Source organism: Anguilla anguilla, chromosome 2 (genome assembly GCF_013347855.1).
Source record: "Anguilla anguilla isolate fAngAng1 chromosome 2, fAngAng1.pri, whole genome shotgun sequence".
Classification (NCBI taxonomy): Eukaryota; Metazoa; Chordata; class Actinopteri; order Anguilliformes; family Anguillidae; genus Anguilla; species Anguilla anguilla.
In genome coordinates this window covers 36,901,079-37,014,136 of record NC_049202.1, presented here as the reverse complement: position 1 = coordinate 37,014,136, position 113,058 = coordinate 36,901,079, and the positions used below count along the sequence as shown (strand labels likewise).

At 43.2% G+C, this 113,058-nt stretch overlaps 9 protein-coding genes across 15 annotated transcripts; 3 read left to right on the top strand and 6 right to left on the bottom strand.

Moving 5' to 3' along the window:
- The first annotated feature begins 328 nt into the window (after nt 1–328).
- On the top strand, nt 329–10,621 carry fkbp10b (FKBP prolyl isomerase 10b). The gene is made up of 10 exons (XM_035407037.1): nt 329–985; nt 5,306–5,451; nt 5,894–6,083; nt 6,361–6,506; nt 6,914–7,103; nt 7,283–7,428; nt 7,727–7,916; nt 8,639–8,781; nt 8,884–9,047; nt 9,579–10,621. The coding sequence occupies exons 1-10, from the start codon at nt 705–707 to the stop codon at nt 9,765–9,767; spliced, it is 1,785 nt and encodes a 594-aa protein (XP_035262928.1). The 5' UTR covers nt 329–704; the 3' UTR covers nt 9,768–10,621.
- Nucleotides 10,622–12,213: 1,592 nt separating this feature from the next.
- Nucleotides 12,214–23,874, bottom strand: LOC118221588 (7-methylguanosine phosphate-specific 5'-nucleotidase-like). 3 transcript variants are annotated; one of them, XM_035406798.1, is made up of 10 exons: nt 23,669–23,874; nt 20,619–20,693; nt 18,683–18,781; nt 17,906–17,975; nt 17,572–17,618; nt 17,207–17,292; nt 17,025–17,114; nt 16,731–16,893; nt 15,925–16,125; nt 12,214–15,131 (listed from the first exon to the last, which is right to left on the bottom strand). In XM_035406798.1, the coding sequence occupies exons 1-10, from the start codon at nt 23,669–23,671 to the stop codon at nt 15,021–15,023; spliced, it is 945 nt and encodes a 314-aa protein (XP_035262689.1). In that variant the 5' UTR covers nt 23,672–23,874; the 3' UTR covers nt 12,214–15,020. The 3 variants fall into 3 exon arrangements, with proteins under 3 accessions (XP_035262689.1, XP_035262691.1, XP_035262692.1); XM_035406800.1 differs by having other exon boundaries at nt 20,664–20,693; nt 23,669–23,873; XM_035406801.1 differs by lacking the exon at nt 20,619–20,693 and having other exon boundaries at nt 23,669–23,872.
- Nucleotides 23,875–24,804: 930 nt separating this feature from the next.
- LOC118220361 (kelch-like protein 10) lies at nt 24,805–29,813 on the top strand. Its single transcript, XM_035404229.1, has 5 exons — nt 24,805–25,022; nt 26,525–27,014; nt 27,746–28,363; nt 28,675–28,824; nt 29,448–29,813. Exons 1-5 carry the CDS (start codon nt 24,841–24,843, stop codon nt 29,811–29,813), a joined length of 1,806 nt encoding a protein of 601 aa, XP_035260120.1. The 5' UTR covers nt 24,805–24,840.
- A 500-nt stretch (nt 29,814–30,313) lies between these two features.
- Nucleotides 30,314–35,616, bottom strand: klhl11 (kelch-like family member 11). The gene is made up of 2 exons (XM_035402587.1): nt 34,975–35,616; nt 30,314–34,050 (listed from the first exon to the last, which is right to left on the bottom strand). The coding sequence occupies exons 1-2, from the start codon at nt 35,430–35,432 to the stop codon at nt 32,466–32,468; spliced, it is 2,043 nt and encodes a 680-aa protein (XP_035258478.1). The 5' UTR covers nt 35,433–35,616; the 3' UTR covers nt 30,314–32,465.
- A 1,936-nt stretch (nt 35,617–37,552) lies between these two features.
- LOC118220770 (ATP-citrate synthase) lies at nt 37,553–74,799 on the bottom strand. 3 transcript variants are annotated; one of them, XM_035404964.1, is made up of 29 exons: nt 74,607–74,799; nt 65,977–66,157; nt 64,846–64,968; nt 61,980–62,042; nt 61,583–61,773; nt 60,560–60,639; nt 58,205–58,335; nt 56,357–56,475; nt 54,602–54,738; nt 54,275–54,336; nt 54,044–54,161; nt 53,505–53,659; nt 52,386–52,479; nt 50,012–50,041; nt 48,015–48,156; nt 47,685–47,853; nt 47,318–47,422; nt 46,867–47,063; nt 45,837–45,918; nt 45,369–45,479; nt 44,951–45,078; nt 44,643–44,736; nt 44,140–44,294; nt 42,839–42,989; nt 40,977–41,120; nt 40,508–40,621; nt 40,190–40,272; nt 39,935–40,011; nt 37,553–39,356 (listed from the first exon to the last, which is right to left on the bottom strand). In XM_035404964.1, exons 2-29 carry the CDS (start codon nt 66,133–66,135, stop codon nt 39,262–39,264), a joined length of 3,309 nt encoding a protein of 1,102 aa, XP_035260855.1. In that variant the 5' UTR covers nt 66,136–66,157; nt 74,607–74,799; the 3' UTR covers nt 37,553–39,261. The 3 variants fall into 3 exon arrangements, with proteins under 3 accessions (XP_035260855.1, XP_035260856.1, XP_035260857.1); XM_035404965.1 differs by having other exon boundaries at nt 65,977–66,159; nt 74,610–74,799; XM_035404966.1 differs by lacking the exon at nt 50,012–50,041 and having other exon boundaries at nt 74,607–74,798.
- Nucleotides 74,800–76,873: 2,074 nt separating this feature from the next.
- Nucleotides 76,874–82,839, bottom strand: cnp (2',3'-cyclic nucleotide 3' phosphodiesterase). The gene is made up of 4 exons (XM_035406519.1): nt 82,685–82,839; nt 79,549–81,571; nt 79,257–79,384; nt 76,874–78,400 (listed from the first exon to the last, which is right to left on the bottom strand). Exons 2-4 carry the CDS (start codon nt 81,515–81,517, stop codon nt 77,951–77,953), a joined length of 2,547 nt encoding a protein of 848 aa, XP_035262410.1. The 5' UTR covers nt 81,518–81,571; nt 82,685–82,839; the 3' UTR covers nt 76,874–77,950.
- A 3,044-nt stretch (nt 82,840–85,883) lies between these two features.
- Nucleotides 85,884–92,402, bottom strand: ttc25 (tetratricopeptide repeat domain 25). Its single transcript, XM_035403921.1, has 11 exons — nt 92,141–92,402; nt 91,771–91,902; nt 90,604–90,757; nt 90,024–90,085; nt 89,783–89,939; nt 89,284–89,508; nt 88,773–88,980; nt 88,290–88,376; nt 87,897–88,093; nt 86,410–86,510; nt 85,884–86,116 (listed from the first exon to the last, which is right to left on the bottom strand). Exons 1-11 carry the CDS (start codon nt 92,258–92,260, stop codon nt 86,072–86,074), a joined length of 1,488 nt encoding a protein of 495 aa, XP_035259812.1. The 5' UTR covers nt 92,261–92,402; the 3' UTR covers nt 85,884–86,071.
- A 650-nt stretch (nt 92,403–93,052) lies between these two features.
- On the bottom strand, nt 93,053–106,578 carry dnajc7 (DnaJ (Hsp40) homolog, subfamily C, member 7). The gene is made up of 14 exons (XM_035403920.1): nt 106,443–106,578; nt 103,571–103,659; nt 102,971–103,095; nt 102,586–102,699; nt 101,633–101,707; nt 101,254–101,372; nt 100,293–100,446; nt 99,367–99,531; nt 98,945–99,036; nt 98,461–98,534; nt 96,891–97,037; nt 95,652–95,804; nt 95,099–95,170; nt 93,053–94,998 (listed from the first exon to the last, which is right to left on the bottom strand). The coding sequence occupies exons 1-14, from the start codon at nt 106,511–106,513 to the stop codon at nt 94,961–94,963; spliced, it is 1,488 nt and encodes a 495-aa protein (XP_035259811.1). The 5' UTR covers nt 106,514–106,578; the 3' UTR covers nt 93,053–94,960.
- A 1,204-nt stretch (nt 106,579–107,782) lies between these two features.
- nkiras2 (NFKB inhibitor interacting Ras-like 2) lies at nt 107,783–112,819 on the top strand. 3 transcript variants are annotated; one of them, XM_035403922.1, is made up of 4 exons: nt 107,783–107,859; nt 108,432–108,569; nt 110,114–110,355; nt 111,547–112,819. In XM_035403922.1, the coding sequence occupies exons 2-4, from the start codon at nt 108,476–108,478 to the stop codon at nt 111,787–111,789; spliced, it is 579 nt and encodes a 192-aa protein (XP_035259813.1). In that variant the 5' UTR covers nt 107,783–107,859; nt 108,432–108,475; the 3' UTR covers nt 111,790–112,819. The 3 variants fall into 3 exon arrangements, with proteins under 3 accessions (XP_035259813.1, XP_035259815.1, XP_035259816.1); XM_035403924.1 differs by having other exon boundaries at nt 107,835–107,882; XM_035403925.1 differs by lacking the exon at nt 107,783–107,859 and adding an exon at nt 107,889–108,210.
- The last annotated feature ends 239 nt before the right edge of the window (nt 112,820–113,058 follow it).

The window sequence follows — 113,058 nt, the reverse complement described above, 5'->3', positions numbered from 1 at the left end:
GGTAGTTAGGCCCAAATGGAAACTTAAGAAAGGCGTGACAAGGCACAACCTTTTTGAAACAATTAAACTTTAATATTAGCCTATACATGTAAAAAAAAAAAAAGGAAACATTTATATTATATGCAAGAACGATCATATTTAATTATCCTTATAATTAAAATCTGATCGTTCTTGCAGCCTGCCTGTGTTAAATAGTTGGCCATTGCTTTTTAATTGACTTTTTTTATACAGAGAGCGCAGTTCCGGTCAACAAGACAGCTTATAATAGCCGCAGCCAACCGGTCATTTTAATTTGGGGCCGGCTACTATCTGGCAATCTAAGGCGGTGTTTAGGACCCAGCAAAAAACGCGATATTATTCAATCCTGCCTTTCTGTATAATGCAGACCCACCGACGGAACGTTGGGAAAAGTGTAAAATATCAAAGTAGCCTACAAAATATCTGTTCTGCGATGTATTTTCCAACATCCCCAATACCTCTGGGTAGACTACTTAATTTAGCCTAAGTGTTGCTTTCTGAGGGAGGGTCGTTAAAGCACCGCCCAAAAAACGGAAGGCTAATTTAAGATAGCCGATCGCCACCTTGGCTTTACACGTTTACAGAAATTCTCGGGGGAAGGAACCCCCCTTCTGTACAACAAACGTAGGACATCACTTATCTTGGGCTTCGATAGAGAGTGGAAGGCTGAAGAAAGGTCGCAACAGATGAAGATTCGGTTTCATTTGCAGACGTCGGTATTTATAGTTAGTGGCGGGCTACAATACTCAAACTTTTTGCATAATATTTTAAAGATGGAGGCGAGATTTGTTTTGGGGTTTCTCTTTATAACTATAGTATCTGTGCGGAGTAGTTCCGGCCCACTGGAAGACGTTGTAGTGGATAAATATTATATCCCCAAAATTTGTTCAAGAACAGTAGCATCTGGTGACTATGTACGTTATCACTACAACGGCACTTTTACGGATGGAAAGAAGTTCGACTCCAGGTAGGGTCTTGATTCAGATGTCTCACGACAACGTAAGGAACAAAAGTTGGCTAAATGATAGAGGTACAGTAAGGCTTTCTGTAATCTTAAATGTCCTGCAAGCAGCCTTTTGAACACAGGTTGTGTACTACGGAAAAACGGCAATATCAACACTGAAAGTAGAACTACATACCCTAATTGAAGCGCTTGGTAGATTTTTTTTTAGTAAATACAGGGGCATTTGTCTCAATGGGGCCGGGAATGGAGTTGTAGCCCAGTAGACGTGTCACATCTCCAGACAGCGGCACAATTGCAGCCTACTGTTGCCTACAATTAGCTACACGATTTGGTGTAACATTAGCTGCACAATAGGCTATTGCTAAGAACATTTCCACAATGGTTAAAGGGAAATGTGAATTATCCAGTTATGGCCAGCAAAAAAATAAAATAAAAATCAGTGTTCACACATGCAATTGGAAAATGATAAGCTATGCAGTGAGTGGAATTGAGTGTAACTGAGTTGGAGCGCTGCGGGTTTGTTCATACTGCATTAGTGTGGCTATAATTCGAATGAATATGAAGTGGCCTAGCGACCTTGTCTCACAACATTAATTACTCCCATAGTTCCACAGTTTATTTGCTTCAGCAGATTTTAGGAAAGCAACGGATACACGCGCTCGCACGCACATCACACGCACGCCGTTAAATGCAAAAGTAATGGGACAGTAACACTATTTTTGTAGTTTTGGCTTTGTACTCCAGCACATTGAATTCTAAATAAAACAATGAATATGAGGTCAAAGTGCAGACAGTAAGGTTTAATTTGAGTGTATTTACATCCAGATCCATGTAGAATTTATAGCACCTTTTATATATTTTAGGTGGAGCAATAATAATTGGACATTTGGCTGCTCAGCTGTTTCTTGGACAGCTGTGTGGCTTTGCATCATTAGTTCATGTACAAGAAACCTAACATAAGGTCTAAAGTTGTTTCTAGGTGTAGAATTTTGTTTCTTTTCAGCCTTTCAGGTGTGGACTTGCAACAGCAGTGTCCTACCTGATTATAACAAAGGTTATGTTATTATATACATAGATTTTCAGAATGGATTTGATAAGGTACCACATGAGAGACTTGTTAGCAAAATTAAGACAGTAGAAATTAGAGGAGGTATTTCAGAGTGGATTCAGAACTGGCTACAGGGTAGAACACAAAGAGTAGCAGTAGGAGGAGGGATATTATCTGAGCAGGGAACTGTGGGAAGTGGAGTCCCACAAGTATCAGTGCTGGGGCCACTGCTCTTCCTCATTTATATCAATGATCTTGACGAGGACATAGAAAGCACATTCATCAAATTTGTAGATGATACAAAACTGGGAGGCCCAGCTAATAGTTTGGGATTTACTAAAGTAGTCAAAGAAGATTTAAATAAAATCCAGAAGTGGGCGGAAATCTGGCAAATAAAATTCAGTGTACCCAAATGTAAAGCTCTGTATGTGGGAAATAAAAATATTAGGCAGGATTACTTTATGGAAGGAACAATAGTGGAAGATTTTTCAATTTGAAAATGACTTGGGAGTAATAGTTGATCAAATCCTTTCAGGTTCTAGGCACTATGTTGTAGTAGTCAAAAAGGCCAACAGAATGCTGGGATATTTAGAGCAAAAGTATTGAGTATAAATCCAAGGAAGTTATACTTATCTTATACAATACATTTGTTAGACCACACTTGGCTATTATATCCAGTTCTGGGGACCATACTACAAGAAATATAAAGAGGCACTGGAAAAGGCTCAAAGAAGAGCAACCAGATTGATTCCTGGTATGAAATATAAAAGCTATGAAGAACAACTTAAGATGCTTAAAGTAATAATCTTGAAGATTTTCATTAAAATAAATGTCTGTTAAGTCACTATCTATCGCTGAATTAGGTAACACAATGGTGATTGAGCCTATTATTATATAAGTTTATATTATTATTATTATTATTATTGTTATTATAATTTATGATTAAAGAACTGGGTGTCTGTGGTGACATTCCCGGGAAAAAATCACAAGCGTACACGTACTGTTTTTTTCCCCGGTGTCTGCTAGCGTTACAGAGAAAGGCGGGGGGGGAGGGGTTCTGGAGAACGAAACGGAAATCTTTGAGATTGTAACTTTAAGCTCTTCAAGCTTAGTAAAAGGAGACTTATGGGTGGTTTGATTGAGGCTTTTAAATTCATAACGGGGACAAACAAAGTGAACTACAAGAGATTCTTCAGGTTGTGTTCTGCTAGTAGATCGAGGGGACATAAATGGAAATTAGCAAAAGGTAAATTCCATACAGACATGAGGAAGAACTTTTTCACACAGAGAATGGTCAATGTGTGGAATAGCCTGCCAGGTCACATAGTAGAAGCTGAAAATCATTTTCAAGACCAGTCTTGATAAAGTGTTAGATACTATCTAGTCTGTAGGTAATCAGAGCACTAGGTACAATTTAGTCTGGAAAATGGTGAGCATTGTTGGGTTGAATGGCCTGTTCTCATCATTATGTTGTTTTTGGTTAGTCCACATCTGAAAGGCTGAAAAGACACAAAATTATAGTTTTGGAGTGGCTTGCTCATGTCCTGATTTGAACCCAGTTGAGATTCCATGGCAGGACCTGAAATAAGCAGTACATGCCCAAAATCTGTCTGAATTAAAGCAGTTCTGCAAAGATTAATGGACTAAAAGTCCTCCACAGCAATGTGAAAGACTGATATCAAAATCTAGGAAGTGTTTGGTTGCAGTTATTGTTGCTAAAGTTGGTGCAACCAGTTATTAAGTTTAAGGGGATAATTACTGTTTCACATGGGTGATATGGGTGTTTGATAACTATTTTCATTAAATAAATGAAATAATTAAAACATGTGTTTTGTGTTTACTCAGGTACCCTTTGTCAAATACTAAATTTTGTCTAAAGATCTGAAACCATTCAGTGTGAAAAATATGCAATAATAGAGGAAATGAGGAAGGGGAAAATATGTGTTCGCAGCACTGTATGATAGGGCTAGGCGATATAGACAAATCAAATATCACAATATTTTTGACCAAATACCTCGATATCGATATTGTGATGATATTGTGGGGATGACTATCGGTACTTTCACAAAATTACACAATGAGATTTTTGATAAATAATCGTCAGTAATGCCTATGTAATAACTAAGTGGGTAAAGGCAAATAATAGAACAGTTAGGTAAGTTCAGAAAATTACATCACTTTACTGTAATGCTGCCTTTAAAACCAGGAAAAGACAACACTTAGGGTATGCCATTTCGCGATATTACAATATACAAAATCCCAGACGATATGTAGTCTCATCACAATATCGATGTAATATCGATATATTGCCCAGCCCTACTGTATGACCACTTTATGATTATGTTCATATGTCCAATTACTTTTGATCCCCCTAAAATAGGCTGAAATTCTAATTCCCAATAGGGTGAATACATGGTTCACCCAATATACCAAGTACTCACAAATTAGTCAGTACTTTAACCTCATATTCATTGTTTAATTTGAAATCCAATGTGTTTGGGTTTGTCTCACCCTCCAAATTCCAAAAACACATACATACACTGTATGACCAAAATGATCTGGACACCCCTTGGTTCCCCTTAGTTCCAGTGAAGACAAATCTTAATGCTACAGCATACAAAGACATTCTAGACAATTCTGTGCTTCCCCAACAGTTTGGGGAAGGCCCTTTCCTGTTTCAACATGACAGTGCCTCTGGGCGCACAGCGAGGTCGATATAGAAATGGTTTTGTTGAGAAAGGAGTGAAAGAACTTGACTGGCCTGCACAGAGCCCTGACCACAACCCCATCCAACACCTTTGGGATCACTTACATGATCCCAAACACCTACATGCAATTTCTACATAGTGAAACAAAAGCATATAAAAATACCTTTAAATAAAAGCTGAGAATGTGTACTTTACCCACATGTGAATTGTTTAATTATAAATGTAGGATTGTGGAGTACAGAGCCAAATCAAGAATCTCTTTGTCCCAAACATTTTAATTTCTAGTGAAAGAGATGGTGTTTTTCTCTTCCATCAAGTAAGCATGGGTTGTTTGGCTTTCTTTTAGAAGACTGGTGTTGTATAACTCCTGCAGAATTCCAGCCACTGTTTGACAATGCCATGACAAATACAGGACACACTGGCCCCCACACCGTGGCACAAAACTCTATTAAGTGACTTTAAATTTGGTATATGTTGTTTTTCTTCAATGCCTGTTTCATTTGTTGAAGTGTCTCTCTGCCTGGTTTTAATTTTTCTCTGCCTGCATGATCTGGTGTCCTACCCCAGCCACGATCGCGGTGCCCCCTTTAGCGGACAGGTGGGACTGGGCAGGCTGATCACGGGCGTGAGCCGTGGGATCGAGGGCATGTGTGTGAATGAGCGCAGGAAGCTCACTGTGCCACCACACCTGGCCTACGGCAGCGTGGGAGCAGGTACTCACTTCCCCTCATTTACATTCAAACTGAAAATTGCAGTTTTAATGAGTGCTGGCAGTGTAGAGGTTTATATGGCATATAGAAAGGAGAAAGCAAGCTGTGCATTTTCATTGATGCCCCGAGTTTGTACATGTGAAATGACAATATCCTCTTTTTACCTGACAGTAATGAGTCATGTACATTTTTTGTGTAAAGGCCTCCTGCGCTCTGAAGTGAACCGCACAATGAATTGACACCTTGAAGAAGACATTCACCTCAGAAGAAAGTCGGTGAAATCCTGAAATATAAAAATCAAACAAAGAATCACAAATGAAGAATCAGAAAAGCAAATCCTTTTTACCAAATTCTTTTGAGTTAATCATGGAAAATAACAGCTTGCCTTTATAACAGGGTGGACCGTGTAATTACAGTGCTTATGCCAGACTTCCTCCTCTTTCAGGTGATGTTGTCCCCCCAGATACCACTTTGGTCTTTGATGTGGTTATGCTGGATATCTGGAACATGGCAGACAAGGTCCAGACACGCACCGTCAGCAAATCGCAGAACTGCAAGCGCACCGTGCGGAACTCTGACTACATTCGCTACCATTACAATGGCACCCTTATGGATGGAACCCCCTTTGACTCCAGGTGAGCCTCACCTAGTCTAGGAGACAGGGTGGGGAAAGGATTTATTCTGCAGTTCATGGAAAGGTTCAAACAAAGGAAGCTCAGGGACTCAATTAACTATCATTAAAGTGCTTCTGTTGTATGTTATCTATATTATTCATTTAAAACTATTAGGTCAACAGTCAGCTGGTAGTCTGTTAAAATTTTAAAACACAATTTTCATATTGTTTGCTTGTGTTTATGTTGATGTGCTTGCCGGCGTGTTTGGCTGACTTGTGATTGTGTGTCATCCACACAGCTACAACAGGAAGCAGACCTACAACACATACATCGGAGAGGGCTGGTTGATCAAGGGGATGGAAGAGGGCCTTCTGGGCATGTGCGTGGGAGAGACTAGGAATATAATCATTCCACCCTTCCTGGGCTATGGAGAGAAGGGATATGGTAACCAAATTTCTGGATTCTTCAGAGTACTTATTAGAAAGTCTAAGAAACAGAAAAGCAACCTAAGAAATAATGCAATTTTGTATGACTATTGGAAACAAAGCAGTGGTAGGTCTCCTTAAATGTAAAAGCACCAAGTAGTTACCCAAAATCAAACATGGGTGAGGGATTTCTTCTAACTATGGGTCCACAGGACAAACCGCACCAATGAGACTACAAAATGTGAATCAAATCTATTAATTTTGCTGCCTGTTCATACTCATTGAAGTCATTGATGTAGTTTGTCATTTAAAATAACCATTTATACAGTGAGCATTTATAAAGAACACGTAGATGACTGCCTTAACAGGACATAAAATGGCTTAAGTTTGGCATACCATTTAAAAACTTTGCCCCTCCTCTCCCAGGCACAGAGATTCCACCTCATGCCAGCCTGATATTTGACGTAGACCTGGTGGACCTTCACAACCCCAAGGATGACATCATTGTTGAAAACCAGGTGGCTCCAGAGTCCTGCTCGCGGAAGTCCGGAGTGGGTGACTTCATCCGCTACCACTACAATGGCACATTCATGGACGGCACACCATTCGACTCTAGGTGAGGAACTCTTTCGTGTGAACAAGGAAGCGGAGCCTCTCCAAAAGCAAGGCCTCGCTTAGGTAGAAAGTAGACCAAGGGCCTTCTACAAAAGGAGAAAAGAGCAGTAAGATTAAGCCTGAAGATGCAGATGGGGTGATAACACTAACCTCTCAACTCTCCCATTCTTGGCAACACAGCTACCGGCGGAATGAAACCTATAACACCTACATCGGCATGGGCTACGTGATTGCTGGCATGGACAAGGCCCTGCAGGGGGTGTGCATGGGGGAGAAGATGCACATCACCATCCCCCCCCATATGGCCTACGGGGAGAAAGGAGCTGGTGAGTCTGCGGGGGCAGGGTCATCGTCACACAGATCCCCCCAAGCTCATTCTGATTCTCCTGATGCAAAGTCAGATCATCTCATGCGTGGAATGAAACCAAAATGCTCTTGTTTAAATGCCACAAATTACCAAAACGCACAGGTTTTGTCAGGTGTGAATGAAAACTAGACTGACGAGAGAAGAGAGAAGGGGTAACAGCTCATGACGTGGGGGGCTGGTAAATGGCTTGAGTCAGCCACCCTACAGACTGCACCACGTCTCGCCTTCACTGGGGCATTTCTATGTGCCCTCCCCAGGTGAGGACATCCCCGGCTCGGCCGTGCTGGTCTTTGACATCCACATCATCGACTTCCACAACCCCAAGGACCTAGTGGATATAAAGATTACCCACAAACCTGAGGACTGCAACCTGACCTCTGCGGGAGATGACCTGATCCACTACCAGTACAACTGCTCCCTCATGGACGGCACACTGCTCTTCTCTTCGTGAGTGACATCATACCCCATCTTGAAATAACTATTACATTTATGCCTCGCTAGATATACTACACAGTCGACGTGCGTCTCCTCACTCACCAGTAACCACTGCGTAGAAATCGGGCATCCACAGTTTGCAGGGTCAAGCTGCACATGAAGCATGCACGCGTGCAAATGTCTTTATTTGTCATGTAGATGCGAGTTCAACCTGTGGACTGCATTCTGAAACAAAAGCATAGGCAGGGAAGAAAAGCATAGGCCAAATTATTTTATCAGGTAAATTCAATTATTTGACATGACCTGAATTCCTAATATGAATTTAGGTGTGTATTGAATATAGGTTTGAGCTAATAGACTGATGTGCATTTAATTTAAACAAAAAATACAAGAGACAGATTAAAGTTAAACAATGGTCTGGGCATCAGAAATGGTGCAAGATACCTAAAATAAAAATCAATCTATCAGTCATTGAATTGGTCAGTCGGTTAGGCAATTAATTAAATAATTTTAAAAAGGTTTAAAGTTTGGGGCAGCCCAATTTATGGGTAATCCTTTATGTAGTCCACTATTGCAGGCAGTCTTTAATTGGCAGAAACAGAAAGGCAACTAAGTCGTATTATGGTTCCCAATATACTCCACTGGTTTTCTCAGTTATTCTGAATGCATATGCTAACAGGAGTGAGTTCAAACACAATACTGTGCCCTGAAATTCTACAACTTATTTTGTGCAGGAACGACTACGAGAATCCGCAGGAGACCACCCTGGGGGCCGACAAGGTGATTGATGGACTGGACGAGGGGCTGCGTGGCATGTGCGTGGGTGAGAGGAGGGTGGTCATCGTTCCGCCCCACATGGGCCACGGTGTGAATGGAGGTGAGGGTCCGGCTACCCACCGCATCATAACGTTTTTCTGCGCCGCGGCGTCTGCCGCCCTCTGAAGCTCCCGGATCGATTCCCCTCTCCCTTTCCCTTCAGCGGCCGGAGTCCCGGGCAGCGCTGTGCTGTTCTTCGAGCTGGAGATGATGGAAATCCAGAAAGGGGTGCCAGAGGGGTACCTGTTTGTGTGGCTAGAGAACAGTCCTCCGCAACTCTTCGAGGCCCTGGACATTAACAAGGATAAGGAGGTGCCACTGGAAGAGGTAGAGGATCCCATCAACTCCCCAATGCAGACAAAACTCTCAAACAAGTTTATCCAAATATTTGGGACAAGCCCGCAGATGTTCAAACAAGGGCGATGCACTTATGTTTATAAACATTAAATCACACCGGGTAAATGTGTTTATTCTGAAGAGGTTGAACATTGTATACTTTCATTTGCATGCTCATCACCATAAAGTTTTATATGTTCATCAAGTGTTGCTGAAGAGATGCATGCACACATCCTGTGATGGAAACTGAAATTGAATGTACAGCATCAGTCACAATGAATGTTATAAATTGGTGTTGCTTTTTGATTTATGCTTTCTGGTAAAGTATACAGCACGCTAATGAAAAGGAATCTTAATCTTCTGCAAAAATAATTGATCACCCCTCTTCAGAAATAAGAGCATAAACAGTAGTGTTGGTTATGTTGGAGTGTGGTAGCATGAAACAAATGGAAAGTTTATCACTCCATCAACAGCTGCAAAATATCTACCTCTCCTCACTCTTCTTTCTCACTCATTCCTCAGTTCACAGAATTCATTAAGCTCCAGGTGGCAGAGGGGAAAGGTCGTCTTCGGCCAGGCCAGGACCAGGAGGCCATCATCAAGGATATGTTCAATAACCAGGACCGCAACAATGATGGCAAGATCACTGCGGAGGAGCTGAAACTGAAGGTGGAGGAGGACGCAGAGAAGGCCCAGCACGAGGAACTGTGAGACAGACGGACTGACAGACAAACACACTCCAAGCCTGAGAGCAGCACTGCAAAGAGATGTTGCCGGGCAGAGGATGGTGCGACTCCCCAATCAGCATTCAGAAAGCCTTTTCACTGGCTTCCACCAGCCAATTCTATAGCCCCCCCCTCTCCTCAGATTCTGAATCAAGGGAGCCTGATACTTGTGTATACATCTTAACACTTGCTAAATGACTGTTTGCCAAGTGTTAAGAACACTTATTTCAGAGGTTTATTACTGGTTACAGTGACTTTAAACTTCAGGGAAAGCAGGGTAGACAATTTATCAGACAAAAACTTCAGGAAAAAATGGCCAATCATTTATCTCAGTTCTATGGACTTGCACACTGTAACTTAAAACAAATTGGTACAAGTAGCACCTTATGTGTCTTATTTTAAAGGGCCAGTTCACCAAAAAATATAAAAAGTATATTTCCATTTGCCTCGTGTACTATCTATCCATCCAGATAGTTTTGCTGAGACTTTTCCGAGATGGACAGATAGCACTCTGGGTAAGGGGAAACGTACTCTAATTTCATTTAGGGTAAACTGCCCCTTTAATATTCTTAAACATTTCATGAGACTTTTGCAAGCTACTGTTGTCAAACATGCAGCTGAAGTTCACAAGAGAATTTTCCCAGGAAGCATTGCACGGGGACCTGTAATGGCTGATGGATTTGCACTGCGTGTGTCTCAATGTCCCCAGTAACACTCAAAGTCAGATGAAACCTGTGAGTTGTATATTTGATGTGGGTATTTTGTACAATACAAGAATATATTTTCAGACTTGCATTGTGTACCTTATCACAAAATAAACAACAGCTGTTTTATACAAAATCTTGCTTTGTCATTTTTGTCAAGGTTTGAATCACAAGAAAACAAGACCCAAAAACTTACACACAATCACAAAAGACATCAACCACATGCTTAAGTACCATTTCAGTAGGTCCACATTTTGTATTGTAAGGTGTAAGCAGATGTACTATACAGTAGGTGTGTGCAGAGACGTCATTATCTGTATCTGTATCTGTACAACCAACAAAATTATCTGAATCTGTATTCGGATAGAAGACAGGAAGTGGGCGTGGTTTATATCGGAAGTCACGTTAAATCAGGCAAATGTTGTATTTTCTAACCTAATATTCATTGGCAATGCAATGGCATATAATTAATTATGAAATCTATTTCCACATCCTCATACCTCATCTTTCGCTCTCTTTTTTTATTTTTAACTAAACTAAGTTTTATGAGCTGTCTGAACCACAGCACCCCCCCTTTAACTGGGGTACATTGAACAATCAGAAACAGAAAAAAATGTTTTATAAATCGAAAGATTCTGTTTTGCATTGGAAATAGAAACTATTTACAGTGAAGATATACATGAAGAAACATATCCTTCAGTTGAAGGTAATAATCTTACATTTCGCGTTAGCGTTTCTGTGTTAACGTTACTGCAGTTCGCTAGGGAGACAGTAGCCTATATAATAGTAATAGCCTACATGAAGTTTTTTTTGCCTGTTTTATTTTTATTTATTTATTTATGTCCCCTACTGAACTGGGTTTGGATAGACTACAAAATATTGACTGAAATACAAGGTAAAACGTCGGTTTTTTTCAATATTTCGACTGGGTTTTTTAATGGAGGAAATTAACACATACGGGATACAGCTTAAAAACTACAGGTTCTAAGCTTGATTTTGATTTAGGTTGCGGGGGTTTGAAAGAAATCCAGCTGCCACACCAGGCTTTTGTCTCGCTAGCTCCCGCACCTGACGCCGATGCGAGAGTTTCCCTGAGTGATAGCCGGGAACGGTCAGCTTTCAGCCCGCTGCCTGCTGTGCGCTGACTCGGTGGGGGCGACTACAGAATATAGCGATCACTTTTCAATAATGTGTAGTAAATGAAACGACTAGTTAGTGAAATCAAAGTCGTTTGTTGCAAACAGAATGGGCATTTTTATCTAGTGGCCATCCACAATGATATGAATCGATTTGAAGAAACATAATGGCTGACGCATAGAACTTATTTATTAAACGTTTTGCAGCGCAGTGGCTCAAAGTTCATTGGTGTGTGTAACTCTCTCTCTCTCTCTCTCTCTCTCCGTGTAACGTTAGATAGAGGCTGAGAACTCGACATGGAGCTGACTTTTTTTTTCTTTCCCGAATCCAAATAATGAGTAACTTCGGGTAGAAGAAATATGTTTCCATCGCATTATTCGTGCTTTCCCGAATACAGTATTCGGATTCGGATACATCCCTACTATACGGTACGTTTCTCTGGAATGAATGACACTGCTTCCAACTGTCCCAGTTGTAAATGCCAATGTCCATGGTGTGTTCCACCAAAATACTCAATTTACAATCACTACTGTAGATATAAAAATGATTATCAACCACTTAAGATCTCTTTAAAATATAAACACAGACACATTTTGTATTCCATCTAGGGTTTATTTTTAACATAAATAAAATTACTCGCCATAACCTTTACTCGCCATTAGCCACAAGACTGAACAGGAAACATTTATGTTAACTCCCAAAAATGTAGTTGATTTGTCTAATAACCAATTAGTTCCCTAAAAGATGAATAATTTCTGAGTAAAATTATTTCTTTTTAAATAGGAGTCAAATGACAAGTCTTACGGGTTATGACTAACATCTTGACCCAGTCTTAATAAAATTGCATGAGAAAGTTCATACTTTGTGCATTTGGAATTAATAGAACAGGAAATAGGCTTGTGATAAATGGATGGAGTTCCTGATGGAGGGATTATACTGGTCTGTACTTCTGTTCACGAGAAACAAATTCATCTCAAGGCTGCATGGGCTGGGCAGTTATGTACACTAGTACAGCACTGCTGAGGTGACAACACTAGATGGCACTGACACCATTAACTGTTGAAAGAGGAAAAATATCAACTGAATACCATTTTTGTATGTTTTAACAGCATACATGACAGTTTCCCATATCATGCACATTTACAGACCCATTTGTACTCCAATTATAAATCAAAAGTAGGTGGTGTAAATAGTTCACCATTACACTAATAATTCATGACACATTATTGTGATCATGTACAATCTTGGGTGTCCCACAGGCTGCCTTTAAGCCTGGTTGGGGGGTCCCTGGAACACAGAAGATGAAAACCCCTGTTTTAAAGGGGTTGTGCACACTATGGCTACAGGCTGTTACATCAGCCGTTTCGAGTACATCCATGTGCCAACCATTATGAACATAAAAATTTTATCAGCAAAGAGATCCTTACGGTTTTGGGTTAGATTTACATCTTGCCATCATGAAACAAGCAATATCCATACCTCAAAAATGCCCCCTAAATGTACCATGCAGCCAGGAAGGAATTGTGTAGTCTAATTAATCACGCCAATGAAAGGAGGCTGACATTACCAAAATAGTAAATAATACTTAAATTCACTTCAGTGTTTTTTCATATTTAATAGTTTAGTTTTAATTGCAAGTTCTACGTTTCCACCACAATATTTGTGCCATTTTAAATAAGTGTTTTTATGATAATGATGAATAAGGCTTCATCACGTCTTGCAAACTATCAGACAACATAATGAACATCTCTAGGAATGTGTAGCAGCATTCCCTGGGTGAACAGGATTAATTATCACGACATTTCATGTGGTATTCTATTGTAAACTGCCACATTAAAATTTAAATGTTTAAACGTTTAAAGGCATTTAAATTAATCTTTAACATCCCCACAAAACTGTGACTATTCACAAATAAGATAACAGTAATGTAACAAAGAGGTGCTTCTCGGGAGTGTATCAACTTGGGAAACGTTTTAACATACCCTTCAAAAATATAATGTAAACCAGAATTACTTGTGCAATGAAATAAATGTTGTCAGCCTAAAAACTTCTGGCAAGTGAACGGCCATTTCAGACAGTAGTAACACTGATTGACAACCACATGCACAGCAACAACAATGAACCGTTTAAGATTTAAAATATCAAGTTGTGATCCAAATACCTTTCTTAGAATTAAGTTACCTTATATCAATATTATTAACACTGCAAAATAGATTGTATTAGCTGCCCTCCAAATTACTTGCAGTACTTTACCTAAGGAAAAGTGTATATCAAGACATCATGATTAACAAAAACAAGATTTGTCACAGAGACTTTCTCCCTTTAACATAGTGTGGACAATTTGGTAAAACTCATCACAACACCAATGCCTATCTTTATTTTACCTCACCTATGACATGTCAATACAACCGTTTATTTAACAGCTAAATTAAAAGAATAATCACATTCAGAACAATATCACTACAGAAATGGAAAAAGAACCAACCAGTAATGCTCTAAAACTCCCTGACATTTGCATGAAATGAAATTTGAACCTCATCAGGCTCTTTGATCTGGAGGGACTGTTCAAGTTAGATCCCTTTAATATGTTGCCCAGTACCCTGGGAAACATGTTGCCTTTAAAAAAAGGTACACAGTACCCTAGAAGGATGGGTAAAAATGGGGTAATTAAACACAAGGTCCTTTTCTAAAAAAAAAATGCTAAACAAAAGTCTCTTTTTAAAGTGCACTGAGAGCACTTTTGAAAGCATTTAGCTAAAACCTTTCCTCTCTAATCCTTTTTTCTTTTGTAAAATGCTATTTCTTCACCTGCACCTTTAAGTTGAGCAACAGTGTAACAAATTTAAAACTATTTTTTGGAACTAGTGTGTTTGTCCTAGCCTTTTTGACTTGCAAAAAGAGTTACTTGTGCAGAATCACTTTTTCCTATTTTTAAAGTGGAGTGGACCAGAACACGATTCCCTTTTGCATAAATACTTGCACTTTTCCTGCCGTCTCATTTGTCGGAGTGAAGTCGCGGACAGTGCGGTAAAGTGTGAGCAGGGCCTTCGGCTCATGTTGAGGTGGTGTCTTTTCAGTTACTTGCAGAACTCCAGAGAAACGGTGTGGGGAGTATAGACTGTACAGTGAGTGGGGTAAAACCCAACAAGTAGCCATGCAAGCGATGGCACAGCAGACTTCTATAACAGAACATACAGTTCTCAACTGGCCACAGGACTCATGTGACATCATGGAATTTCAGACTGCAGTGGTGTGAGGAGTCTGTTTCCTTTCAGTGTTATGTGGTTACCCATCAATGTCAGGCAGGCAATCTGTTCATCCTTGGAAGGAGGAGACTATTGAAACTAGAATCCAGAACTATAACCACACCCGTCTAGCTTCCACACCTCACGCCCTGCTCACTGCCCCCCAGTGATGAGGCGCACGAGAGCGTTGGGCACGTCCATGGTCTCGTCCTTCTCCAAAACAATGTCATATGAGGCTAGGTAGGACTCCTTCCTCTCCTCTACCTGTAACAACAGCAAAAAAAACAACCAGGATTAGTGCTCTGCGGAGTGACCAATACACATACACTGTATGGACTACAAGACTTCATGTTGCAGGGTTGTTCTTTCTGTAATTGTGAATTAAACGTTGATTTATCACAGAGTGCAAATTGTACCCTTAGTATTTTCTTTTGTGTACTTTAGGCATTCTCTGGATCACATAAGGTTTGTTAGGGTGTAATTAGCATTCAAATTAATGCTATTGCTGTACTTGATCTGTAGTCTGTGCACTGCAATACATGTGTACCTGCAAACGAAATCAGACTAAATAGAGGTATCCAGCAAATGAAGAATATGCACATGGTGCTATATAGCTAATTTAATTTAAATGTGTAGCTCGGTCCGGATCTTCGGTCCAGATTTACACTATTCATGTCTCATAGCAACATTTTATCTGACCTTTGAATCTACGTTTAACTCACCATTACTTTTTAATGGATCTAAGGACTTCTTCCCTGAATTACCATCTATTGCTCCAATATGGTATTGACTGTATCACTTTGGTTATAATTGTTTTGTCATACACAGTCTGTTAGAAACAGCAGGTAACTGTACACAAAAAAGCCTGCCAATACTCAGCAATGCGATTTGAATTCACCAGCCCACAATTTGAATACTGTCCTACGATTAGCACGTGCAAAGAAGTCTGGAAGCAAAGCCTCATTGGCATTCTTGTATCCAGTCATACTGTGGCATACCTTCAATACATTACCTGTTGAATTTGAGCACATTTTAATAGCAAAAGCAGCTACGCCACCTTGTCATTCAGGTAGCCGATCTTCAGGACGTTCTCCACGTTCTGCACCCCGTCAGCCATGGTCAGGTCCCCGATGGAGTCCCCCAGCAGCAGCACGTTGTGCCGGTCCTGCAGCTCCTGGAAGTGGCCAGCGTTGAGCAGTGCCCCCTCCCGCTTGTTGTAGGTATGGATCAGCTGGCCCTTGAAGGCTCGCAGGATGCCCTGAAGAATGAGGAAGGGCAGGGAAAACTGTAAATGCTACAGCTTCCGGTTCCTATCGCCTCGCTACTTTTGTTAAAATGCTTTTGATCTCATTCTGCAAAGCAGTCCACATGCATACTGCCCAAAGTCTACATCTGCGGAAAACTTACAAATACATTCATTATCATTACTTTAATATGATCATTTAAAATCTGTCAGTGTGTCAGACAGTGGTGCCACTTCTAGAGTCAGGATTGAAAATGCGAGTCTAATACATGAGACTGCAACTGCAACTGCAACCTTGAGAATGGTGCTTTACCATAACATTTCATTAAAATTCCATCTGTATTAAAGGGTTCTAGAATGTAAAATTGTCAACACCACCACCAAATTGGCTGGATAATCAGTCTATACAAATTAGCAGTAAATCTATGATGATTATGACCACTACTATGATGATCAATGCTGTAAAGAACAACAACAGAAAAAATACTTTGAGACACAATTTTAATTTTTCTGCAAAAAAAGTTTTTTTTTTTATTAATTAAAAAAAAACTAAAAACCCAAAGACAAAAAAAAGGGCAGTAGACACCCATCTGCATGCTGGGATATTTACGATAACTCACATTTTCATCAAAGTCCATGTAATTGGAGAAGACCCTGACGTTGGAGTGGAAGATGTCGTTCTGACGTATGACCTCCTCCAGCACGTCGCCGACCCCAGCAGAGAAAATGAGAAGCGGGACATTGTGCTCCTGCAGCTGGTCGAAAAATTCCTTGTACCCCTCCCTGCCAAACCACATCGTAATACATGACTACAGTGCTGAAGCATCCCCAATTGCACAGAACTTGAGGATTATGATCAACATTTCATTCAAACATGGCTGTGGCGGAGACTGAAGGACTGGCTGCAGCCTTACCTGAGCATGGCGTCCGACTCCTTCACCACCTGAGCCAGCAGGTCCTTCCTGATCTTCTGCTGAATCAGCAGGTTGTGCGCTTTGGTCCACCTGTGCGGGAGAATCCACATGGCTTTACCACGATACCTGAGCAGCGCACTCCCGGCTGTGGGTAGGTTCGATTGCGCGTGGCTGAAACTTACCATTCCACCATGTGAGGCAGCTTCTCCTCCACCGTGCGACTGGAGTCGATCTCAATGGGGTAGTACGTGTTCAGCAGCTCCTTCAGCTGAGGGAAGAAGAGACCAGTCAGCCTCTGTATGAAACAATGTCGCGAGGATCCACAGGCTCTTCACAAGAGGAACAATATCTATCGGATCTCAGCAACACCAGGACTAATCTACAGCCTTTAAATGGATGCCTTTCTGTTGTCTGCGTTGGTGCCAGAAAAAGGCTCAATACCTCCCTATTGTTCCATGCTCTTGCTAATGCAATTTGGACATATTATACAGCCACTAGATGGCAATTTGTCCAATTCCAAGGGCCTTACTGAAGAAGATACACTCACACTTTTCTTACAGTCTTCACTGATGAGTTTGCTGTTGTCAAGGATATCTGCAGAGACAAACGGACAACACTCCATGAAAAATGTTGCACTGAATGCATTAGCCATCTCGACAGTTGCCTTAATCATAAGAATCTATGACAATTCCTGCTTTAAAGTCTGAGACAAGAATTCCACTCATTGCTCACGGCTTTTGCAAAATAATTTTGGAGCAGTGTGAACTGAGATTGTGGCATGGAATTCATATCTAGAAGGCCAAAATTATGCTGCTTTAAACAGGAACCTCCCTTTAAAGTGAACACATTAAAACTGACAGCTGTGTCTGGCCTTTACTCACTGTGACTGGTGGGACAGCGCTTCCCATTGTGTGCAAACCTGGTGAGGGTCATGTCGAAGTCAGAGATGACCTGCAGTGGGAAGACACCGTGTAGAGTGACAACAACTAACCCAAAGAGCAAAAATGCAAATTACTTGCAAAATAAAATGCAACCAGGGCGGACATGACAACTTTTTATTATGTATGAGGCCACAGTGTGAACTAATCCTTATAGGTCTGGACTTGATACCAGAAGGTTAGGTGGGAGAAGTGTTGTGCTCTTAGAATGAGATACCTAACCTGAACTGCTTCAGTGAAATACCCAGTAGCATAAACAGATAATGTGTTAAATACAGGATATGCAAGGCCCCATGAATGGCTGTGAATAATGGACACCAAATTGTCTTTGACATCCGTATTGAATGTAGCCAATGAGGAAGCTTTGACGCAGATTTGCAAGTGCTCTCAGGTGTCGGTCTGAGTGGGAGTGCTTCCTGTGGGACCTGCTGTGCATTGGTGTCAGCAGCTTCACGTCCCCGCTGAATGGACAGATCAAAGGCAGTGACGGTCTTCTAACTCTGCTTGATCGGTTTGTCTTACAAGAGTCCTTGATATCCACAGGGGTTTAATGCTCCAATGCAGGTCTCCCTCCGCTGATTCTTAAAATCTACTGCTCGCCTCTGTCAGCCTTCAAATTCAAAGGGCACTATGAACCTGGACCTTAGCAGCAACAACTGGACTGATCTGTACACTTCCCTTTTGAATCAAAAGCCCATGAATGCAGGTTGGGCTGGGTACCTGGAGAGCACTGGGCCCAGCCCTGTGCATGGACTGAATGATCTCCTCCACTCTCTTGCGGTCCCTCATTAACACCGAGGGCTTAGACAGTTCAGGGATCTGGGGAGAGAGAAGAAAGGACCAAAGTCACACAATTGTGGATACACCACTGTCTGTATGGCAGCAGGGAGGGGTGAAAGGCAGGATCCTGGAGTGATTTCAGGTTTGGAGAAGCCATATTAACTGTCTACCAAACATCCAAACACTGCCCCGCTCTCTAAATTCAGTGCTCCATTCAGTGTACACCAGTATGGCAGCCATTGTCAAAGTTCTCACAATCCAAGTATGACCACACTGCAATCAAAAACCAAAATATTGACAAATCCATGGCCTTGTTCACACGATTTCAATGCAATGAAATCCCTTGTAGCAGCCAGATATAGGCTATATCATGTTTGTAGGCTATTATGGGATTCAGGTGTCTTGCAAGATATTGCTGGCATATGTAGTTTTTACCACCACAGTATATACTGTTTACAGCACAGAACTATATTACAGGAACCAATGAACATTTATTTCAGACCTCTCAGCAATGCATTCAAGTTTGGACAGGAACAGCTACAGTACCTGGAGAGGAAAGGCATGAAAGTACCTAATGTGCCAATTGAGTCATACTGTGGGCTGCCAAGTACTCGAAAGAACAAACGACACTGCAGATCATGATGCTTTCAAAAAACGAAAATCAAAAAAATAAACTGCATGCTTATGGAAGCCATACACACTCCTCAAGAACCACTTCAGCAGGTTAATTTCTGTCATCGCTGTAATTATGACCACATCACTGGCAAGCCTGGCTTGCAGGCAACGGAACGGCACTGGGTATAACATTCTTCCAAATCCAGGTATCCAGATTTCCTCAGTTAATTATATAATGTGATAGATAAGACCTAGCCCTCAAATAGGCATGGCTTAGTGCAGGGGTGTCAAACTCCAGCTCTGGAAGACCACAGTGTCGAAAGTTATTTGCGGTTTCCTTTCAATCTGCAGGCACTTAAAGGTCCCATGTCATACTATTTTTCAGTAATTTTCTACCAAAAAATGTTGTGCTTTTTAAGGGAAAAAATATCCCTGTACATTCTTATGAAAAAATATAAATCCAGCAAGTTTCCTACCCTTTGAAGTGAGGTAGTACTGAGTTCATATTTTACCAGCAGGTAAGTATCATTCCACACTGCACAATCAATGCCAAAACTAGGTACACTGATTCGTAAGACATAGGACCTTTAAGACCTCGAGAACAAGGTGCATGGAATCCTAAGCCAATGAATGACTTGTCTTGAAATGTACTTGATAACCAGGGCTGTGTCCGAATCAGCCTCCTAACTACTGTGTCCTCAAAGTATGTGCAGTCTACTAAGCATATGGTTTACTGCATACTTCAGTACAAGAGGTGAAAAATATCCTCCATACTATTGTCCTATCGTACTGTGTAAGTATCATGAGACGTTCCACCCATGCGCAGCCATGCTCACATATCGTTAGTGTTGACGGAAAATGTCAGCGAAGTTGCGCCTCTTTTATAAAGCGAAGCCACGCATCACATTTAATGGAACCGAAACGGTCTTTTACCTGTGCAACTTTGCCTGCGTAACAACTTTCTTGCTCCATGTATTCAACAAGTATACTCAATAGTAGGCAATTCCGCCAATTCACACACAGTCCAGGAGACACTGCAGCCCTCCAGGACAGGTGTTTGACACCCCTGTCTTAGTTGAACAAACAGTGGCCCAACCAATTTAATCTGTCTATCATTGTTTTTAGGGCACTTAACTGGTTCTAGGAGAATGTCCAGTTAATTCTTTGCAGTTTGATTTGGATGAATCTGGAGTTCCCAGAGGTGTAATCCAAATATTAGATCAAAAGCATGCACAGTCTTCAGAACATAAAACCACCTGACCTCATACTTTGTCAGCTGGTGCCAGATTGCAAGGGCAGTGCGTACCGGGACATATATCCAGGGAATGTGGTAAATCTGGGCACAGAACCAAAAGAGATGGTTAACTCGGGCACATGATACCGGCACAGTTAATAAACCATCTCTGCAGCTGCCATCTCAGCCAAATTGGGGCTGGTTTTAAAAGTTGATAAACTATAACGAGCTGAAGCTTAGGAGAGAAAACAAAATGAAATGGATCATGGACAGATGCACTTTGAACAACAACCAGCAGACTCTGTGGCTCTCTAGGACCAGGATTGAGTATAACCGCAGAAAACGAAAAATGCTCCCATATAAAGCAGGGGTGTCCAATTTTATCCAAAAAGTGCCAGCATACATGTAGATTTTTGTTTTAGCCTAGCCCTGATACCTGATTCCACTTAGTCTTGAATGAAGACCATGGTTAGTTTGAAAAATAAAATCACGATTCAACGAATTATAACATATTTTTTGTCCAAGTTAAATGTTATATAACAGCTGTCATTTGTAATGTGGCCATTTAACACAGCTTATAACAAAAACCTATCATGCCCCCGTACAATATTTAAAAATATTGCAGCATGTCCAAGATAGCACGTAATTGTGAGTGTCGCTTGTAAACATTGCTGTAATCATCATCTGTGCTTACTTAGCAGCAATTACTTTATCAGCTTAGATTATTGAGGTACTGCAAATGGGAGTTGTTTGAGAAGTGGCTCGACAAAGAGGCTATCATGACCTCTAGCTGGTGAAGGACTGAAGTACCATGCAAGAAAACAAGGAGAGACTGGTGGACCTACTCATTAATGCTGGTGTTTTCAGTAGACAATGCATAAAATTAAAAAATGTAGAAAACTGAATGGATAAAATATTTCAGCACTTAAGCCCAGAATTCAATATTGTATAGCCTGCAGTCCAAGGGCTTAGAGAGATACTGCTCCTGTCAGAAACTATGGGAGGGGGAGGGGGGGTATCTTTTGTGGCATGTCTTCCACAAAACAAGAGGGAGTTGCTTAGGTGGTGTTCCTGGTTAATGTGGATTGCACATGATGTCCAAATAACAGGGAAATGGGAAAGTTACCACAGGATCTAGCATTTTGTGAAGTGGACACTTCACAGCTTGGTATTGATGGCATGGTAAACTGCAGTAAGCAGCAACACTAAAGGACAAAGGCCTGTGAGTCAGTGAATCAACTCAACCTCTGAATATGAGGTAGCCGTCAGATTCAGTGTGTGCTAGCGAAAACTGACAAGTAGAAACAGCCTGACAAACAACCACACGGCAGTGTCACACAAAAAAGTTAGATTTAAGAGCAAAACTAGTATGAGAGGGTTGTGCACTTACTTTTGACATTTGCTCTCAATTCAATACTTAAGTAGTGATGTTTTGTAGATTTGCTACATTTTGTTAGCGGAAAGTGGTCAATTCCTAGTGTTTAATGAGGGTTTTCTGTAAGCCTGAGGACAGCAACTTGGCCCCCAACAGGCAGTACATGAATGTCATACATAACTGTAGGACTGTAACACATCTGTTTGGAAATGAAAAGAGCAACTGCCAACCATTAATAGCAAAAACAGAACTACAGCTTCTCCACAAAGCTTTATTTTTTGCTAAATTCTGAGTGCATCAGCATGTTTAACACAAACCAAAACACTGCACAGACGTGTTTTTCCATAGCATCCAGCCCTAGGAGACTGACCCTGGCGTGAGGGTTTGATTGTACTTGCACGAATGCATGTAGTAATGTTGAGTGAAATAAATTCCGGCAGATTCCTGTATGTAACTCCCCAAATACGTGAAATTCCTATTGTTCCGTGGCAACAAAACTTTGTATTCAGGCTACAGAAACAGTGCATGGTCAATTCCACAGTAACAGACTGGCGCTCTACGGTGCATTATTATATTGCCAACGTTTCATTCAAAAACACCTTTTGATAAAGAAATGTATGCGTATAATGAGGGATTGCGTCTTTGGGACCGTGATTGCGTTTTTCAGTTAAACTGATTGAGAGTAATGATTATTGGTAAATTCAGTGGTCGCCTTACTGCAGGATTCTGCGTTTTTTTCCTCAGAAAAAGAGCCAAAATGCTGGGGGGAAAATGCACCGCGTTCTATAAACGCAGATATTCAGAAGTATTTCTCAAGATGACAAGGGGTGATGACCCAGACATGAACCATAACAAAATAACTGCTCTGATTTCTCTAAGCCAATCGTCTTTCGATGTCAGACATTTGTTGTTTATTGATCATAATATTTACACATCCGTGGTAAGCAATGCAGAATTTAAAGAGAACGCGCTTAATTTGAATGAAATTATGAACGACACACGTACATTTATGGTGTTGTTATTGCGAGTTCACATAATATGCCCAAAAAGTTGGCTATTTTATCAGAACGCAAGTAAATTAGTGTAAAAAGGCAGATTTTGAAAGGTCTAGAGTTATAAAGACGCGGCATTCCATGGGCTTGCGCAACCACTGATATTTGGTTAGGTTAACTTTCATGCTAAGGATATAAGTCTTGGTTTTGCACGTTTTCGAAGTATAAAGGTGACTCACTTTGTTCTTTTTTTAACGGTTGAATCCTCTTAGAAAGCTAATGTTAGCTAACGTTACATAACTCGTGTTAGATAGGTAGGCATAACATTGATGCATTTCAACAGGTTTGCTCATCTAACTATAAAGATTGCAGAATACAAATTTAAGACAAGGACCCTGGCCCAAAAATGCAACATGACCTGATCTGATCTGCAATTTAGCTACAAGCTAACGTTGCCTCCAGCTATTGGGGTTAGATTAGAGATTACCCTCCAGCGTTACTGTTGCCTCGAAGACAGATGGAAATGTTACTAGTATGCATGATTAACCACCTTACACTAATAAACAACGTATACGGCCAGTTAGATAGCTAACAACAAGATCAAAACAAAATAACTGCAGTTACACTTAGCTATGTAACTAAGAATAAGATTACCTAGACTAAGTGAACCAGCTAGCAAAATAGAGAGGCGGGGCAAATAAGCGACTTACCATTCTTTTCCCCCCAAAATTACGACGTGGTACAGCAACGATATACAGTAAACAGAAGTAACAAGTGAGGTAGATGTATATTAACTATCGTTAATTTAAACTTTAGAGGTAGCTACAAACATTCATTTTAAGTCGTAGCAACCCTGCAACAAACCTCTAGCCTCCGTTGGATCTTTTAGTTACCGTAAATAGTTTCCTCTCGCAACAACTGGAGTAAGAAAGGTTCCAGGGTATTACCAAACTGACTCAAGGGTGAGGCCTCCTGTATGGCTGAGCTTCACGAGCTAAAATACTCGACAAATGAACGAGAAAATGAAGCAAAGTTGGTTTTCTTGAGTTAAATGCTAAATGGAGCTGATCGGTACAGCAATGTAAAATATAATTTTAAGATTAAAAATCTTTGTGTGTGTGTGGGACAAAACAGGTAACATTAAAGCACTCAATCATTTAACATCAATTAATTCTTTAAAAAGACTTTTTATTAACAAATTTGTGTCTTACCAATATCTTATATATAATTAACAATTAAAATATAGCTAAATTCATCCATCCCCCTGGTCAATTTACAATGAATAACCCATTTAAACATTTCCTCTTTTTCTTTCCAACACACCTACGTCAGCGTGTAGCCTACCATATGCTGGACAGCTACATGCAGTAAGGCGCTCAGGCTATTGAGCGTCAGTGTCATTTTTATCATTTAGCAAATTATTATAAACAGTCCTACCTTGTGGTCTACAAACCACCGAATAATAATAATAATAATAATAATAATAATAAAAGAAACAATAGGATTTAATAGACGTTTAATCTTGCACTGGCCGCTTTTTGCAAATAAGAGTCCAGCTACAGACTGGCCTCCCGATATCACATCATTGCAATCAACACAAGTCACGTGATAAGAAACGTCAATATTTAACCGCCTGTGATGCTTTTGACGATAACCAGATTCTTTGCTTTAACCATTACAACGTTCTAGATTCTAAAGGGTCATTTTATTGTGAAGTAACAATAAGATGTGAGTAATATATAATAATCTTAAACTTCCAAAGTCTAGTTATTATGAAGAAGACCAGTAAACATCTACAGTTTGCTGCTTTTAATTCAAGGTCAAAGACCTCAAATGACCTGTAGGAACACAAATTGAGAGAATTTTTTAAGCAACAAGTGAAATGGAAGTCCTGTCCATACAACTGCAGAGGCACAATAGAGAGTGGAAGATGAGTGACATGTCTTTTAAAGTTTTCAATGAGTTGCGACTGGAGGGAAAGCTGTGTGATGTAGTCATCATCGCAAACGGTGTTGCATTCAACGCCCACAAGAACATCCTATGTGGCTGCAGTCCCTATTTCCGGTGAGGATCTCAGGAGGGGTCATATGTGGTTTTCAAGAAATGTCTCTTTTGATCATGTTTGAAATACTTTATTGAATGGCTAAATGTATAGATTAAATAAATAAGCATGGTTTAAACTTTTTAAAAATCAATCCTAGCAGGATGACAATTTGTAGAATATTGTGATCAGACTTTCCAAATGACCTACATTCAAATTTCAGAACCATCTTAGAACTCCAAAATTTGTTCATGGGCCATCTATAAACTTCAGATATGGAGTTATGGTTGCATGTCCAAATCCTGCCAAACATTTGTATTTTTCACGTTTGTTGCATTATCTTGGCCCCATCATATTGAATCTACAAGAAGTTCTGCTTAATTTCTCTGTTCTTATTCAAGTCTTGGAAACTGTATGTGGAAAAAATAAAGGGACAATTTACATGAATTAAACAATATTTTTGAAATCTGTAAATCTTAAGAATATATTATACAAAATTGAATGTGGACATTGTCGATTACAAATGGAATAACACAGTTTGGGCTTTTTAAAATAATGAAATCTATTCACAATGGTTCAGTCTGCAAAGATAGTCACTACAAGTGAGCCCTGTAGCCAAAGATTTGAGCCTCAGCAATGTTACACAGTGATCTAACAATGACTGGGGGTGACAGGACATAATTGGTCTTATCCCACCCGGGCTAAGCTGGTTTTAGCCAGCCAGTAACTATAGGTACTGCTATAGTTTTTTCTCCCACAATCTATTCTGCTGTTATTAGTGAGTGACACTCCCTAATTAGTGGCTGCATTTCCACATCCAGTCCAGCTATCTCAAGCCAAAAGCTTCCAATTGTATCAAAAGCCTCCAGCCATAGAATCAGACTGTTGACCTGTTTTCTTTCTACCATTGGGTCTCGGATGCGTTAATGGCAGTCAGAATCCAGTCTGAGATTGGCACAGTGCTATTCTTCAGTCAGCACCAGTGATTCAGTTAATTTATTGATTGACTAAAGAATTCATATACCTTGTTTTCAAGACAACTGATTGGTTATTTGGCTGCTGAATGAAAGGAAACCACCTCTTCCCTAAATCTGGGCATCCCTGCCCTAAATCTTGCTTAAAATTGACAGGTAACATTCACAATTTGAGCTAGCTGGGATAATCCCACCCTTGACCATGCTCTTTTACCTTGATGAGGATCAAAGGGATTTGAAGGGCCCGATGAGGACCAAAGGGATTTAAAGGGCCAAAATTGTGGCCTTGAAGCATGAAAAGGCAAAACTAAAGCACCACAAAAAACCCAGTGGCTGCGGAAAAGCAAGAGGCATTGGCAAGCACATAGCTTTTCCAGCATTAGGAGGGCTGTGGAAACATGGCTAATGGCTTATAGGCATGGGCCTGAGCCTTTTAGAAGTGCACTCATTTCAGCTACTTGCATCTGTACAGCTGACACTATAGTGTTTAAAATTTGAGAGGAACTTAAAACTGGTTTAAAAAGAACATTATTTGTGTGTGACCCCCACAGCACTCTGTTCACCAGTGGCTGGAACAGCACAGAGAAGCGGGTGTTCAGCATCCCTGGTGTATCACCACAGATGATGAAACTGATTATTGAGTATGCCTACACAGGCACCCTGCCAATCACAGCAAGAAATGTGGAGCCCTTACTGGAGGCTGCTGACCAGTTCTGTGTCCCGGGTATCACCCAGGCCTGCTGTGACTTTCTGGAGTCCCAGCTTTGCCCTCAAAACTGCATTGGCATCTGGAAATTCACCAAATTCTACTTTTGCCCTGAGCTCCAGCGACATGCCTACCGCTTCATTCTGCACCACTTTGAGGAGATAGGATACACCTCAGAAGAGTTCCTGGAGCTTACACCATCCCAGCTCTGTGACATCATTGAGAAGGATGACCTCAATGTTGAGCAAGAGGAAGTGGTGTTTGACACAATTCTACGCTGGATAGCCCACGCAAAAGCTACCCGGAAATCCTTTATGTCAATGCTGTTGCCCAAGGTGAGCGCGACACCATCTGGTGGCCATTCACTCATAGCCAAGATGGTAGAAACAGTTTAACAAAATCAAGTCTTTCACTAACAGACATCTTTAATTCTTAGTTCTTCTCTCCTAGTCCTTTTGCCATGCATAACCATAATCCTTGCATAGCCTTAACAATGCTAGCAGGCACCGCAACTAATTATGGATTACACAAGGCCTGTTGTTGCCTTTGTGGATTTGTTTCAGAAACAACCATGTCAGCCTCTACCTTCAAAGGAAGAAGACTGCCAGTTATTGCACAGTAAAGTTGGCAGCTGTTTCATAAATAATCATGGAACAAAACAAGTTATTGAAACTTTTAAATTAATTGTTAATTAATTGATTAATTCTCTCTGTATGACTGGCCAAGCACGCTCTTTACAGAGACACTGGCAGCGAAAGATGCTAATTTTGGTAGAGCTCTATGTCATAATGACAAACACCTCTATTCTTCCTAATTTCTGAAGCATTACAATAGGCAGGAATTTGAATTTGGAGATAACTCTGATGTTGGTGAAGGGAGCATTGACCATATTCACATCAAAGAGAGATTGATGGTAGCTGCTGTCCAAATGTAAACGGTATTAGTTAGCAAACTAGCAAGTGTGGTGGACTTACTTGCGCGAGTAAGAAAAACAACAGCAAAAGTTCATTCATTCACCTCTAAGGATTCTCTTGGTCTGTCTCTTTCTGTCTTTTTTTTTGTCTAGGTCCGGATGGCTTTGATGAATGCCGATTACTTTATGAACAACGTTAAGAAAAATTCCCTGGTAAAGGACAGTGAGGAGTGCAAGCCCATCATCATCAAAGCCCTGAAGGCCATGTATGATCTTGACATGAACGGTTCCTCCAGCCCCCTACTCTGTAACCCACTGGCACGCCAGCGACTACCCTATACCATCCTGCTATGCATTGGGGGCTGTAGCACTAACGGCCCCTCCAATGCTGTTGAGGCCTTTGACGCACGGGCAGACCGCTGGGTTGATGTGACGCTACGGGAGGGTCCCAGGCTGGCTTACCATGGAACTGCCACCTTGAATGGTTTTGTCTACTGTGTGGGTGGCTACAACAACATTGACTACATGAGCAGCGTCCACAAATTCAACCCTGTGACACGTACCTGGCACCAGGTGGCGCCAATGCACTGGCGCCGCTGCTATGTGAGCGTGGCCATCCTGGATGGCCTCATCTATGCCATGGGCGGCTTTGACGGCTACATGCGCCACAACTCTGCTGAGCGCTATGAGCCTGAAAGGAATCAGTGGACCCTCATCCCGCCAATGCACGTGCAGAGGAGTGATGCGAGTGCCACCTCACTACATGGCAAGGTGGGCCTCTTATATGGGGCCTATTATACTACTCCTATTTTTTCACAGATTTGACACCTTTGTGAAAATAGGAAAAAAGAATGTGACATTCCCCAGACAGTGCTTTGTTTGACTAGGCCAGAGTCATTCTTGCTAAGTCAAGGCTTTGATAGATATTTATTAGTTTATCTGCCCTAACTCATTCTACTCCACTATACAGTGGAGTAGAATGGGATAATACTATCCCTATTTATTATTCTTCATCGTTAGTCATATAAATAGCTGGAAGGATGTACCTTAAGTTTGCTTTCCAATGCCCTCTTTGTACTTAGGTGTACATCTGTGGTGGCTTCACTGGGGTTGACTATCTGTTCAGCGCCGAGTACTACAGCCCACAGACCAGTACCTGGACTATGATCGCCCCCATGAGAACTCGCCGCAGTGGTCTTGGGGTCGTTGCATATGAGGAGCAGATCTACGTAGTGAGTGCAGACTTCACACACCACAAATCTACCATAACGTTTCTTAAAATAACAAAGGAAACAAGCTTACAGTAAAGGTTAATTTTGGTGCATTTATAAGGCTTGCTCTTTGCTAACAGAAGGGGTGGGGCTTTAAGTATTGTTATGTTTATGTCCAACTATTTGAGTCCACCTAATGTACAACATTTTGAAAGATGATGAAATGTTGTCTTGCCATTCAGCAGTTTCCCCCAGACAAATTGCAGTGCATGTGATAAATGAAACATCAAATAAATTTCACTATATTAATGACTTTGTACCTGTAGCCATGGCTGGAGCTGTGGAGATCCAGGATACTGCAGCATGAGTCACATGTAATAAAGGGCTCTGTATCTGCAACAGAAATGGATTAATGAGTATGAAACTAGACAATGTAATAATACTACAGGTTTTCATCGATTCAAACACAAATTTCATTGTTCTATTTATGCTCCGGAGAAAGGGTATGTAAACGTTTGCAAAAGCATTAAAATAATTTTTGTAAAGCAAATTTGTATTATTCGGGAATGTATTTGAAACATACAGCCTTAAGGCAACCTCTGTGCTGTGTGTTGGACCCTGGTGTGACTTATGGTCTCCCCCAGGTGGGGGGCTTTGACGGAGTCACCCGGTTACGAAGCACCGAGGCCTACAACCCGCTGACAGACAGCTGGCGCTCCGTGTCCCCCATGTTCAACCCCCGCAGCAACTTTGGCATCGAGGTGGTGGAAGACCAGCTGTTCGTAATGGCCGGTTTCAATGGATTCACAGTCATTTTCCATGTGGAATGCTATGATGAGAGGGAAGACAAGTGGTATGATGTCCCGGACATGAACGTTGCCCGCAGTGCCCTCAGCTGTTGTGTGCTATCTGGCCTTCCCAACATCACTCAATACATCGCCCCTCGAGATTCTCAGCAGGGCTCCATGGAAGAGCCCATGGCTGATGCCAAGAGCATGATCGCTGCATGACCACCCCTCCACCCATCACAGTGCAGCTCCATACGCAGAGCCACCCCTCCACCCATCACAGTGCAGCTCCATACGCAGAGCCACCCCTCCACCCATCACAGTGCAGCTCCATACGCAGAGCCACCCCTCCACCCATCACAGTGCAACACCATACACAGAGCCAACCACATAGGCACAAATAAATTAAACATACCTGTATTCATTGTAGCGCATGCCTTGTGCATTGATTCAGTTTTTGCCGTGATATTGGCTTCTTTGTGTATTGTTCCTGTTCATCCCTTTATTTTAAGTGTTAATATTGGTGTAAATGCTTTCTTGTGAGATATAAAACATTTTTTAACTAGAGTTTTTCTCTTTTCTACTGCAGTGCAGCATCTCAAACCAGTAATCTGTTGTACAACATGCTGTCTTAAACTAAATTGTTGAACCATCCCCTCATTACAAGTTCACATTATGATATACTTAAAAATTCATCCTCAAACCAAAGATAACCACATAAATACTTATACAAACATATTTTTTATTGCCAATGGTAGCAATCATGCCTCAGTGTGCTGCAAGAAGTCACATGCAGAGCAAAATAAAACTTTGGACTTTACATTACAGCACAGGGGCATAAGCAGAAAGAACAGGATTCTTGCAGCTTGGCAAACCTGAAATGTGAATGTGCTCACATCGCATGTACATAATACAGTACAATAAAACTAAAATAATTGTGTCATGTCAAAAGGTAACTGCTGACAGCAGGGGACAAACCAGTATTGTCGAAAATAATTCACCTAGAAACAACTCAAAGGAAAAATATTCTTCCCTTTATATAAATGCTCAGACATTACGTGGTATACCATGTACAGTACCTGAGTGTTTCTCAGCTTTACTGAAAGAAGTTTCATGTGACACTGCTATAATCATATATGGCTATTACTGAAGCTAGCTCACTGTGCATTTAGGAGCCAGTATGCAATCAGAATTAATATTGTAAAATCATTTTTGGACAGGCAGCATGGTCAAAGCAGATCAACCCACAACACATTTTTATATATATATATATATATAAATACAGGCGACTGCTTGGTAATACACTTATGCTCTCATCTGTGAGGCATCAAGCATGCATCAGAAATTTGGCCAAAATGGGACAGAAACCCTTTGCTCCTGATCGAGTATATGGCAAAACTAGCTTGCCTTTCAAGTTTATTAGAAATATAATTGTGAGGTGCATGAATTGGTCTTCAGAAATACCATGGCAGTGTTTATCTTGATAGCTAAAGGGGCAATTACTTGCTTTTAGAGCTTTGTGACCTTTAAGACATTTTAAGACAAACGCAAGGATGCCGTTGTGTAGTGAACCACCTTAAAAAAGATATAGAGCACCAGGAACTAAAGTGAACATAACTCATACACTAAGCTTATAGAGAACCCCAATTAATTTTCATTAAAGAGAGATCAAGGAATGTCTTCAGCATGTTGTAGGCAATAACACATGCATGTAAGCTTAGCTACACACTGGAATGGTACACTTTGTAAAGACTCACATTGGTTAATACATTTTTTTTTAAAAACATTAAAACCACAGTAACCTATTTTTGAGAATTAGGACACCCATTAACACATAAGACATTACACATATTAACCTATAAGTATACACTGATATGCCAGAGTCATGATAAAATAAAAAATATGTGGAGTGTGTGGCTGGAACAAGACAGGGAGATGGCTCAAGGTCAGTGAGAATAACAGAAAGACCCATCAAGCTTTGGTACCAAAAAATATTAAAACTGACTGACATAGAATGCATGTGGCACAGTTTTCAAATAAAAGTCAGAGAAAATAGTTTAGGATAATTTAGGAGATTACAGTCAATGTACTGACTTCACAGAATGTAGCTGGCTCTAAACTTGCCAGTTATGTAGTGGCAGTCTCTCTATGACCCTGTGCGAGAGAATTAAGACTGAATGGAAACATCCATTATCAACAATTTTCTATATACCACCTCTTTCTGTAGTGCAGATAAAAATGACAAAATCTTTTCAACTTCCAAGCCTTAAAACAGACAACAATACAATAAGTGCAAGGAGATGTAAGGAAAATGGCTGCCTCCCTGAAACAGCCTCTCCCACCGTGTCATATCAGCTATGCAAGGAACAGCAGCAAGCTTTCACCTTAAGCAAAATAATGCTATTCATAGCCTAGATAGCAGCTCAGATACAGGATATCAGCACACCACTGGATATGTACTCTACAGATAGTCCTATCGATAATTACTGTAACAATCATGTGCACTAAATAAAACGTAGCTTCACAGCAGATTTCACACAGATGAGACGGAATGTTATCCAATAGAATCTCTGGGTCCTCTGAGTCTGCCTTAAGCAGATCTTTATAACAGGAGTTTAACCACAGCCTACAGCCTAAGGCTTATTTCATCTACTTTTACATGTAAAGCATGTGAAAGAGCTTATAATGTATACATATACATAATCACAAACACACACCATCATCTGTGCATGACACACTGTACTAAAATGTTTGTCAATATACATGATTCCATTCACATTGTCACATTTTTCTACTCCTGACCACTTATGGAGGTGGTGTGGGGTTTTTTGTGCAATATCACCCCCAATATAATGGGAGGATGGCAGGTGAATTTTAGCACTCAATCTGAGACTGCAGTTGTCTCCTTAGGGTGAGTGTGCGACGGTGCAGCTGCTGCATCTGCTGCATGCGATCCCGCTGCCGCGCCAGGTTCTGCGGCATGGGGTAGCGCTGGCAGCCGTACAGGAAGCGGTAGGGGATACGGACGTGGCAGGCGGTGGCGCGGCAGCGAGGCTGGGGCATGGGCGGCAGCAGCATCCAGCGCTTCCTCTCAGCGCAGTAGCGGTAGGCCTCTTTGCGGTACTGCTTGTCCACGTCATCGCTGTTCTTCCAGCCGCCAATGATGAAGACGTCGTCGCCGAAGTAGCAGATGGCGGCGCCCTCGATGCTGGTGACCTCGGGCGGCAGGCTCTCGAGGATCTCGTCAGAGATGCGGGCGCTGATCTTCTGCTGAGCCACCTCGTCCCTCACCGAGTAGCTCTTGGGGCAGCAGGAGGCAGTGTGGTAGAAGTTGGTGGGAGCTACCGCCATCTGGAAGAGACAATAGTTGTCGATGAGGGGCAGGGAGTCCACCTCCTGCCACTGCCGGCTTTCTGTGTCATAGCGCGTGGTGATGGTCTTCAGCCCGTCCTCATTGTCCATGTCCACAGGCGTGCGCGCTGTCACATACACGTAGCGGTCCTCAACGCTCACCGCCTTCACGTCTCGCAGAATTTTGGGCGCAGACTCCAGGTTGTGCCACTTGTCATGCTTGGGCTCATAAACACTCACATCCTTGAAGCCTGGGCTGAAGTTGCCATGCCCCCCAATGCTGTAGAGGATATCTTTGATGCAGGTGAGGCCAAAGGAGTGCTTTCGTGTCGTCAGGTTGCACACTTGCTCCCAGGTGTTGCGGTTGGGGCTGTACCGCTCCACAGTTTTAGCAAAGCCAGGCTCCATGGACCCCGCCACGTAGACATGCGACTCGATGGCAGCGATAGCATGGCCATCCAGGTGGTTGTGGATGTGTGGCAGGTTGACCCAGCGGTCCTCGTACAAAAAATAACCCACACACTCGCTTAAGTAGTCACCCCCTTCTGACACCCCACCCACCACCATGATCACATCCATGTTCTGGCCGAAGCGCGGCTGGAACGCTGACATGTAGGAGGTCCAGATTTCCAGGTCAGCTGACTTAAGGTTCTCGAAACGGATGGCGTGCCCTTCCACAGCCTCTGACACCAGCCTTAGGCAAGCCTCATTGCTGGCCACCAGGGGTTCAGCCTTGACCACTCGAGTCAGATACGTGGGCTTGATCAGGGGAAGCCGCAGGAGACGGAAGAGCTCCTCAAAGTACTTCTCTCGCTCTTCAGCATTGCGCTGCACCCATTTTACAATGGCTTCGAAAAGGGCCTCCTCTGAATCCACGGTGATCTCGGCGTCGGACAGCCAGTCCCGCACCAGATGGAAGGGCAGGGTGTAAAACTCCTCGTCCTGGATGACCTTGTGGAAGTTGCGGCGGATCATGTCGGCCGCACGCAGGGCTAGCTGATCCAGCGTGTACATGTGGGCCAGGCTGTGCACTGCAACACAATTGCTTAGGTTCAGCTTCTTCTTCAGGAACTCGCCACAGAAGTCCTTTAGCTGAAGCAGGAGGAACCTGAAAATTGTAATGGAAAATCATCTCGGTTTGATCCAGAAAAACAACCAAATTTGGACTGTCACCAAAACAGATGTTTCCCCACCCGTTGACTCCCAAACACATTTAGTGACATCTGTAGGATGACATGAAAATACATAACTTTGTGTATTCATTAGCTAAAGGCACTTTACCCTACATGAGTTACAGTGTGTAGCTTGTTGTATAGCTTTGATGCATCACATTTGCACAGTGGCCTCAAGAGAATTAAAGAGAATCACGAGAATTAAAGAAATTACTTGCACAATGGACTGGGCCAACTAGGTTAGGTCAGCAGTATTGGTAACAGACAAACGTCCTCTGTGGATGAAACAATTGGATATGGTGAATTATTGTTTCACCCATTTTTTTGTCTTAGCATGGCAGTTATCTCTGAAAGCCTTTCTGATTTGACAAGTTTTATAATTAAATATTACTGGTGCGGCTTCAATAAATTAGAGGCTTATTTCATACGTGAATGGATATAGCCAAAAGGTCAGCTACCCTGCATTGTGCTTTAATAGGCCAGCAACGTACAGCAATGACATATTGTTACCGCTGGAATTTAATGCTGCGTTCGTACCGTCTAGCGATGCAGAAAGAGGTGTTGTTCATAGTTACCCCCTTAACCTTTCTTTCTAATCCACAATACATCACGATTGTTGCAATGAATTACCAAGTTCGTGAAAAGGTGTAGTGCCAGTGCGCAGCTAAAGACTGCTCCAGCGCATTGTGCTTTTCGCTGTTAAAAAAAATGTAGCGAATGCAGCAATCAAAATATGAATCATAAAGTGACTTACAAATGAAGAAGAAGAATTACGTACTAGGACTGTCTTCATAACTTTCAATCACTGCTGCACACAAGCGCGAGAAGGTGACGTCCTGCTGCTAGGTTTAACACCTTACCTGTCAGCAACTTCCAGCACTTCATGAACATTAGCAGTGCTGACTGTGATTTCCCCGGTGTACATGAATTGTATAACGCTTTCTACAGTCTCTGGGTCGGGGCCCATTTCAGAACTCCATTCTTTCATCTCCACTCGTCCAGACAGTGATTCTGAAAACTGTCCACTGAGAAGCGGGGTGAAGTAATCTGTCGCTGCGGCCAACACGGAGCGGTGAGCAGAGAACTCGCAGCACGTAACGCTCCCTGTAGCCGCTCCGCTACTGAAGGCCAGAGTCACGTCGCAGAACAACCCAACCTTCCTCTGTTCGCTCTGCCGGCGAGACAGTTCCGAGCAGTGGGAGGAGCAGCTGAAGTCCTCGGCTTCCTCCGAGTCTCCGTCTCCAGTAAGGGCGCTGGCTGTGCCGGTACTGCTGGAGCTTCGTGTCGATTCCTCTGGATTAGGCGCTGCGGTTGCCATATTAGTTGTGGATGTTATGATTCCAAATTGCAATAAACTTGTCTTTGAAATCACATATATGCAGACACACAAAAACAAATAATAACGATATGCGTAGCTGATGCCCAGCGGCACCAAGTTGCTACGAACGCAGTGTGCATTAAGGGGCGTGCTCGGTTCAGAGGCAGGCAGTCGTTCCAGACACTCCCAGTTTTTAACTCTTAGCTAAATATGACGCACACACATTGAACACGTACGAATCGGCATGTTGAAACACCTGAGGAAACTGGGAAGTAAAGTTTCAGGAAAAATGCACTTTTAATATACTAGAATTGCACTGGACATTTGGCAACCTTTTAGTATGCTACATTTTAATTGCAAGGGTGAGGTTAGAAACCAAAACTATAACCTATATTTTGTAAGGTCACCAATAATAAATATAGTCGAGTTAATCAGTTAGGTGTTATACGTTTGAGTAAGGGTGGTGTAGATTTAGAAGTGTTTATAGACGTTTAAATTTACCTTGCATAAAGCTAGGATTACATCACTTTGGCTGAAATTTACTAGTTAGCATTTGGCACCTAAAATAGTTTGGACTACAATCTTCAAAAATGTAGCCTTGGAAATATAACACTGCTGGCTGATCATAGCCAATGATCACTCAGCAGTTCATGGTTGAAAGTCCACTGTGGTGGTGCACTGTTTGTCTTGTCCTCCCAAGGATAGGATGGGATGTGTTTTAAACTGGCCACATTTCCTGCCAATGACGATCCAGGTGCCAAGTGGCAACCATTTTCATTAGTGAGAGATATTACCATATTTTTCAGTGGTGTAATAGTCACTGATACTTGGTGTGTTGGAAGAGGGCACATGCTCATGTTGCAGTGATCATGATGTGCATGTGTTTCTGGATCTGAGTGAAAGGGCCAGTGAAGAGAAACTGCTGCAATAATTTGTTTTACGTTGCACATTGTCATTAATAATTGCACCATGGTTACTGTACAGCTAGAATATTTCCATTTTATCCAATGGACTTGGATTCTTGGGTATCCCTGAGCATTATGAATGCCTGTCGCATCACCTCACTTCATTATGTTATTGGATGAAACTTCTGATGTAAACAAGCTAACCAGCACCTCCTGGTGAAAAGCAACCCACATGGTATGGATGGTGTTACCTGGCTGATGGTTTGCACCGGACAAAGAGCTTTGCACCAAGCACAATACTTTGCTTTCAGGCCAAGGAACTCAACTTAAGCATCATCAGACCACAATCTTCTTCCAGAAGGTCTCAGGGTCTGTCACATCACTTTTGGCAAACTCCAGGCATGAGAAAAAGCTAGGCTTTTTCCAAAGTGGCTTCCATCTAGCCACTCCCATAAATAGGCCAAATCTGTGAAGTGCTGAAGAAATTAATCTATAAATATATATAGAAATCTATAGTTTCCCCGCCATTTTAGTCAACACACTCTGTACCTCTGAGCTCTGCCGTCAGTGTTGTAACTGGCCTATTTGACACTTCTCGTCGAGGTGCTCAGTTTGGTAGGACGGCCTGCTCTTGATAGTGTCAGGGTCATGCCATATTTTTCCATTTTGTTACAATGGAAATATTTTTTTTACTTTCTACAGCTTTTCCTTACATAATATCTTCCTCACAAAGTTCCACAGGTGGTTCTTGGTCTTCCTGGCAAGACCTGCAGTTTCAAGACCTCACAAAGTCTGTGATATCTATTCTGCAATCATGCAGTTGAACACAGGTGCATTCAAAATCAACACAGACAAGCCTAGTTAATGCTTTTTGTGTGATCTTATGAAAATGAAATAAAAATAGAAAATAGGTTAATATAATGGTGAATATACATCAATGAAGTCATCTTCAAGTTAAAAAAAAAATTGTGAAGACGTGCAAATAATTTCATTTTTACATTATAAAATATTTACTCATAGGGAGTAGAATAAATCCAATTTAAATATACTAAAATATTTTTTAAAACACAGCAAATTTGAAATATTTAATGCGAGTGAAAAGTTTCTGAAGGTACGGTAAATATCAAATGAAAATTTGGAAATTAAATCCTGGCATTATTTTGTGATATCAAAGTTATCACAAAATACTACATCATAAATAACCACAGTAAGAAGTTATCCAAGAAGTTCTTTATTATACTACAATATTACAGTTTAGAGATATTAATATATTACTTACATTAACAATACAGAAGCACATTAATTTCACATCAAATAAAACTGAGTAAAACGTATAAAAATCGAACATAGCAGGCTGACAGTTCTTTTCAAAGTGTTGGTGATCCATTTAAATATTTGTGGACATCTCTTGATGAGCGTGGAAGAAGAAATGCACAACTAAATACAGACAGGCTCTTGTTAGAGAACCTCACAGCTCACAGGGATAATAGCACGTGGGGGTCATGCTTGCCAACAAGAAGTCACGTTTAGATAAAAGGAAATGCCTTGATTACTATGGTCCCTCACAACAGTATGTTAAGACTCACTGGGCCTTATTCAAAAGTTTGAATCACCTAAATTTACCACTACATTTTTTTATTGAATGAGAAGACCAGGTCAACAGGAAAAAAAAGTGGTCACATATTTCAGAGGCACCAATAGAAGTCAACAGCTAGTTTAACAGCACTTAAAGAGCTTTACTGTTGTACCTCCCCCATAGACACATAGCAAAACACTTAATCGTTTCCCAACATAATCCACATCAGGTCCAGAGTCTGCAAAATCACGCAATGGCTATCAACTAGTCGGGCAACTCCTAAACTGGTGTCCATAACACACCAAGACATATTTAAAACACTGTGAGTAATTGTTATTTTAAAACAGTGGTAAATTTATGAAGTTTATATTTTATGGACAACTCCACCAATGTTATTCAAACCAAAATAATGGGTGGAGGGGAGGGTATGGTATGTTTCTATTAACAGCTGCTCATATATGTCTGCTCATATATTCCATAATGGAAGGCATATCACTACCGTAATCATGTGCACACCCATAAGGCCTTGGAGGTCAGGTGCAGCAGCGAATCCAGGAGGATGTCAGGGTCAAAGTGAGGTCTATGACACCTAATGAATATAGCATCATATCTCACCACTCTCCGACAGAGCAGGTGGCTAACAAATCAGATCTGCATTTACATTCAAATGCTACTTCCTTCTGTTTTACACACTATTTCTGTATCTCTCTATGGCAAACTATTTGCTAGATCTGCAAGTGGCTGATTAGACTGCACAGTCACTCGCATAGCACAGCATTACTGAAGACTATACTGCGAAATGCTAGCATTCACTTACACACAGCAGGGTAATTGTGCTAGTGTGTGGTCACAGAAGTAATATTTTTTGTCTATATGTGATGAAAGGGCAGCCAATTGCACATCAAATCAGGATGAGGCAAAACCCCTGGGTTCCATGAATATGGCATACAGTGAGAGACTGAAAGTGTGATTAATGAGGACTGTCCATACCATGTGCCACTGTGCTCATAAAAACTGAAGACCCCAACCCTGCTAAATTTGCCTCCCATTCCTTCCCGTTGTGACCCCACTGTTTTAGCCTGCGCTGATTTTCCCCTAGTGTGTCCCATGTGTCAATAACAGGTATGTCTGCTTATTTAAATTGTACCAATGGCCACGGTTCTTCTTCTATGGTGGCTGATGAAGAACTGGTGAACAACTACTCGTCCGCCCCCGATGTCCCTCCACCAAATCCCCTTCCCCATCCACGCCCCTTCTCCTTCCCAGTTGCAGTAATGGAGGGAGAAACTGAAAGCTGTGGTCCTGGGTTTTGCCTTCCAGGATAAGGCCGGCTCTGCAGTTTCCGTAGTTACATAGACATGTGTTCTGGAAGCACGTAGGAGATGTCATCCCAAGGGTGCCTGTACAGGCCCTGCTTCAGTCTCTTCTGGTCTAAGTAGTGTCCTGAGAGTGGAGGAAGGAAGAGAGATCATTAGAGGCACTGTCTCTTGCCCTTTCCAATTATCTGATGCCAATGAGCCCCACTAGAGAACACAGCAGCTCTTGCATCTCCCACGGTTCTGATACTCTTAACAGTTACTTAAAGACGAATTACAAGACCTTGCCAGCTGAATCTCATAATAAATTATTACAGCGCCCAAAGTACTGGTTGTTAATATGGATGAGCCTTCACTGACCTCTCCTAATGATTTTTTGCAAGAGAAATGCCCGGTGTTCTGATAATGAATTTCAGGTGTTTTCTCTGAAGAATTTATAATATTGAGTATTAATCAAATATATTTTTGTTAGAGATTGTTATGTACTAGCTTCTTAAAAATATGTATTTTAAATTCACCATGGTTTAATGTGGGGTGGTGCATTGGCCAACCAGTCATATTTCATACCAGTCATGTCATATGTAATATGCAAATGTTCCACACCTAAAATTCAAGTAACCCCTTTAACCACAGGAGAAATACTGACGTTAAGGGTCAGAGAAAACTTAATCCTGATTTTTTGCTCGTTTCCCCACTGAAACTTACCAATGAAACCCATGCTACGACCCAGGACGAATATTCCATTCAGGGCTCCGATCTCCACAAACTCATCAGCTTCATCCCTGCAACACAAACGTCACATCAGTCCCTGCATTTCGCTTGCTGAACTCAACCCAGAGCCCAGAACTGCAGGTGGAGAACAAGACAGCACTGCGCATAGGAACACATGACACACGCAACAAGCACGCACAAAGCCAACCAATCACAGAATAGAATATACACGCGCAGACGTATTCCCACCGTGTGAATCCGCCGCAGGTCCTAAGCAGGTCCACGAAGGCCACCCCGATGAAGCCGTCCACATTCAGGATGAGGTTGGGTTTCTGCAAAGGAAGGGCCACTGTTGAGAGCCTGTCTCAGTTTTGCACACAAAAATTCGGCAGTGTAGGGGGCAGTGCCGTTTTCTCAAAGAAGATTTACGACACGCCAAGGACTCCCAAGAGTGATGGAGAAGCTATTGGACGAAGGCCCCTCTGCTCCTCGGTAAGGGCAGGGGGCGTAAGGGGGAAGGGGCGGGGCAAAGTAAGGGGAGGTGCAGCGCCCGGGGGAAGTGGGTACCTTGGAGGTGGTGATCTTCTCCACGTCCAGGGCGTAGTCCAGCAGCTGTGTGGCAGGGAAATGCTGCTTCACAAAGTCTTTCAGGATCTGGACTCTCATGTCTGGATTGTTGATCTGAAAATTTTTATTGAATTCACAAAAAATTGCTTTTTTTAATTTATTTTTTTTAAACTTTACAGTGCATTTATTTCACTTTTCATTAATTTCATTCCATACTTCCATCTACAGACACACTTTTCTATATAGATTACATATATGGTCAAATAAGTACAAAAAGGGAAGAATAAAATTGCAGAAGCGAGAAAGGAGAGAATATTTAGCACCACAGACGCTTTTTAGGCATTTAAAGGTAGGATGTGCGCTGCCTTGTCGCAGTCAGAGCTAAGCACGGGGAAAGAGCGTTCTGACGTTGTCGCGGCGCAGGTGAAGCGCGCGAGAGCCGAGGAGGAGGAGAGGAGGAAGTGCTCACCGACTTCACCCTGTGGCCGATGCCCATGATCAGCTTGCCCTCTTTCTTCATCTTGTTGACGAACTCCATGGGCAGGAGGCCGCTGTCGAAAGCCTTGCTGAACATCCTGGCGGCGGCGTCCAGAGCCCCCCCGAAGCGGTCACCCTGAAACACGCGCAGTCATTTCAACAGCTCAATGAAACGGCCATGCAACCTAAAATTAAACGCAGCAATGTCACAGCTAACAACGCCATCTAATGGCATGTCCAAATGGTGCCGTTTAGAACGTGTTTGACTAGCGTGCATGAAGGAGTGACGGTTTTGGAACACATAATTAAAATTGGTTGCATGTTCTCAGCATTTTTGTCTCATTGGGTGGGAGGGCCAACCCCAGACTGCCTCATTTTGAGCCTTTCATTCCATATTGCATTCTCAAAGAGATGACACAAAGACTGTCTCTGCTTTGGGTGGTACAGTAGACTATCACATGCCAAACAGACACTAGGAGATCTTTGTGATTATGTAATGATGGTTAAAACTGCTTACACCGGTTTTATCTGGCAGAAGAACTTAACAGGAAGTCAGGGACCAGCTTGTCAATTTAAACTGAGGGAGAGGCCAGGTTCAACAGCAGCATCAGCACGGCACGCTTACTGCATTTAGCTTTCACTGGGTACCAAGGGGTCACTTCCTGGCAGCTGTACTTGGTCATCCTGTGTTTAACGTGACTCTGAAGCATTTCTTCATTCAAAATTTTGTTAATATGCATCCTGGAGCACTGTGACAATAAACTCTCACCACCATAATTTCATATTTGTTGAACTGAGCCTTTTAAGCAGTTGCTGAAATATGACTGATTACTGGGTCAGGGGAAAGGTGATGAACAGGGTTTAGGTTCATTTAGAAAATTGCTGGTTTAAACCTGGTACACACTATGAGTTCACCACCAAGTTTACAGCGCAAGTGACAAACCACATTAGTGGTGCACCACACTGGTTTTAAAATGGGGGACGGAGTAATGTCAACAGTTGGCACCCATGGTGGAGCCACATATCGTGCACATTACAGTCTTATCCAATAAAGTTAGACATGTGTAGAAATAATGAATATAGGGGAAGCATGGACATTTTTTTTTATTTTTTTTTTTTACACAAAACTAGACTCACCCAAAAGTAAAAACATTTTTTTAAAGCAATTGAATTGTACCTGCTCAGTAGTGAATTGAGCAGCTTATGCACAAAGCTTTCTACTGAAATATGTTTAGCATCACCATCAGTATTCCTTTCTGGTGGAGTGCTCTTGGTTCGACTGCAAATATTGAATGAAACGCGTGTGGAGGCACAGACAAAAAAAATATTTCAAATTAGGCTGTACAAATGTGCAAATTATTTTTTTCTTACTGCCAAATTTATTCATGAATAAATGGTATAACTGGTTGCGCAATGTCTTGTTAATCAATGCAGATACACAACAGAATATTAATATAAAGATGCATTAAGTATGTTTTGTTTAAAACAACAAAGAATCCAGCCAAGCTTAATTAAAACATTAACCAGCTGTCAACTGTCACTATGAAGTCGCTAGCAGCTTTGAACAAACAGTCATAATAGCGTTTATGTATGCACATCAGGGGAGGTTTGTTTTTCATTGGAGGTTTGTAAAGCTGATAAATGGTTGGACAGATGCAGTTCATGTCCAGGACACGATTAGAGGGTACGTGGCAATGGCACAGCAATTATCACAGCTTGTTGGGCAAGACACACCACAGAAGTTGTGGGTTTTTAGCATTTATGCAGTGCTGGTTCAGTGTACATGCAGCTTAAGGCCCTGTGGCATTCGAGTGGATGGACCGGAGGGGAAGGCGGATGTGGACGAGCGCTTACGATGGTGAGCAGGCCTGACGTCAGGCTGGAGATGAGGTCCTTGCCGGCGCGGGCGCAGACGATGGTGTTGTGGGCTCCAGACACGGCCGGCCCGTGATCCGCCGTCACCATCAGGCACATCTCGATGAACTGGCAGGCGTACCGCGGCAACCTGGGACATGGCAGAGATGTGAGCACGCAGCCTCCATGCGGCTGAAAATATGGATTCCTATATGTTGAGCTCCATAATGTTTGTAGCCGCTGGTAGCAGCAGCAGAATGAATTCTGCAGTGTAAAGGACCATCTTATCCACTCAAGTTCAACAAAATGCCTCCAAACTCCTTGGACACTGCTTGATCCTACAGCAAGACAATGACCCCAACTATACTGCTAAAGCAACAAAGGAGTTTTTCAAAGCCAAAAACTGGAAAATTCTTGACTAGCTAAGTCATTCACCCAATCTGAATCGAATTGAACTTGCGTTTCATATGCTGAAGAGAAAACTTGAGGCAACTAGCCCCAAAAACAAGCAGGCGCTGAAGATGCATACAGTACAGACCTTGCAGAGCATCACCAGAAAAGTACCAGGTAATGTCTTTGAGTCGTAGACTTCTAGCAGTCATTGCCTTCAAAGGATAGGCAACAAAGTACTAACACTACTTTCATTTACATAACATTAATTTGTCCCAAACATTACGGCACCCTGAAATGGGGAGACTAGTTAGTTAAGAGTCTTTTATAACCCCATGGGGCAATCTGTCTGCAGCACAGTATACAATAAAACTATAAAAAGTATATAAAATTGTGTATAAAGAGTGTTGTAATTTCTAGTTTGTGAAACAAAAGCACATGATAACACCCTTTAATAAAAGCTGAGAAGCTGCACTTTAACCACATGTGAATAGTTTGATTACAAATCTAAAAATTGAGTGCAGAGCCAAATAAAGAAAAATAGTATGTCTGTCACAAACATTACGGAGCTCACTGTAGGCTGGGCCTGAGCACTTGGCTTGCTGGGACTCCCAGCAGCCGGTCATTACTGGGGAACTTGGTGATTTTGTTACCCAGGCTACTTTAAGTAGCCCGACTTTATTTTATTTACAAAATTTACGGCTTACAGTACACACAGAAGTCACAAAGTAGTCAGAAAACACACATGAATTATATTCCTTTAAAGTATGAAATACAGATATACCTACAATAAGCTAAATGTGGCTTTACAAATGAACCACCCCTACCACTAGCTGTTTCTGTCAACAGGAAGTGACTTCTGGTAGTTAGTGTGGTTCGTTCTGAGGAGTTGAAAACACCACATCACTCACCTTCTCTGGAACCAGAGCAGTCCCAGCACCCCTCCCAGGCCCATCTCCTCTTTGAAGACCTCTGTAATGGGCATGCCAGCGTAGATCAGCTCCTGACCCCGCTCGTCACAGATGCTGGTCATGAAGGAGGCCGGCTTACGGATCAGACCCAACTCCTACATCAGAGGGAGAGAGAGACATCAGCACCTCTAACACAGACATTAACATATAGGACCTTTGGTCCCTCAGTAAACACACATACACACACACAGACAGACAAACACACACTTTGACACTGAACTAAGACATTGATAGTCCAAATGTTCATTGATAACCAAGTGGGGTCTGGGGGAGAAGGCTATATTTATGCAATTATTGCAATTGGACTAGACAAGACCATCCATGGATTTGCTATAAACATGATTAGCCAAATCCAGACCTGCACGTAAAAGTGCACAAGTCTTCACAGTCCTGGATATGGCCTTAATAGTCCAAGACTTAGGTACAGTAATAGCCACACTTACCCTTGCCCAAGAGTAGTCCATTGGCACGGTTGGAGGGGGCACCTCCTGCGCAGGAACGATGATTCCGTCGGCTACAAGGTCATCATAAACTGTCCTGATGATCACAAAGAGAGAGATTAAAAATATGACAATACGTAAGAGGAGCTCTATAGAACAGCGTCATATCCATCACTGTGTTTAATGGAAATAAGACAGTAACACGGTATCTGTAGGTATTCTTGCGCGGCTTGTTCCGGCGTGTAGGGTGCCGTACTGTCACAGAGCGCATGCTCTAAATGTGCCTCTGTGCAGTCTGGGCCAGGACTGACCTGATCACATCCCCCAGCTCGTCAAAGCTTTTGGGGACGAACACCCCGGCCTCCCTCAAGGCCTGGTTCTTGGCCACTGCCGTCTCGGAGGCCTGGTTGGCGCAGGCCCCGGCATGGCCAAACTGGACCTGAGTGCACAGCGAGCGCGTGTCATTGTGTCCCACCGTGCAACCAGCACACAACCCCACACCTTGTCCAGGCCCACAATCACCCTGGCTTTTAAGCCCCGGAAACTTTGCGATTACGAAACATGACAACGCACTGTACAACAGCTATGCATACAATCCCAACCGCTACAGGTGGGAGTTAATGGGAGAAATTGAGAACAGAGTACAAAAATGCATTGTTACAACAGTGAGAGAAAAATATGGCGCCTAAGTGCTCCTTCCTCCACTGCGTGCTTAAATTCCCACCGTACCTCTGAGGAGAACATGGTGGCGCAGGTCCCGATGCACCAGCACACCACAGGTTTGGTGAGCCGGCCTTCTTTGATGCCCTGGCAAATCTTATATTCCTCTGTGCCGCCAATCTGCACAAAACGGACACAAACCCTGAGTACGGTGTGAGCGCGCACTGTGCGTACAGTGAAGTTTAACCTCAAAACAAATAAGACAACGCATATCAAAGAGCCTGATCTTAATTAGCACAATGACAGCTGGCTACCACCGTGAAACAATTTCCCATTTTCATTTTTCAGATTTAACATTAAAATGAAGACTGTACTATGTTAGTCATAATAGTAGGAGAGGGCTAATTATCCAAGTTAGAAACTGTGAAAGGTTCACACACTAATGAGCAAACAGAGATTCACAGTCAGTATGGATGAGTGGGAACTTGGAGGAGGTGTTTTTTGGATGGCGGGGCTCTAGTTGAGTGCAGCACTAACCTCCCCCAGCACCACGATCATCTTCACTCCAGGGGTGTCCTGATAGCGCAGAACATGGTCCATGAATGTGGAGCCTGGGTACCTGTGGGAGAGAAATCAAGATGTCAAGAAATCAAGAGCGTTACATCAGTCTCTTAAATTAAAATTTGCCACCCATCAGAAAAAAATTCCTCAAGTTCTGGGGCTTTGGGGGTCTTTTAGTAAACATCTCATTCAGACCCTTAGCAGATTAGCCATTATTCAAAAAAATAAAAATTATAAAACAGATTTGACAGGTCTGAACCACTGAAATTGACTGGTGTGAACCATAGACTGTATAAAAATATGGACAAATTCACTGACGTCACCCATTGACTCTCCATGGGCTTGGTGAAAAGGGTTTTGAAGCCCAGAAAGTGTATTGCGTGGGTGCCGCCATGTTGTACAAATTGGGGTGAGAGACTGCACAGTAGGGACTTTAAGTCCAGTCATCCACTAAGCCAGTCATCGGTAGTGACGCAAACTGTGCCTGATACTACCGGCTTGTCCAAATAGCACAATAACTTAACAAATCGGCATATGGGGAGACATTAGACGACTACTTTTTCTTGTGGGAAATTTTTTTTAAAACTTTTTTATTTTGACCATATTGTTACCATTGACCTGAATTAAAACGGGCGGCTAAAACACCTATACCACAGTGGTGCTAGTGTGCAACGTCTCTCAACAAGACAAGGAAGTGAGCTTCAGAAACGCAGTCTGGTTTTGGCCGCTTGGTCTGGACCACTGACTTGGCCCTATGCTCTGGACTGAGGGTAGATTTCTGCTTTCGGCACAACACACTGAGTTTGAGACTCCCTTTTGTCTGTTGGCTGATATTACATATTATTAAATGGTAAAACCTGAGATGTTGAGTTAAAAAAAAAAAAGTTCACTATCAACCCATAATTTTCTGTTCTGCTGAGTGGTTCCTGGAGCCTTGTTTGCCCTGAACAGGAGTTCCAGTGGTCCTAGGCTAATTACAGGCCTTGTCTAGACATGCACCCCTCACCTGTCACCCCCGATGGCCACGCCCTCAAAGACACCATCAGTTGTGCGGGAGATGATGTTGTTGAGCTCGTTGGACATTCCTCCGGAGCGGGAAACATAGGCCACACTGCCTGGGCGGTAGAGCTTGGAGGCCAGGATGTTGTCCAGCATGCCCCCGGTGTTACCGATTTTAAAGCAGCCAGGCTTGATTCCACCCACCTAGTGAGTGACACATAGAAAAACACACACACACACACACACACACACACACACACACACACACACACTACTTAGGCTCCACAACGTTAGGGGGTTCACAAGATATAATTGTGTGCTCCTAGGATTTCTGTTTTCATCGTCACCAAGTTTATGGTAGTCCCCAAGTACAAGCACCCCAAGAGAGGGGTAGTCTCCAACATACATTGTAATAACAGAGTAGTGTAAGTGTCAGGTGGGGGGGGGGGGGGGCTTACCGTTGCTGGACCAATGATGGTCACACCCTTCTCGTCTGCCTTCTTAATGAGCTTCCTGGTCTGGGCCTCAGGGATGCCCTCAGCAATGATGGCGATGGTGTGGATCTGGACACACAGTCACATGCAATTACGAGTCTGCAGTACGCTTGCCGAATTATGCAAAAAGTTCCATATGTGGAATGACTGGCAACTCTTTGGATCCCTTATGGGACCAAGAAATCAATCCTGCACCACTTCTCACTTTTGACAACACCGATACAGACATAATCTATGAATCACACTTAAATCAAAACAAAGGGGATCGATCATTTGCTTATGAATTGCATGAGCAAATGACGACATGTCAAACGGGGGACGGACGGCGTACCTGGGGGTACTGCATGGTCTCCATGGTGCTGTCGAAGGCCGAGCGCAGAGAGGCGAAGCTGATGAGCACGTCCACCTCGGGGTGCTTCTTCATGGCGTCGCCCATGTTCTTGTACACGGGGATTAAGATCTCCTTGTGGCCCCAGTAGAACTTCTGCTTGTGGTCCCCACTAATGAACACATACATTTAGTAGTGATTGGTAAGTGCTTTCCTTGAGCACCCAAAGACAAATAATAGAGAAATAAAAACTGCCCTGAGAACACTGTTCGGTGACTACGTTTAGCACAGAAGCCTTTTTAATAGCAGAGGACGTGTGAGATCATCGCTTACGTGAAGGGGTAGACCAGAGCTGCCACAGACGGCTCCTCACGGGAACAAACATAGTCAAAGTCCAGCATGCCCTGCACTGCCCTCGTCTGCATGCCCCACACAATGGACTTGGTGTGCTTGCTGAAGAGAGTGGTGGCCTTAGCTGCAGAGAGGGGTAGGGGGAGGATGGGAGGGAGAGAGAGAGAAAGAGAGACTTCAGAATCAGACAGAGATGTGGATGCATTATACAATCATTTAACACAACCTTCCCCCTCAGCCACGGTTAATAACCTCCTGTTATACCGAAAAGCCAAACAAGAATCATGATCATGTGAAAAACCAAATTTGGGGTATTATATCCATTCATTTGGTCAGTGTTGATGGGTGTTACTGTTCTTCGGTAAATATTTCAATGACTGGCACCTGTAAGTTGTACCATCAAGCAGAAGCGGGGCCAGAGACAGACACTGCACACAGTGGAAGCATCTAAGACCATTCTGGAGTTTTCCTTTGTGTCAGGTGATGACTGTTGTTCTCAATTTCAAACACAGCATCAACAGGAATGCATAACTTAATGGTCTGTGTTAGGGCAGTATTAACACACTCATGTAAACTGAAAGAATTGCATAATGACAATTCATTTAGCCTTACCACACAATCACATGCTACAGCCATAATATCCATCTTAAATGTTCTCATGCAGCAGAAATACAGATATGAGACATGACTCATACCCAGCTTAAATGTTAACAGGTATGTTTCCATGATTTTCTAACCTCTGTTGACAATTCAGATGTCAACAGCTCACACAAGCAAGTTTGTCAAAAAATAAAAATAAAAATAAATAAAAAAATCAATGCATCTAATCACCGTCTATGTGAATTATATTTTACTTTCTGATGCATAAGATGCATTGGGTCTTTGGTTTAAACATGTGGCTTGGAAACACCAGCAGATGTCAGAGCAGTTACAGAAACATCCCTACGAAGCTTTCATGGTTGTCAACTGAATATGAATTAGGAGACTGCAATGATGCCTAATAAAGAATAAAGCTGGGAGAAATCACCAGTCTATATTAAAATTCAAATTTTATTATCATTAGGGGACACAGTAAGTTTAAAATGTTTCATAGTTCCTACTCAGATGTTCTCAGATGGCCACATGAAGCCCAACTTCAATACTCAGCTGGAGGGAAAGTACATGGTAATGAGTACACTAGACAACAGGATTGTTTCACCAGAGAAACCCTGCTTGATATCTATTAGAATACAATTTGGAAAAGGCTTTAATATTTCCTTCAAGCTGAGAAATTAATCCATTGAGACTTCATAAGAACAAGTGCATGCCAAAGCAGCTTTAAAAAAAAAAAAAAAAACACCCAAAAGAAACATACACTTGTATGTATATCATTTTGGACCAAGAACGATTCAGCAAGAAGGGACACACGGGGGATAGTAGAACACGATGGCAACACCACATCAACACTGGAAAATGGCAGACTGCGGGAGGTGGCACAGGGACTGACGTTACACTAGACAGCTACACGGGGGTGACATTCATTTGACGAGACCTAATGCATCCAACTTTCAGAGAAAAATGGGTTCTTCAGCGCAATATGATTTTTCTGAACATGAACTCTGCATGAACAAGTCTCCAGTGGGTGCAAGGTACTACTTTATCAGTAATGCAGTTTTGCCACTGATCACTGCACTCATTTGTTAATGATGAGGCCAGATCACAGAGGAGACGGGTCATTTGTCCAATGACGGACCCATGTTTTTAGGCATTGGCCGTGTGTATGGGATGGGTCTAGAAAGGAGGCTGGTTTCAGACCTCAGTGCTGTAGTGCTGAAGCTATTGAGCAGCCTCCGCTGCTGCGCTCGTTCACTCCTGTAACGTCAGTCGCCGTGGAAACCGCCCAGCAGGACCGAAAAGGCTAAGGAGCAGCTTTTTTGACCACACAGCTGAGGAGGCCCAGAATGAGGCCTGGAGGCCTACGGTCAGACCACCGTTCCTACCTCCGAGATTGTGTGGCGGGGCCTGCTGCTCTGTAACATCACCAGGCGACAAAACACAACGATGACAACAAAACAGTAACAAAAGATCAAATTAAATCACAAATGCTTTAAATTAAAAATAAAGTCAGCTCTCATTTACAGAGGGCTCTACACATGTTAAAAGTGAGGAGGCAGTTCTTTGAGAAAGTTTGAATGACACAATCAAGCTGAAGAACCTTGAAAGAACACAACAGCGCATGCTGCAGTCTGTTAAAATATCTAAGAGGGTTTGCACTATGCCTCGTAAATTAGAATAAGTGAATGGGGCGAGAAGCAAAAACGCAGGCAAATCTACAGAATGCAAAATGCAGATACACACAAAAAAAATGTCAGCTTTCCCAAAATGCACGGCGCAGAGCCGTAACCACACCAACGCCATTCCGCTGTTTGTAACCATGAGTAACTGGAACGAACCCACACCTTGAGAGACTGTACTGAGGAGGAACGGAGGCCACTGACACAGGTACTGGGAGAAAGGCGCTGTAGCCCAGGAGGAGCAGCCCTGGTCTAGGGATTGTTAAGGACACCCACGCACACAAACACACGCAGCCTGAGCCCAGGCCCAGCTGTCCAGTCTACCGCACAGCTCCACAGGCTAAGAACGGAAACGTGCACGCTCGGGGTGCACGCTTCAGACTGGTTACGCCAAAAAAAACGCACTCGTGGACATGCTCAGACCTACACACCGCTACGACAACACGGCACACGCATGACTGTGGCGGCTAGGCTACCTCTGCCGGGGCGGCTGACAAAGCACTGCAGGCCACCCCAACGTCAACCAGCCACTAGCCGGGGAGAAACTGTCCAATCGGGGAGGGGTGGGAGGGGGCATTAATGTGCTAAGGAAAGACGGCCGTTACTGGTGCGTCTCTTTGGTCGGGAAGCAGGGGCGGTAAGTGGGGTTTGGGGACTTGCCGTTACTGGAAACCTGCGCTTACCTTTGACGTCTCCCGTGAAAGTTCTCTTCAGAGACCAAGCGGGGCAATGAGCAGTGGCTTACAAATTTGATCATGAAAAGACACAGTCAATTACACAGAAGAGGAGGAAAACGGAGAGAGAAGGAGGGGTGAATTAAGGTAAACTGCGCAGCCGTGCCAGGGATGGCGTGATGGCGACAGAGAGGAAAGGGAGGACGACACTGAGTGACAGTTAGGAAGACAAGACGTGGGCAGGCACGAGTGGGGGCCAGCTCACAGTCTGAGCTGAGTGTGGGAGGGGGTTAGATAACAATTTTGACAAGGAGACGCACTAGCAGTGCTGTGGCTTCAGACGAATCCAAACGTGCCAAAATAGGGACTTTGTGCTATCTTGCAAGACAAACTGTCACCTAATGTACTGCATATGCCCTTTGACTAACCTGGAAATTCTCAACTAAAACCAATGTTCAACTTCCAATGTTGAGTTAGGCATTCAATCTGAATGAAGGGGCAAACAGATTGAGTACTGCGCATATTATCATAAAGGAAAGAAAAATAATGTTGGAAATGTGAAGAACTGGAAAAACTGGAAAAACTTTAAAACAGCCTGCACCAAAGAACAGAATACCTTCAACTGATAATGATCCTGAACTTTTGATAAAAAATAGCAATTAACGATCCTAATCATTTGAAATTAATTTAGCAACCGACAGTATTTTATTGGACGTCCACTTTGAGCACTAATGCCATTTTGAGAACCGAAGTTCTCAGCCTCCTGTATGCTTTGAGTATAGTTCTGCCACTCCTTCAAATGCACACAGAGAAACAGCTCTGCACGGTAGAAATGGTAAGCGGAGAAAAGTGATTGTGCTGCAGGTGACAGCAGAGGAAAGTGGGGGGGGGGGGGGGGCGCGTGTCTGCCATGTTGGTCACGTGACTCGAGGGAGCCCGTGGCGGCGGGAGGCAAAGGGAGGGTGGTTGGATCAGCGTGCTCAGTACACTCTCTGTGCAGGTTCACACCACACAACCGGCAACAAGCCACGTCCCAGTCAAAGCGCACAAACTCCATCTTTTTAATCTTCCAAGGGAAGTGTATGTATGTTCACAAAAAAAAAACTGTGTAAAGCTGAAATGATCAAAGCACAAATTTCAACGCGGGGGGGCGACGGGGAGGCGATCAGCCGACCTTTTCCCTAGCTACGCGTTTGGGTGTCAGAACGCGTTGGGACCGAACGTCAAGCTGTGTATCGTGCACTTTTACATTCTGAGAAACGCGGGGAGGGCGACACGGTCGTTCCGGCAGACGCACGTGACAGAGGGAGCGAGACACTGGGAGGAGCCTGTGGAGAGGAGGAGGAGGAGGAGGAGGGGCAGCTGTGGGAGGGGAAATGCCACAAAGCGGGCGCGGCGCTGGTTACCTGGAGGGATGCCCGGCTTCGACTTTTTCGCGGGCGTGGCGTCGTTGTGCGCTTTGGGCTCAGAGAAGGAGGCGGTCCTGCTGGCGGCTGGGGTCTTAGAGGAAGAGACAGGGGTGCGGGGCGTGAACACTTCTGTACAGATGGGGGGGGTATAAACTGTCCACACCGGGGCACCACCAGCAATGGGCCAATCAGACAGGGCCATCACCAGTGATGGGCCAATCAAACAGGGCCATCACCAGCAACGGGCCAACCAGACAGGGCCATCACCAGAAATGGGCCAATCAGAAACGGGACAACCGGAGAGATGCATCACCAAAGGAGGGCCAGCAGGAAAACAAAATGATGACAATCACCCAGCACTGCAGCAAACCTGATTTGGGCCTACCTTCTGTTTCTCAAAACATGCACGCAGAAAAGCCTTTCTGTACTTCACTGGATGTTTCTGCTTCTCTGAGAGGTGCATTAGGAAGACCAGCAATCAGGATTTAAGCCTTTAACCCTGGACTCACAAACTCCAGTCTGACCTATTGTACCTGTAGCAGCAGCGGCGACAGTAAAGGCAGGCGGCTCAGCGGGTTTTCCCCAGCAGAGCCATAGACAGATGACTGCCCGTGCTTTTATTACACGGCAGAGCGCAGCGCCCAAGGGGCGAAATGGATACAGACCTGCAGATCTGCACAAACGCGCCGAAACAAAATGGCTCTAAAAGCCTGGCTGCAGCACACTGACAATGGGCCCTGCCCAGCCTGAGGAGATGCACTGCCATCAGGGTGCCATATTAAACCTACGCCAGAGGAGAGCAGATCTCTACTTAAAACACCAAAACAGACGGAGCGGGCGGGGGGGGGGGGTGGTGATGGCGTGCACGGTCGCACCCCGCCATAATTCTTCCCCAGAAAAGCCACGCTTCGAAAATAAAACTGTAGCAGAAGCGGTTATCCATGTCCCGAGAAGCTGAGAGCGTGCGTCGCTTTCTGTTCTGGATATTTCCCCAGAGGTAATCGAACTAGATTCGGCACTGCGCTGCAGCACTGGCGCTTCCGCTCGCCCTCAGAGCTGCACGGGGCTGAGTGACGGGGCGCCGCGGGCCGGCGGCGTGCTTTTTGACGGACGTACCGAGATGCTGCCGCTGGAGTTGAGGAGGAAGTTGGCGGTGTGCGCGGCCACGGGAGGCTGGTTGGGGATGGGCCTGTGGCCCAGCGCCATGCCAACGATCGCGGTCATGTGGGTCTCCGTGCCGAAGACGTGGATGGGGATCCCAGTGGTCTTCCCTGTGGGCAAGGGGGGGGGGAAGACAGTCAGGGCCTGCAGGCTCAGGGGAACAGAAGGCAAAAAGGCATACGCTGCAGGGACGGGGGGAAATCCCACAGAGGACAAACGAATCCAAACCCAACGCTGCACTCGCCACTGCAAGGCACTCTGATATCCCCACAGCAGGAGATTCTAATGATTCCCCAATGAGTCACTTGTTCGCTAATGAATAATTTACTCCCTAAATACACAGTTAATGAACTCCCGACCCTTCGGGGGAAAACGAGCCAAGGCTCTCCTCGGTGCAGGTGTGTTCCGCGCGCAGCTGCCCTGAGGTCGATTATTAACAGGCCCCGCGCATTCCACCGCTCACGCGACGGCCCGCCCCTGACCGCGTCACTCACCCACTTCTCCCATCACCCTCAGCCCCTCCTGGTAGTTGGGCCCGCCCCGGCGCACGAAGATGGTGACCTCATGCTCCTTCAGAGGGACCTGGTAGTCTTTGATGGCTCGCACGATTCCCTGAGTCATAGGGGAACGTGAGCGAGTCAGCGGTGTGACGTGGCACTCGTGTCTCAGTGAAACATTCGACAAATAAACTTGTGTAGTTAAAAAAAAAAAAACAAAAGACCGACCTTGAAAGTGGCTGCAACATTGGTGAAGTTGGCAATGCTTCCTCCAATGATCAAGACTTTGCCTGTAAGCAGAAGAGAGAGGTTAGTACACTGGTACACCAGTCATTTTTGCAGAGCTGTCCGTTAATTATTTGATCCTCACACAGTCACGTTCCAAGTGCGAGGACACGCACACGCACACGCACACGCACACGCACACGCGCACACGCACACGCACACACACGGTCTCTGTCCGGCTGAAATAGAGCGTGGCTTGTATTCAGGAAGTGCTTTGGCATGACGTCCCCCTCGCCCGTGCGGCCCGGCGGTAAACTGAAGAGGGCGTACCGTCTTTGTGCTTCTCCCGGGTCATCAGCGACAGGATGGTCTTGGCGTAGTCGTACGTCTGCTGCTCGCTGGGCGCACCCGAGTACTCCCCGTAGTTGGCCAGCTCATCCACTCCGCCCAAGTCGCAGATGGTGTCACTGGGAAGCGTCGAAACTCGGCAGTCATAAATCAGTTTGAATAAACAACTTTGTGTGTCCTAATTGTACAAGGTCTATTCGCCAGCTTTCTAAGCAAAGAAGTATTCACCCTTGAAGTCAGGCTAAAACAAGATGTCTGTTTTATGGCCGTGTAGCTCATTCATGCATTGTAGTCGTAGTTCCTGGCCAAAAGAACTTCAATTTCCATATGTATGCTTGACCCTTTGTACAAGAGGTTTGTATAAGAGGTGAAACTGCGCCTCATTCCTCCCCCAGTGCTCATAAAGTACTCACAGGGCAGTGCTCGAGTCTGTGGTGGCGTGAACACAACATAGAACCCGAAGAGGAAAATGGCTGTTCATTACAATGACACAGACAGCAATAGGACTGCACACAATTAGAATCTAAGTATCTTTGATAATGAACACAAATTAATGTTTAGATATGTTTATATCCCGGTATTAATCTTTACTGATGAGCTACAACAATACTCATGACCCCTGCTTAGAATTTGGCCATTCTGACAGTTTGTGTTGTGTTCCTACCTCAGTTCTGCACCTGCAGAGCCTGGTGGAGCACAAAAAGCCCAACACGTCCAATTACGCAAATCCAGCTATTCAAGGTGCAGAATTCATTCTCATGGGGCCACAGGTAAGACTGCATGGTTCATTCACAAGAAGAATGTGCGAACAAAATCAAGTCCCGATTAATCATTTCACAACTTATTGGCCGTGTATCATATTGGGAAGCGGGCCCAGAAAACCTGGTCTTGTTGAGATGCACCTGGAGTTAACGCGCAAGCCCAGTGGCAAAGGATCCTAAGCAGCACTAGGAGATTAAAGTGCATGCCCTAGTTTAAATCATAGACATCACCTCAGTGAATGGACAGATGCATTCTTATTAATCTTCCGCAGTGTTTCATTCCAGACACAGATACGCTTATGGATACACTGTACGAAATGCCTTATCCACCATTGTCACTGATTTAATTTTCACCGAGCCAAAAGAGTCTTTGGACTTTGGTGGAAAGCAAACACCACCTTTCTATGTCAGTAGAAAGCAAACATCGCCTTTCTATACGAGCAAACACAAAGTGTAAAGCTATTTCAGGAGGCAGATAAGCCAAGCAGCTGCATCGGTGTGCAGGCGCCAGAAGGTGATCACCCTAACCGTCTCAACACGTAAGCAGTGCTTCTGCAGTATCTCCTCTGTTTATTCTTCATGCTGAATAAGCAGTGTAAAAACAGACCTGGTTAAAAACCAGCACCGATACTCAAGTAACTCAACATCTCCCAGCTCTCAGAAAAGGCTACAGAGAAACCCCTTTAGTTCATTTGACATTAAGGCAAAACCTAAATACTGAAGACTCATACAGCTCACAGCAAAGGTCTCTCTTTCCAGCTACAGCACTGATTAACAGGCCGGCCTGGAATCCTGACTACAGTGAGTCAACAGATAGGAAAGCATCTATATAAATAATGGAGGCAGGTGGCCATTTTGAGGACTCTAGCTCTTGGGATTTTTGGGAGGTGCGATCAAATCCAGAGCCTCTCTGAAGAAGAGGCACTCAGCGCGTCGCATGAGGGACGGTCAGGTGATGGGGTGACGCACACCCTACCTGTACACCACGGAGGCTCCTCCCCCAGCCACCATGGTCCAGATCCTCCCGTTTGGGTTGAGCAGGGTGAGTTTAAGGCTGGCACCACTCTTGGCATCCAGGTCTGCGATGTAGGCTTCCTGTAAAAAAAAAAAAAAAAAAAAGTTTAGAGGCACACGTCACTGCAGGCTGCTCCGAGACACACCAGGGCATTCTCTGAACCTGGTAATACAGGCATGGGCGCCTCCCTCAGCTTGCTTTGCCAAAATTTCGACATACTTCTGGTATCAGTGGCAACTTCATGCCATTTTTTTTGGTCGCATAATTTGTCCATGAATTTAAATTACCCTTGAATTACACAGGTAGTGATTAGTCACATCAGAATTTTTCTCTAGAATAGACTATTCCGACACACTTTGCCTTTGCCCTGATGACAAACAGCCGGAACCGGTTTAGCCCGTTTCAGAAGGGATGGTTTAAGTGCGCACGCTAAAGAAACGTCCACGGACATGATATTCGTTTTTAATTTCTCATCAACCACACTGGCCAGTGCTTTCAGTGAGACGGAATAAGGTGCTTTGTTTACATTCACTGGTTACATAAAGGCAGCTAAAAAATCGTTACACCTAATTGGAGGGCGTATTATGAACTGTTGCGTGTTGCTTCAAAATAGGTCATGCTACCAGTTAATTACAATGTGAGATCTATTACATTTACTTCCCAAATGGGTACATTTGAAATTGCCACACAAAATCCACATTATTAAGTCCACCACTGCCATCCCTGTTTAGAATTTCTAGAAAAAACTCTAGATCACAGAGCACAGGGGTGTCCTACAGAATGACTCTCCTGCATTCCTTTGACAAAAAATTACAGCCAACTACTGCCAGCACTGCAAATGAGCAGCCTTAAGGACTGCATTAATACACTTGTGTGAATGAAGTCCTGGCTGAAAGGTGGATGGCAACTCCACGACGTAATAATCATACCTTTGTAAAGCAACCTTCAGAGCAGGAGAGTCCACAGGAGCTAAACAATTGACTCAGTATTTAAATGTATAAACAGAACCACCTCTCATGTTACGCAATTCAGCTGTGAACAGGGAATGGCCTATTTCTTGAAGTCCAATCTGGCAATGGCCAAACTCAAAGTCTTTGCTAAAATTGACCAGCCAATCAGACACATTACGTGCATATTCAGGCAAAGTGAAAGCAAATAAGATTCCGACTCCTGATCACGTGGTGCTGTTGCTATGGGTCAGCTTATCGCACCATGGCTACCCCAGCCAGCCCCGCCCAGTGGCAAATACAATGCCAACTTTACACGGTTATTTATGGCAGGCTTTTATGGCACTGCTGTGCAAACAAGGAGCCGTTTATCTAGTGAGGTGTAACCTGGAGATGTCGGAGGAGAAATGACTGAAATCATCTGATCAATGTCCCCCAGTACAGAAGAGACATCATCATAATAATATTATACGATAGTATTGTATTTTTTTGCTGAAAGGATAACCAAGTGCCTGTTATGAAGGGTGCAAGACATGGAAGATACAATATGTTATAAGTAACTTACCTTATGAATGAAATGACCTTTTGTACACATGCTAAAATGACTTATCACAATGAAATTGAAATAACTGACAAATACTGACAACTCGAAATCCCAAAATTCTTTACCTTCGTTTAGCAATCTCAGTTTCAAAAAAAAAGTTTTTCTACCAACCACTGGTAATCAAAGCACGGCATCAATACTGAACAAGCTGTGTGCGGTCATATTATTTTTAAGAAGATGAAACTGGCTTAAAGAACGGATTGTCATTAAAGAGCATGCATCAGGTCATTATCCCTCTGCTTCAACTGGGACGCCCACCTCAGGGTAGGCCTCTCTTCCAAAGGGCGGCGGGAACTCCACGTCGCCCCACTTCGCCTTGCATATGTAGTCGGCTGTGGCGTCGATTTTGGCGGCCATGTCCAGCACGAAGACGCCCTTTTCGGTGACCACTGGGAGAGAAGACAAAAGAAACCGCACACTGAGACACAATGTCGCCGGAGCCCGCTTTCGCTACCGTTCTCAGACGTCATCAACCAGGCCAAAAGCCTGTATTGCCACTGAGGTGAAAAATGATTGTGAAAGCCTTGAATCAGCTTGGCACAGCCTAAATCAGCACTGCACTTCTGATAGCCCTCAGGCAAAAACCGTCCTCCCAGCTATTGTCAAAATGAGAATACTGGATAAAGAGCCCTTCTCTGATGTTAGAAGGGCTCTTAATTTAAACAACTTGAACTCAGATACAAAATCCCATTCATTTAATAGAAACAAATGGGCATCTGTGTGTACCATACAGACAGAACTGCATGTCCCCTCTTAACGGCAGGTAGGTGGGGCGGAAGGATCGTACAAAGTACGTGGACTGTACTACGAAGTAGTACAGTCCACGAAAGGACTAAAAGCTCTTCTGTAAATATTGATTTTTAACATGTGAAAAAATCTATTTTTCTGATACGACACACCAGCATCAGCACTATTTCTGCGATTGTAACCGTTACCAAAAGTTTCCCAATCTAATACTTCTAACAGCAAGTACAGAGAGACATTGCTAAATAACTTTAAAAAATGTAAAGCACAGTTCAGCATTAGCTCAAATGACATGGAAGCACTTAGAAAAAAAAAAAAAAACCAAGAATACAGTGAATGCAATTGTGTTCTTGTAGATCTTCATAAATAAACTTCCCCAGGGGGTGAACAATGGCAGGCTTCGGTTACGCTGTGGACAGCACTCAGATTTCTCTCCTGCGTAGCAGTGCGGAGCTCTGCTCCACGTCACTTTTATGTGACTCCCGAGACCCCTCGCCTGGCGCGCCGGCGCTGCGTGACTGACAGGGCTCGAACCCCAGCGGGCGCGCAGAAAACGAGAAGTCAAAAAAGTCGGGGAGTCAGCCGGCGGGACTCCTCCTCCCAGCGGTTTCCTCAACTCAATAACATAAATTAGCTCTGTCCATCGGCTGCAGCCGCCCTCCAAACAGCGTTCGTTCTGCGGTCAGAGGGGAGATAGCCAGACATGTGACATGTGGGGGTGAGGGTGGGAGGGGGAGGGGGGGGGGGGGGGGTTGTTTTTGCAGAGGGGCTGGGTTTCGGGTTACAGACTTGGCACTGCCACTGAACTGCTGCCGCCCACCAAAGACCAAAGACCTTGTGAGCTCGCAAGAAATGCGGCACCTAGAAAAAGGCCTGTTTGAAAAAAAAAAAAAAAAGTGCTCTGACGCTGGGTCCTTGAGCTTAGAACAAGAAGCAATGCAAACAACCACAGCCAATAACAGTGCTCCGGTAGCAGATAAAGGTTCTGTTTCAGTTGCGAGTTTTAAGCAACGTTACGTTCAGTTCCCCAAGATGGCCGTTTTTTTGACAAACAGGCCCCAAAAGCTCCTACAGAAACACAAGTGAAATAAACTTCAAGCAGACTACAGGAAGCTGCAGACACCCGGCCACAGGGAACGAGCAGCGCTGTCAGCTCTCTATGGGGAGGACATCAAAGCAGCAGCATCTGCGTCAATCTGCGTCCGACTGCGCAGGAACATCTGCTGCAGGGCTTACGAAGTGCGCCCTCATTAATACACTTCAAAAGGCACGCAGCCTTCAGAAAACTCATTTCTGAAAAGCTTATTATGGATTATTCATGCGGTATTGGACATGAATATCCGGGTATGCCTAAGGAAACAAGTTATTGTATTATTTAAATACACAGGTTTTAAATACTTCCGCACGCCCCTTTCCGTTTGTTCCCTCGTTTTTCAACACGTGTAACAGGAGCTGAGTTTGAAGCCAACTTGTTTTAGCACTACAGCAGTCACTCACTGTTCAGCCTGAGGAGGCACAGAGGAACGATGAAAGGAAAACAGATGCTTTTCATAATTGCAGTCTGCTACATCCCATGGACTGGGATCTTTAGAGACACGCTTTAATGACACATGCATCAGTGACCCGGCGACGCCCCTTCTAGGACACACCCTCGAACAGACGGTTGCTCAGAGTCATTAGTTGGCATCGCCTGAACTTCATGCTCGCTGGAGAACAAAGACAAACTTTCTACCCTGCGTTTGTTTGATGGTGAGATGGCATACTGCCTGCAGTACACTGGTTGGAGACTGTAACTATTGACTGACGGCTTGGCATTAGACTTCCTCATAAGATGTGGAGAAGGGGGGGGGGGGGGCGGGGGAGGCGTACCCAATGGGTTTATCTCCAGGTAGGTGAAGTACAAGTCCTCGTACAGATTGAAGAGTCCCACGATGAAGCTGGCCAGGACCCTGTGGGACAAAAACAGAGTCAAATCAACGCCCTTACAAACAGATAACACACTCTCAACAGGACCGAACAAAGAGAAGTATTCTGATCGGATCAGCATTCAGCTGACACATTTAAGAAAATAACACTGCTTCACTAACTGTTGATTTCTGGAAGCCTGCAACAGGAGCTCAGGCTCATAGTAATTTCACAGCGGTTTATTACGCATTTGTTGGACGGGACCGGCGTTACCATTTAGGGTGTCATGTTACCTGACCTCCCTCACTGCTTTCAGTAGCGCTGGTGCTGCCCAAGGCACAGCCTTTCTGGCACAGCCCAATCCAGCTCCCCGGCTTTCCGTCAAACCACCACGTCGCCGGCGACTGCCCCGCCCATTAATCTCAGTAATCACGCGTCGGATATTTAACGGCAGCAAACAGACGAGCCGGTCCGTCTCAGCGCCCCGAGCGAGAGCGAGCGGGGCTATAAATAAATAGCCCGGGGCTGTACAGGGCCAGCGGGTAAGGGGCCCTGCCCACAGGCTGACAGCTTTTCGTTGGGGTGGGGGGGGTGGGCTATTGTGCGTAATACCCATCAAAGCAAAGGACAGGCTCGGTTGACACGTTTGGAATGAGGGATTAAAATGCAGCGGGGTGTGAGCGGGCTTAATTTGCCTGACAGATGACGGCTCCCTCTGCGTAGCTGTTATGCAACATCAGAAATTGCCTTGTCGTTGTTTTTCCCTTCAGGGTAACGAATGCTGATTATGGTGCAATTATTCAAGTTATACCGGTCTTCTAAAAACAAAAACACAACAAAAGCAGCACTTAATTGTACCCCTTATAAATACATTTTACAGCATTACTTGTGGGGGAGGGTGAGACTGACGGCCAATGGCAATCTTCCCCTGTAGACTACCCATGTGTTCACAGTCTTATTGGTCATGTGACTTCCCCTGTCACTCACTCTTTCTTGTCAGGGGGCACCTGGGTGAGCAGCTGGCTCAACACCATGTCCTCGCTCAGCTTCTCGTCCACAGCCACCAGGAGCTTCAGGGCCTTGGCGTCCACGTCCCCCACGTCCACCCCGCCCTCGTGGTGGAAGAGCACGTAGTCGCCCTCGCGCGTGGCGTAGATGCACACGTAGAACTCCTCCTCCTGGGGAAGACAATCTCGGGTGAGGACGGCTAGCTCCCAGACACAACCGAGTCAGAACACAGCCTTTGAGGAATCGCGGGAAGACTAAGACTAAGGCTGCGCAAACAAACGAGACTGGAAATGAGGGGGAAAGGCGGATGCAGGGAGAACACTAGGATCTTTAGGATGACAAGAAAACACACAAAAACAGAAAAGAAGAGACTTACCTGCTTATGAGCTACAAACGGCTCGATGAGGAAATTCTTCAGGACGCCCTTAGCTTTTCCGACCTGGGGGAAGAAAACCAGTTAGAAAAAGCTTAAACGAAGCCACTACTGTTGGCTTTGTTTGCAGGGCAGGGCAGGTTTGGGGCCATATGACAGATGAGAGACAGATACCAGTAGGAGAAAAGAGGCCAGCTAAACAAAATGGCCTCTAGATCCTGTGGATATGAACACAAAGCACTCACACTCACTACAGCCATTATGCTGCCAGGGTGAATACAGAATAAAGTGTATCTAGAGGGGTCTGACAAGCAATAGAATTAGCTTCCGGCCTGGAACACCAGAGGGTGGAAGTCTTGAAAAACGGATGGAGAGAGGAAGAAGGAGAAAGGGGAAAAAAAAGGAATGAGGTACTCCAACAAATGGTCGAGTTGCACAGCTGCTACACAATGCAAGGATCCTTCTGGAAAGGAGTGATAAAAGAGAAAGCCAGCACACACACTTGCATCGAAACAAATCCTGAATGCAAACAGAACATGCAGCCCAAGACACTACCAGATACCAGTACCCTTTCCACAAAGGGCCTCTCGGGTTCCATTCAGCTGGAACATGCTATACAGTTAACGGCCCGTATTAAAGGTCCATCCAAATAACATCCGGCCCTTTTCCCTGCTCAAAACACCACTCTGCCCTGTGAAAGTCTGGGATGGAGAACAGACGTATACCGGAAAATCCAGTCCACACAAAGCAGTTCCACTCAAAGCCAGCTGGGTTCCTCAGCTGTCGGTGCATTAACACCCAGCCACAGGTATGAGGGACGGTGGAGGTCTAGTATTTCTGGCTCTGTTCCACTGGGTGAAATATCAGACACAAGTGATTTAAGCACGGGTCCCCCTGCAACCCCCTTGAAGCCACGACGCCCCTTCTGCTGAAATTCTCGGAATTTCTGGCAAACAGCGAGAATTATTAATTGTCCCTCGCAGTCATTTCACAAGATCAATTTAAATTTTGAGGCAGCTATGGCGAGAAATAAATTGATTCATGCATGCTGAATGCCTACAGCTAATCAGACAGTGGCGCAGCGCAGCCATTCGCTCTGATGCAACCCCTCAGGGAACGAGGGCTACACAAACGAGTCGCGAGGGGGCCGAGCGGCAGACCGTGGCATTTAAGAACAGTGAAAGATTGACATTTAAAATGGACGGACTAAAAAGAAAGAAATAAATAAATAAAAAAGCACAAAGCGGGGAAAAACCTGAGCGGCCCTGCTGGCCTTTACCGCTCGAAGGAGCGGCGCGCAGTTTGCTAGCGACGGCGCCGGACAGCGCCGCGCGGCGACAGCCATCAAACCGCGAGAGTGAGGGGAGCGGACGGGATAAAACCAAAAAAAACAAAAGACAGAGAAGAGAGGGAGACAACGTGGGGGGGGGAGAGAGCTGTAAAATGTCTGGCACCGCAACTGCTTTACTGCGGGACGACGAGAATTCCCCAAACGTGTCCCTCCCCGGGTTTTGACGCTTACATTACGCAACCTCTGGCCTGGTGTAACTCTAAACCGAACGCGGGGCCCTAACGCTAGCTGCTCGCTGTGGAGCCGACCGTGAACGGCGCATGGTGTGCGCCCGCGGTGAGAACAGGAAACGTTAATCAGCTCCAGAAGGAGTCCCGTCATTTTCGCGCTCCCCCCTCAGCCCCACGCGGCGTCTCCGCTGTGGCCGTGAGTTACGCGCGTGTGTGTGTGTGTGTGTGTGTGACGCAGACGCTGCTCCCCGTGAGGATTCTGCAGAGCCCGGCAGAGCTCCGGCTCAGACGTTAGCCATTAGCGCACGCTAGCGCAGCACAGAGTCTGAGGAAGGGGAACGAGGCAGGGCCGAGGAGAGACTGAGTGCGCTGATCTGGGTCAGTGTGGCTGGAAGGTACTGCGGTGGTGAGTGTCTGGGACAGCCAAACCGGTCTGTCCACAGCGGATAAACTATTTCACAAATACAATGGCCGAATGGGACTAAATTTCACGCAAATGAGGCACTCGATCGGCACAGGAACGTCATATATTTGTGTAAAAATATGTTACTGTGAGAAAAAAAGTATGTTCACCATAGATTACGTTTTGATTGTATCGTCTGTCAATACAAGGTGCGGATTTGGAATTCCTAATGTAATTGCCTTCAACTTTTCATCAAAGCCAGCCAATGTGAAGTAACACATCTGGCATGTGGCAGTCATGTGCCCCTTAGTGAACTTCTTTTCATTTATGGTTAACTGTACACATGGTCATTGGCGTGGCAAGGGAAAGGTATGTTTCTGATGGTGAAATGGACTGAAGAGTACAAATTTAGTCTTCACACACCGGGGGATTCTTTCCATTACCAAATGCACAACTGCACTGTTAATGAACAAGTGAATGGGTGTGTGTGGTAAGTGGAGCCTTTTAGCACTGCTTCCTGGTCACATGGTCAGAGTATGGCCAATAATCAGAGACCACTGGCTCCTTCATAGCACAGTAGGCAGCGGGTGCTGGTGACAGTAGTACCAAAGATTACAGAGTGACTCATGTTTGACCCCTGGACACCAGTGAAATACTATCTGAGGACTACTCGCTACATTTTATATCATGCTTGTTATTAAAAATAAATATATGACCGAGGACAAAATGGTGATTGTAGAATGCCAATTTATAAAACGGGGGTTCCAAAACTCCAGTCCTGGAGGATGGAGTACATGTTGGTTTATGTTCAAAACAATTATTCTGGCAATATTTTCTAAATTGCCGTATACACCAGTGTTGGTTCACTGCTGTATCCTGCCTCCACCTCTCCAACATAACATCTGAGGGTAGCTGATGGGATGCTAGCACTGTGACTGGACTTACCGTGGTCTCCTGCAGGAGGCGGGGCTTCAGCCATTCCCGTACGCCCGCCAGGTCCAGGTCGACGCCCACCAGGCCCAGCTTCCCTCTCCGCTTTATCAGCTGGTCTGGCTTCACCACCAACCGCTGTGAGGTGGACAGAAAGCAAAAAATAAAATCATATGCCACTGAACACCACAGGCGATGCAATGAGAGGCCGCTGCATATGCAGGCTACGGCTGAGCACTGACCCCACGTACTGAACCCCACCACTTTTCTCATCGGCCGCGCCGGAGCTCGCGCACGGAAAAGCTAACGTCTCCAAATCGACGTGGGTTATCATGACTGTCGCCGCTTTAAAGTCTGTAACCTTGTCCTTGAGTATGTTCTGTTGCCAAGTTACCACCAAATCAAAGCTCTACAAAAATACACAAACTCCTTCAGCCAAACAAAATCATTTATCAGGCCAAACGCTGTCATAAATTCGATAAAACCATAAGCAGGCAAACCGTTTTTTCTTCTGTCCACAGATAAGAATGAGTGGATTCAAGGAGAAGGCCAATGTTCAAGCCACCCTGGAGATGTCATTTATAATGGATGTGGTGGTGGTGAGAGTGTAAGACCGGGGAGGAGGGAATGAGCAGCGGGAGCAAAGCTATTCATTTCGGGAAGCCGACCAATCAAAAGACCCCAGCGATAGTGAATGCCATTTCCAAATCAATGCAGTCACTGTTGTGGTGACCCAGCTGTCCAGCTCCCATCTAACCTCCAGGTAAAGCAACTGAAACTGAACACTTCTTCCGTTCTGTGCTGAAACAGAGAGCGATGTTTCCCTGCAACATCTAGCAGCTGAGTCGTACTCAAACACCATTAAACCGCGTGCACTAAGTGAAATTAAAGTGAACGCCACTTTTAGTCATTACTCTCCATTCAAAATGTTATTCTAATTACCCATGCTTGCATTTCATAAGCATTTAAATGTGGATTGAGCCCATTAGAATAACCTCTTGCTCCGCTCCATTGAAGTGGACCGATTCTTTCACTGCTAAACACGGGTCTGTAATGCTGATTACTTCATGTGGACGCTCAGAGGGAGCTGGTGCGGGGGACCGGGCGGGAGCCGCAGGCGAGACGGGGCCCGGATCAGCGCCTCACCTCTGTGAGCAGCCAGGGGTGGTCCTGAGTGAGCCGCTCCCAGTCGGTCTCCTTCGTCACGCTGGCGTACCGGAAGCGGTTCTGCACGGCGGCTGAGGTGCAGATGTACTTGTAGAGGAACTCCTTCCCCGTCTGCTCCGAGATGGCTTTGGCTGACATGGCTGCTCAGTCCACTGATGGTCTGGGGGAAGGAACGAGGGAGGTGTTTTTTTTTTTTTAGCATGTTTGTTAGGGGGGAAAACCTCAGGACGTTTTCAGAGAATGAGAGACAGCAGGGATTGAGGAGGACACAGGGTTTCATATCTACTGCTACTTACTTACGTATGTACAGAGACAAAGACGCCCAGCACCCTAGTGTATCAGCATAAGTCTAAACAGTTCTGAGCTTCATCTATATACCAGCTGAGCGAAAAGCACAAATCATTTCACTACGTGCGAGTAACTGTTGCCGTTCCGCTCAGATGACGTGGACAGGGAAGATACGTGACCTGCGTAACAGGGCAGTGTTGTACTTAAAAACTGATTGTTCAAAAACTAAGCAAAGTGGTCCTAAATACTTAGGCCTAATTATCATAACAAGGCCATATGCCACAGGCACCATTAACATAGCTTGATTATCTGAAAGATGCACCACCTGGAAAGAAAGCAAGAACCTTTTCTCTGGGCTAGTTTCACATATTAGAAACTTCAAAGAGCACAACAGAAACATGTAGATACCAGAAAAGACAAGGTTTCAGAGAAGAATTGGCCATATCTGGCTAAAGAACTGGTTATATGGAGGACTAAAGGCGTGTCGTTGACCAAAATTCTATTTAAAGAGTCACAAAAAAACTAAAACATTTTCAAAAAAGGACACACAAGTACCCAACAAAAAAAGGAACATTTGCAGGAACAAGGACATCAAGAAGAAAGACAGGCTAAAAATTGATTGGAATTATTTGGGCTCCTCAATTCTAGACTGGAGGGCTCTGTTCCCATCAGTCTAGTATAAACACATCTACTCAGAGGGGCCTTCGGGTCCTTGAGAATAAACCACAACATCGTAGTATCTTTTTGTTCTTATGATAAACACATTTCAGGGTTAAAGGGAAGTTTAAAGGGTTTCATTAACCTGTTTCAATGTCAACACAAAAACAACACTGCATATGCACTCCTTGAGAAGTAGCCTAAGATTGTAACACTTTTCATAAATGAGCCATTTACTTTTCAGGGAGTGTGAATTCATTTTTTCTTTTTTGCACTGATTGTCCAGATGAACCTGACTGAAGGTTGTGTCTGGTCATCCATTTCCTTTCTGTCCAGTTTTATGCTTTTTTTCCCTCTGCTTTCCACGCTCGATTCCAATTGTACAGTTAAAAATAGCCCAGCCTTCCAGCCAAATCGGCGGTGACATCGCTCAGTTGATTACCGGCAGACGTGACTCAGTACAAGAGAAATGGGTCCTCCAGCCAGCCTCCTCAAATCATCTATTGGCTATTAAAGCATCCCTGGACCAGACAGCCAATGGCTGTAACAAGCGCAAGGAGATGGACCTGAACACACGCATACCACACGCACACACGCGTGCGCTCAAACACATGCACACACATCAACCTATCACCTAACAAGTTGCTTGCGCACGTTTCACAATCATAGACAAAACCACTTGCTTGTCACTTGCCAAACACGAATGAAGCGGGTCGTACAACATATACATACATACACTTGAATAAATGAGTTGTTACTTGAATAAGTACTGAGCTCTGGTTCTTCTGGTGTTAGTTGTTATACCAGGACAATCCAGCAGTGCAGTCGGACAGGGATGTTTCAACCCCTCTCTGCAGACACAATATCAGCACAGTCACCACAAAATAATAAGTCGGTCAATAACAGAATTTATTTATGAAAGATGCATTGGGAGACGCACAGTCAAAAATGACTGACCACAGAAATCCACAAGGCAGCAAAAGGTTACTTTTTCTTCGCCAAGTGATAAAGAAAAACTTTCCCCTTCCCCCCTTCAACAAATTTTTATGCCTACCCCTGCTACTTGCTGGCTACAAGCTATATTCAACACACTGTGTCACCACAGATGACCTCCAAACCTAGAGGAGACATTGAAATGATTCCACTGTTAAGCTATTATTCCCGCTCTCTCTCTCTGTATAGACAGAGGTAACATTCATTCAAGCCACTGAACCGCCTGATTTTCAACTGAAGCTTTAGCTCTGTTGCTTTCCAAGTTTCAGCTGGATTCCCCTGCACCCTGCTTCAGGTACACAATGCTGAACCAGGGGAACAACAAACAAGCCCAAATCAAGTGGCAGTTGGGACATCAAGCATGTATTCCCATAGGGACCCACATCTTCCTACAATCACAACCACTTTCTGGGGGTTCATTTTCATATAATCTTGTTCAAACTAAGCAACAATTTTTTTTTTTTTTTTTTTGCATACAAGGTACACTGACTGTGCTCTGGGTGCGGTGCACAGAAAGGACTTGAGGCTGAACTGAGAGGGTGACGTGCTATTTTTCAGATCAGGACTCTGGCCAGAAAAAGCAAAAGGGCAGTTTGGCCATGGAGAGCCAATTCGGCCAGTGAGCGCCAATAAAATAGAGGAAAAGGGACCAGAAGGTGGAAACAATGAGGCAAAACCACTTGGACCCAAGACACAGATGTCACCCCAAAGAGAATCATCTTCAGACCTCAGAAAAAAACGGAGAAAGAGCAGATTTCAGAGTACGACCCACAATCTGCACCCCTCCACAAAAAAGCCAAGCCAACTGAAAGCAAAAATCTAGCGACCGCAAACAAATTTTCTTCCCGAACCTCAGCAGGTATTTCTGCCGCAGGCTTACTGAAGGGGAAATCAAAATGGATCGTGACCTCCTCATTGGCAGATGCGTCAGCCCAGTTGCCAAAGCTGTGAAAATCGCCGCTTCGGAAAGGCGAGGGAATCGCAAAGCTGTGCATTTCTGGCTGCGCAGTCATCTTAAGAGCACAACGCGGCTCAGTGTTCTCTCTCTCCGGTCCCTTCGGCCCACAGAGGGGGCTTTGTGCATTCGCTGCAACGCCCGGGCCCAGCACGCACCCCGGCAGAGGCACTGTCAGGACAGTGTATTGCACAAGCCTTTCGGCTCCATGATTCATTACGCACGCATGCTCCCGGCTCGCATACCTGATGCACTTTTTAGGTGAAAGTCTTGGGTGGCTGCCTTTTGCCTCCTAACCCATTTCTAGTGGAGGGAACCCCATGGACTAGGCTACTCAATAGCAATAAGCTGTCATCCCAGCACCCCCGCAAAAGAAAACCAGGGCGTAACAATCTCAAACATACTACTACATACATGTGGCCAGGAATATCAATGGCAGCTTACTAGATTTCAGTGCGAGGTGCAAACCGTCAACACCCTGTTGCAATTTAAAGCTATCTATTAAATAAGGAACCAGCTCACATGGCCCTACGACTACAAATCACTAGCACTGATGGGGGTAAAGTGAGACCACCCAAGCTAAACGTATGTTACAGGTATTAAAATCAAAGCTGGCTCATTCTGTACAGGAAAACCAAAAATGATCAATCCTGTTGCCACAAGAAAAGGTCACGACCTCTGTGATGAAAGGTCACCAGCTGGTTTAAATAAAGCCATATGCCTCTGAAGGGGAGGGGCTAAGAGATGGTGCGGGGGAGAAAGCCCCCCGTGGCCCCATGCTGAATACAACTGCCACTAAACCCCCCATAGTGGGCATGAGCCAAAAACCAGGCCCCCTCATTACAGTGGAGGGATGTTATTGCATCAGTCACCACAGACTCGTACATCATAACTAGATGTAAACCAAAATGTCCACTTGAGCACTGAACCAGCCGCTACGAGCAACAAAGTGGGTCGCTGACGCAGACCCATGGCAGATGCTCCTCTGTGTGACATCCTGAAGACACTGCCCCTCTATAGAATTCAGATAAAGAGGACACAGGTAATCAAAGAGTGTGGGTCATCCTGAGCCAGCAATGCGGAGCTCTGGTTTCACAAGAAAATCAGGATCGGAGGACGGGGCGGTAAATGCGCAGGCTCTGGCTGTCCCTGATGCGCACGAGGGACCAGTTTGTCTTGCTGTCAAGATCCAACCCCTTTTTGTGAGTGAGGCAGAAACTCTGGCATCTGCACTTATGGGGTCTTTAGTGAAAGGATAGCAGGCAAAAAAGCAGCAATGGCCAAAGATGATTTAAGGCTAAACAAGGTTGCACTTAGGAGTTGGGACTGGAAAACACAAAGACACACACGGAAAAAAAAAACAAGCAGACGCACGCTTTAAATTGAGTGTTCTGGTCTCCAGCTCCCATATCTCAACTTATTTCACAAAAAAAGTGAGTGTATGAAATTTGTTTGGGAAGAAATTCTTCACAATTTTCCACATTTCTCATTTCTGCTTGTAATGAAAATGTGAAAATGTTCATATCTACAATGCATTATCAAATGGAAAAATTCCCACCCATCATTAGTGGTTTCAATCCATTTCTACAGAGCAGTCAGAATACCACTGTGTATATTGGCCTCCGGCTAGTCTGTCAGGGGTTTGTAACGTTAGTACTGCAGACATTCTCTAAGGCATAGAGCTCCTCAGCCATTTCTGCACACAGACTCGCAATAAAACGTTGCATTTCCCTTATATGCATTATGATGGGTACAACAGAGTGGAGAGTTTCTAAATATACAAAATACCAGCTCACTACACAACTGGTGTCCACCAGAAGGACTAGCCTTCAGGGAGGAATATGAGCAACTCATTACACACCCAAGCCGTGGCTAAATCTTTTGTCATCCTCAACACTAGATATCCATAACTGTCCACATTTTCAAATCACGGTATACTGGAGTATCACACCCTCATCCACAATGTCCTGTCATGCAATATCCATATAATGAGAGCCTACTGCTTAAGGCCAGAAGGTAAACCCCACACAGTGACTCCATGACGAAGACACACTCAGTCTCAGCTCTGGACTCTTATATCGCTGCGAGATGAAGAGTGAGCCACTTCATTCAGAACTGTTACTTCACTCACCACCTTCCAGCACCTGCTGAGGATGTAAGTCTTTACACTGCACCTTGACTACTATGACATCTAACATTGCCTGAACTTCTGAAATCACTTTTGAACAGTGATGTTGCGACAAAAGAACAATTGTCTGCGTGATATTTTACAACTCAGCTCAGCATGAAATCTAGTGCATTACACACTGTACTTCACAGCCATTCCTCTGGAGCATTTCAGCTCTGTAAAAGCTTTATTCTTCTAACTAATGTTATCAAGCCCTGGATTAAACAATCTACCAAATACAAAGTATTATTTATTTTAAAAATGTGTCTCAGGGGCAAAGCAGTCAAAGTCTGAGAGGCTTTAAAATATGTGATGCGAAATAGAGAAAAGGACTTGGACAACAACTTCAAATATTTGACACATTTCAAATATAATTTTGCTGAACTGCAGTCTGGTAAAACAGCATAAAGCCTAAATGTTAGAAAGATTTTAATGAGGAGTCATGTTCTCCCATAAACTGAAAAAGGAAACATGCAGCCAGGGGCAGAGACCTGAAAAATGCTGCCACATCTGAATCAGAAACTGGCCGCAATTGTAACACTCAAAACATTGTGTGGTAATGTTTTACGCCACCCCCTTCTCTTTGGTAATGTTTCCTCCTTTTGCTGCATTTTGGTTTTCATCTCCTGTCCATTTATTGTGTGTATTACTTATAAAAACATTTATCAAGGAACCATATAGTTATAACCAGAATGGGAAATTAACACCAGCCGCCAGCCGAAAAGCTGGTAAATTTTATCTGTGGCTGGTAAGTTTGTCAACTACCAGCCACTTTGGCAGGGAACCATCCATCACTTGGAGGTCGTATTCTATTCTAATTATCTAGTTGTCTAGTAAAACAGTGAAATTGCATCAGACAACATGGCCAGTTAGTTTGCTGCTGATTATAACAGATAAGAAAACACATCAACAATTATGAATGAATTATTACTTGTTTATACAGTTTTTATGGTAAACTGAAGGAATAACGGTTTGAAAAAACATTGATAAAATTGATTAATAAATGGGTAATACCACTGGTTGGTATACTGCTTCTGTTTCGAAGGAACTAAAGTACATTTCCTGTCTAGTTTTAGTCCTATTTAATTGCACAAAGTACACAGGTAAAAACAGGAAGAGCAACTATTTTAAAACAGGGTTATAAAAAGGAATGTGAAGCTGAGGTGACAGCCCAGAGGGGCTCATTTAAAAAAAATTTGAGGTGTGTATGTTTCACCGAAAGGACCATTATAAGCAGTCTGGTTGGTCAGACAGGTCCCATGCCTGTATTTCAAGTTATTGACATGGATTCTTTGTCGGCAAATGTACAATCATTTGCAATCATTCCACAGTCATGACCCTCTTTATCTGACAGAGAACAAGCAACCTGTGGTGCAGAAGCTGGGAAGGTGAAGCTTACTGAAGTGTCTTGTATTTTATGTATGCGGTTGAGAATTTAATTAGAAGTATGCCTTGCAGGGCTTGGAAATTGAGTCAGGATGATACGTGTATTCCCAGACAAAAGACCATGTTTGAACTACACTGACATAAAAATAAGCTGTAATGCAATATTAAGAGATTATCCAAACTGCTCATTTTGCTGTATATAAGCAGGCTTTATTGCAAAAAAAATTTATATGATCATTCCAGCTAATTTTTTCATCAGTCAATCCAAGAAAGCTGGTTGATGAAACCAGGCATATTTCACTATCATTAGCAGAGTCTGGCACTTATTTCACACCACCATATGTTTTCCTGTAAAAACAATAAAGTTGGACTTCTTGACATTTAGAGATTGTTTGTTTAGTCTTAACTATTTGGAGATCTTGCCCATGTCAGTGTTGGCCTTGGTGAAGAGGGAAGTAAAATTCACGTGTTAAAATCAGACTGCAATAAAGTACAGGAAGCAAAGCTGATGCTGTTGCAGCTAAGTCGTTAATGTAGACAAGGCACAATAAATGTCCAAGGCTAGAACCCAGTGGCTTATCAGATGCCCGTCCGACTGTTACACGCATGCACGCATGCACGCACACACACACACACACACACATACAACTCAGAAAGTGAACTATACACTTAACAGGCAGAAACATACTTACCCACTGTTTCCTCACGGTATATATGGGCCCTGAAAGTAAAGTGTGACCAGTTGGGATTGCGGAGTTTGAAGGTTAATACAAATTTCAGAGGAAGTCTGCCAACAAGCAGCCTTGTGTCTCAATGCGGTGGGTGTATGAAGATCTGCATCAAAGAGTAACTAAACTACAGTACATAGCAGAATACAAAGGTGAAGTTTAGCCACAAAAATCTACAGACAAAAGCGAGTGCTAGTTCTTCAGAAATAGTTTTTCTGGATTCCTTCTCCTAGAAAAACTTGACTTTCCAGCATAACTGGTAACACACCATCTTCCTATTCGCGTGTGTATTCTCTTCGTTCTCTGAATTCCTCCAAACAGACCCACCTAATAAATCAGAAAGCACCAAATTATCTACCTTCATTTTTCTTATACCTAATATTGTATCTTTTACCGGGTCATTGTCGTGGCAAAAATTGATCCTTGAATTAAAATGTCGAATAAGCAAGCATTCAAAAAGCCTTGTTCAGGACTAATTTATTGAAGAACGCAAAATTGACCTATCAATAATAAAGTAAATTTGCTGGATATTTAGATGACTAATGTGATGTGGTCCGCTTCAAGAATAACAAACCTACCCGTTTCAAAACGTACAGAACATAGCCGCCGATTTTGTAATAACAGAGATTTAAGACATTGCAGAAGGAAATTGATCCGAGTGATTTGCACCCATGATACAAAAATGTATTAATGCTGACATCCTCTTAACAGCGCCTTTGGCCCTGGTGCCACTGTATGTGAATGATTCAGTTTACTGCTCATTAAACACTGGACCTGACAACCAGTTTACTAGGTGGGTAGCTAGCGTTACATTTATTCCTGTTGGTTGCACTTAGTTTTGAGCATACAGCTTTTAAATAAGTGACAGTTCCTTGCATGTGCAGAAGTCTTGTTTAGCGGCTATCAATTTAGCCAAGCTATAAAATAGGTAGCAAACTCGCGATGTTGGGAGCGTTAGTTATTCAATAGCCCACAGTAACTAGCCAAGTCCCGATTTTGTGAACAAAAGCATTTTAGCTAGACATCTGTACACCTTTTGGGGTGCAACTGCAAGACCACTTGAAAAGCTTGAATTTAGCACGAGCTGCGAATTACTGTTTAGATCACGTTAGACATACTTATGTAGTTAGTTGTTTCGCTAAACAAAGATAGCTAGGGTACCGTTAAGTAACGTGGCTGAGTAAGCTAGTATCTTGCTTAAATCCGAGTCATGTTTATTTTACTAGCCAGGTGGCTATCAAACTGGAACCATGTAACGGCAAACGACAGCCTTCTCCAACCAATAGCTCAGATCATCAGCTAGATAAAACTTGGGAGCCAAACATCCAGTTTAGAACACCGTGTATGATCTTGGCAAGAATACTTTTTGGTTAGTAGCCGCGCTAGCTAGCATCTGGGATAGCTAGCAAAAGAATCTTACAAAATAGATGCTTACCTTATGTTCCTGTAAGAATGGGGTGTCCGCGAAAACGTGTAAAACTGCAGTCTACGGTTATCTGATATGGTACGCAGCCCCAGTCCTTGGTACTTGGTATACCCGTACTGCACAGAGTTCAGTGGTACTGCTACCAGCACGTCCGCTTTGTCCGCGTTCTTCTTCTTACGCCTGGTTTTCTCTCCTCATAATCTGCCGATGCGATTACCTGACCTTGCAGATCTTCCATTGGCTCAAAATGTACCATGTGATGATCTTGCTTCTCGACGTTCACGCCCACGTCCTGCTTTGTGAAATAGAAAGTGCAATATGATTAAATGATCTCTGAACGGCCAGGTCTTTGTATAAGGACAGTTTATTTGCAAGTTAATAGAAAGAGGTGGTGATAAAAGTTAATATCACAAAAATGTTAATGCAAGTAGGACACAGCCATTTATTGTAGCTTTGCGCGTGGTGTAACCGCCTTCATCCGCTCGAATGTGTGCAATGTTTTTTTACTCGAATGCTCTGCGCATTGGATTTTGATTGGTGTATATCTACCACGGTGAGTATTTTAGCCAAACGCATGAATGTGTGATATTCTCAATGAGTAAAACAACTCATTGGACATCTCCAGTTAGATGTAGCGACGCAACTGACGCAAGATCAGTGACGGTGCAGAATTTGCTACGATGCAGGTGGAGGTTACCCTCTATACACATAAGGACTACAGTAAAGGGAAAAGGGAATACAGAAATACTTTTTACACTTGCTGCCACGCAGGTAGTGTTTCATCATCATCAACAAACACAGTCTCTTTGAATTTCACAAGCACTTGAAAGAGCACACTTTACTTGGATATCTGATTCATATGAGCCTATTAATATTTAACTTAGGACAAAGCAAAGCAGACATTCTGGCGATTTTCTATTAACACATATACATTGCCCATTCCATGTATCAACCTGGCAGATTATGTAGATTTTGTTCCATGGTTTAAATACAATCTAGTGCACCGCACATGGGAATACAAATTATGGGACCTTTTTCATAAACATTAAATACTTAAAGTACTTTTAATAATATAATAATACATACTTCAAATAAAGAACACAGATTTAGATGTTTTTGGATAGAGTGTGGAAGACACCATCCAATTAAATATTGGATATTAAGGGAAACTAAAAACCCAGCCCTGCAAGTGTGATTTACAGCCATCAGGTTTGCAACTGACAGGACCCTGAGGACAGTGCAGTCCTTATGTATTTGGACAATGACACATTTTTTTTGGTTTTGGCTCTGTACTCCAGCATGATTGATTTGAAATTAAGCAATATGAGTATGAAACAATTAAAATGAGGTTAAAGAGCACACTGTCAGCTCTAATTTAATTTACACATAGTTCCCCATGAAGATTTGGAAAGAAGCTTTGAGACAATGACCTTGGATAAATCTACAACAAGTTAAAATGCACTGATGGACACTGTACTGGAGCCTAGAGAATAGCAAGTCAGATAACCTTATCAAAAGACGGTTTGGACACAAGGTTACATGTGCACACAAGGAAATAGCGCATTAACTGGATGAGTCACCCAGCATTCCTACAGTAGCTTAGGCAGACAGGTAGTTCTTGTGTTCTTTGAAAAGGTGCCAATTTATAATTGCAGTGTTTTTCAAAGTGTAATCTTATGAAATTGGTTTGCTGTTGCCTAGTTTGCTGTATCCAAAATTTTAATTTGTTTTTATGAATTGTGTACAAAAGCAAATTTTTTCCCCCAGTCTTTTAAATTGTAGCAAAATAAATTAATGTGACAGAGTATTTTCTTGGTCATGTGGTGGCTTTCACATTGTTTCCCCTTTATTTTTTGTCACACCAAAAATATAACTAACGTTGCAAGTTAATCACATTAAACAGTGCCACCTGCAGGTTACTTTGGAAAACAACACACAAGAGTGTGACTGCTAGCATAACTTAGAACAAGAAATTTTACATGAAAATTCAAAGTTAAAAATCCTTTTGTCCTCCAACCACTATTGATGGTCATGACAACAGATATCCAAACTGTTCTGTTCAGCATCAGTCACTGCCAAAGTTCAAACCTGCTGATTGTTTTTAGGGCCCTAGAAAGAACAAATTATTGCACTCATTTGCTGTGCATTGAATGCCAGACAAAAGAAACCTGTTCATTGGGATGGCAGGTATGCCATCCCGCTAAGTTACGCCTTGGCGGGGGCATGTAGAGGTTTACTTCTACGTATTTTTACAGCTCAACAAACTACACCTCACCTTTGGAGCCAAACAGATTTTTTATTTAGTGTACAAAAAGAAAAAGAATTACATAAGTGCAAAAATATAGTACCTTCTTGTAAGGACTACATAAGCATAGTTAACTGCAGCTCTACATTATCAGTTCAAGTTATAAAACAGTTGACATTATCGTAGTGTGTTAGGAGCAATGTTAAGTACCACAGAGCGAGAGAAAGAGCAGAATTAAGTGCAATTTAGAGTATGTCTACTTTCACATGATGTGGAAATGCCATAATGAGCCAGAAAAAAAAAAAAAAAAAAAGATTCACAGAAATTGGTGTACACTAATTACCTTAACAATCTAATGCTACAAACTGCACATTCATCAGTATTCTCCCTTTGTGTACAGCAGCACTGTGCAAAGCATTTTGCAGGAAGGATCTCTATGAAGTTCACAGTCTAAGACATCACAAAGAACACTCACATTGACATACGCCCAAGAGCATCTCTTTGGCCCATGATGAAAATTACATTGCTTTCCCCTCCATGCCCATAAACACGCACAAGGAATACCACAACACGGCTCTAACATTCAATTCATAACTGCAACCCACGGGAGATGAACCAGTCACAAAATGCACTTTGAGTAATTCATAAGGCAGCTTTGCAATTTACCCAGCATGCAACATGTCAATTATCAGAAGGGGATAACTTCTCTGTATGTGCAAACTTAATACATCATTATTCAATGAGTATAAACAATCTCAGAAACCCACACCCACTGACTACATAGCCCCACCTCAATACTTGAGAACGCTAAATGTGGGGGTATTGTGTGTTGAAGTATGGCGGGTAGTGAAGCAGCCATCAAGCAGTTGTATAACTGATGACAACAGTGACTGAACATAGAGCACAGTGGAACCATACACCGGTTTCAAGGCCTCTTTGGTTGTGCTGCTGAGCAGAGGGGGGGCAGGGTTTTCCAAGGCTGTGGGCCGACTAACAAACTCCCCCAGTTGCCCTAACCAGGGGAGGAAAAACATCTAACAGCATGCATGACCTACACCAAAAACAAAAAAGCAGAGTTTGAGCTACCCAACCAATACTGCTGCCTGCTTTACTGGAGGTTGCACTTGAACTTCTTCTTCTTCTCGGCTTCCTTCTTGCCATCGTCCTTCTTCGGGCCGTAATAGCTGCAGAAGCAGGCCCGGGCAAGGCTGGACTCGCGCAGGTTCAGCACCCACATGCCCTTGCCGTAGTAAGCGAGCGGCCCCAGATCCAGGTCCTGCACCTGCTCGCCCTCCTGGCCCTGCTGCTGCAGAAGCACCAGCTCCAGGAGGTCCAGGCCCGTCTGCAGCGGCTCCACACCCTCCGCGCAGCCCAGAGTGATGTGGGCGCGGCTGCCGGCCGGCAGGTCGGCGTCAGGCATGGCCTCCTTCTCCGCGCCGGCGGGCCACAGCTGCAGCTGCTCCTCAGTGAGGGACACCCTCGCGCCTAGCGTGCGCGGGGTGAGGAAGAGCGCACTCAGCTTCAGCTCAGACATGCTGCCATAGCGATCCTTCACAGCCTGTAGTGAGAATCGGAGGTGAGGTGAGGTTTTTTTACGACTACAGAAAGCACAAGGCACTTTCACAGCAAAATTCGACGAAACAGAACAGAAAATCTAATTTAAAAGTATGGTATTTCGAAACCTCAGAAGCCATGCTGGAAAAGGTTGCATTTGATTTGTGAAAGTTTATTTTCTCCCAGCACAAACTAAATTTAGCATCTACCAGGCTAGATTTACATTTCTTATTAAGAAATGGAAGGAAACTTTTAAGTGAAACTGACTTGTCAAAATTGGTAGCCCTATTAGAAATAACATGCTTTTAACATTACATCACGCCTACACAGACCACCAGACAATTATTTCTCAGTCACAACAAGAGGTGTTTCAATCTCTGGATTATGATGAACAACCGTTTGGCATCTGAGACTGATTGGGCAACATGTAACAACAAAACTGGTCTGAAAGCAAATGGGCTTGGCTGGGCACAGCCAGACACAAAATAATTATGATAGTGCGCTGCACATATAAGTCAATGCCTCATAAATGTGTGAAATATACTATTTCTTTCTAAAACAAAGGGCATGCCTATGTCCAGCACTCTGTCAATTGGAACTATGGTCATTGCAGTGAATTCTTCCTATTTTGCTTTCCTATTACTCGTCCATGACAGCCAACAAAAGAACCGATGTCATTTACAGTTACAATCTAGGGAATCAATGGAGGTAGGCAACAGTGTTGCTAGTGTACAATAAATATTTAGTGATAAGGACAAGAGAAAACCGAGGGGGCCGACTGCCAGGACCCTTGAGTCTTTTACGAAGTGGACAAACTGGACTTCATTTTTCTTGCAGCTTATTTCCAACAGCAGACTCACCTGCTGCTCCGCATACTCCTTGGAGCCCTCTGCTTTCCCGTAGTCACAGAACTTGGTGGTGCAGTGGAGCATGCCTTTGTCTTGAAAATACTGCTCCAGAACCACCTCTTTCTCGGCTTCACCAGTAACTACAATAGAATACATTACAGACCGATATCAGCAACATCAACCCAGTTTGTAAAATGGAATGTAAGACCTGGATTCCTAATCATACTTCCTGAAGTGAAAGATGGCAATTCATCAGTACTGAAACACTTCTCCCTCTCAACGCCCCCCACTTTAATGTACTTACAGTCACTGAGGTGTTTCTTGAAATCTTCCAAGCCCTGAAGGTTTTTCAAGAAATCTTTTGCCATGTTTCTCAGCTTGTCCTGAAAGGTGGGACACAGGAACCAGCCAAAGAAGAGGGGCAGGCATGCCTCCTCCAGTGGGCCCTTCAAGGCCTGAATCTGGTTCTTGTCTAGTCCACGACGGGTCTTTTGGACCAGCTGCTCCACATCTTGGCTCCATTCAGTGCGGGGTTCCAAGAAGAGGGTGTAGTACTGGTGCTGCTCTGCAAGCTCAACCAGCCTAGCTAGACGACCATGAGCGTGGTTAGTGTCATCCACCACTACCACTGCGGTTCCAGAGGTGCAAGAGGCTACTACCGCCTCATCTATGGCCTTGTGCTGCTCCACTGACGAGCTTTCATGTTTGACACTGTAGTCATCAGCAGAGACAATAGTGCAGAGGCTCTGATAGTGATCCCTGATGGCATTAGCCAGTCGGGTCTTGCCACTGCCAGGCAGGCCCCTGAGGATTATCAGCGTATGAGAGCTGCACAGGGCAGTCTTGGTATGCTCATCCTCCAGGATGGCAAAGGCAAGTGAACCTGGGACAATTGGCGCAGGTGTTTCCACTTCAGAAGCCTGCTGCTCTTGTTCTTCCTGTGTCCCAAGAGGAGACTCTTCCTGTTTCTCTAGCTCCGTTTTTGGATTCTTCCCGGACTCAGCCTCTTGCTTTGCCTCCGCTTCAGTCAGTTTCCCAGATTCCATTTCTGGCTGCTTTGCAGGTACCTCTGCTTCATGCTTTTTCTGTGCCTCTGTTTCCTCAGGTTCTGGTTGCTTCACAGGACTTGATTTATGCTTCTCCTCAGCTTCTGGTTCCTTTGCATGTTCTAGCTCTGGCTGTTGGTCAGGTTCTGGTTCTGTCTGCTTCACGGGGCTCACCTCTGGCTGCTTCACGGGGCTAACCTCTGGCTGCTTCACGGGGCTCACCTCTGGCTGCTTCACGGGGCTCACCTCTGGCTGCTTCACGGGGCTCACCTCTGGCTGCTTCACGGGGCTCACCTCTGGCTGCTTCACGGGGCTCACCTCTGGCTGCTTCACGGGGCTCACCTCTGGCTGCTTCACGGGGCTCACCTCTGGCTGCTTCACGGGGCTCACCTCTGGCTGCTTCACGGGGCTCACCTCTGGCTGCTTCACGGGGCTCAGCTCTGGCTGCATCACGGGGCTCAGCTCTGGCTGCATCACGGGGCTCAGCTCTGGCTGCATCACGGGGCTCAGCTCTGGCTGCATCACGGGGCTCAGCTCCGGGTCCTTCACAGGGCTCAGCTCCGGCTCCTTCACAGGGCTCAGCTCCATCTCCTTCACTGGGCTCAGCTCCGGCTCCTTCACGGGGCTCAGCTCTGGCTCCTTCACGGGGCTCACCTCTGGCTCCTTTACGGGGCTCAGCTCTGGTTCCTTCATGGGGCTCAGCTCTGGCTCCTTTACGGGGCTCAGCTCTGGTTCCTTCACGGGGCTCAGCTCTGGCTCCTTTACGGGGCTCACCTCTGGCTGGTTCACGGGGCTAACCTCTGGCTCCTTCACGGGGCTAACCTCTGGCTGCTTCACAGGGCTCACCTCTGGCTCCTTTACGGGGCTCAATTCTAGTTGTTGTGCAGGCTCAAACTTTAGCAGATTCTCAGTATCTGGTTTCATCTGAGTTACAGTGTCCAGTTCCAGCTGCTTCTCAACTTCCGGTTGTTTCACTGGTTCAGGTTGCTTAACCAACTCTAGTTCAGGCAGTTTCTGAGTTTCAGATTCCAGCATTTTCTCTGGTTCTGGGCTTGGCTGTTTTTCCAGCTCCGGTTCAAAATGCTCATGTTTCTTTGGTTCTGGTTCAAGATGTGGCTTCTCTTTCTGCAATTCTGGTTCCTCCCCCTCTTGTTTTTCTTCCACTGGGTATTGTGGCTCTGGTTCCTGCATCGGAGATGTTGACTGCTTTGCTTCTTGCCCTTCCATTTGTGATCAACAGCTGTGGGATATGACGAGTGCTTGCGGATGAAATCAATGAATCTGGGAATAAATATAACACCTATGAGAATCTCAATTAATATCAGTCATGATTCTACCATTCTGAGCTTTCATTTGTCATTTAAATACCCATAAAACTGGTAAAAATTCAATATTGATCTAACTCAGCTTTCACAGACTGCTTACTTTAAGTCAAAAACAAATGACTACATAGGCCTACTAGACATGCAATACTAATATTTTAAACAGTTGTGGTCTTGCCAGTGTATTTCATACATTTTAAAAACCACACAATGAAACATGACACCAGTTTCAGGGAAACACAGCACTCTAAATAAAATTCATAGACAAAACATTTTTAAAATCCACGAATTTGTCAGTCCTCCTCTAAACACTCAATCACATCACACATTTAAGAAATTAAGGCTAAATTTTACAGGCTGTATTAGAACGAAAACGGGTTGCTGACTAATGTTAGGCCAAAGTGAGAACAGACCACCTGCGTCTGATAAGGCGAGTTCTTTGTGCATCCTTAAGTACGGACAATTGAATCGGTAATTATTTCATACTTAATATCAGTAGCAAACCCAAGGAAAAGTGTGCGAGAGCTGAAATATATAAAAATTCTTCGTCTGTATAGGCTTATAGCCCAACTTTAACACGAGATACAAATAAAAAGCAGCCACTGACTGTTTGAAAAATTGTCGAGGTGTATTGGAACACATGGGAAATGAGAACCCCATTTTAATAGTGAAAAACATTTTAAACAAACCCTGGAACAAACACCGTCAACACAACCACTATGGGTGCAACCACGAGGATATATTGCAATTTATACGTGCTAGCTGATAGCTTGCTAACAAAGAATCACGCTGGCTAATATAAAACGGGGAGTGGCTGCCATCATTAAGCTGCAGGCAAACGAAATAGCGTAGTACTATCAAATCCAGAACAAAGACTGCACTCAAATGTAACGCTGTAACAAAAATAAACACGTTTTACCAATAAAGTGTTGATTGTGTTAAAGACATTATTTAAAGCACATTAGCCAGAGAGTTACACATTTTACAGCTTTGTCTAAACGAACATCACTACAATAAAATTCATTTTATAACAATGTAACTCGGTGAAACGCATGCCATATTCAGAACTCACGCTCAAGCAATCAGCAGTTTGATTCAGCAGACGTGTCCCACCACAGAACGCGTGTCACTGAGCGCTAGTTCAGCGTTTTGAGAAGCAGTGCCTTCTGCAGAAATCTCCCCCTGGCGAATATTCAGAAAACAAAACGGAAACCGTACCCAGCTCATGCACGCGCAAACTGCTCATAAAGGGCGGGGCGCATTTCAGCGCGGCACGTGGGCACATGGAATTATTCGGAATGACCGTGATTTTTTTTTATTGTAAAGAGGTTCAATGCAGATCAGTACACGGCCGTAAAAAATATCTCCGTTATTAATGTTCTCTATAAGTTCCAATTTCAGACACAGAAACTGGACGGTGTGTCAAATTATTTGAAAACGGAAGGTACATAAAATCAAAGCTTTATCGGATCTAAACGAAAAGACTTACGTTGTAGCCTAATATAGCCTACAATTATTGCATTGTTAATATCGGTGATTTCTATGCTAAAAGATGATACGGCGTTAAATCGAGTTTTTTTTTTTTTTTTTTTTTTTTTGCGAAGCCTAGGACTGAAGTAGGCAACAGTAGGCTGTGTAAGTTCAAAAGATGGGGAAGCTGAAATAATATATTTTTTTTTGTAATATAATGTAATGTAAAATTTCTTGTAAATGCTTTAATTCTATATGATATTCAGCTTGAAGAGCACAGTATCCGGTCTTGTCAGGTTTCCCAGATAAACCCAAATATGCTGACCCGAGTCTAACGCAACATCTGGGCTGGATTCATAACATGGACTCGGCCTGGCCTCCAAAAGCACAATAAAGTTGAGTCAGAGAATCCACTTGACAAAATACACCCTATATAGGTAATAGGCCTACTAGTTAGTATTAGTACTATCAGTTAATTGCATCTGCAAAATAACACCAGCTGGGATTCCACACTGGTTTCAACTGTTCATAGCTGATCTGTAGCAGGTCAAAACTGGTTAAGCTGGTAGTGTACGCTGGTGGCCAAACTGGTGGACTATATCAGCTGGTGAACAGCTGGTCAACCAGCTAAAACCAGCTAGAAGTGTTGAAAACACAGCTCAAACCAGCTTGATAAACTTAATTTTCCAGCAAGAAATGCTGACGGTGGCTATAGGGAGCTGTCCTATGTGAAACTGTAGTACAAAATATTTATATATCTAAAACATCAAAGTAAATGATTGATATGAAATGGCTGGTTCCACACTTTTTTTGGGAGCCTCCCTGGCAATTGGGATGGCAGGTATGCCATCCCGCCAAGTTATGCCTTGGTGGGGCGGTATCTGCCCCATATGTATAGCACCAATAGTTTGGCACTTTTCAGGGTTTCCTACAGAAAAACCACAATGACCACAGAATCTCAGCATATAAGAACATTAACTTCTGTACCTTCTGACCTCATGTAAACAGATCAAATTCACAAACAACTTCACACATTTACACAATAAAGCCCCAAACTTTTTTTTTTTTGCTTTATTGTTTATTTTTTTGCATTTCTCTTTTTCCCTTTCTTCTTCTTTTCCTGCTAATTGCATCATCACAAATGACTCAGGCTCAAAAAGAATAATTATCCCCATTGGACATTTAGCTACATCAGCCAGTAACAATACTGGATACACCGACGACGCCTGTATACTCAAAATTAAATTTTTTTTTTTTGTTTGAATTGACCCTTTTCAAACAAGATGAACAAAAAGATGCGCTGTTTTGAGTTTGAACATCATGGTGTGTGTGCATGCCCCCAGTGCAAACTGCTCACAAGCAGTTGTTTGCAAGTTTGCAGACCTCCCCTGTCTGGGGGCAGAGTTCAACTTTCTTTTTTAGTTTGTTTCATCACTGTGCTGTTCTGTGGGAGCATCATCTTGGTTGTGGGAACATTGTTTTAGTTGGTTGAGCGAATGTGTCCCTTTCCCCTTTGGCCATGCTATTGAGCAACTGAATGACCAAAGCTTTGATACAAATTCGCTCAATCACAAACTATGGAAACTAATGTCTCACATACAATGAAACAAAATTCATTCATTGCAATCGTGTGATGAAGTTGATAAAGGCTTTAGGGTGGGGATGAATAATTGTGAGTAGTCATAGAAACGATCGGTTTAGAACTCTGTGGAGATAACGCCTCCAATGTATTTTCAGTTTTTCACTGAAGTTGAGACTGACTAAACGAAATAGACTACATAGACTACTGCGGTCCCTGACTAAAGAAATTGCTTTTAAAAAGAAAAATCACTGTATTTCTCTTTAACTACTTTTTCTGTTCTGTGATTTGTCATTTTGCACATTTGTTGAAATTGATTCAGTTGTGTCCTTTATTTCAACAAAATAGTTTTGCAACATATGGTTTTGTAATATTTATGATATTACGTCACTGTGGGGGCATAATGGGGCGATAGGGCAATAATCAATGCTGTGATGCTAGGATGCAAGTGGCTTGGAGTGACATGAAACAAAGTACACAAAGTTTGTTTTGAGAATACTGATCACAATGTTTCGCGGACATGTTTGCCGGTGGTTCGTTTTCAATAAGGTTCATTTTTATGAGGTCTCCCTCCCTTCAGCGTCCCGATATTGGAGGAGACTAGTAAAGTGACTTTAAACTCAACTCCTCGTCTCCTCTGGCAAAGAATACATTGATGCACGCCACCGCGGAAGTCTTTTCACATTTCTGGGTGACATCATCATGCTCATGCCCAGAGAGATTGAAAGACCATCCCACAGAATCTGACAACCAAACTTCAGAAAGTGGACATGGCGGAGAACTTGAATTTCCTCAATTCGCAAGATATTTAGGCAAATTTGTGAAAAGACTTCCATGGTAGCATACATCAATTTAGGCTCTCCTTCGCTGGGAGGAGGCGAAGCGCCGAGTTTGAAGCTACTTCACTTGTCTCCTCCAATACTGGGACACTGGAGGAAGGGAGGGCACACAGATCAGTTTCTGGGGTATGGAGGAGAGGAGGTGGTAGTAGAGGAAAGGAGGATACATTTTTTGAGTATTTGGACGCACCCCTAGTATCTATACGGCTTGGTCACTTTCAGTGTAGCAGTTCACAGTACTATAAACACACTGTGGTTTTCTACATGTGTATGTAACTGTTAACTGACTAAGTTCATCACAAATATTTAAGCACTAAATGCATCAACAGAAAAAATGGAAAATTCTTGAAATAATTATGCTCAAATAAACACTAACAGAGAACTTATTATTGATTCTATTTTTATTTCACATCCTAATATCCACTGAAAGGCCCATAAAAGCATGACACAGCACAGGCAAAATGTGCCATAAAGACACACACATTCTGTACGTAAAAATAAAAAACACCAGGAACTTAAGCCAGCCTTTATTCTTCTGCAGTACATTGACCCGACACCTTCTGGCAAGCATCTATTTTGATTCCTCTGTCAGGTTTTGCCTCGCTTCAGTAAGTGCCTGAATGAGGAGACACAACAACAGTGCTGATCAGTGCGCTTCTGTTCACCTGTGAAATGGAATCTCTTGCGGTGGAAATGTAATATTGTGAGGAAGTTCAGCTTAGACAGGCGAACAAAGATATTTCTGAAGTAAAGTGAAACTGTGAAGTCAACTGCAAGCCCTCTTAGTCTGGGAATGGGAATGGAACTAGAACTGAATGAGAATTGGAAGGAAGAAGTGTTTCAAATGGAATTGAAGGAGCCTACCTTCTCAGGAAGGCAATTATGAATAGAGACCTGGGACCTCATTACCTTCTCAATGGCTTCCTTGGCAGGGTTGTCACGTAGAAGTTTGGCCCACTCCAAGGCTCTCTCAAAGTGCTCCACGCCTGAGTTGTGGTTACCCAGCTTCACTGCACAAGAGACGCACAAACTGTTCTTTTAATACTCATTTATTCAAGGCCTTCATGGGACAGAACCACAGATTTATCTGATCTGACCTAGATTTGTCCTTCACCTGTTTCACCTTTAGCACCTCTGGAGCAATTTGCCAAAGTGCCCTCATTTTGAATCCAGGGTGCATAGAGTTAAAGAGCTTTTAACTTCTGTGAGACAAGATATAAAATATAACAACACAAAGAGCAGGGACTCCTCCAACGCAAAATGCTGCTTTTGTAAGAAACAATGCTGAATGATACGGTATAATGTATTATACAGCGCCCTCCATGATGTTTTGGACAATGATATTTTTTTTCCTAAATTGGCTCTGCACTCCATAATTAGATTTGTAAGCAAACAGTTCACATGTGGTTAAAGTGCACATTCTCAGCCTTAATTTAAGGGTATTTTTTATAGCTGCACGTTAGTTTCACCATGTAGAAATTACAGCACTTATACATAGGGCACCATAATGTTTGGAATACCCTTTAATAAAAACTGAGAATCTGCACTTTAACCATTATTTACTGAAAATCTAAAGTTGTGGAGTACGAAGCCAAATCAAGAAAAATATGTCCAAACATTATGGTTGGCACTGTATGTAAAGTTGCTGTAGAGTACAGTATGTGACTTCACAAGAATAGAACAATATCCTGAACTTTACTGAAAAAAATAGCAATTAAACTCCTTTGAAATAACTCTTGACTGTTCTGAGGTTCTACGTGTTATTGTCAAGGCCCCTCTTGGCACCCTTTGGCCTTGAAATGAAACAGATTAACGTACCTATAGACTTTGTAAGTCTCACTTTGCTCATGATTACAGTTTGAAATATTTTTTAATGTTCTTTCCCCATTTTCTTCCCAGTTTGGAATGCCCTACCATGTGTGTGAGAAGCACATATTCTCCACAGAAACACATGCTGTCACCGTCTGCTACTTTTCACACCACAACCCACAAAGCCAAGCTTGCACAGGTATGAGTCAGAGGAAGACACTTCATATGCAGCTTTGCCAAGCAGACCAGGCATTTAATCGACTAGCTGTGATCGCTAGAGAGTGATGAGACATAGATCCCGGTTGACTGAACTCTCCCTAACCCTGGGCGATGCTGTTGTTAATTATGTCCACCTGTGGGACTACTGGCCAAATTGCCACTGGCATGATTTGGATTCGATCCCAGGTGGGATCCATCCACGCATTAAAATAATACAATTTGATATTTCATATTTATTTTGGTGATATATTGTATTTTATTGCTGATAACAATCAGTAATAACATTACATGGATTCTGGTTCCACCTTTACAAATGGACTTATTAGGAACACAGCTATTAGCACTAACACTGATAAACTGCACCTCACCCTCTGACTGAGCCACCAACACGCTGGCATTCAACTGCCACTTCTCGTCACTGGTCTCGTTAGCGGCTTCCAGCGAGCGTGAACCATAGTCCCGGGCCTCCTCAAAGCGTTCCAGCTCAAGGTAGCAGCGGCCAATCTCATGGAACAGCCAGGCCTTTTCCAAACTACTACAGACCAAAGGGATCTTTTCTTCCCAGCTGCAAAAATCAGTTAAACAACATTTGACTATCAATATGAATACATATATGGGAGATAACAGAATATAGCACATAACTGAATCACAAAGACAACGAAAACAAAACAAAAAAACTAAAACACAATAAAGGCAAGTCAAGTTTTACAATTAATAAGGAAAGCGCCAAAAAAAAAAAAACACATTCACTGTTCACTCACGCCTCGATTGCTTGCATGTATTTCCCAATCCGGGCATATACTCGTCCAATGTTGTCCAAAGCCCTCGATTTTGCATCTGTAAAATTGCTGGTGAAAATAAAAGAAACAAAAATCACTTATAATCAAGATGAAAAGAAAAATCATGTGAACACCGTATCACATGCAATTTAAAATTTCTGTTCACAAAGCATTTTACATTTGAGCAGCAAACATAAAACGTAACATGATTTCTCCCACAGATGATGCATAAATGCATATCTATAGCAGGACTACAGCAAGTTATGCCTGATGACATCCTTGATTTCAAGTGGTGACACACTGAGGGAATGTAAAGACTTTTACAAATCATGAATGATGAAAGCCAGGTTGAGAATTTGACCATGACACTCCAATTTACAATGGGGGTATTATTGCCTTATAAATAAATAATTAGCATGAACATTCCACAAATAAAATGAGATTCAGGCCAGGCCCTCTACCTACTTCTGTCTGGCTAAGTCCAGGTCTTTCTTGTGGCTCTCCAGAGCTCCGTCCATGTCCTCCAGATCAATCTGAGCATTTCCGATGCAGCTGTGCAGGTTTCCCAGCACCTCCTTCTTATTGGGTACAGTTTCCTCTGACCAGCGCTCAACTGTCTTCAGGACCCGCTGTGCCTTTTTAAGGCTCTCCATGACATTGCCTGCAGCCATAGCTGACATAACAGCACAACCACAAGAGGTGGCATGATGAGCTTAAATGGGTCTCAAACAAAAAATGTATGGGTAATACTGAGCGGGGAGTTGACAATCCTAACTTATTCCGGTAACGTTATAATAATAACCTTCAATTCAGAATGTTGTGTTGTTTCTTCCATAGGAGCAGAAACATAAAATTTAAACAAGAAACAATTTATTTCAAATGTATCAAGACTGAAGTGCAATATTTAACTAAAGTGTCTATAAGTGATGTTGGTTTCTTACTGCAACCATATTCATTAACTTGTGGGGGGACTCACTGGCATCAATCTCTTCCAGACTCTTCAGCACATAGCCTGTGGGGTCCGAGGGCAGGCTCTGCTGGTTCTTTTTCCACTTCTGCTGCATGAGCTTGCGGTCCCTCTCTCGAGCGTAAACTGGTTTCTGCTGGCGCCAAAACTCAGTGCGAGTGTCCAGGTAACTGATGCAGTTGAGGATGAGGTCCTGGACCTTTTCCCCGTTACGCATCTCTCCTTTGATGAGATCTGCATGGCAGGCAAGTATCCCGGTGATTAAACGGTAGCTGAATGCAACGAGAATCTATTTTATTGCACAGTACATACCAAGTGGTAGCAGAGTTGAATCACAGCTGCATGGTTAAACTCAACTGTCTTGGTAAAGACAGTTTATTGGCCAATGTAGCTTTATAAATTAATACATGCCAATTGCGTACCACTGGCGTAAACTCATCGCAAATTACAAAGTCAAGGCTTAAATGGCAACTATAGTTGCAGGCCAGCCTGTGGTTGGGGAGATCACCTTCATCTTTAAGAAGCTTCTCAAGGTATTCCTTGTCACTGTAGAGTTCCCCCAGCAGCTGCTTGGCTGTCTTCTCGCTCTTGGGACTCTTCTTATTCTGCTGATTCTGCTCCTTCTTTGTGGTGCGTGGTAGACCCTTTGGCTTCACGGTCTTCCCCTGCCAGTCAGAAGACTTCAGCATCACATGAACCTAATCAGTGGGTGCAAAGTCTCCAAATGACAACAAATCAGAGGAACTCACCTCATTCTTTTTGTGAAAGAAGGACAGATCTCCTTTATTCTCCAGCTTCACTGATGAAGGACCTGGGAAACAGATATTACCCATCTTTTGATCAGTGCAACAACACAAGTCAGTTGCTGACTATGTACCTGAGTGCCACAAAGACAAAAGATTGCAATGTTGTGTACATTTTGTGTTGTTAGGAGAGATTAAATAAAACACAATGGAGCAATATACTACAGGGTAGCTGCTGCTGGCCCTCTGGTCCCAGAAGTCTCGCTGTCTTTATTTAGGGGCGTTAAATGTTCTAGGCATCCAGGGGTGTGGTTTAATTCTGGTTGATGTTTCTGGTTGCTTTACATTAATGTACTCACATTCAACTGAATTCAAGTTTCAAATCATATTATTGACTGATAAAACTATACCCATAGATGCTGGGAACAGTATAAACACTCTTTCGAAATGGGAGACTTTGGTGCCAGACAGCACAGGAAATGGGAAACAGGAACCAACATGGGAGATATTTTAAATACTGAGATATTAATATAAGTGATATTCTTTGAATTCATCTTCTATGAATCAAGTTACTTGTTGTACTTACTACCAACAGAGTTGTCAATAGCCTCCTGAGCCTTCTGAATGCCCAGTCTGAACTCCTGGAGCTCTGGACGCAGTTTATGTCCTCGGTGAAAAAACACTAGGGCAAATTCAAAGTCTCCCATTGTGTATAAAGCCTCTGCTTTTTGGTACAGGCCCTACAGGGTTTGGAACAGAATTATTTGACAATCACTATCACTTACTAACATACAGTGAGCTCCATAATGTTTGGGACAAGGAAATTTTATTCTTGATTTGGCTCTGTAGTCAAGCAATTCACATGTGGTTAAAGTGCACATTCTCAGCTTTTATTTAAGGGTATTTAATAGCTACACTTTGATTTCACCATGTAGTAATTACATCACGTCTTGAGAAGATGCTTCTGTACACTTCAGAATTAATTCTGATGCTGCTATAAGCAGTTACATCATTACTGAAGACAAGTGAGACAGCACCTGTGGCAGCCACACTTGCTCAAACTAGAACACCCCCTCCACGTTTTTCCAGAATTCTGCAGGCTTTTCAGGTACTTCATTATGGTGAGAATTCTTCGGTCATCAACTGTAGAGGTCTTGATCCTTGGCTTACCAGGCCCTTTGTGATTACTGAGCTCACCAGGGCTCTGTTTCTTCTCTTTAATAACGCTCCAAACAGTTGGGTAAGCCTAACATTTGGCCTATGACTTATTTATCAGCCTCATAATGGTTACCTTGACTGTCACTGGCACAACTCCGGTCCTCATCTCGATAAACAGCAAATACAGACTCCAAAGGCAATCAAAAGCCTCAAATCAAGATTAGATATTGAAAGCTCTCTTATATGTGCACTAAGGAAGCCACTGAACACACCTGGCTAATAAGAAACATCTGTGAAGCAATCTGTCCCAAACATTATGGTGCCCTGAAATGGGGAGATATGTATGAAAAGTGCTGTCATTTCTATATGGTAAAATGAAAATGTATACAAATACCCTTTAATAGAAGCTGAGAATCTGCACTTTATCCACATGTGAATTGTGAGGGACAAGCACGTATCATCCCAAACATTTTGGAGCTCACTGTAATTCCATGCTTATAATTCACAAAATGTAAACAATGCTCAATGATATAGCTCAATAGCAAGCATTCTCTCTCTCCCAAATGTTTTACATGTAACCTACAAACTTCTGCACCTTAAAAAAATCTTTGTCTTCTTTTAGAGAAGCTTCAGCATCCCTCAAAGCGCTCACAGAATCCCCTATCTTCAAATAGCACTTGGATCTTGCCACCAAACAATTTTTGTCATCCGGCTGCAGCACCAATGCCTGCAAGAGAGTTTATATTATTGCAGTAAATTTAAAACCATTTTCCTGAAACGATATCTAGTTATCTTAAAAAATAAAAAAATATTAGACTGTTCTCCTCACGTCACCGCTGAATGTCCAAACGTATCTCTCACAAACATAGTACTACAGTGTAGGCAACAGCTCCAAGGACAAACTCAATTATCTCAGAGTCAGGTAAGTGTACGTTAGAGCTATAAAGCTATCCAGCAAAACTTACCGTTGAATAACTTTCTATGGCTTTGATGAATTCTCCTTTGAGGTAAAGCTGGTCGCCTTCCGCAACATACGTAGAAAACGAACTTTTTGGCACTTGATCGCCTTCCTCGTTGTCTGACATTTTTAATGTGTTATTTTCCCCTGCTTTCAAAACCAAAAGCCACGTTCGTGTGTAAGCCGAGCACTGTTAACGGTATCCTAGCAACCAGCCAAACACAAATGACCATTTATTACTTTGGGAAAGGCTTTTAGTTCTGCGTTTGCTACATTGTTCCAGACTGTTCTGGAAGTAGCCTACACTGTCGGATACTGAAATTTAGTTATAATAATCAGACTAACGTAATAACGTCAGAACTTTAAATGTATGGTATCCTAGAATAATGAAAAACGAGTCTGATCAAAAATTACATTTGTCGCCTTGCGTTACTGGGCCATTTAGCTGACATCACACACCGTGCTACTTTCCCCTTGGGAATACTTATCGGGTCTTGCATTTTCTGAAAAGCTCAATTACCTACGTTACTCTGGTAAAATTACTGTGCTGAAGTAGGCTCTGCGAAAATTTGTCTCCAATGATGACAGATGATATGTCACTAAGATGCTATAGGAAAAACCAAAGGGACATTATCTATCCGAAATTAATATTCATGAATGTTAATTTCGGATAGATAATGTATGAAAATTTTAGATAATGTATGAAAATTTTAAGTCCTAAGATATTATGATGTTGTTATATAACATTTTATTCGTTGGTCTTTAGAACATCTAGAATTGTTCCAATGAACATAAAGTTATTTAAAACTAGGAATGTTCCCAAGTTCAACTTTATATTAGATTTAGGAACATTTAGGAGTCCTTTCGATTTAGTCTATATTACATTATTCCTTACATAATATAAACAAAGGGAAAAAACTTGATTAAATGATTCTTTAATTTCCATAACCAAAACAACAAAAAAGTATGGCAGCACTCCCAGTATATTACTACAATTGTACTATAGTTATAACTACTCATTATAAAAATGGTTCATAAGTACATCAAGTCATTACAATGTACAGTCTTTCTCTTCACAAACTGTTACATTCCACCTTATTAATACAAGTGGAAAGGAATCAGAGGACTGAAACATTTTTCCATCGCCTTGGTGCAAGACAGGCACGGGTACTGGTACAAGGAGGCGACAACAACCTCAACTGGAGCAGATCCCAAAGTTAGGAGACAAGTATGTCTCAACATCAAGACCCTGCCACGTGACCCAGCACAAAAAACAAGAGCATGAAGAGCCAAATGATACAAGCCATGCAGGAGCAAGTGGTCCATTCAGACTGTTTATATCCTGGCCTTGAACACTAAATAACATTCTTGCAAAGCAAATCTCGTCTTTTATGCACATATTTTCACATTATACTTTAGTTCCTGCAGAGTGTCGAAATTAAAAAGGGTGGTTTATACTGTATGTGTGTGTAAATATACTGGAGGCAAGTTCACAGCAATCTTTGTGCCTGACCTTGGGCAGTCGTCTCTAAGGCACCACTTCACAGTGAAGACTTGACTGATGAACAGTGTGACTTCAGTACCAATATGAAGAACCCAAGCAGAAGGAAGAAAGAACAGACTAGCAGGGGCTAACCTTAAAATGCATGGTAATCAATCCACAATGTTTTAGGACCAACACCAATGCAGGGCAATCTCCACCAAAATTTCTGGAGAGGGGGAGGGGGGTCAAAAGAACTTTCTATTTACAAATTTATTTTGGACTTGAATTTTTTTAAAAAGAAAAAAAAGTGGTTGCACTTCAGTAGGAGTTTCAAATGGGGTAGTATTTCTGAAATTCTCAAAAAATAAAATTAAATAAATTCCAGTTGAGCAAATCACCCACTCTCCTTGACCGTGGGGACTACGGTTTGTGATTTTACAATAAATATATATAAAAACAAAAAACGTAATCAACTATGAACATAAATCACTTTACATTCCAGTAAAATGTACAATGCGGCAGATTCAAATATCAATGAGAGCCTAAAAATCTTTTTTTTTCTTTTCTTTTTTTACTCAACGTGTGAAAATTCTGCTCCTACAGACATGACGACAGACTTGTATTCACAACACCTTCATCCAATGGGTTACACATGCCATTGTTGTTACTAACATATTCTTAGTGCGCCTACGTTTCAGAATTACGCTCCTCAAACCCTGAAGATGCTTTGTGAGAACTCGGGCAATAAATCATGGAAGGCTACAATGGGATTCAAGTTTTGCACACACTCCCCATCCTCCACCCACAACACTCTATGCCAGTGCGGGCTTCAACATTTTTGTTACAAAGCTAACTCAGTCAGAGCTTCTTATGGCTATGGAGAGTATAAACATCTTGTCTCTGAACAATATAAGTTTTCACTTTACATTTTAACTCCATTGCCAGTTTGAGAATCGCCATACTACTATGATAGGAAAACTTTCATTGGACTATTGTTTGATGCATACCATCCTGTTCCTTACAAAAAGTAGTTTTTCATTTTAAAAAAGGAAAGCATGCCATCTACTTCGCTCAGCTGAATTTGAAATCCAATGTTTTCTGTCCAGTTCTGGAATGATAAAGGGCAGCATCACAAAATAATAATCCATGATTTCTGGACAAATTGTCAAATTAAAATAGAAAATGGGACATTTTTATTTTTAATTTTAGTTTTTCTCGTGAATACGAATTCCATCATGGCACCAGACTGAGCAGCACAAATGTCAGGAACATTGAATGTAGGGTAGGAGATGAGTGAATAATGTCCATGATGGGGCTACTGCATACAAACTGGGAACCTCCATTTTAGCCAAACTGGAAAAAGAAATTTCCGGGTCCGGATGCTGTAGGGGAAAAAGGAGGGAAAACAAGAATGCTTATCCATACCAAATTTTTATTCTAAGAAAAATAAAAATATATAAAAGTATATAAAGGTATACATACATGAATTTGTTTCAAAGCTGAATCCCCCAGGACCTCCAAAGAAAGCCTTGAAGATGTTGTTGGCATCAAAATCTGGAAGACAGAGACACTTCATGTGGATCTACAACATGCAGGCAAACCTATTGAGCCAGACAAACTACTATGACAGATGAATGTCAGCTAACCCCCAATATTTGCCACTTATTCTTCTGTGCACATTTGCTGAGTTAGTGCAATAATCCCTTCAACTTGAAACTGAATCAGCCAATAAAAAAGGCACTGAATACAGTCGCCTTATCCATTGTTTTCCACAATGAACAGTGACAAATGTTAGTTATGCAAATTAGTTAGGGAAAATAACTCATTAATGGTGGATACTGTAAACAATAACTACAGCACATTATACTGTGAACCTTCGATGTAAAACACAGCTTGACGCAAGGGCTTGAAAAAGCTACAAAGACAGATACAGAAACTCCTGGAAAAGCTGGACCATGCCAAAATGGTCTACTCCATTCTTTCTGGGTTAACTCAGGGGACCCTGCTGAACACTAAAGGAAGAGGGGAGACTGACCTCCTGCGTTCATGCCATCGTCTTCCAGATCATGGCCGCTGTCATATCGGGACTTCTTCTTGGGGTCAGACAGCACGGTGAAGGCCTCTCCCACCTCCTTGAACTTCTTCTCCTCCTCCTTCTGCACCTCAGGGGTGGCTGCACTGTGTCGATCTGTCGAGAAACAGTGCGTTTTTGTTTTTGCGCTCCCACCATGGCTTCTCCCAACATTCTTTTCTTGCGACTTTGTGGAATGTATTACAAACCGCATTAACATTTCACAAAACGGCCCAACAGAAAAACTGCTTTATGCTAACTTTTTTGTGCTTTCCCCCTCTTTTCTCCTGGTTTATAATGGCCAATCATATTTACCAGACACACTTGTCGCCATAACCACTGCAATTAATTCTAATACAGAACTGAGTAATGGTAAGCGATGACAGACGATCATCCTGGCCAGCAGAAAGTTTCCTTCCCTGGACAATACCACCAATTATGTGTAATTCTGTAATGCTTCTGGCCATAATCAGCACTGACCGCAGTCTGTATTTGATACCAATCCATGGGGCCCATACACACACTAAAGCAGTGCCTGAACAGGGGGGCATGCAGCAGCCTGAAGCTAAACATCTGGTTACTCAGTTTCATCCTCAACTATTTTTTAATGCCCTTCCCCCTGCTCCTCAATGTGGAATGCTCAATCTTATTTCTGAACTCACTGCCACAACCTCTGGCAATCATTAGGGAAAGCATGCAATATCAGTGGCTGCTTCACAGCACACTGCATGCAGAGGAAAATGCTTCATAGAAAAGTCAACAGGCAGACTTGCAGCTTGCATGCACCCTGCAGTGCAGCAGGGGCAGCTGGTGCATGGTGAGATTATTTTATCGGGCTGGCTGAAACCTACCCAACCACTGCAATGCCATATAAAACCCTGCACTGCTCCGTGTAGCTGCCGGCCACAGTGGCTGCCGGCATAGTCCAGATTGGATACCAGACCATGGGTCCCATCTACATACTAATACAACGCCATAACAGGATGAACCACCCAGAAACCCCAGCCTCTAACAGAACCCCCTTTCCTTTCTTTTACTTAGCTTTATTAACATGTTTTAGTCTCTCTCCTATTACTGTCAATGGCATCTTGCTTCAGACAGAGCCCCTGCTATGAGAGTACATGTACACATAGTGGGCAAAGCCGATCCCATTGAGAGAGAGCATGGTCTCTGCCGGGCTGCTATGCACAGGGCTTGCCGTACCTGGATGGTGCATTAGAGCCCGTTTGCGGTACGCCTTCTTGATTTCGTCGTCTGTGGCATTTTTGCCCACCCCCAGCACCTTGTAGTAATCTTTCCGTTTGCTCTTCTTAAGCTCCAACTGCGCAGTCTTCAGGAGGTGTTTGTGTTCTGGGGAAAAGAGGTGCATACATTAAGCTGTGCTCAAAAATAACGCTAGCCCTGGGCAAGCCAGAAAAGTACAACTGCTCGGCCACCTGCTCGACTGGGCAAGGGGAAGCCAATTCACAATTCAGTCTGTTATGCTAAGCTAGCACAGAAGTGGAATTGTTTATGAGAAAAGAGGTTACAAGGCAGGGTCACATCTGTCCTCTAGCCAATCACAGAAACAGAACATTCATACAGTAGAATCAAGACACCACCTCACGATAGTTCATTGCAGCATCTCATTACTTATTAAGAATGAGGTTGAACCAATAAAAGCATAGTAAACTGGTACAATGTACAGGCAATGTTTACACATTTCATTTCACTTATTTTTAAGTTAATAAACATCTGTCACTGTCTTTATTGACTTATTTAACTGAGCTAATGTTAGGAGAATACTTGGCTAGAAATAGCACTAATCGAGCTAACAAGCTAGTTGGTGCACGGCTTTAAAACTGTTTTGGTAATAGCAACTGTAGCAACAGCAAAACAATTAGCCATATTGGCATAAAACCGTTCTACAAGAATGTTATAGCAAAGAAAAGCAACCAAACCAACGGCCCTCGGTCCTGCATGTTTTACTCTTAGATCGCCATCTGGTGCCCACTTTTGATATTGCAGTGTACTTTGCACATACGGCTCTCGTCTGGCTTGCTCCAGAGCCGTATACTAGCAGCTTTTCTAAATGCTTTTCCTCTCAATTTAGAACGTCCAATTACATTCATCATCACTGCTCATCGCTTCACGCTCTGCTGGCGACCTGGGAGAGCAGAGACGAGCATGTGCTCTCCCTCTAAGCAGGTGGTACCAACTGCTGCTGATCACCACGCTGCAGTCTGCAAGTTGGGCTCGCTGGCACCAGTCAGTGGAGGATACTTCACTTGCGGCTCTACAGGCGGATCAGCAGGGAATCACTGGCGCGTGAAGAAACGCTGCCATTCAAGCCAACAGAAGCCCTCCCTTCCCAGGGTGACGCCATTGCAAATTTAGTGTTGCCGCGCAGAGCTGCCGGCCACTGTCCGCACTGACACGGTTTGTATTCGACACCAGGTGGGGGAGCTTATACATGCGGTAGAAGAACCGTAAGAGAACCACCGGGCAGCCCCAATAGTTTCATTTTCAAGATTTCACATCCAAGCACACAGGTCATGTGTTCATTTGGCCAGTCATGGCCTCAGCTTGCTGCTGTGGCCTCCTGCAGGCAGGATATAAATATAGCCTTCACGCGGCTGAGACTGTCCAAAAATCTCATTGTCACAATATTAAATTTCTGCCCGTCAATCATTGTGGGTCACGTGTACAAATTGGGGAGGAGCTCTTCTGTGCACCTTCCCAAAGTTTGGGAAAGGCCGTGCTAGAATGTGCATATGTTCAGGGGTTGGCTCACCTTTTGTTTTCTCTGTCTGATAGACCTTCTCGTAGTCCCGCACAGCTTCCTCATACTGCTCCGTGTCCATGTAGCTAAGCATCAAATAAACACACTGATGTTTATTTCGCTGCGCTGCCAAAACAGATCACACGGACAGCCTATTATCTCTGAAAAGTTAAATGGTAACATGCCGTTCCTGCTGGCTAACTGTTGCACGTACTGCAATGATTACATGGATATACGTATTTATATGATAGAATGATGAACTTGGTGGTGCTTTACGTCTTTTTATAAAAGGGTTCAACCCTGAGAACACTTTATTTTACCCTAAATCCACAGGGCCGAACACATTTTGACAACGAGCCCCTATAATGGCAGTTTCATCTGGCCTAACCGGATTCCTTACAAAGACTCATTACAACTTGGGCAGAAATGTGATGCTAACATTACATCTTTAGACTTGCGACAGACACTCCATGAGATAAAAATAAAAACCACAAACCACTGCGCTCTTCGCATGTAGGCTTTGATATACGTCTCGTCCAGCTTAATGGCGCTTGTGCAGTCTTCGATGGCTTGCTCTAGTTTTTTCAGCTGCGGAGAGAGGAGAGCGAAAAACGAGAAAGCACATTTATCGAGGGAGAACGAGCCGCAGGGAGGCCCAGCACCTCTATCACCGTTTCGGAGAGGCTGCTGCTTCAGTCTGTCCCACAGTGAGAGGAGAGAAAAACAAACAATTAAGCAGAGTCCCTTTTCTGTGGAAACGGTTTCAGGCTCATTGGAAATCTGACAAAGTGAGGCTTGGATCATTCCACCTCACCAGACCAGCAGGACCCCGGACCTGATAGTGGCTTGTGTGTGCTAGCCTACAGCTGGTGAAACCTTTTGGAGCTTTACGTTTGTTCTCGCGGTGTAAACCCTCACCTTGGAGCCCACGGTGCCCCGGTTGCAGTAGAGCTTGGCGTTGGTCTTGATGTTGTTGGGGTCTATTGTCAGCGCCTCAGAGTACAGCTTGTAGGCCTCGTCGTAGTTGCCCTCCTTGAAGGCTTTGTTCCCCTCCTCCTTCTTGGCTTTTAGGGCTTTGGCATTCTGATTGGATGAGATGACAGTACAAGTCAGCCACAGCCAATCAGACTTCTTGCACAGGGTAGAGTCAGGTATGGAAAACTGCATTCATCTGCTGCATATTGCACCACATGAAAAATGGCAACCAAACCTTTTAATTCTGAAGGGGATATTAAAAGCTCAACGTTGTCTTGAAATAACATGGTATGAGATGTATGCTTCATGACTATTTGCAAAAGCTTAAATATTTAAACTGAAAAGATTTGGATCTGTAAAAAATTATTTACACTTTATTACACTTACACTATTAAACAGCATTTTTTCTTGATTTTGAAAATCAGTGTGGATGACGAAGTCGTTTATTACAAATCAGGGTGGATGACAAAGTCATTATTACCATTTTGACATCCTGTGTGCTGAAATGTCTCCTTGCTGACTAATTATGCATTTCACCATAGGGGACACATTCCACTAGTAAAATGGAAATTATTCCGCACAGCAATGAGAATTTGTTGGGCGAAAACGAGCAAAATCAAGTGTGCAAATAATGAACAGTAGCTTGAACACTCGATGCAGAACAATCAAGCTGTTGTATGAGGAACGTAAAGGGATTTGCCTAACATTTACATAGCACCTTAACACAGCTGCATCTGTCCACAGTCCTGTGCAACTCCTGTAGAAAGATTGATTTTCACTCATAGGAGACAGACCAGCGGACGGCCCCTGTGCTGGTCCAGCGGTCATGTGAGCAGGGTCCCGTGGGGGGCGGGGGCGGGGGCACTCACTCTGCAGGCCAGACGGGCCTTCTCGTGGTCGGGGGCCATGCGCAGCGCCTGCACGAAGAACTGCACGGCCTTGTCGATGCAGTCCTCGTAGTACAGGCACAGGCCCCGCACGTACAGGGCGTCGCCATTCGTGGAGTCCATCCGCAGGATGTCGCTGTCGGGGGGGGAGACGCGAGTCAGACGGGCTACCGACGACGTGGGGAGGTCTTCCCCACGAGGGTTTTAGGAGCCAGCGCTCCAGGTCCAAATTAAAGACCACGGTAACAGGACTGGCTCAAACAGATGGACGTGATAGTGAATGGTTCTATGCAATAGATGCAGTTCATGGTCACTTCCTCCTACTTTGCATAATCTTCATGGTTGTCATGGTGCGGTGGGAAAAGCAAACGCACTATACTCCAGGAACCATTTTAGTCCTCGTTGTGGACAGTTCCAGCCTGCTTTATCCCCGACAGCCCAGTGGAAAACGGGCTAGTGTCATGTGGGAGACTGTAGATTCCACAGGGAATTAGATTAGACCGGAGGCACAATTATAAAGGCAATTGCTGTGACCTATATAACACAGTGAGGAAAATAGTACCAATTCCAGCTCAAACCCACAAGTATTTTCACGCTTACCCACTTTTTTCAATAGCATTGCTCAGTACTGAACAGATACTTGGAGATAATGTCCTCCTAACTCATGCAATACATTTATTAGTCACATGCACAGTGAACCACTGAATGCATTGCACTAAAGTTACTGTTCCAGCATTTAACACTGAATAACACTCAACATGTATAGCTGATTAAAAGTCAACGAAACCATGACAACCAGGGTTCTAGATAATAGCCTATACGCTAAAGACATGTATGACTCTCCATATCAGTCACGCAGCTTTTATCTGCCCTGTTGGGTGTCCCAAGTGCTTGTGTGTTTAGGTAAGGAGGGGGAGCAGACCCCAGCCCAAGTATGCTGTACCTGGCCACAGACTGAGCTTCTGGGTAACGGCCCAGCAGGGCCAGACACTCGGCTTTCAGGATTTTGAAGCGGTGACAGGCGGGGGCGAACTCCAAGGCGCGGTCCATGCAGTAGACCACCTAAATGCATCAGCTACAGTCAGAGCACTGTCGTGGTTTTCCAACTACACAACTGTGAAAACTGCTGTCCTTGTGACCCTTGCAGAAAGTCATTTCAACAGTTCTTAATAAACAGGTCAGTAGTTATAGAACACTTTACACTCACCCCAGCTTCTGATGGCATTTACAATAGTGTAAGGAGTCATAGCACTACTATGCAGTACGTTACAGAAACAAACAACAACTTAAATGGGCCAGCGAAAAGCAGACGGAAAACATACCCTTCTAAAATCTCTCTTTTCAAAGCAAAACTCCGCCATCTTCTCAAAATCCTGCACGGCTTCTGCATTCTTATCCTGAAACCAACAAGGGAAAGCAACGGGTTTATTACCATTCAAAAACAACAAGCATGCAGCCTAAATGTTGACCATGAATACCAGACACTGTTTGATTATGAACTGGCACCTTAACGCATACTTAAAATCATATCATAAATGTTAGAGTATTCTGAATGTTTGATAATACATGTAATTAATATAACAAAGGCAATTCCTTGGTCAACATGAGGAAAAGATTACTGGTCCTGGGTAGGGTTGTAACAGGTTTGCGCAAGTTCTCCCTTTTACGGGAACTTAAAGCTCACACTACAGGCTCAGTAGGCACTAGTCAGTTTACAACTACGCAGCAACTAAATGTGGCTGCACCACGTGTCCTTAACACAAAGCTTAGAGCTTAGTAGGGTGTGAGCTCTTCGTAAGTAATGTATGGTTGCACAAAATTACGTTGATGTTCATTGATCCAATCACTGAACTCTATGATGGGAAACGAATGCAACCACTTGGTTCTACTGCAGCAACCAATATGGCACCTAGTTCACCGCTATAATGGAGAAACTAACGCCTTTTTCTACCAAACTAAGGGGTTTACAGTCCTATTTTTAACCCATCCATATTAATAATGTTGGTGAGATCAGGGGGCATAGTTTTCAAGCAATTCTTCAATATATTCAAACCGTTCTGCGATTGAAACGTTATTAATTACACTGTTATTCCCGGTCAAGAAAATATGTATTTTATACATATGGTTATGTTCCAGCTATGATTTGTGGTGCAACATGTTTTATTTTAGCAGTGCACAAGTTGTAACTTAGAGATTTACATTAAAACTAGGCTTAGTCCTCACTTATTCACAGCTTGTGCAACTGGCCCCTGATCCTACTGGCCGAGAGACCCACCTCCTGTTGTGCCTGGCTATTGTCGGGTTCCAGTTCTAGAACTTTCTGGAAGCAGCGGCTGGCAGCCCTGGAGTTTCCCAGAGACAAGTGGCACTTCCCCTCTCGCAGATGACCCTGCGGGCAGATGCAACGTGCTCACAACCGCACGACTCAATATGGAGAATGGCGTGAGGGAGGACCATAAATCAAATGACTGTTTTTCATTTAACCAATGGACATTTTGAACAGCTTCCAAACAATGCCACAGACAGCCAAGTCTCTAAGATCTGTGCATTTCCCATTTGTCCAGTAGTACGCTTCCACTGCAAAATTCACAAATATCAGTCCATTCAATATCACTTTCCACTTAGGCTACGCTAGCTTGGCAACCCTGTTCCGCACCGACCTTCATGAAGCATTCGTCCAGCCTCACGGCCTGCTGGGAGTCCTCCAGCGCCTCTCTGTATCGGCTCAGCATCATCAGGGTGGCTGCTCTGTTCCCATAGTAACTGGCATTCTTCGGGCAGGTGTCTGTGAGAGGCATTCAATTCACATCGACAGTCACAGATCAAAACAAATTCACTTGTTACCATAGATCACAGGCTATCAATTCAGCACCCACTTCCCAGGTCTCACCAAGAAAAGCACTGAGGTTTATCTCCACCACTTCAAACAGTTCAAATTAAAGTTAATCTTTTTATTGACAGAGAATTCAGTAAACAACATTCATAGAGCATACGTTCACAGAACAAAAAGTTTGCCAGTAACGTAAAGGAAACGCTTCTGTTCTCAGCTGTGCTTACATTTCAGACCTGAGGGGTCGCTTATGCTCAAATGAGCAATCTTGAATACTTTCAAAGCCGGTACAAAAAACTTTTAAAAGGGTTTAAACAAGGCACATTTCAGCAGCTTGAAAGTTAATCAAGGATCCATAAGTGGCTTCAAGTAGCATTAAACGTTTAGTATGTGACTCACAATCCAGTTTTGAGAGAGAGCAAAGTCTTACCTATAGCCTTTGTGTAGTAGTTGTATGCTTCAGAGTAATCCTTCTTGATGTAAAATGCATTCCCTTGTTCTTTGAAGCCTTCTGCCTCTCTGGGATGCATGAAAAAAACAGACACACAGACAGACCAAGAAAAAGAGATTCACAGTTTTAATCACTCACCAAAAAATGCACTAAAGGAATTGCATCACTGGAAAAAAAGAACATTTTTTGTGACTAATGCCCAAACATGAGTCTGAGCATGTGAAAAATTGCTACTTTTAGTATTTTGTCAAGCACAGCATTAGGCTAACTATAGTCACATTTTTGTCAACCAAATTTGGTCTCTGATGTGTGAGGTTTTAGTAAACATGAGGTGATAATCCATTTGAGATAATTATTCTGTTGATTTACCCCATAACATTGTGCTTAGAAAAAGTTACCAACTAAGAACAAACATGAGTTGTTATTAGTAAAGGAGGTTTCCAAATTGTAAGATGGCAGTTTTTATTCAAATCAAAGCTCAGCTCTGCAGGCAGTACATATGAATGCATGATTGTCATGTCCACTTCACTGCAGAGATGGGAAGGACTGTGCTCATTGGCCCCGGGCTAAACATAGAAAGAGCAGAAGCAGCCGGAGCAGCAGCCAGATGGCGTAATCCAATCAGAGCGGAGAAACTGCTCAGGACGCGGCAACGACGGTTTTATGGGGCTGGTGGAACAGAAGGGTCTGTTCACTGTAATCTGTGGCAGCAAGACCTTCCCAAGCCTCCTTACTCTGAAAACCCTCATGGCTGCAATCACATGGCACAGTCTCAATTGGGTCATGTTTTGTGTGTGTACTGTATGTGTGTATGTACTGAACCAACTACGGTCAAGCTATGCAAAAAATAATAATAGAAAGTTCATATCCATTGTAGAGCAGACCAATCACTTGGTTGAGATAAGGAACTCTTGTGAATAAAGTACAACAGATAGCCAAAAATAGTATCATACAAGTTACTTGTACTTGACAGTACAAACATTATCTTACAAATGGGCCAACTGCTCTTAATTCTACTGGTATGGTATCGAGCTCTATGTGCAAGATGCCCAGTGCAACAACTATATTTACATGCAATCAAATGGTGCACATGAAATTTAAACCAGGACAGCATCCTGACTGGGACACACTAACACTGGCAGAGCTCAGCAAAAAATTACATTTTACCCTTGGAGGCTGCACATAAAAAACTGCCTTATTTTCACACAGTGTCACACCCTCAGAGTCACACCTTCTGGCAGGTCATACACAGTGACTGCCAAATATTGTACGCAAATGGAAAGGTCTTTCCTGCCTTCTAGAATTATCTTCAGCTTTGCTTAGGATGCAATTACAATGAGAACAGAACTACTCAATGATAACGAATTATGCAAATAATCTAAAAATGACATCAGAGGGTGCAGATTTGAGGGTGTGAATCTTACCTTGCCCAGTACAGGCAATTTACATTCTATTATCATCTTGCTTTTAGGATTCAATCTAAAAAGTACCATTAGCTTCACAATTAAAATTGATTTTCATATAGGCCTACTTCAAAAGACAACTTAAGCAGTAATTTATATTCAAGGTAAATAGTGAACTTGACTACATTGTGGCTATCCATGGCAGCAATGTCAAATTCTAAGAAGAGCAGAGTAGCCTGAACAGGCGGTGATAATTAAGACATTATCTCCATTGCCTCTTTTGAAAAGAACTGGTCCAGCAATGCCTGTCCAGAGTTCATTCACCTTAAAAGGCTCACATTACCAGTTTTATCACTTCAACAATACCCTTGACGTACAATGAACCTGACAAATGCCTCTACGCTGTAAACCAGTCAAAAACTTAATTAATTTATTACGAACTACTGCAGTGTGAGCAATTTCACGTGGGATGAAAAAGCTACCAACATGTAAATGAAGATTCATGTATGTTGACCTTTTAGGTAGACTCCCTGCTAGCTACCTAAACCGGTTACATACAGCTCGAATGGAAACGCTCTGAACACATTGCTTAGTGAAATGACGTACCGGTGAACACGTTTTCTAGAACGATCTGAATGACGTAATATGACTACTTTAACTTAGCAAGCAATCTTGCATGCACCTTATTTCAGAATTGAAGTATCACTAACCAGCGAGCAATCAAAGACAGCAGATCACATGACACTTGAAATCACATTACTGATAGCAACACCCATAAAGTAAAGTGGGCATAGTAGGAAGTGGCACATTTTGTTAAGTAATTTAACACTAGCTAACACTTGTCCCAAAAATAAAAACGAGTCATGAAAACCTGGGTAGACTTTCACACTAGCCAGTCTGCTAATCGCTGAACGTTACCAGCATAATGTACAAACTGTATCTGCTATCTATAATAAAATAACGTTAGCAGACTTCTCTTTATATCAAAGTCTTGCAGCGCTCAAAGCAGCTAGTACTAGCTGACGTTAGCTAACGCTAACTTTGAGAAGCAATTGAGATTGTCCTCAATCGAACCATGTTTACCAGCTGGCAAGACTAACTAAATAACGATTACTGTATTTCTTTTCAGGGTAACGTCAATAACTGTGACATTTACGACGTTTTTTCCCTTTCGTGAATTTTGAGTAGTTCGTTAATGATGACAAAATTAATGTCAGACACACATTATCTCCAAATATTGTAAATGGTAGAATAAATCGCGCCGAGTCTTTAGTAAAGTTGGCCCTGTTGGGGTTAGCCAACTAGGCCCCGATAGCAGCCAACGACACAGGGCACCGATCATGTAACGTTATTGAACTGAATCGTGGTAGCTATTTACAGTTTTCAGCATTTCTAACAGTACGAATTCTATGCGACCTTAAAACTAAATATTGAGAATCATTACTAACCTCTCCATCTCCTCTTCACTCATTATTTGTGGCTCCGGCTCCATGGGCATATCGCAATCAACAGCCGCCATTTTACTGCCGGGGAAAGAAGGACGACACTTCCGGGACCATAGAAATCTCAGTTCAATGACGCTACAGGACAACTTCATTACCAGCACTGCAGATAGAGGTGGGGTCAATTTACTGGGTCACGGATACGATCACACAACAAGGACAGTTTTTGAACCATTCTGGGTGAAAGAAAAGAAAATTGATAGCAGCATTGGTTGTGTGGAGAAGAAGGAGGCTGCGGAATTGGGTTTGTCAAGCAAGCAATTGAGGCCCACTGTGGTTCTGCCATGGGTCTTGCCAAATCCAGAGGTTAACTTGGAGCTGCTTGAGGTAGTCAAAAGTAATAGGAATTTAGAAATAACAGTTGAAAGGGAATTTACATAATTTTAGATCTACTTATCTTCATGGATGGTTCTAAAGAACCAACAGAAGAGAAAGCTGGAATAGCTAATATAAATACATTTTACATTGGATTTAAAAAAATGTATTACTGATAAATATTCAGTTTATACAGGGATAATGGTTGCTATTTTCCTATTATACGACATTTTACAATCTCTGTTTAGGATTCAGCAGTTGGGCATTGTTTTAAAATTCATATGGATACCAGCACATTCAGGAATTATACTAAATGAGCTAGGAGATAAAGGGGCAAAATGAGCTACAAAAATATATAAGGTAGACATTAAAATCAAACTAAGTAAAGCTAAGACCAAAAGCATGATAAAAGTAAATAATAAAATAGTATGCCAACGAGATTGAGAAACTAGAGGCCATAATTTATACAGCCTTAAAAAGAAGCTCGGAGAAACGAGAAGTTTAGGCAGAAGTAAAAAAGAGGAAACTATCTTTACAAGATAGGACACGTCATATGGGTTAAAATGGCATGTTATTAATTGTCAAGAAACATAATGAATAAGTGTTGACATTCTATTCTCCCTCAGTTGTTGAGTTTTCATTTGTACAGCCCGGCTAGTTCCTTTACTATTAAACACCCTGCTTTAAAACCGAAAAAATTCACCTATTTCAGAAATTCCACAAATGTATGTTTCAAGTATTTATTTCAGTTTGTAAATGCCACAGGACTATTAAATAGGAATCTGAGTTTTTTTTGTAATCTTGATTCATACTCTCGTGTTCTATCGACATTAATTCATAGCGTAATTAAGACTTTCGCGCTGAATATTCGGATAATTACAAGTAATGTAGCAAATGTCCTTCGTGCTACCGGGCATCAACGTTACCACTTTCATTAACGACCTCCTGACAACAGGGGTCGTACTACGGCCCACAGCTGGTCATGCCTTCGCGACAGTTATGCACGTCAATGACAGTTTATGCCAGTAAACAGGAAGTTGTGTAGGTGGTGAGTTTTTGCCAAAATCAATGGTTATTGTCATTTGTGTTATTATTTGTGAATTACTGTCGATTTATATACGATTTATATGGTATTAGTTAGTGGTTAGTGTAACTCAATGAATTAACGTAAAGGCTCTGTTATCGAATTCAAGTTTTCGCATTAGACTAGCTACAATTAAGCAGATCTCAGGTTGTAGATTGGTGGCATTTGCAGCTGGCTAACGTTATTTAGTCTGGATAACATTTGCTAGCTAGCCTCATATAGATGCATCAGTCTGTATAATGTTGTTGTCTTTAACAGGAAACATGATACGAATGACAAAGACGAACTTAAGAAAGAAAGCTTAGCTAGCTCTTGGTAATAATTGTGAACTATTGTTGCTAGCGTTATCCCCAACAACAAAAAAGGGCTGGTTAAGTTTCGTTCGTAACTGGTCGCTAAATATATATTTTTCGTTAAGCATGGCTTACTGACTACTTATACTGAACATCGCAAGCTAGCTGTATCAGACGTTACTTGAATTAACGGTCCCTGAACCATGCATCTTGATGTGGCATTTCTGTATCATCCATTTTAAGGGTAAAGTTGGATGTGAGCTGCGAAGAATCAGACAGGGATCGTAATGGGGAAAAGCTGTAAGGTGGTGGTATGCGGCCTGGCAGCTGTAGGTAAAACAGCTGTCCTGGAACAATTGCTTTATGCCAATCACATTGTGGGTAAGTATGCGCTTTCTTTACCACACATACTTCAGTAATACTAATTTCATCTGTGGTTCTTAGTATCATAGTTTTCATCCTGAGTTTTCGACTAACCGTGTTGGGCTTCTGAAATGTGTGCCCTGTGAAAAGCTGGGTGAGTATAGTGTTGTGTTCACACATAGCTTAAATCTAGTTAGATTTTTACTCTTGCTGCTTATATTGTGTGATTTGTCAGAGCCTGTTTAGCTATAGTTCACAGTTTCCCTGGGCACAAGTGATCCTATCATTACAATCTATACAACCGCTGATTTGTTGGTTATTTCTAGGACCACCTGAGCCACAGATCCACGGTCTTGGAGAACCGCAGAATCTGCCGGTTTTTGTTTTTTCCTTAAAGGCAGTCTATGCAGAATGTTTTACTTGAAAATATTATAAAATAACCATGTAAAGGTGTATCTATGATGCACTGGTGATCTATGTCTTTACATAGTTTCACCAAATTCTTGCACCTTTTACCTGTATTTGTTATTCTAAAACGTGTTTTGGATGTTTCTGGGCGTAGCACTCTTTTCTATGTGGACAGCGGTGGGCGTGGCTCGAAAGCCTGTGGGTTGGGATCAGATTCCAGAAATGCTTGTTACCTGCTGAAATGACAGATGCTAAGAAGCCTAGATACAGTGAAGCAAAACGGCAATCTGAAAGGGCTCGTTCAATAACTGGAGTCAACCTTGGAGTTGCTCTCGCCTTGGTGGCGTCAGCTGAAGTTTGACAAGGGGATGAAAAGTGACAAACTGGTAGCCATTTGTGTCATGAAAACATGTCTCCAAAATAACTGTATCTCCATTTTTGATAAATTGTCCACGATTTCCTAAAGCACACGGGAAGTTCTCACTCAGCTGTATGTACTTTTTAATGTGTATTGTTTAATGTTTAGTGCTCTGATATGAGGTACCTACATACACTATATGACCAAAAGTATCTGGACACCCCTTGGTCTGGGGCTGTTTTTCATGGTTTGGGCTAGGTTCCCCTGAGCTCCAGTGAAGGCAAATTTTAATGCTATAGCATACAATCACATTCTAGATGATTCTGTGCTTCCCCAACAGTTTGCTGAAGGCCCTTTCCTGTTCCAGCATGACAATGGCGCTGGCCAGACAGCGAGATCCAAATAGAAATGTAGAGTACTTGCGCAGGTCTGGAAAGAAATTAGTAATAACATTTAATCAAATTAATTCATTCACTTTTGTAAATCGAAATGGACAATAAAACATGAAAGATGAAAATCCCAACAGAAACACATTACTTAGAAAATGACAAAAAGGAGGGTTTGGATTAGTGTGGAAGAAGTCTGGAAAAAGTGTTTAATTTAGATTTGTGAAAAGCCTTCCCAGTAGACTGTCGGTTGTTATAGCAGCAAAGGGTGGACCAACTCCATATTAATGCCCATAAATTTGTATGATGTTGGATGCCACATGTCCACATACTTTTGCCCATATAGTGTAGCTTACATTATAATATTAATGCTAATGACAGTGGAAGTTAAGGATTGGGTGTTTGTACAGGTTCAGAGCCCATGGAAACTTTGGAGGACATCTACATTGGGTCCATTGAGACAGACCGGGGTGTGCGGGAACAAGTCCGCTTTTATGACACGCGAGGGCTGAGAGATGGCGTGGAATTCCCACGCCACTACTACTCCTTTGCGGATGGCTTTGTACTGGTCTATAGTATAGACAATAAGGAGTCCTTCAAACGCATGGAGGCGCTGAAGAAAGACATTGATCGTTATCGTGATAAGAAAGAGGTGAGTATGGTCCTACACAGACTCAGACTTTAATAATTCTTTAATAATTCATTTAATAATAACTTTAATAATTCCAGAGGGCAACTGATGTGCAGCATTAAGGTCAAATACAATAAATAAAACACAAGAAAGCACACAGAAAACACACACCCATACCTGACATATAGTGCTTAGTGCCTAAGATGATTTTCTCAGTACAGTTTGTTCAGTAAACTGATGGGTGGGGGAACAGAACAGTTTGTATCTTAGTCTAAATGTTTGGCAGCCTGAAGCACTGACCTGAGGGAAGAAGGAGAAATTGGATGGTGGATGCTCACAGTCTAAAAGGATCGCCTGAGCCTATCACATGGCCTGTCTGTCAAACAGCTCAGAAAGACACGTCTGTTTTACCCCAGTTATCTTGCTGCTCTGGTCAACATCACAGTTCAGTACACCGCGGTACACAGTAACCTGTGACTGCTGTTCAATATAGATTTACAATAATGATGAGTGCATATGGGGCAGGCAAAGATTCTGAGTGTCGTATATGTGTGGAAAAATAAGGGGCCAACAGTATTGATCCTGCATGGTCTTCGCAGCTCCAGTTGTATCTTTACGGTCATACTAACGGTAATACTAGGTGTATAAAAGTTCAGTGTAATATCATCCATTATCATAAATGCAGTGCACTGTCTCTTTTGAACATGAACTCCAGCCTCCATGATTCCTCATAGCCTTGCAGCCCCAGAGGTGCTGTATCTTCCCTTTTCTGGTTTTGCATTGGTGCATTTTTCTGCTTTTAGTGTAAGAGAAAAGCAGCCCATCTGTTTTGCCAACCTCGATTTGAAATTGGTGCTTCACAAGTTGCTACTGTGTCACTGATGCTAGTGCACCAAGAGTGCTGTAGCTGAAGCATGCAGGGTCATCTGGCGCACTAACATGTGAGCCAGCTAACATTTTACATCCAAGAGGCACAAAATGCCCTAATATAGGAAAGAACTACTGCCAGTTGGAGGAGAGGCGTATCCCTCACTGATGAAACTGGGAGCCATTTGGCTGGAGATGTAAGGAGTTACTCCTGGTCATAGTTGGATAATGATGGTGACATAGTTGAGCTTCTAGCTATGACTACAGCATCGTCGTTTTTATTATTGAGCTCTAGGTATTTTAATGGCTTGGTTAACTCACGATTGACGACCCTGCTGTGGACAGGTCACCATCGTGGTGCTGGGGAACAAGGGGGACCTGCAGGACCAGAAGAGAGTGGACTCTGAGGTTGCACAACACTGGGCCAAGACAGAGAAGGTGCGCCTGTGGGAGGTGTCGGTAGCCGACCGGCGCACACTGATCGAGCCCTTCGTGTACCTGGCGAGCAAGATGACCCAGCCGCAGAGCAAGTCCACCTTCCCGTTGAGCCGCAACAAGAACAAGGGCGGCGGCTCTCTGGACAGTTGAGAACCAGCAGCAGTGGGGATGATGGGAAAGCCTTCAGCTACTATCCAACCAACAGGCAGACGCACACATGCGTAAATACTCAGGAGGCTTATTGACTGACAGACACATCTACACTCAGAATGAATGGACAATCAGACGATCCAAGCAGACTGCAACTGTTTAAATAATGGAAATATGGATGGATGTGGACATAGATATGGAACTTGTGAGGTGTACCGTTCAGCATGTGGGAGTAAATTGGATCTGACCACAACAAAAGCTAGCAGCATTAATCTAGGAATGCTCTTAGTTATAAGGCAGGATAACACAGCCATGTGTTTATTAGCACTCCCAACTCTGTCAGAAGGTTCCGTACTGCTTCCCACAGTAGCTTCATGTTAAATTTAAATAATGATTAGGTTTTCGTTAAAAAATGCATTCCTTCAAAGCATATCTCAATATTTAGTGGTAAATTATAAGACCGTGTACACCGACTGAATGTGGACCAATAATTTCAGTGCCTGCTCAGACCTATTTACTGTATCTGTGCAGGTCAATGAAACTTGTTTTTAAATATTACTTTTTTCCTTATGGCACTGGCTAATTTATGGCTGTGTATTACAGGTTGAACAGACAATGGGACCATGACTGTTGCATTATGTATTTTACTACTGGTTTGTGGGTTAATGCTGTTACTGTTGTCTATAGTATTTATCAGGTCATATATCAGGCTGACTGTCATTGTCTGACATTTAAACTGGTTAAAAAAAAAATACTACATTTGCTTTCATTTCAACTTCTGAATACATAGGATCTTGTTTTATGTAATGTCTCAACAGAATACACTGGTGAAATAAGAACACATGCACTGTTAAGTGCAGTGAGTCATGCAGGGATGTTTTATGCATTATATCCTAAAGCATCTACTCTTTCAATATGAAAGATATGTTTATGTTACAGAAAGTAGATACTGTTGGCTAATGCCGTGGAAAGCCATTCCAATGTACTCTGTATCCTTATGTGTAGTAAATGGCCATTTTCATTCTTCATATGCTTCCGATTTGTTGTGTGCTCTTTTGTTGCCTTATTTATTATTGTAAATGTTTTTGCTTCTCGTTTGATTAATTGAAGACACATTCAGACAGTCGCTTGTTTATATAGCAATTTTGTATTTTTAGTAGGGATAGCCCACCTGGTTGAGCTCATAAATGTGCTCTACTATGATTTCGTTTAAAAAAATGCGATGTTTTTTTTAACTATCTTCAAGGTGCAGCTATTTTACATCTTGGA

Bases quoted from the DNA above. Each gene is read 5' to 3' on its own strand.
- fkbp10b (XM_035407037.1), top strand. From the start codon at position 705: ATGAAGATTCGGTTTCATTTGCAGACGTCGGTATTTATAGTTAGTGGC. The intron at 7,429-7,726 runs GTGAGTCTGCGG...TGCCCTCCCCAG, and splicing joins CTACGGGGAGAAAGGAGCTG to GTGAGGACATCCCCGGCTCG. The intron at 8,782-8,883 runs GTGAGGGTCCGG...CTTTCCCTTCAG, and splicing joins GGGCCACGGTGTGAATGGAG to CGGCCGGAGTCCCGGGCAGC.
- LOC118221588 (XM_035406798.1), bottom strand. The intron at 18,782-20,618 runs GTCAGGTGGTTT...CTCTCTCCCCAG, and splicing joins ACCAGCTGACAAAGTATGAG to ATCCCTGAACTGTCTAAGCC. The intron at 16,894-17,024 runs GTAAGGCTGCAG...GTGGTTTGGCAG, and splicing joins GAGTCGGACGCCATGCTCAG to GGAGGGGTACAAGGAATTTT.
- LOC118220361 (XM_035404229.1), top strand. From the start codon at position 24,841: ATGGAAGTCCTGTCCATACAACTGCAGAGGCACAATAGAGAGTGGAAG. The intron at 25,023-26,524 runs GTGAGGATCTCA...TGACCCCCACAG, and splicing joins GGCTGCAGTCCCTATTTCCG to CACTCTGTTCACCAGTGGCT. The intron at 28,364-28,674 runs GTGGGCCTCTTA...CTTTGTACTTAG, and splicing joins CCACCTCACTACATGGCAAG to GTGTACATCTGTGGTGGCTT.
- klhl11 (XM_035402587.1), bottom strand. From the start codon at position 35,432: ATGGCAACCGCAGCGCCTAATCCAGAGGAATCGACACGAAGCTCCAGC. The intron at 34,051-34,974 runs GTAAGGTGTTAA...TACAATTTTCAG, and splicing joins GTGCTGGAAGTTGCTGACAG to GTTCCTCCTGCTTCAGCTAA.
- LOC118220770 (XM_035404964.1), bottom strand. From the start codon at position 66,135: ATGTCAGCCAAAGCCATCTCGGAGCAGACGGGGAAGGAGTTCCTCTAC. The intron at 64,969-65,976 runs GTGAGGCGCTGA...TCCACCTCACAG, and splicing joins ACCCCTGGCTGCTCACAGAG to CGGTTGGTGGTGAAGCCAGA. The intron at 62,043-64,845 runs GTAAGTCCAGTC...TTCTTCCCCCAG, and splicing joins GCCTCCTGCAGGAGACCACG to GTCGGAAAAGCTAAGGGCGT.
- cnp (XM_035406519.1), bottom strand. From the start codon at position 81,517: ATGGAAGGGCAAGAAGCAAAGCAGTCAACATCTCCGATGCAGGAACCA. The intron at 79,385-79,548 runs GTAAGTACATTA...ATTCTATTGTAG, and splicing joins CAAGAAACACCTCAGTGACT to TTACTGGTGAAGCCGAGAAA. The intron at 78,401-79,256 runs GTGAGTCTGCTG...TTCTCACTACAG, and splicing joins AGGAGTATGCGGAGCAGCAG to GCTGTGAAGGATCGCTATGG.
- ttc25 (XM_035403921.1), bottom strand. From the start codon at position 92,260: ATGTCAGACAACGAGGAAGGCGATCAAGTGCCAAAAAGTTCGTTTTCT. The intron at 89,509-89,782 runs GTGATCTCCCCA...CCTGCCATGCAG, and splicing joins GAAGCTTCTTAAAGATGAAG to ATCTCATCAAAGGAGAGATG. The intron at 86,117-86,409 runs GTAATGAGGTCC...CTCCTCATTCAG, and splicing joins CCAAGGAAGCCATTGAGAAG to GCACTTACTGAAGCGAGGCA.
- dnajc7 (XM_035403920.1), bottom strand. From the start codon at position 106,513: ATGGCGGCTGTTGATTGCGATATGCCCATGGAGCCGGAGCCACAAATA. The intron at 103,660-106,442 runs GTTAGTAATGAT...CATGCATCCCAG, and splicing joins AGTGAAGAGGAGATGGAGAG to AGAGGCAGAAGGCTTCAAAG. The intron at 100,447-101,253 runs GTACAGCATACT...CCCCCCCGACAG, and splicing joins GAAGCTCAGTCTGTGGCCAG to CGACATCCTGCGGATGGACT.
- nkiras2 (XM_035403922.1), top strand. From the start codon at position 108,476: ATGGGGAAAAGCTGTAAGGTGGTGGTATGCGGCCTGGCAGCTGTAGGT. The intron at 108,570-110,113 runs GTAAGTATGCGC...GTGTTTGTACAG, and splicing joins TTATGCCAATCACATTGTGG to GTTCAGAGCCCATGGAAACT. The intron at 110,356-111,546 runs GTGAGTATGGTC...TGCTGTGGACAG, and splicing joins GTTATCGTGATAAGAAAGAG to GTCACCATCGTGGTGCTGGG.